This window comes from Mchenga conophoros, linkage group LG9 (genome assembly GCF_057382185.1).
Source record: "Mchenga conophoros isolate Kocher_MC1m ecotype Shallow Benthic linkage group LG9, M_conophoros_male_GT1.1, whole genome shotgun sequence".
In the NCBI taxonomy this organism is placed as follows: Eukaryota; Metazoa; Chordata; class Actinopteri; order Cichliformes; family Cichlidae; genus Mchenga; species Mchenga conophoros.
The window spans coordinates 36574122-36718300 of NC_140534.1; the positions used below are offsets into that span (position 1 = coordinate 36574122).

Genomic DNA, 144179 nt, shown 5'->3' on the forward strand with positions numbered 1-144179 from the left:
CTGTGCTGGGCCCTAAATTATTTATATTATATATAAATGACATATGTAATGTTTCCAAACTGTTAAAATGTGTATTGTTTGCTGATGATACCACTCTGTACTGCTCAGGTAAAAACCTAGAACAGCTTCTGTCAGGGCTCTGTGTGCGGGCAGGCAGAGATGAGGATCCAAATGCAGGACTCGAACACAGAATTGAAACTCAAAAAACCTCAGCTTTATTGCTGGCAGAAAAACAAACATGGAGTGAGGATGGAACACTGAGACCAAGGACACACAGGCATAATTCTGAGGGTACGACGCGACACTGAGCATGGGAAAACACAGGGCTTATATACACAGGGTAGTAACGGGGGAATCGGCAACAGGAGGGAGACACAGCTGGGAGAGATCAGGGCTAACGAGACGGGGGAGCTAAGCTGCACACACTAACATAAGACAAAGACTTTCACAATAAAACAGGAAACATGAATTACTAAACAAGCATGCAGACTTTACACTGAGAGACAGACAGAATGACACATGGAATCTGAACTAAACTAAACGTGAGATATAACTGAGAACAAATCCTTAAGCACGGATAAACAGAAACAAGAAATAATAATCATCATCATCACTACGAGAAGAAAACAATCCATGAAGCAGAAATAAACCAAAACATAATAAACTCAAAATACTGGGTCCAACGGACCCAGAACCGTGACAGCTTCTGACTACAGCGGAAAAGGAGTTAAATATATTAAAAAACTGGTTTGATGTAAATAAGTTATCATTAAATATAAAGAAAACAAAATTGATTATTTTTGGCACTAGACAAATGAAAAATGTATCTAAAATCAGGGTTAATGGAATTGAAATTGAAAGAGTGTACGAAAATAAATTTCTTGGAGTGATAATTGATGATAAGCTGAGTTGGAAGTCTCATATAAACCATGTGAAAACAAAAATGTGAAAAACCATTGCTATTCTCTATAAAACAAAGCATGTACTGAACAAAAAATCATTATACAGACTTTATTGTTCTCTGTTGCTTCCATATATGACTTACTGTCTGGAGATATGGGGTAATGCATATAAAACGAACACTCTTCCTATTTTCAAGTTACAAAAAAAGAGCTATAAGAATTATAAACCAATCAAACTATATAGAACCAACTAACATTTTGTTTATTAATCTGAATACCCTGAAATTTTATGATTTAGTTGAATATAAAATGGCACAGATAATGTATAAAGCACAAAATAACTTGCTTTGCCCCAGTACTCAGAAGCTGTTCAAAGTCAGAGGGAGTCAATATGACTTAAGGGGAACAGATTTCTTTAAAAAAAACAAGATGAGGACAAATATAAAGCAGAGATGTGTTTCTGTTAGAGGAGTTAACCTGTGGAATAGTTATGACAGTGATTTAAAAAGGTGTAGTTCATTTTCCTTGTTTAAAAATATGTTTAAAAATAGAGTATTAGAAAAATATATAAATCAAGAATGAAAAGAGCAAAAAAAACCAAAACAAAAAAAACCCTCTTGATTCTTTTGCTTTGATGTAGTTACTTATCTAAGGTGGAAAGTTTTTTTTGTTTTTCTTGTTTGTTTGTTTGGTTTTTGCTTTGTTTTATTATTTGCTTCGAGCTGCATGCAAAAAGATATTTTGTGAAAAGGGTTGGCGTAATAAGCAAATGCTTCAGCCAATACCTTTTGATTAGCCTTGTCTCATGCTTTCTTGCTTTGTGGTAGATATTTGTTCTGTTTTTACTGAGATATTTGAATGCTAACCAATAAAAAAACAAAAAAAAACAAAACCAAAACAAAACAAAAAAACAAAACAAACCAAAGCCTCCTCAAGACGGAGCATCAGTTAAAAGCACTGGTTCAGTTTCCAGATATTCAAGTAGATCAAATGTCAGTGCAGCAGCAGCACACGCGAGAGCCAAGGAAGAAGCTGCTCGTGCACATGTTGCCTTCGCACAGAGAGAGATCAGCATTAAAGTCAACAAAGCAAGATTAGAAGCTAATCTCAAAGCCTTAAATCTGGAAAAGGGAGCTGCAGCCACAATTGCACAAGCAGAAGTTTTGGAAGCAGCAGCAGAGATAGAGGTTGAAGCACATCCTAGTTGGAAAAGTCTCCCAGTTATGGTGCAGAGTAGGCCTACACATGAACGTGTAAGCGACTATATGAGAGACCAAACTATGCAGCTTAACCAACGTAATGAACCAGTCAATCTCTCAATATCAGAGCATCCTATCGAGAAGAGCCCTCCACCATCGGCTAAGTACATCATTAAAGATGAGTATATCGTGAAAGACTCATGGCCCACATCTTTCCAGCCACAACCAAGTTCCAAGGTTGTTGTACAACTTGCATAGTTCCCATTTCTGTATAGCTGTGTATCTCATACAGTGGGGCAAAAAAGTATTTAGTCAGCCACCGATTGTGCAAGTTCCCCCACCTAAAATGATGACAGAGGTCAGTAATTTGCACCAGAGGTACACTTCAACTGTGAGAAACAGAATGTGAAAAAAAAATCCATGAATTCACATGGTAGGATTTGTAAAGAATTTATTCGTAAATCAGGGTGGAAAATAAGTATTTGGTCAATAACAAAAATACAACTCAATACTTTGTAACATAACCTTTGTTGGCAATAACAGAGGTCAAACGTTTACTATAGGTCTTTACCAGGTTTGCACACACAGTAGCTGGTATTTTGGCCCATTCCTCCATGCAGATCTTCTCGAGAGCAGTGATGTTTTGGGGCTGTCGCCGAGCAACACGGACTTTCAACTCCCGCCACAGATTTTCTATGGGGTTGAGGTCTGGAGACTGGCTAGGCCACTCCAGGACTTTCAAATGCTTCTTACAGAGCCACTCCTTTGTTGCCCGGGCGGTGTGTTTTGGATCATTGTCATGTTGGAAGACCCAGCCTCGTTTCATCTTCAAAGTTCTCACTGATGGAAGGAGGTTTTGGCTCAAAATCTCACGATACATGGCCCCATTCATTCTGTCCTTAACACGGATCAGTCGTCCGGTCCCCTTGGCAGAAAAACAGCCCCATAGCATGATGTTTCCACCCCCATGCTTCACAGTAGGTATGGTGTTCTTGGGATGCAACTCAGTATTCTTCTTCCTCCAAACACGACGAGTTGAGTTTATACCAGAATGTTCTACTTTGGTTTCATCTGACCACATGACATTCTCCCAATCCTCTGCTGTATCATCCATGTGCTCTCTGGCAAACTTCAGACGGGCCTGGACATGCACTGGCTTCAGCAGCGGAACACGTCTGGCACTGCGGGATTTGATTCCCTGCCGTTGTAGTGTGTTACTGATGGTGACCTTTGTTACTTTGGTCCCAGCTCTCTGCAGGTCATTCACCAGGTCCCCCCGTGTGGTTCTGGGATCTTTGCTCACCGTTCTCATGATCATTTTGACCCCACGGGATGAGATCTTGCGTGGAGCCCCAGATCGAGGGAGATTATCAGTGGTCTTGTATGTCTTCCATTTTCTGATGATTGCTCCCACAGTTGATTTTTTCACACCAAGCTGCTTGCCTATTGTAGATTCACTCTTCCCAGTCTGGTGCAGGTCTACAATACTTTTCCTGGTGTCCTTCGAAAGCTCTTTGGTCTTGGCCATGGCGGCGTTTGGAGTCTGACTGTTTGAGGCTGTGGACAGGTGTCTTTTATACAGATGATGAGTTCAAACAGGTGCCATTCATACAGTTAACGAGTGGGGGACAGAAAAGCGTCTTGCAGAAGACGTTACAGGTCTGTGAGAGCCAGAGATTTTCCATGTTTGAGGTGACCAAATACTTATTTTCCACCCAGATTTACGAATAAATTCTTTACAAATCCTACCATGTGAATTCATGGATTTTTTTTTCACATTCTGTCTCTCACAGTTGAAGTGTACCTCTGGTGCAAATTACTGACCTCTGTCATCATTTTAAGTGGGGGAACTTGCACAATTGGTGGCTGACTAAATACTTTTTTGCCCCACTGTATTTCTGTATAGTTCTTTATTTCATATTCTGTATAGTTTTTTTTCATATTTATATCCTGTTCATAGTCTGTACATAGCTTGTACTCACTACAGCCTGTACATACTTATAGTTATAGCATATTCATAACATACTTCATACCGTGTACATATTACATACCATAATAAACCCATTTCTGTAATATACTTACATATCTATATTATTGCTAATATATATTGTAATATATCTATATCATGGCTAAAGCAATTCTGGAAGGATACAAACTGCAGTTCGTTGCCCTGTACCTGTGACATGTGCAATGACAATAAAGTTGAATTCTATTCTATTCTATTCTATTCTAACGCATGCATACCAAACTGCTCACACCTCTACCCAATCAGCTCAGCCAGACATAAATGGTCACCTCCAAGTTAACAGTGTGGAACTCCTGCAAGAAAAAAAGAGCAATAGGCCCTACCCTAAACCAGAGCTAACTTTTCCTTAGTATCCCAACACTTCTCATACACACCCTCCAGACTCTTCAGTGATGATGGACATGGCGAAGTAACTGGCACGAAAAGAGCTCGTGTGCACTGGCTTAACCCACTTTGACGATCATCCAGAGTCATACAGAGCATGGATATCTGCCTTCTCCAATACCATTAAGATATGAGATGAGATAGCCTTTATTTGTCAGTTGCAGGTCTTTTGCCCAAAACCGAGATGACAGACCTTGCCGACCGTAAATACAATACAAACATCACATTGGGGAGACAGGTCAGGCCAGGTAGCGAGGAAAAAAAAACACTGAAATGTGCAACACAAAAGGATAATACAGGAATGCACAGGTATCAACACACCATAACACAATAAACACAGACAAGCAACATGGGAAAGGGTTCCAGTGTGTACATCTGATCTGGGACTGCTGTAATCTTCGACTGCGCCTCCAGCTGACCCGATGTCCACATCATGGGGGAGGTAAGCGTTGGAGGTGGCGTTGGATAGGGAGGGTGATGTGTCGGTGAGTGCTTATCAGTATCAGTATATGTATACTGCGTGTCCATAGTTCAGCTGAAACAGTCTTCCAGCCAACCCAGGTGGCCTTGTAGGGAATGGGAAGGAACAGACTCAACACAGTCATTTCTGGATTCAGTTTCCACAGAAATTATACCCATCAAAATGTTTCGTTGTTTAAACATGATTTTTATGTATTTTAATCCAACCAGATTTTTTAGAACACTTTTTCTTTTTCTGACATTGTAATTTCAAGATGATTAAAGAGCCCAGAAAGATGAAAACAGCTTAAGGGTTTGGACCTTACTGCAAGTGAACAGCTGGATTTACTTTCAAAGTGGCTTGGGAAGGAATCTTCTGCATATGTCAAGCGCCTAACAGCAGTTCATATTGACAACTCAAAATGGTCTGGGACAGGCTCGATGAATGCTACGGTGCTCCAGAAGTCATCGAAAGTGCTCTCTTTAGGAAGTTGGACAGCTTTCCTAAAATAACAAACAAGGACAATTACAGGTTAAGGGATCCTGGAGATCTATTGATGGAATTACTTTCAGCAAAAGAGGATGGCTACTTGCCCGGCTTAGCTTACCTGGATACCGCCCGTGGCATCAAACCCATCGTGCAACAGTGACAAGCACATCACAGCTCTTCATCCTGGTCCACCACAACTGTCCACCAAGGCCTCAAGTCCCCCAACAGGTGACGGCGGGGAGCCGGAAAAAGAGGACACCATCCCAGAACCAGTTGCAAGCCCTCTGTGGCGATTTCGCCAGGTCAAAATGTTGTTCCAAGATATGTCTTGTTAAGGTTTACCCTGAAGAGTTCCCACAACAAGCCATCAAAATGTATGCTCGATGACCAGAGCAACAAGTCTCTAGCCAGGTCAGAGTTCTTCAACTTATTCGGAATCGAAGTTGGCTCATACCCCTACATCCTGAAAACTTGTGCTGGCTTAGCCGCAACCTCCGGCAGGAGAGCAAATGGCTATCAAATCGAAGCAGTAAAATGGTAAATGGCCTGTATTTATATAGCGCTTTACTAGTTCCTAAGGACCCCAAAGCGCTTTACATATCCAGTCATCCACCCATTCACACACTGGTGATGGCAAGCTACATTGTAGCCACAGCCACCCTGGGGTGCACTGACAGAGGTGAGGCTGCCGGACACTGGCGCCACCAGGCCCTCTGACCACCACCAGTAGGCAATGGGTGAAGTGTCTTGCCCAAGGACACAACGACTGAGACTGTCCAAGCCGGGGCTCGAACCGGCAACCTTCCAATTACAAGGCGAACTCCCAACTCTTGAGCCACAATCGCCCTTGATCGAAGGAGTAAATGGTGAAGTTAGCCTTGCGCTACCAACACTGATCGAATGTGACGACTTACCAGTAAATCGTGATGCAATACCGACACCTGAAGCTGCCCTCCATCACCTGCACCTCAAGAACCTTGCTAGCAAAATCCTGCCTCTTGATAATGATGCCAAGATCCTGCTTTTGCTTGGGAGAGAAATTCTCCAGGTTCACAAGGTGAGGCAGCAGATCAACGGTCCTGGTGATGCACCCTTCGCTCAAAGGCTTGACCTTGGATGGGTCTTAGTAGGTGATCTGTGTTTGGGAAAGGTTCATAAGCCCATTGTCCACTGTTATAAAATGAACATACTGGAAGACGGAAGACCATCATTGTTCAGACCTTGTACGAGCCACATCCATCTCAAGCAAATGGTCAACTCCAGTCAAGTCAAGGGACTCTCACACAGTTGCCGTAGCACTGCAATGGACGATGACTCACTCGGCAACACAGTCTTTGCAAGAACAGCGGATGATGACAAGCGGGCCTTCTCCATAGAGGACGAACAGTTTCTGCAGATAATGGGTGATGAGGTTTTTCAGGACGAGTCAAATAGTTGGGTGGCTCCTCTTCCCTTCAGGCCCCCCAGACCACCTTTGCCCAACAATCGTGAGCAAGCACGACTCAAGCGCACAATGCAATGGCATCTCGCTGAACAACGTGCTACTCAACGGACCAGACTTGAATAACAGTCTAATGGAAGTCCTTATTCGTTTCAGGAGAGAGTGAGTAGCAATCATGGCTGACATCGAACAGATGTTTCATTGTTTTGTCGTGAGAGAAGACCACCAAGACTACTTACGCTTTCTGTGGTATAGAGATAATGATCCCAGCAAAGACATTGTTGAATACAGGATGAGGGTTCATGTATTCGGCAACATACCTTCTCCAGCTGTGGCAATATACTGTCTCAGAAGAGCTGCAAAGGAAGGAGAACAGCAGTACGGGTCAGACACCAGACATTTTGTGGAATGCGAGTTCTATGTAGACGATGGTCTTGTTCCCGCATCCACAGAGGAGGAGGCAATTTCTCTGCTACAGAGAACCCAAGCATCTCTCTCTGAGTCAAACCTGAGACTGCACAAGATCACGTCCAACAGCGTTGACGTCTTGAAAGCCTTCCCTGCAGGAGATCATGCTAAGGGCATTAAAGATCTTTACTTGGATGGAAGCGCAGTACCCACACAGCGAAGCCTTGGATTGAGTTGAGATGTTAAAAGGGACACATTCACCTTCCAAGTGTCAGTCAGTGACAAGCCATTCACATGACGTGGGATTCTCTCCACCATAAACAGTCTTTTTGACCCTCTCGGCTTCGTCACTCCTGTGGCTGTTCAAGGCAAGTCGTTGCTGAGAGAGTTGAGCTTAGATGGAACCAATGCCAGTCGTAGAGAGATATGCATCTTTTCAGACGCTTCAACCAAAGTGATTGGTGCGGTGGCGTACCTCAAGACAACAGATGCAAATGACCAGGTTCATGTGGGTTTGAACCTGGGCGACCGTGGCTCAGGGGGTTGGGAAGTGCATCTGTAACCGGAAGGTTGCCGGTTCGATCCCCAGGCTCTCTGTCCTGGTCGTTGTGTTCTTGGACAAGCCTACTGGTGTTGGCCAGAGGGGCTGATGGTGCAATATGGCAGCCTCGTGTCTGTCAATCTGCCCCAGGTGTGGCTACAACCGTAGCTTTCCTCCACCAGTGTGTGAATGCGAGAGTGAATGAACAGTGCCATTGTAAAGCACTTTGGATGACTTGAAAAGCGCTATATATATCCAATCCATTATTATTATTATTACCATACCAAGACTGGAGCTGTGTGCGACAGTGCTAGCCATAGAAATTGCTGAGTTTATCGTTCAAGAGATCGATATCCAAATTGATGCGATCACCTTCTGCTGTGACAGTAAAGTGGTGCTGGGCTACATTCATAATCAGTCCAAATGTTTCTATGTGTACGTCCACAACAGGGTTCAGAGAATCCACCAGTCCACACAACCGAATCAGTGTAGGTATTGTTGAAATCTCCCAATTCTTTGAATCTTTGGGCTGGAGGAAGGACAATACTCGGTGTATTTATGCTCAATCAACAATCATTTATTTCCATACAATTCAACACTTAAGAGCATGCCCGTCTATCTCTATGTGGCTCCAAATTCCCTCTTTATTTAATTTCACACTCGTCAGGGGACAGGCACACAAAAATTTCAAACCACTGAAACGAGGAATTCAACCTTTTTTTATATTTCTTTACTAATCTAGACTCAACCTTTGTTCGCAAAATGTGTCTTGTTCTAGTCCGGAATAAATGTGAACCCGTGGTTACACGGTCGTTCCAGTGTTTTTCCATAGCTAAGCGGGAGTCCTCGGTTCCCAAGTCGCCACCTCGGCACTTAACCTGCCTGCACGTCTACAGACAGGGGGGTTGCCAAACCATGAACAAAATTAGTTTCCACAGGTACACTAGGCATCAACCTTTGATCCTAAAATGTGTCTTTGCTCTAATGTCCTCCTATTCAAACACATCAACCGTCACTGTCACTGTGTTCACGCTTCACACTCACAAAAAACACACTCAGAGCGTGCCTCACTCACACTCAAAACAACACCTAGAGCAGGCTTTACACACAAGACAGCACCCAGAGCGCGCTTCGCAGCTTCGCACACACTCACTCAGAGCGCGCCTTCACACACACACACACACAACACTTTTCCTCAGCGGGAATTTTACACAGAAACCTCTGAGCTCAACTGTTAGATCTTCTTAAAGCACACTGCACCATAGACCAAAATACCCCTTTCTCTGCACTTATGACCACCACAACGGGGCAAAGTCGCATCATAAAAGTGATGCTTGCATCCCCGAAGTTATACCTGACATCATAAACCAGGTTTTGCTCTATGTACTTCTTGGCAAGTAAAATTTTACTTTGTTTTATGACCGCAGCCCTTAAAACTCGACTGACGCCACAAACCACCGTCAAACCTCTATCCAATGTACTAAAACTAGCACCAACCACTACTGCACTTCACGGCCGCACCACCGGAACACGGCCGTATCATAAACCAAACCTACGGACGTGTTTCGCTCTCGCGTTGCCAGCGTTCAACTGCACCGTGAGCCAGCATCTGCTTTTCCTTAAATCAACTTCTATTTCATAGCCGGCAAGAGCCAGGACGTAACCGACACCATAAACAAACTTCAAACCTCGACTTCAATGTACTGAACTAATGGCCGCGTCTTCAGAAGAAATTCTAATGTATTATTGCTACAGAAGCCAGTATTAGACAAAATTAAATGTGGAAGGTAAAGTGGCTGCAACTAGTCCAACGTAGTATGTTATTAGTATCTCGGTAGAAGCAGTTTACTGCAACTAGTCCAACGTAGTATGCTATTAGTATCTCGGTAGAAGCAGTTTACTGCAACTAGTCCAACGTAGTATGTTATTAGTATCTCGGTAGAAGAAGTTTATTTAACACACTGGAATTCAGCCTCAACTTATGTTGTTAGTATCTTGCGCCAAAAACCAGACACCGATAAATTTACTGTGAAAATACGTGTAACTCAGTGAACAGATTAATTTGGAAAGCCCAATATGCACATTTGGTATTTATAATACAACAGGCTGTGCTTACCTTTCTGTTTTAGGCCGGCCTTCTGTTCACCTTGCCCCACGATCTCACCAAAGGCCAAATCTACACCTCCTCAGCACACCAAGTATCCGGGTCACACTGCACCAAGTTGTTGAAATCTCCCAATTCTTTGAATCTTTGGGCTGGAGGAAGGACAATACTCGGTGTATCAATGCTCAATCAACAATCATTTATTTCCATACAATTCAACACTTAAGAGCATAAGGACCATCATGATGGGGAGACATGCCTGAAGAGGGTCACAGCAAGTCTCAAAATGGTGACGGGTTACACAGCCTTTTATAGCTCCTAGCGGCCCCCATCTAGTCGTAAAAGCCAAAACATCACATTCTTTCTCTGTTACAGCGCCTAAGTTATGACCTCGGCAGTTGTTTCTCTGCTTTCTGTAAGGTGGGGGTATGGAATGTGGTCTGTCTATCTCCCCTGTCTTAGACACAGAGTCTCCTTCTCTTCATGATTCAACAATAGAACATGTCAAGAAAACAGTGTAACACATTCCCAGCAGATCAAGGATACAGAGTGATGCACCTTTATCTAATGAACTAATATGTGAATATGTTCTGTTAACTCAAAAGTATAATGAGAACTAAACTACATACAGATCACACACTCTATGTTAAAGGGTATAATATGATCTACAGCAGTATCATACTTCAACTACTTTGATTACATATATAAGGTAACATATGATAACAGAATAATATCACAGTATGTACCTACGGAGCATAACCCAGCTGACCATGCTTCTAGGTCCATTCAAGCCTCACAGCTCACCACAACCAACTGGTTCACGGGTCCAACATTTCTATACAAATCACAGCCAAGCAGCGAGCAACATGAGACCTTTGAGCTTATCAACCCAGACGCAGATGTTGAGATACGACCACAAGTTACCACCTGTGTTACAAGTCAAAAGGACAAGTCCCTGGGTTGTGAGAGATTCACGAAATTCTCTTTCTGGAAGTCTATACGGAGAGGAGTTGCAACACTCATCCATGTGGTTTGTTCTTTTAAGGCAAGCAGCCAAGGAACCAACGGGTGTAATGGTTGGCATTGGTGCCGTAAACCTCTCACAGCTGACGAGTTGTCCAAGGCAACTACAGTGATTCTTGTTGCTGTGCAACAACTTAACAACTTACTGTGAAATACTTACTAATTAAAAGGAGTTGGACGCTACATCCTGACTTCGCGCGTTATTTCAAGTGGAGTTAGGCTACTGCTGAATTGTGTAGCGTACACACACAAGGAGAGCAGGACAGTGGAGCACCCATATTCAATTAGGTTCTTTTGGATTCTTTAGGGCCAAGAAAGACACGGCTCAAAAGTGGTCCTTTTACTTTAAAAAATGATCTTTATTTTACATATCCAGATATGTAGACCTTAAGACAAAACACACAACCCCAGCACTGAAGCACAAACGAAAGCCTAGTTATTTATATACTTGCTCTCTACGTCATACCACACTTTAAGTTTCGATCAAGGCCTAGTTGGTTTCACTTTCTAGCTGCAAAAGCACGCTTCTGCAAAAGCATGCAGTTTCCTGTCAGCACTTTTTGGCACAGAGTGTACTCAGAGTTAGGCCTTTCATTATATATAGCAATATAATCAGCATATAAACATTTAGGATGATAAATTTAAACCTCAACATTTTGTTGTACACGTACAATGACAAGAAAGGGCTATTCTATTCTATCTCTTAGATAATGTTTATATTTAATAAAGGGGATGCTAAAATGACTTTTACACTCTAGAAATGAACTAAATGCATTTTAAGTTACTTTTTAAATGTGGTTGCAGACAGATCACAGATTCAGAGTAGACCGTAAAAAAAGAAATCCTAAAAAAACAGTAATATTCCGGCAGCTGGGGCGCCAAAATAATACCATAAAATAACTTTCTCATAGAAATACGGTTTGTTGCCCTAATTTTACATGGGATTTTGCCTTTTTCAAGTGCTTTTAAACATTAAATTAGGAACATTTTAATGTGATTAAACAATGAAATTACCTATAAACAAGGTCAATGAATGCGGCAATATGAATAATAATACTTGTACAGAAATATGCAGTTAACAGTTGGTTTAAATAATAATGGTGTCAGGGTTGGCTGAGGAGAACCCAAATGCTAGACTTTTAGAATGGAGAAAGTGAGTTTATTTAACAGAACAGTGCCAACAGTCCACAGTGTGTGCTTTCCCAATTCCCCCTGTACCGTGATTCCTTTCCGTGATGCGTGGTTGTGCTTCGTCCTCCTTGGTGCCAGTGTTCAACTGTTTACTGCTCCCTCCACACGTTTCCGTAATCACCCTGGAAACAAGAGATGCCACAATGAGTACTGCCCCATCCACTGGCCGACTAAACACGTTAACTAGTGATGGCCCGCTTGAAGCTGACGCTCCGGAGCGTGTGTCGAAAAGAACAACACACTGGTTCAGAAGCACTGTGTCGAGGCTTGCTTTGTTTGGCAAAAGTCACGTGACCAGTGACGTCCGAAGCTTCATTACGCACGTAACTGCTTCGGTACCTGATTCAAACGGATATAAGGAAGTGAATTATCCAAGGGATTCGTGGAGTGTGTTGATGGTGACAGATAGCGACGAGGTGATCATTCCACTGACAGATATGGAGCCAGCGAGGAAGAGAGGACGTTCTGGCGTGTGGGAATATTTTGAGTTGATTTTGCTCAATTCATTTTATCTGCCGAAGTGAAAAACTTGAAATGTCCAAAATCATGTTTTCATAATGTAAATATCATTACAGCATATGACTTTAGGAACACTTCCATGTGAATTAAAGCTAATGAAGACTACAAAAATGTATTTGACACTATACGTACATTACATTGCTACAGTTTAGAAAATCATTTTGTTTATTGTTTTTAGGTGATAGTCTGCAGGACCCAGGAATACCTGCATATCTACCAGCTTGCAGTGTGGTTCCTGCACTCCACAGCCTCTTCTGTTCCATGCAAGTGGATTTTCTCCAGGGCAGGAGAAACTATTTCTAAGAAAAGAAACAGACTCAGCCAGCGCACAGTAACACTAATCCTCTTTTTAACTGTAAATAACAAAAGGGCTACCTGACATAGATCATGTTTTTACTTTGCAAGTTCTTGATTAGGGGTGGGTTTTGATTATCGCCTTTCTGATTACAATCCATGCTAAATTGAATAAAGTGATATTGATTCATTAAAATCCCGTGTCGATTTGTAAATTAACGTTATTATGCCTGAAATGCCAGCATCTCAGGTTAAACCTCACAACATGTCGTCAAACACCATGCAGCTAAAACAGTAACTGGGAGCAGGTTTACGAATTCTGCATACAAACGTAAACACAGAGCGCGGACCCGACGCGTCAGAATCAGATTTTGGTGTGTCGTCGGGTCCGCGCTGTGTTTGCCTCTTTTTTTTTCGCTGGCTTCTGCAGCTGCAGGTTTCATAACTCTCTGTTTACATCTCTAATTAAGTCTCACGTGTGTCAGCTTTCTTTTAATAGATACGAAATTATGGATATATACTGTTAAATGATCAGAATTGTAATATTTCTGACTGAGGCAAAACTTTCCAGATTCCAATCAAATTGAATCGGATCCTGTATCGAATCAAAAATGATTCTACAAATCAGTGACGATGCAGCCGTACTCAGCTTCCTAAGCATTTTCCCTTTCCAGTTCACAATCAATCCCACCCCTAGGTCAAAAATATGTATAGGACAATTGGCCTCATCTAATATTTTGTATGAACCTGTCCAGCTGTCCAGTGATTAAATGACAAGTAGATGGAGGCAGGACTTCACAGCAGGGGCATACTCCATAATGTGCTGTGCATTCTCATATGTATATTATATATATTGCTCACTTATTGTATTTACCAACATCAAGGAGTTATGAGCAAAGAAAGGCCACACCATAGTGCATGTTTAAATAGGGAAAGTTTATTGATCAAAATGTATTACGCAAATACGCATTACATTTTTTTCAGCCCCCCAATCGAGAAAACAAAACCAATTACATGTTCAAAGCAACGGAACGGTGGCCCAATATCAGAGAGAACTCCACTCTTGAGTGAGCAGTGATGATTGAGCAGTCCGTTTTATTTTGCAGATTCAAGCTGCTCTTCAAAATTTTCACCACCAGATGTCACCGGAGAGGACTGTGTTGAAAAGCTTCGAGTAATGAACCGTTTTTCAATACAAGCTTCAGTGCTTCGGAAAGCTTCATTTGGCCATCACTAACGTTAACCATTCCAACAAGAAAGTATTGAAAACACGAGCTCCGCACTAACTGTATTTCTAGTTTAACAATCCCACGCCGACTGCTGCTCCACTGCTCTCTTAAGTAGAGCCCCTTGATTAGGCAGATCAGCAACAGGTGAGTTATTATCACAGGTGTGGCTGGCTCCAAGGCAGGGACTCTCCAGACCTGGTGGGGCAGCAAAACTGACACAACAACACACAGGGAAACGAGGAACGAGGAGCAGATCACACCACAACCATAAACGATTAAGAAAGACAAATAAAACTCATAATATTCTCAAAAAAATACTCAAAAAAGAACACATGATCCCTGGGTCACAGAGCCAGGCCCATGACAAATGGATTGCATTCATATAGCGCTTTATGAGACCCTCAAAGCGCTTTAAAATTCCACTTTATAATTCTCCTCTGGCCATCACCAGTAGGTGTTAGGTGAAGTGTCTTGCCCAAGGACACAACGACCGAGAGTGTCCCAGCCGGGGATCGAACCGGCCACCTTCTGATTACAAGGCGAACTGCGAACTCTTGAGCCACGATCACCCTAAATAGCAATAATAATAATTATTATTTGATTTAAAAAAAATTTATAAGCATCATTTTATATATTTTTCCATAGCATTACATTTGAATTTAACAGTTCAATCTTTCAAATAACAGACAAATATTTGTGAAATTATGATGCATTTGTGAATGTATTTTAACATACAAATAATATGCATATGTACAGACAAATACATTTAGAAAAAAAGAAAGTTATGTTTTATTACATTTACAGTGATTTTACGTTAATTTACATTTGAAATTTAAAATCACAGTCTATTTATGTGAATTTGATGATATTCTGGAAGAACAGTACAAAACTGTAAAATACACAGTTAAATACTTTTATATTACAATTTTCTTTTACAGTGTAGTTAAGGCCTGGATCCAACTATTGATATGTGCTAGTTAGAATTATTACGCTCTTGATTTTCTCTGGCTGTCTCTTTTCTGCTCTGTCCTCCTAACACATCATCCTTCGTGGAACATTAAGATTCATATGTGGGTCACAGCCAGGAGGACAGAGGTGATGTAGAGACAAGGTAGAGGACTCTCTTACTTTTGTTAACAATAAATTAACATTTAACTCATTTGTAGGAATGCAATCACATTCAGCTGTTACATGTAGGTGGAACTAGACTCTTTGCATTTAGTTTCACATGGTTGTTTTGGAAATGACCTGATTATGGAGTTTGGTGTCAGAGAGTGTGCAGCAGACTGACAGGAGCAGCTGTGTGTGTGTGTGTGCGCATTCTTCCTTAAATAGACTTCCTTCCTTTTCTCAAGCTTGATGTCCGTCTCTCTGTCAGTGCCAGATAAACAGCCGCTTGTTTATGCCATGATTTTGCCAATAGGCATTGATCCTTCTGCTCTGCGTTGCTGAAACATGTCCAGATGTGAGGTAGGATATCAAAGTGTCTGTAATGGGTTTTTTCTTCAAGTATTGTGTCATTTCTCATTATTACACATAATCTATGGACATCTGTGGTTTGATTTCTTTGCATGTGAGGATTGGATGGGTTGTTACCAACATCAGGTGATAATTTCATGTCAGCAGCACCTTCAGAAATATATTTACTTAGAAAATTGGTGACACGTGCAATGCGATCTTGCCCACTGTGTGTGGATTTTAAATCTGTTTCTAACCTACAGGAGGCAAGAAATGCAACTGACTGGTCCCAGAGACGAGAGTGGACATTTAAGAAACTTCTGAACAGCAGAAAAACATCTGGACAGACACTGGAAAAACAGCTGTCTTCAACCTTGATCACATCTGTTGATCTGAGGCCTGTTAGGAAAAAAAGATACCTGAACATCACATCACAACATCTGTATTGTAGAAATTAATTTGAAACATTAGAACAACACCTAGACAAGAGGTTCTGGCCTCTGAACACAATCACATGTAATATCTGTCCCACAGCAGAGAAACATGTGCTTTCATCACCACACAGCTGGTTGAGTTTTTGAAAACTAATCAGCTGTGTTCTCTGAACTCTGTGAACAAGGAACGTGGGAGATGGGAGGAATAGTGTGTACAGAAGAGATGAAGGAGGAGAAGAGGAGGAGCGAAGGGAGGGAAGACAGTTTGACATCAGCAGACAGAATACGAAGATTCACCGTCAAACAGTTTGGATACAATGTTCTGAGCCTGGCTCGCCGAGGTCTGAAGGTATGACAGCAACACCTGCTTTTAGGTACAAATGGCCACTGCTGCCATCTCTGTGGTTTCAATTAATAATGTACAAGCACACATCCTGGTGTCTACACTTGTACATTCAGAGTTTAGCCCTATGAGATCCAAGATCCAAGTGTTATCTCAGATGCAGGTTGAAGCTCCATCATCAGCCTGCACTGTGATCAACACCTCTTTCATCCTTCTGGGAACGCAGTCAATTATTCAGATATGATCTGATCAGATATGACAGCATCTGGTTCCTCATGCCAGCCTTAATCAATCTTCACTTATTTAAACTCCTTTGTTTGCTTTCCAACTCTTGCTGCCTATGAGCAAGTGCAAATCCACTTAGGATTGTTTTCTTTGAATCACTGCAGAGATTTTAGTTTCAAATATGAAGCGCCTTGAGGTAACTTTTGCTGTGATTTGGCACTATATAAATAAAACTGAATTGAATTGAACTGAATACCACTGGTAACACAGAACCAATTGAAACCTCACCCACTAACTATAGTTTTGAATACTGCGCAACACATGATGAGATCCCTGTTATATACACTCAGGTCAAAAGGTTTAGAAGTTTTTTTTTATTAGAAATTATACATTTTAATATCTCTTTGCACTCTGAACTGAAAGCATAGTACAAACAAGCAGTTGCAGTTAAAAAAGAAATCATGAACTTGTTACACCCCCACCTGGGGGGAACCCAGAGGCAACCAAAAAAAACCCTCAAAACGAATAACAGCCCCACTCCCTGCTCCCAAGGAAAGATCAACGCTGCCAAGGGTTTGTGGTTTTACAACAATCAAATATTTTATTAAAGGTAGCAAGCGTCAGGGTGGTCCCAATATATAGCCATCCCCATTCAGTCTTCAACCAACGGTCGCCTCCACCTTGAGCTTCCATTAGCACAAACAGCAGAGAGATGAGGGTATGGTACCACAGTGTGGTCCAACACTGCTTTTATGCAGACAGAGGGGGCTGTAAGTAATCCAGAACCACCTGTAGGAGTTAGTAGCACCAGCTTTCATCGCCTGATCAACCTCCATTACTGCAGAACAGCTTTAAACTGTTAACCCATGTTGTGTTCCCTGAAAAAGGCCTTTTTTTGGATAATTCTGAAATGCACGTTATTTTTCAGTTTTGGGTAATCTTACCTTTGTTTAACCTCTGAGAGTTCACCACTTACCTTTGTACAATTTCAGCTTTTCATTGGATTGAATGACTTGAACTGGACAAAAGTTCGGCTGTTCTAAAACTTTTGACTGGCAGTGTGTAAACATATTTTAACTGTAGATTTGTTTCATAAGACACTGACCCAAGTTTAAATATTTAACTTCTTTTTAACTTCTTCATCTGTCAAAATGAACACTGGCACATTTGTGAACAAGCATTAGATCAGTGCCAGCGTGACATTTATCAGTGACTTTTCACACAGTAATCACACCATGTGATGAAACGATGGGCATTTTCTCCTCACACAGTACAGCACAGTATGTTTTGGGCTCGTGTTAATAAATACTGATGACTTTAAAACAATGAAAATATGAGCTGGCTTCAACAGGAGAGGACATTTTGTTACGGTATGGAGGAGGACTCAAGCGCAGGACTCCGGTTCTGATGCTCACAAGAAGGGTTTATTTACAAGTCACCAGGTGTATATGCAAGAATGTGCGGGGGGTGTTATATTGTTATATACAGCGGAGTGGGGGGAGAAGGGGTCTCCAGGGAAAGGACGCGTTCTTCAGAATATCCACTCACACGATCACAGGCTCACACTCCGACACTGCCACACGGGAATCACACGGGGGAAAAATCCAGGAAGCTCTGTGGACAGGGAGACAGGGTTAAGAACGACGCACAGAGGGAAACACTCTTAACTAAACTTGCTGTAGCTTGACTTCACTAACGCGTGGTAGAGATCGATCCAGCGACGAACAGCAGTCACCTCCTGGCTTAAATGCTGCTCCCCTTAATGAGACCCAGGTGTCTCATCTCCCGAGGGCGTGAAACCACAGTGAGTTCCGCCCCGGCGAGAGAGAAGAGGAAGAGAGGGAGAGAAACAGAGAGGGCTGATCAGCGTGCAGCTGATTCGCCTGGCCGTGACAGTACCCCCCCCCCGGACGGGAGCCTCCCGGCGACCCCCAGGCTTGTCAGGGTGAGCCGCATGGAACGCCCGCACCATACCCCGATCCAAGAGGGCCGCCCGCGGGATCCAAGAACGCTCCTCCATCCCGTAGCCCTCCCAATCCACGAGATACTGCAGACCGCGCCCCCGGCGCCGGACATCCATGATCCTCGAAACGGTGAAAGCCGGGTGGCCATCAATGACCCGGGCGGGTGGAGGGGATCCGGAAGGAGGGCACAGAGGACTAGAGAGACACGGCTTCACCTGCGACACGTGGAAGGCGTTATGGATCTTCATATTCCGGGGCAGTTTAAGGCGGACAGAGACAGGGTCAATCACAGAGTCGACTTCAAAGGGACCGATGAAAGTGGGAGACAGTTTCTTGGATTCAGACCTGAGTGGGATGAATCTGGTAGACAGCCAAACCTTTTGTCCAGGTGTGTAGGTGGGACCAGGGGTCCGGTGGCGATCCGCCAGGCGCTTATTGCGTTCCACCGTGCGGAGAAGGGAGGCCCGAGTCGCTCTCCAGGCGCGCCGACACCTCCGAAGATGCTGTTGGACAGAGGGAACAAAGTGCTCACCCTCGACGGCTGGGAAGAGTGGCGGTTGATAGCCCAAGGACGCCTCGAAAGGGGACACACTGGTGGCAGAGGAGGTAAGGCTGTTATGAGCATACTCAATCCATGACAGTTGCTCGCTCCAAGTTGACTGGTTAGTGGAGACCAGGCACCGGAGAGCTGCTTCGAGCGCCTGGTTAGCACGCTCCGTTTGGCCATTTGTCTGTGGGTGGAAACCAGAGGAGAGACTGACCTGAGCTCCGAGGGCACTGCAGAACTCCTTCCAGACACGTGACGTGAACTGCGGTCCTCTGTCTGACACAATGTCCGTGGGGATTCCATGGAGGCGAAACACGTGGTCAGCTAGCAGCCGGGCGGTCTCTAGAGCAGTGGGGAGCTTAGGGAGGGCGACAAAATGAGCAGCTTTGGAGAAGCGGTCCACAATGGTGAGAATAACAGAGTTACCTGACGAGACGGGCAGACCAGTGATAAAGTCAACAGCGATGTGCGACCAAGGGCGACTCGGAGTCAGCAGAGGGTGAAGGAGGCCAGAGGGTGGTTGATGGACGCTCTTGTTTTGAGCGCAGGTCGAGCATGCGGAAATGTACTCGCGGACGTCTTTGGCAAGGGAAGGCCACCAGGCGAAATGTTGGAGGAAGGTAATAGTGCGGTGGACCCCCGGGTGGCAGGTGAATCTGGCAGTATGAGCCCAATGTAACACTCGTGACCTTACTGAGGAGGGGACAAAGAGCAACCCTGGAGGTCCCGTTCCAGGGTCTGGTTCTGTCCGCTGAGCCTCTCGAATAGCCGACTCGATCTCCCAGGTCAGGGCCCCGATTACACAGGTGGGCGGTAGAATGGGAGAGTCCCGAGTTGCGTCTTCGGAGGCGGCGAATTGGCGTGAGAGGGCGTCTGGCTTGACATTACGGGAACCGGGTCTGTAAGTGATTGTAAACTGGAATCTAGTAAAAAACAGGGCCCACCTGGCTTGCGTGGCGTTGAGGCGTTTTGCCGATTGAATGTACTCCAGGTTCTTGTGATCGGTCCAGACCACAAATAGCTGGGCAGCGCCCTCTAGCCAATGGCGCCACTCCTCCAGGGCTAGCTTGATGGCTAGTAGCTCTCGATCTCCCACATCATAGTTGCTCTCTGCAGAGGTGAGACGGCGTGAAAAGTAGGCACAGGGATGCAGCTTACCTCCTTGCTGCTGGGAAAGCACCGCCCCCACTCCAGCGTCCGAGGCGTCCACCTCCACAATGAACTGCCGGTCGAGATCGGGTTGGACGAGAATGGGCGCCGAGGCAAAGTGGTCCTTCAGATGGGCAAATGCTCGTTGAGCCAGCTCATCCCAGCAGAAGGGAACCTTGGGAGAAGTAAGACGGGTCAGAGGCAGGGCCAGTTTACTGTAGTTGCGAACGAAGCGCCGATACATGTTCGCGAACCCCAGAAAGCTTTGAAGCTGTCTACGGTTGGAAGGGGTTGGCCAGGCGACAACGGCTTGAACCTTTGCGGGATCAGTCTTGAGGTTACCCCGATCGATGACATGGCCCAAGAAGGAAACAGTTGAGACATGAAACTCACACTTCTCCCCTTTAACAAAGAGACGATTTTCGAGGAGACGCTGAAGGACTTGCTGACATGGCGTTTGTGGTCGGCGACAGATCGGCAGTGTTGGGAAGGTTACTTTTAAAATGTATTCCATTACAGAATACAGAATACATGCCCCAAAATGTATTCTGTAACGTATTCCATTACATTACTCAATGACAGTAACGTATTCTGAATACTTTGGATTACTTAATATATTATCATGCTTTTTACAACAACGTGAATGTACTATTGCTGTGTGATTTATTACTATTACTGAAGGTCCGCGGCTCCGAACTGTAGTAAAGGGACCTCTGACTAATACGGCGGGGTCCCTGTCGGCTCGTAGCCGAAAAATAGCTTTACTTTGTTGTCTGGGTCAACTTTTCTCGCGAGAGACAGAGAGAGGCGTTGAAAGGCTGCTCCAACGGAACTTATTGTTTTCGGAGGAAAACACGAACACGGTGTACAGTCGAGTCTTAATAGCTTACTTACAACTGGGCTCGTCAGGCACTCTTCTTGGCTGCAGTGGTTATTATTATATTTACATGCTTCCAGCTCCCGTTTTTGCTCGGTGACAGCTCGTACTTTTCCACTCCCCTTTTTCTCCCTCCTCGCGCTCACAGACCCATAACGTGTATGGCAGTCCATTCTCCCTGCAACACGGACTACACTGCCCATGAAATTCATAAAATTCCATAAAATCCATAAAATCCATAAAATTCTTTAGAGCTATGCTTGTAGCATTCTGCCTGTTAGCTTAGCACAGCAACAACAACAACAACGAAAAGGCGCTCTCTCACCCAGGAAACACACAGTCGCAGAGAGAGAGAGAGAGCGTCGCCCTGTAACCATGGCAACCGTAACGCTGCCGCCTGGAACAACAGAACGTAGCTGTCAAACAAAACCCAAACAGTCCTGACCCGCGACAATATGAAACAGGAAAGTACCGCAGTGTAATCCATTTAATTCAACAAAGTAACTGTATTCTGAATACCACCTTTTTAAACGGTAACTGTAACGGAATACAGTTACTCATAGTTTGTATTTTAAATACGTAACGGCGGTACATGTATTCCGTTACTCCCCAACACTGCAGATCGGGAGAAGATGAGGATGTCATCCAAGTAAATGAAAACGAAATGGTCGATGAAATCTCGGAGCACATCATTCACGAGAGCCTGAAACACAGCTGGAGCATTGGTGAGACCGAAAGGCATCACAAGATATTCGAAATGGCCCAGGTGAGTATTGAAAGCAGTCTTCCACTCGTCTCCCTCCCTAATCCTCACCAGATGGTAGGCGTTGCGCAGGTCCAACTTTGTGAAGATGGTGGCACCCTGGAGAAGCTTGAACGCGGAACTCAGCAGAGGGAGGGGATACTTGTTTTTAACTGTGATGGCATTGAGGCCGCGATAGTCAATAGAGGGCCGTAAACTTTTATCTTTCTTGGTGACAAAAAAGAAACCAGCGGCAACAGGTGAGGACGAGGGGCGAATGAGACCAGGGGCAAATGACTCATTGATGTAGTTTTCCATGCTTTCCCGCTCCGGTCGAGACAGGCTATACAACCTACTGGTCGGGAGCGGCGCGCCTGGGAGGAAGTCAATCCCACAATCGTACGGCCGGTGAGGGGGAAGGGAGCGTGCCTTATCTTTACCAAACACTTGCGCCAGGTCGTGATAAACAGACGGTATGGAGGACAGATCAGGCGGTTTTGAAATAGTTTTATTGGGTGGTAGGCTCATGGCGGGGGTGGCGGCTTTTAAACAGGACATGTGACACTCCTCCCCCCACCCCGAAATACTTTCTTTCCTCCAATCAATCACAGGGTTATGTTGACATAGCCAGGGATAGCCCAAGACTAGTGGTGTGAATGGGGCTTTAAAGACGTACAACTGTATGGTTTCAACATGATTGCCAGAAAGAGACAGGGAAATCGGTTCTGTGACATGAGTAATGTCTGGAAGACGCTGGCCACTAAGGGCTGTGACTTTGAGTGAATGAGACAGAGGCTCCGTGCTAAAACCTAATTTTAGCGCCAGCGAGGAATCAATAAAATTCTGTTCTGCCCAGGAATCGATCAGAGCGTCGAGAGAATGAGTCTTGAGACGAACCGTTTGCTTAGCCGCAATCATGAGACGAGGAGGAGACTGAGAACAGGTGACCTCGCCCACCCGTACACTCCTCGCTACTGGCGGGCGCTGTCTTTTGGCCGCGCCTGGCAATCCATGGCAATATGGCCCTTGCGGCCACAATAAAAGCACTCACCAGCTCTCCAGCGACGATACCGCTCCTCGGACGACAGTCTGGAGCGGCCCAGTTGCATGGGCTGTTCACTTTCTTCCATGCTGTCCAATGAGTGACTGCCGCTAGGCGTGCCCCCACCTGACGTCTCCATGCGCCCCGGGGGCCTCTGGGAAATGTAGTTTCCGGTTCCCCGACGCGCCCGTAGGTGCTCATCCAGCTTCACACATAGTGTAATCACATCAGACAGGGTCTTAGGAACATCTCTCATCAACAACTCTCTCTTTAACTCATTACAAATATTATTCAAGAGAGTACTTACAGTGGGGCAAAAAAGTATTTAGTCAGCCACCGATTGTGCAAGTTCCCCCACCTAAAATGATGACAGAGGTTAGTAATTTGCACCAGAGGTACACTTCAACTGTGAGAAACAGAATGTGAAAAAAAAAATCCATGAATCCACATGGTAGGATTTGTAAAGAATTTATTCGTAAATCAGGGTGGAAAATAAGTATTTGGTCAATAACAAAAATACAACTCAATACTTTGTAACATAACCTTTGTTGGCAATAACAGAGGTCAAACGTTTACTATAGGTCTTTACCAGGTTTGCACACACAGTAGCTGGTATTTTGGCCCATTCCTCCATGCAGATCTTCTCGAGAGCAGTGATGTTTTGGGGCTGTTGCCGAGCAACACGGACTTTCAACTCCTGCCACAGATTTTCTATGGGGTTGAGGTCTGGAGACTGGCTAGGCCACTCCAGGACTTTCAAATGCTTCTTACGGAGCCACTCCTTTGTTGCCCGGGCGGTGTGTTTTGGATCATTGTCATGTTGGAAGACCCAGCCTCGTTTCATCTTCAAAGTTCTCACTGATGGAAGGAGGTTTTGGCTCAAAATCTCACGATACATGGCCCCATTCATTCTGTCCTTAACACGGATCAGTCGTCCGGTCCCCTTGGCAGAAAAACAGCCCCATAGCATGATGTTTCCACCCCCATGCTTCACAGTAGGTATGGTGTTCTTGGGATGCAACTCAGTATTCTTCTTCCTCCAAACACGACGAGTTGAGTTTATACCAGAATGTTCTTCTTTGGTTTCATCTGACCACATGACATTCTCCCAATCCTCTGCTGTATCATCCATGTGCTCTCTGGCAAACTTCAGACGGGCCTGGACATGCACTGGCTTCAGCAGCGGAACACGTCTGGCACTGCGGGATTTGATTCCCTGCCGTTGTAGTGTGTTACTGATGGTGACCTTTGTTACTTTGGTCCCAGCTCTCTGCAGGTCATTCACCAGGTCCCCCCGTGTGGTTCTGGGATCTTTGCTCACCGTTCTCATGATCATTTTGACCCCACGGGATGAGATCTTGCGTGGAGCCCCAGATCGAGGGAGATTATCAGTGGTCTTGTATGTCTTCCATTTTCTGATGATTGCTCCCACAGTTGATTTTTTCACACCAAGCTGCTTGCCTATTGTAGATTCACTCTTCCCAGTCTGGTGCAGGTCTACAATACTTTTCCTGGTGTCCTTCGAAAGCTCTTTGGTCTTGGCCATGGCGGAGTTTGGAGTCTGACTGTTTGAGGCTGTGGACAGGTGTCTTTTATACAGATGATGAGTTCAAACAGGTGCCATTCATACAGTTAACGAGTGGGGGACAGAAAAGCGTCTTGCAGAAGACGTTACAGGTCTGTGAGAGCCAGAGATTTTCCATGTTTGAGGTGACCAAATACTTATTTTCCACCCAGATTTACGAATAAATTCTTTACAAATCCTACCATGTGAATTCATGGATTTTTTTTTCACATTCTGTCTCTCACAGTTGAAGTGTACCTCTGGTGCAAATTACTGACCTCTGTCATCATTTTAAGTGGGGGAACTTGCACAATTGGTGGCTGACTAAATACTTTTTTGCCCCACTGTATCAATGCCGACTGCCCCCAGCCAGTTTCTTCGGCCAAGGTCCAGAATTCGACCGAAAAATCCGCCATACACCGCCTCTCCTGCTTCAAATTTAACAGTCTGTGGGCAGCCGCCTCCGCTCCGGTGCCTCTTTCAAAAACACTTTTAAATTTGGTGAGGAAGTCCTCGTAAGAAATGTCTGGGGCTGTTCTTACAACAGCTTGCGCCCAGTTTAATGCCGGCCCATGTAACAATTGAACCATAAAGGCGATTTTGGCCCCATCTGTCTCATATGTTCTTCGTAACTGACGGAATTGTAGGGTGATCTGAGTCAAAAATCCACCACATTTATTGAACTCACCCGAGAAAGGCTCCAGCGCTGGTAACGATCTCTCTGGAGGTTCTGTGGAAGCCGGCGTGGGGGAAACAGGCGGAGCGGCTGCAGATGGATTTGGAGCCGATAGCTCAGGAGAAACAGACGGAGGGGGTGAGGGTGGGCTTACCGACGGTAGACGTTGAGCGAGGGCTTGAGTGAGTGCGGCCAGTTGTTGATTTATGTGCCGAAGCATGTGCTCGTGGCGTTCCAGAATTGCCTCCGGGGTGAGGACGGGTTGCTGGGTGGGATTTGAGTCCGCTGAGTCCATGATGGCTGGATCATTATTGTTACGGTTTGGAGGAGGACTCAAGCGCAGGACTCCGGTTCTGATGCTCACAAGAAGGGTTTATTTACAAGTCACCAGGTGTATATACAAGAATGTGCAGGGGGGGGGGTGTTATATACAGCGGAGTGGGGGGAGAAGGGGTCTCCAGGGAAGTCCAAGGGAAAGGACGCGTTCTTCAGAATATCCACTCACACGATCACAGGCTCACACTCCGACACTGCCACACGGGAATCACACGGGGGAAAAATCCAGGAAGCTCTGTGGACAGGGAGACAGGGTTAAGAACGACGCACAGAGGGAAACACTCTTAACTAAACTTGCTGTAGCTTGACTTCACTAACGCGTGGTAGAGATCGATCCAGCGACGAACAGCAGTCACCTCCTGGCTTAAATGCTGCTCCCCTTAATGAGACCCAGGTGTCTCATCTCCCGAGGGCGTGAACCCACAGTGAGTTCCGCCCCGGCGAGAGAGAAGAGGAAGAGAGGGAGAGAAACAGAGAGGGCTGATCAGCGTGCAGCTGATTCGCCTGGCCGTGACACATTTAGGCCATATTATTGGTAACTGGTTGAAATATTAATTATTATTTTAAATGATTAAGCTGTTTTATCGAGCAACATTTAGGAGCATTCAAACATCAGGCTTTCCACATGTCAGCTGCATTTTCTGTCTTTTGTGATGTAAAAAAATTAAATATGTACACTAAAGAACAGTGCTGTGAGAACTTTTCCAGCTGTGTGGTGAATTCTGAGTGGAAAGCAGCAGCTTCCTTTTCTGTTTCACTCTACAGGAGGTTCCAGATGAACTGTGGGAGTTGTTGGAGTTGGACAAGCTGAATTTGTCTCTCAACAGCCTGACTGTTCTTCCTTCTCAGCTGGCTCTGCTGTCTAACCTGGTGGTCCTCAATCTGTGGGGTAACCAGGTAAACACACCTGATACCTGACATTCCTCCTCCACTGAACCATTTTAGTTTTAACATATGACATCGCAGGAGTTTGTCAGGATTCATTCAAAGACTGACTCCCACATGGTTACAGAATAATTCAAACGTTTGATGCTAAAATTTTTATAAACCAGATGTTTATTTTATGGTAGAACATATGAGGATGGAAATGAAAGCAAATACAAAGTTACACAAGAAAACACTCATGTAACACGACACACACATAGATATTTATCCCTCATGTTGATCAACAGTAACCCTTTATTGTACAAAAAAACTAAGGAAACACTCATGAACCCTGTTAAACCGTTTAATGCGGTGATTTTAAAAACAGCTCTTCCATGAAATTATATCATCTTATTAGAGAACAGGTGTTGCAGGGGAGAGGACAGACATACTATTCCACAAACACTAGATCCTACATTTCCCATGATGGACCATGAGAGTCTCTTGCTGAAGCCTGATAAACATCCAAGTCTTTTATTCAGTAATAGGAGGTGTTATCCAGGTGTTTTCACGAGCTCACCAGTGAGAGCATATTGATGTTCATGTGTTTAATTTAAAGTAAAAGTCATGTAATGTACCTATGAGTGAGGTACTGACCTCCTTCAATCCCTCCTTCTGCCTCCTCCTCCTGTGCAGCTGCTCAGTGTCCTGGATAAATAAAAGTTCTAATCCCCACTGAAATCTACCAGGATCCAGTTTCTGCCTCCACCCTCCTTCAACCTTCAGCAGCATAATGAGCCCTGAGTAGTGCCAGCATGCATGGCAGGCTGTTTCTGTCATATGCTGTTAGCCTTGCTTAACCTGTGAGCTAAACCTGTTTGTGAAATGTTTTGTAAACAGGAAATTTTCAGCCCTCAACACTTGATAAAGTCTCTTATTCAGAGTTTTATTTTCCCTGTGTCACGGTCTGCGAGGGCAGACCGTGAGGAGGGTGTTTGGAGGACCCAGGTGCGGACACAGACGAAGGAGGCAAAACGTTTACTGAACTTAAAGTGAGCCTTTATTAGGGCCGGTAAACAGTAAAGCAAAAAGAACCAAACATAAACTATGGCAATGACCTAAACAAAGGGCCTAAACTGGGAAACAACTAAAGACTAAGAAAAACTAAGACTGACTTGGACTGTAACTAAGAGGTACGCACATGACATGAAAAAGCAAAAGACAGTCTTCTGGACTGGTACATGAAAGGCTATGAGAACATGACCAGAAGAGAGACTGAAAAACTATGACTCATGACGTGTAGCTAGAATGACAGGAATGTTAACAGACAACACGACACTGACACGAAGACACACTGGGCTTAAAAACACTGAGGAAGTCATCAAGGAATTAGAGACAGAAGGGGAACACAGCTGGGAGGAATAAGACCTAATGAGACAGGGGGAACAACGCTAGAAACACTGACATAAGACAGGAACATGAACCTTCAGAGTAAAACAGGAAACAAGACACCACTAAACAAAGACGCAGACACGACACTGAGAGACAGACTAGACACTGAACTAAACCTGCAATAAGCATGAGAACACAAAACCTACGGACTAATCCCTAAACAAGAATAACTGAAACATAGAGTCATAATCATCATTATCATCATAATAAGAAAAGAATCCAAAATGCAAAAACACACTAAAACATAACAACTCAAAATACTGGGTCAAACTGACCCAGAACCGTGACACCCTGTGTCTATAATTATTCTATATTTCAATCTGGATTTCAGGGCACTTTGTGAAGAGTTTAATTCTAACATCTTTCACTTTATTTCCTGGAATGGCTTCTCTTATATCTGTTTCCTTATATTTATGGTAAGATGCTTGTTCCTGGTGTTATTTGTGTGTTGTGTGTGTGCAGCTGAGCAATTTGCCACCAGAGATCGGTCAGCTGAGGAAACTCCGAGTTTTATTTGCCTACAGAAACAGACTTAAAGAGGTTCCTGAAGAGCTGGGCGCCTGCACACAGCTGGAGGTACTGCTGAAAATTCTTCAGCTTCTCACTTTAGCGCTACTGACATTGCTACTGTGATCACTGCTCCTGAAAACAGCTCTTTAAAATGTTGTGCAGGTTTTATTTTAGCAGGTAAATATGCTTGACGTTTTCATGCATGCTCATTCATCCAGGTAAATAAATCTCCAAAAGTTGATTCTGTTCATCTGGACGAAGCGTTTTCAGTGGGAGAAACGTTTCGTCACTTGATGCACTTTATGCACTAAGATGCACTAAATAGTTTGGGTTCAGGTGGTGTTTGTGGGGTGTGGTTTCTGTTCAGCAACTGGAGGAAAGGTTGGCCACATTTATAGTGTGGCTGATACAAAAAGCTCCTCATGTTTTGCTCTGGTTGCTACAGTTGTCTGTAGTTTTCTTTGTTGCCTGCAAATACTCAGTAGTGCATAATTTTCAACCAGAAATGGGGAACGTTTGCCTTCAAAATAAAAGTTGTTTGTCAGAACTGCAGCCACTATATTTAAAAAAGGGGTAACTTTTACTTAGAAGGGGACCCTATTTTCCATTTTGTGTCTGTTCCACGATTGGTTGAAGAATACCTGGACAGTATTTGCGGACAAGTCTCTCATTTCCATTTAAATTGTGGGTATTATGCAGATATTTTTGCCAAACATGTGGGGAATACTCATTTTCCCTCACAACAGATGATTGCCATAGAATAGTTTCTAGGTCTGTGTGACTTGGGTCTCATTCACTTGATCCTGGATTGTCACACATCCAAAATGACGGAGAAGCGGTTTGTAGATGCATACACAGGGGACACATCATCAGTGATGTTTCCTGAGGTCATGAAGTGAGGACCCATCCTTTTGATCCAAATCTACCTGCAGGCTCTTTCTGCGGCTTCAGTGGCAGAAGTGATGGCCTACCACTTTGTTTGTTCTCAAGCTGCTCCACTGGCACTGATTTACATGTTCTTGGTACTTTAGAGAGGTCTATAGTGTCTTGCTAGGGTCTTGCTAATGACCTACCAATTTTATTGAGGTGCGTTGCAGCAGGGACACGTGGAAAAGTTTCAGGATACTGGCTCTCGAGGACTGGAGTTCATCCCCTATGGTCAAGAGTTTAACTGAGGCTTCTCTCCAGCCCTAACAAAGGAGATTTTCCTTTGGCTGCAGATCTGCACTGAAAATGCATTTACCACACACTTCAGCAACTGGTCCTGGCATTGGCCGGAGGCAGTGGCCCTCCTAAAAGGCTTTTTAGGATATTCTCCTTTGGGCATAGAAGACATGTTGGTGCTCACTCTTGTCACAGATGTGCAGATTTGCTGGACTGGGTAGCACATCATATGCAGCTTGGCACATGAAATGAATGTGCTGAAGTGCCAGCTATCATCTCAGCTTCTTGCTCTTTCTCATTTTGTCCATGCCACTCTGCTCCTGCATGCTTACCATCCTGCTGGTCCTGAACTCCTCCTGACCTAGATGGTTTCGTCCTTAATAAGGAAGAAAGGAAATTAAAAACAAAACAAACCCAATATGTCCGAAACCATGGCATAAACAGAAACAATGCCACTGAATACAAAAGAATAAAGAGACCTTTAGGAAACAACAGAACAGATGATTGTCAGTTAAAGGTCCTTAACTATCATACACTATACACTATATTTTCCAGCAAGTCTTTTCCCTTAAAATAGCACAAAGTTTGCTTTGCTTTTGGTTTGGAGCTAAACAGTGCAACACAAGATTTTGGATACACCTAAAAATAAGACAACGGTATTTTTGATCCACTTATTCTGAGGTTTACTGGATTTGCAGTGGAAAACAGGAGTAATATATGTGGTTATCTAAACCACCTGTTCTAGGTGCTGAGTTTAGCCAACAACCAGCTGTCATCGCTGCCGGCTTCTCTCTCTAATCTGACCCAATTGAGGAAGCTCAACCTCAGTCACAACCTCATCACTCACATCCCGGGCTGTGTCTACAACATGAAGGCTCTGGTATGTTCATGTGGGGCTAATATCACAAATTCGAAATACTGTGTATGTTTACGTGTGCTAAACTCTGGAATAAGTAGTCTGGTTATTCAGTACAACTACCTGTAGAAGATTCAGAGAGGATTAGCTAATATGTTTAAAATCCCCAGGTGTTCCTTCACTTGGCCTTTAACCGTCTAGAGAACCTGGCAGAGAACATTCAGGCTCTGGTGGAGCTCAGAATTCTCATTGTGGAGGGAAACAGCATCCACTCATTGCCCAAGGCCCTCTGCTGCCTCACCAGGTAACCACATCACCAGGTAACCAAATCCACGTAACTCCGCCCCACTGGAGTGGCGTGTGTGTATCACATTTGTATTTGATTTGATTTCAGGTTGGAGTTACTGAATCTCGACTTTAACGACATCAAGGATGTTCCACAGGTAAACAGCTCCACTGGTGAAGGATGATGATGATGATGACACTAATCATTTTGATAGTAATGGTCATCGATATCTTCAGAGATGATGGTGATTATGATATTGATGACAACTGGTGCCCTGGCATCTCCAGTACAGGGCTCCAATCCAGGCTTCACATTAAAGCTTTGTGATCAGCCTGCCTGTCTTTAAACCTGCTAACAGATGCTAACAGAAATTATCAATGAAAATTAGTTCAACACTTTCACCATTAATTTATTCTAACTCTAGTTTATTTCACCCTGCCCTGTGCGCATTACCCTAGAACTGTATGAAGCATGGCTACGTGAAAGGTGAGCTCACAGGCAGTCTTTCTCAGAAAAAGGAAAAAGACTCTCTGCATGTTGTGTCAACTTTTTGGTCCACTCTACTTCAACAGCAAAAGCTTTCAAGCGTGTCTCTATTAGAGATAGGCCGATCCGATATTACATCGGTATCCGTCCGATATTACGTATTGGTATCGGTCCGATACTGACCTAAATTACTGGATCGGATATTGGAGAGAAACAAAAAATGTAATCTGAACCATTAAATATCAAAAAAGCACCTCACAAAACTTGCGACATGCCGTAACTCAGCTCATAACCATAGCACGTCGGAGCAGTATGCGTAACGTGATAGAGCAGCTGTGGCGTGTGAGACCTGTCAGTGGTCTGGTTGAGTATTTGGAGTCTCGCTACCAAACATGTAAACAAACATGTAAAGCATTCCCACCTTAAGCTTATCAACCGATATATGGAGCGACTGCCTCTCATTCTCTCTCGCTCTCCTGCTGCTACTTCAATCATGAAACTGATCAATGATCAGCTGATCGGCTTTTCTGTCGAGTCCGTCTCTCTTCTTTGTTTTTGGCCCACTTTGCACCAGAAAGAGGAAACCAGCATTTGAACAACAGCAGCACGTTTAAGCTTGATAAGCTGTTGATAGAATTTATTTAATATTACTTTCTCCACCAGGATCTTTTTCTACGTAGATGACAGCTGGTAACTGTGCAGGGGCGGGTCTAGCAAGGTTTAGCCAGATGGATAGGTAGGGCATTAACAGGGAAAGGGGGGCACAAAGACATACTTTCCTTTCTTATTCTCATTTAAAATGTCTAGCTTTTATTAAATAATTATCTGACTCTTACACCCAAAGTTTTAATCTGATGTAAAATGAATAGAAGTCCATTACTGTATATAGTAACTGTTAAGTCTAATATACCCTATTAAGCTATAGTACTTTTTCCTTTGGGAAGGTACCATCTGTGCAGTCTGCAATTCTGTTGAAGAAAGATGTTGAATCTATTTAATTATTGTAGAAAAATAATTGATTTCTGTGCATTTTTTTTTTACACGTGCATTAAATTAAAGTTGATTACATCAATTAAGCATCACGAGGCTGAGGGTGGGGGGTAGTTCCCTATATTTTTTTGCTAGGAGTTTGCAACCCTATTAGTTAGGTTGTTTAATATTTCTGCTAAGTACTCTTTAAAATACCAGAATAGGGAGGATGGTGCAGGTTTAAGTTTATTGAGTTGATCAGTGTTGCTGGACTATGAAATATTTTGGGTGCAGTGTATTTTTTGCATACAGGTATAACAGAATGGCTTTAGTGTTTTGTTTTTTAAACTTGAGTATTGTCAGGGTTTCTGGGTTGTTGACCCAGTATTTTCAGTTCATGCCCACTGTTTATCCTCTGTACGTTCCACTTCCTGTTTTGTGTTACGTTACTCTGTGTGCATTATGTTCTAGTTCTTATTCCATGCATCGTTAGTTCAGTTGTGTTCAGCTGCTCACTCACCTGTCACCTATCAGTCATTGTTCAGCCAGTGTATTTAAGTCCTCAGTTCTCTCCGGGTCGGCGTTGTGTCATTAATGTTGTCACTGCTGTCTATGCACCTTGTTTGCCTTCCAAGTCCAGATCAGTCAGCCGTTCAGCCAGCCAGCCAGCCAGCCATCTCCTGTTTTCGTCATTCCTCCCTCACAATAAACACCCTGCATCTTCACCGTGACTCCTGCATTTGAGTCCTCCTCTCCACATCCACTCAGCAACCCCTAACAAGTATGAACTTATACAAAATGCAGCAAGATATTAAAAAAACAGTTTTATTGATTAAAAAAAACACTATATTGGATTCATATCAGTATCGGAAGATATCCAAATTTATGATATCGGTATCGGACATAAAAAAGTGGTATCATGCCATCTCTAGTCTGTATACATATCCACATTCACACAACAGCATTTCTCACGCTAACGCTTAATTCTCACATGTATTTCAAGTTCAATGCCATGAAAAACGTATTTGCTCCGTTCTTTATTTCCCCACCTTTTTAAGGACACACTGACGTGTTTATTTAAACAAATGTTAATATTAGACAAAGGTAACCTGAATAAATGCAAGATGCAGATTTTTAAATGGACGTATTCATGGCACTGCTAACACTGCGCAGCTATTTCTTTCCAATATTAAACCTGGACCCTAACACCATGTAAAGGGTTAGGTATAATGAAGCATAAGATGTATGTCTATCTGTCTCTCCATAACCTTCAGTCTCTTTCACAATTCTGTGATAATATTACTAATAATGGTGATAGTGGTGCTGGAAGCATGGTGATGACTTCGATGATACTGATGATGATAATGATAATAGTGATGACTTTATTGGTGATAAACACAATGGTTACTTTCAGGAGATGCACCAGCTGTCCCGGCTGGAGAAGCTTGCTTGCCATCCTCTGGATAAAGGACTTCACATTGTCCACAACCCGCTGCTAAAACCAGTGAAGGAGGTGCTGGAGGGCGGGCTCGGTGCACTTTTTAACTACCTGAGAGCAGGGTAGCTTGTAACAACATAAGAAATGGATTTAGAACTTTTTCAATACATTTTAACTACTTAAAGTGTTGAATAGGGAGCAGGAGTTTTTAAACTACATTAGAGCTGCAGAATGGACTTATAGCCACCCCAGTGATTTGTGCGAGGCGGGGCTTTTGTTGTTCTTAAACAACCTGTGGGCTTGGAACAGGGGCAGGTGACTGAGATGACTGAGCATGTGTCCAAATGGATGTATGTAGACTAGTAAAATTTTTCTTAAAGAGAAGTAACTTTGAATCCCTGAAGAGGTTCACACATGACTGCCAGCACTGATAAGTGGACTGGACAGTATGGTCCAGCACCTATTAACCCTCCGACCAGTTTCCCCAGGAAACAGGCTCAGCCCAGTCAGTCCTCATGTTCTGATCTTACATCATCAAACAAGATCCAGATGAATACGATCAGCTAGTGGTTCTTATCCCTGTGCTTAGGACTCATTCACTGACACTTCCTGTCATATTTCTGCTCATCTGAATTTATTGAACTGGATATTTCTTTTAACTGTATTGATTATGCAGAACTTGGCACTGCATTTACCCCTTTTATAGCTCTTCCAAAGACCTTTAGATAATACTGACATCATATGTTAACCCTCTGCTCAGGTTCTAACTAGTCTCCTTACTCAGTGAGATAGAGTTCAACTGTCACAGTTGACCAATATATGGACTGGTTATATTTAAGTAAATCTATACCTGCATAACCACATATGCATGTGACATTTCTACAAGTTCAGAAAAACAAAGTAGAAGATTGTTTTAGTTTCTTGTTATCTCACATTTCTACTATGGAGGACCACAAGAGCCGCGCGCATCGAAATAAAGAATTCTGTGCTTAAATAATGAATTGTAGAACAAAATCTGCATTTGTAAATTCATTTTTGAATTCCAATTTAATAAACTGATTTTTAAAATGCTTTTTAAGTCTTCATTTCAAAAACATTTTCAAATTCCACTTTGATAAACTTCATTTCAAAAATCTTTTTCGAATTGCACTTTAATAAACTGCATTTCAAAATCCATTTCCCTGTTCGCTCAGGGATTAACATGTGGATTAGCAGTTGGATTAACAACTTCATTTTAAAAATCCTGCTGCTATTCAAATTAGCCACACTGTGGGATGTAAGGAACTCTCTGATTGGTTGGACAGATGTTGGCTGCCTGCCAGCCTGGATTTTTCTAGCTCATAGCTTTGCCCTGCTGAGAATCCTGTGTGCTTGTACAAAGGCCGTTCAGCCTCGGGATTTACATTCGGCTCGACACGGATATGTGAAGGATGAAGGGACCCTGCAGCGAAACAGAGAGCCCAACCTCTGACTGAGTGCCTGTTTAGGCAGTCTGACCACCTGTGAAGGTAACGTGCTAACATGGCTAACGCTAGCATCACCGCATGTAGCCCCGTTATTTTAAGGTCATCTTAGCTTATGAAAATTTTACGTCGCAGCTGTACGAGCTAGCTACGTGTTTTGTAAGCTGCTGTGCTCTTCACAAATAAAGCTGGAAGCAGGTCAGGCTATTAGAACCAGCACTGAGCCCTGTTACATTCATACAGTGTTAGAGCAACGGCTGCAGCCTACAGCCTTTAAACTAGGATTAAAATGCTGACAGTAAACTCGTCAGTCCAGATGTTACCACATTATTTTGTGATACTTAAGAGTTAAAACAACTGAGACAGGCTGATTAAAATAACAGCTGTCAGTTCTCTTATTCAATATATCAAGACTGGAGATCACACTACTGATTTCAGTTCATTTAATATGTGAGTGCACAGATTAATTCTCAACTGGACATAAATGATGATCAAAGGTTGAATATATGATGAGTTCATCCAATCCCAGCCTCTAAACACAGTGCGCTGAATCTTAGCTTTGAATGTCCAGTATATTCTAATCAGTGAAATGTAAGCATTCACTGAACCTACAGTATCTCAAATCACTTTTATTGTCACATCACATGTGCAGGTACATTGGTACAGCACATGCGAGTGAAATTCTTGTGTGCGAGCTTCACAAGCAACAGAGTTGTGCAAAATACAATAACATTAACAGGCAACAACACAAACGAGCAAAATACAAGAATGGCCAACCTGAAACTAATAAATATATGTACAATATATAATAGTGTATGCATTTCTGGATGTGTATACTAAATATTTTCCTACGTGTGTGTGTGTGTGTATACACATTTTTACAAATTAAATAGTAAAAAGAAATTAAAATAAATAATAATAATAATAATAATAAAATATATAAAATATACAGAGTTGAATATGTGCAAAACAAGTGGCATTTATATACAGTGTGGAGTGCATAATGTTGAAGTTCCAGTAGTGAAGCTGAGGTGTCTATGACGTGTTCAGCAGTCTGATGGCCTGATGGAAAAAGCTGTCTCTCAGTCTGCTGGTACGGGACCGGATGCTGCAGAACCTCCTTCCTGATGGAAGCAGTCTGAACAGTTTATGGCTGGGGTGACTGGAGTCCTTGATGATCCTCCCCGCTTTCCTCAGGCACCGCTTCCTGTAGATGTCTTGGAGGGAGGGAAGCTCACCTCCAATTATCCGTTCAGAGCACCGCACTACTCGCTGGAGAGCTTTGCGGTTGTAGGCGGTGCTGTTGCCGTACCAGGTGGTGATGCATCCAGTGAGGATGCTCTCAATGGCACAGTGATAGAAGGTCCTGAGGATGCGGGGGTTCATGCCGAATCTTTTCAGTCTCCTGAGAAAGAAGAGGCGCTGCTGCGCCTTCTTCACTGTTTTGTTTGTGTGTACTGACCACGTAAGATCCTCAGCCAGATGTACACCAAGGAACCGGAAGCTGCTCACTCTCTCCACAGCAGCGCCGTTGATGGTGATGGGGGTGTGTACTTCTCTGCACCTCCGGAAGTCCACTATCAACTTCTTTGTCTTTGCGACGTTGAGGGTGAGATGGTTGTCTTGACACCAGTGGGTCAGGGCGCTGACCTCCTCCCTGTAAGCTGTCTCATCACCGTTGGTGATAAGACCCACCACTGTAGTGTCGTCCGCAAACTTCACAATGATGTTGGAGTTGTTAGTGGCTAGTCGTAGGTGTAGAGTGAGTACAGGAGAGGGCTCAGTACACACCCCTGTGGAGCACCAGTGTTCAGTGTGATGGGGGATGAGGTGATGCTGCCCAGTCTGACCACCTGGCGTCTGTCAGACAGGAAGCTAAGGATCCAGCTGCAGAGGGAGCTGCTCAGTCCTAGATCCTGCAGTTTCCTGTCCAGCTTCGAGGGAACGATGGTATTGAATGCTGAGCTGTAATCTACAAACAGCATTCTCACATACGTGTCTCTCTTCTCCAGGTGTGACAGGGCAGTATGTAGTGTCAGGGCTATGGCATCATCAGTGGACCTGTTGTGGCGGTATGCGAACTGTAGAGGGCCCAGTGAGTCGGGTAGTGCAGAGCAGATGAAGTCCCTGACCAGCTTCTCGAAGCATTTGCTTACGATGGGGGTCAGGGCTACAGGTCGCCAGTCGTTCAATGAGGAGATGGTGGAGGATTTGGGTACAGGGACGACGGTGGCCATTTTGAAGCAGGCTGGGACTACAGACAGAGAGAGGGAAAGGTTGAAGATGTGTGTGAACACTCCAGCCAGCTGAGCCTGAGGACTTGAGGATGTGGCCGGGAATCCCGTCCGGACCAGTAGCTTTGCGTGCGTTCGCCTTCCTGAAGCACTTCCGCACATCCTCCTCAGACACAGTGTGCGCACTGACGTCATCCGCGGTGCGCACACTGTCCGGTCTCATGGTGTTCGCTGTGTCGAATCTAGCGTAGAATACGTTTAGATCCTCACACAGAGAGGCCGTGGTCTGCGGTGTGCTGGTTTTCCCTCTAAAGTCTGCGATCGTGTTTAGTCCCTGCCACATACTCCGAGGGTTGTCAAACTGTTGCTCCACCCTGTCCCTGTACTCACGTTTGGCTGCTTTGATCGTCTTCCGGAGTTGGTAATGTGCGTGTTTGTAGTCCGATGTGTGGCACATGTGTGGTAAAGATACAGATAATGAAATTTAATTATTGATGCAATATACATCATGAGAAACAAAAGCTGAAATTGATTCAGTTTAGTACTTTTCTCTGTATGCTCTGTGATTATAAAGGCCTTAAATTCTGTGATATATACTGTAAATGATTTTCACACAGGTCTTAAAGTACTTAAATCACTGCTGATAGTCTGGTTGTTTATATTTTCACGTTTTTGTGTCTGTAGAGCTGTTTGATGACGGTTTGGACTCCTCCACTCTCTTTTTTTTTTTTTTTTTTAATAAATAGGACAGGGGGAATGAATGAGAGAGAGAGGGGGAGAGAAAGAAAGAAAACCCAAGGGGAGAAGAGACGGTGAGAAGGGGGGGGAAGAGAGACAAAAAAAAAAAAAAACTCCTGGGTCACCTGTATGGAGAAAAAACAAACAAACAAACAAACAAACAAACAGAGGAGACAGCAAACAACAAAGAGCAACATAATAATAGAGAAAACAAAGCACCATCACAATAAACTAGCTAGTCATAGATATCAGTATTTACTAAGTAATAAACGATATTGTGCAGCACGCAAGATAGACAGCGCACAGTGTGCTTTGAGGCAGCAGCCAAGAAAGCTTTAGTCCGCGTCTGTGAATACCCATGTGTGCATACCTGTGTGGATCAGCATGCTTGCATTCCAAAGGTTTCTCCATGTAATGATCTGCTAGGGAGTGTGGGGGGGCCACAGCCCCGTCCTCCAGGGTGTGAGGCGGGTATGGAGGAGATCAAAACTCCAGACATCCAGAGGCCCCCAGAACACAAGAGACCATGGAAGACCAACAGAGGGGCAGCCGCGCCACTGTTCCAGTAAGAGCTGAGGAGAGTCCCAGATGAGGGCTCACTCAGCAGCCGCGGAGCAGAAGCCAGGGGGAGTTGCAGTGACGCGCCCGTGAGCTCCGCCGGCCCCCAGCTGCGCCTGAGTGACCGAGCCCTAGGCCGAGAGGCCGGGGGCACCCCACCTCCAAAGGGGCCCGAGCGAGCCCCAGGCCCCAGGCCCCGACAAGCGGCCGCCAAGGAGTGAGCCGGTGTGTACCCGGACGCCCACCCCCAGACACAAAGAACCACCAACACACCGACACCTGAGGGAGTCCGCCACCGGCAGGGGAAGTGGTGGTGGGTGGAGATAGGCCTCCAAACCTTGGAGGGCCTGAGGTGTCCCCAGAGAGGTGGCGTCTGATACCCAACCTGACATATAGACACAGACATACAGGCACACACAGACACAAACATCCATTCCCACCCTCATGCTCTCATATGCACTCACTCCACACTCAACCAACGTGGAGACAGACATAAAGAGACGCTGTACACACGATCACACTCCCCAAGCGTACTCTACAAACCGGGTCTAGGTACCCTTGCCCCTGGAGGGGGGAATTGCACCCAGACCCAGGTGGTGTTACCCTTTTCCCTGCGGTGGGGAGAGGCAGACCACCCCGACTCCGCAGCAGCAGGGAGGCCCCACACCCCAGACCGCAGTCGGACGGCCAACTCCTCCTACTAGCCCCCCCGCTCCAGCAGGCCGCAGAGAATGGGGGTGGGAGAAGACTCCAAACCTCCCTCCACCCGCTCATTGTAGTGTTGATGCATATGTGTTCTAAGGTGCAATTAAAACCCAGGAGGGCATGGAGCTACCTGCCAAGGAGCAGCAGGTAAGCGCATGGTCCCTCCTGCTAGCCCTCAATGACTAAGTGTATTTAAAATTGAGAGGTGGGCAACGACGTCAGGGGTGAGGTATACACCCTGATACACCTCCTCCACTCTCTTGAAGGCTTTCCTTACTTCATGCTCGGAGATGACGAGCACGTTTCCGGTGTTGGCAGTATCTTCCTGTCTGCAGCCGTTAGCGCCGCTAGCACTAGCATCGTTGGAGTCCTTAGCTTCAGCCTCGAAGCGAGCATAGAAAGTGTTCAGCTCGTCTGCCAGAGTCACGGCCGCGTTCGTCATACCGGTTGTTGGTGCTTTATAGTCCGTTATTGTCCTTAGTCCCCGCCACAGGCTCCTAGAGTCACTCTGTTGGAGTTGTGACTCTAGTTTCCTCCCGTAGCGCTGCTTCGCCTCTTTCACCGCCTTCCGCACATCATATGACGCTGTTTTTTTTTTTTTGTTTTTTTTTTTGCCTGTCCCGTTTGGCTCTTTTGCCATCAGAATTGTTGTCTAAAGGCAAAGAAAGATGCCCAACAGATTTACTTTACCAAACTGACCATCCCAGCCTTGCCGTAATGGTCCATTTGATTCACCTTTTATTGTTTATTTTATTTTCACTTACTGAATACGGGACAGACTTGACTGGGGGAAAGAAGGGGAGAAAGAAAGAGGGAAAGAGGGACAGGGGAGAAGGGCAAAAGACAAAAACCATCAGAACGGGCAGAAAAAAAAATGCATATATCAATCACCTGGACCGCCTGCTGAGAAAGAAAAAAGAAAACAAGCAGAAGAGAACAAGAGTAATAGAATAAACAACATCACAATGATATATGGGAATATGACAGTAAATACTAAATGTTAAACATTATTGTGCAGCACATAAGATCAACAGAACACAGTGTGCTTTGAGGTAGGAGCCAAAAAGGGTGTAGTTTGTGGGTGTGATCACCCGTGTGTACACCTGTGAGCATGGACGCGCTTGTTTTTTTTTGTTTTTTTTAAAAGGTTCCTTCATGTAATGATCTGCTAGAGGGTGTGGGGGGGCCATGATGCGGTTTTGTACGGGTCCATGTCCCCCGTCGTGAGTCCCGTGTTGTAAGCAGCGGTGCGGGTTCTCAGAGCGTCGCGGATGGTTTTATCCACCCACGGCTTCTGGTTGGGAAACGTTGTGATAGTCTTTGTCTCCACGGTATCATCCGCTAGTTTCCCGATGAATCCCACAACCGCTTCCGTAAACACGTTGACGTCATCATCGGAGCTGTTCCTGAACATGCCCCAGTCTGCGTCGTCGAGTGCGTCCTGTAACGCGGCAAGCAGGATGCTAGGCAGAGGTGTGCGGTGTGCACGAGTTCTCAGCCTGTTCCTGACGCCGGCTCGTTTCCCTCGCGGCCGCCACTTCGCGTCTTGTCCTTTGTTCTCCCTCAAGATCTCACTCGGCCAGCTCGGATCCAGAGTTAAAAACTTCGAATTGTAAGTACATTGTATACCAATAGAAACAAGAGTGTCACTGTCATACCTAATGTACCCAATGGTGATGATTTTGCCGATTTAAAAACTCTGAAAACTAACTTGAAAAACAAAAACAAAGAAAAGGTGGTCGGAGCAGTCGTGACGGCAGCCGACCTCACCGGCGCCATCTTTTCACAATACAGTCACAAACAAATACAGAAAAACAATTCACATATTTCAGTCACATTTTTCCAAACTCTCAGTCGCACACATATTTAGGAATGGAAGGGAGTGAGATCCTGAGGTAAGTGACGGACAAGGTAAGCGACTCATGTTGTAACTGACGTCAGACGCCGGAGATTTTGGCGGAAAATTAAAGCGAATGGTAGTTTAGAATTGAACAAATTCCTTTAAGCCTCAGTATTACCAAATACACTTATCAATTGTCTTATAACTTACAATACTTGTCTAAATCATCTCCAACACCCTGGAGAACAGCGGGGAGAGTTTAGAGGCTCTCCAAGATGACATCAATCAGTGCTTCCAGGATCTCGTAATGAAGAAGGCTCAGAGTGCATCTTCCCTGGCCAAATCTGAGACGCCGTCGTCGAAAAAATGTCGCCCGGCAGATTCCCCCGGCACAACATCGCCAGCAGACAAAGATATTGCCAACATACTGGAGTAAATCGACAAGCGATTGTCCAGTTTTGATGCAAGCCTGTCCTTGGTGGAAATTCTTCACCAGGAATTTAAATCCTTGTGAGAATCCCTGGAGTTCAGCCAGCAGCAGGTGGAAACCCTCGCTGCTGAAAATGCCACGCTAAGGGAGTCGGTGAAATGTCTCACAGACAATGTTACCCAGCTAAACAGAAAAAATAAATAAATAAAAGAGACAGCTATTGATCTACCAGCTTGTGGCATGCATGATAATCTTGTATTTTCTGGTATTCCAGAAGCCGCTGGAGAAGACACGGAGACCACGGTGAAAAGCTTCATCAAAACCCACCTAAAGCTGCCGGAGGACATGGTGAAGAACATCGCCTTCGATAGGGTACATCGCATCGGCCCCATGCGGGCTGCGACCGGGAGACCACGTCCTATTGTGGCCAAATTCAGCCACTTCAAACAAAAGGAACAGGTGAAAAGTCGTGGCAGGGAATTAAAAGGAACGGACTTCAGCGTAAACAACTAGTTCCCAAAAGAGATCCTGGAGCGACGCAGGGTCCTCTTCCCAATCCGACGCGGCTTCATCCAGAAGGGCTCCCGCGCTGTCATCGCTGTGGACCGGCTGTACGTGGACGGACAGCTCCACCGAGACCCCAACATCACTCCGTGGCTGTATTAACCTCACACCAGATAAGAATCCGCTACACCCTTTCCCTATCCACTCACACTAACTTGCATTAACATCTGTTTAACTTACCAGTATCAAATCGCATCTTAAGTGTGATATCATAGCAGAATTTACACCGTCACTCTAGTCAGACTCGTAGTCAGACTCAGGGAGCATCTCGCCACACATTTTTTTCTCTCTCTCCTTCTCTTTATTTATGAACAAGTGATGTATTCTTTCCACCTGTCTAAGCGACACACAAAGCGTACATCCCTAGTTATACACACACATCTATGGGTGCACTGAGGTTCATTACATGTAATATAAATGGAGCTGGCTCCAGAGAAAAGAGGTTAAAAATATTTAACCAACTCAAAAAACTACAGGCAGATGTTGTCCTTTTACAAGAGACCCACAGACCTCTTAGAGGTTCGAATGAACTTAAAACACCTGAGTTTCCCAATGTGTTCTCAGCTTGTTATAATTCTAGACAAAGGGGAGTAGCAATTTTAATACATAAAAATATTAATTTCATGGTACTCGATACAGTTATAGATCCAGAGGGCAGATTCTTAATCATTAAACTATCTATACTTGATAAAAAAGCTATGTATTGCAAGTGTATATGGTCCAGATGTTGATGGTCCCTCATTCTTTCACGTTTTTTTCAGTGCATTCTCTGAACACTTAGATGGCACACTTGTTCTTGGAGGCGACCTCAACCTTCGACTAATGAAGAAATGGATAGGCTCAATACAGCGGGAACTCAGCGTAATTGGCAGTCCACAAATATAATCAAACAGTATATGAGCGACTTTGGTCTTTGCGATGCATGGCGCTCCCTTCCCCCCCAACAGTAAGGAATATACTTTTTTCTCACATCTGTGCATCTAGCCACCTGGGGGACTCTTCAACTGGTGGGGGAGGCTGTTACATGTTGCAGGAGGTCTCCTCTCTTCGGGAGATATAGGAGAGGTGGAGGAAGATCTCAGCCCGGGCATCTATTGTCCTGTGTAGTCTGGAAGATGAGTGGATGATGGGGTGGGTGCAGTTTTTTCTGTGGTGGGGTCGGGTGGGCTGTCCCGGGCTCTGTGCCCCTCCCTTCCCTCCCCATCTCCAGCTGCCTCCCTCTTCCCGCTCCACCACAATCACCCACACATGCAGGGCCTTGGGGTAAAGGTGTGTCACCAGGGTGCAGGAGAGGCATCCCCCCCTCTGTCCCCTTTTGGCTTTCTCTGCCTCAATTTTATCTCACAACTTAGACATTCACATTACTCACACTCTCATAACACATACATATAGGATCTTGGGGGTGGGCACACTGCAGGGTATCCAAAAGACCATCAGGGTTTACAACCTGACCCCTGGCGTCATTGCCCACCTCTCAATTTTAAATACATGTAGACATCGAGGGCTATCAGGAGGGGCTATGCGCTTACCTGCTGCTCTCTGGCAGGTGGCTCCAAGCCCTCCTGGGTTTTAAATGCACCTTAGAACACACATGCATCAACACTACATTTGAGCGGGCTGAGGGAGGTTTGGAGTCTTCACACACCCCCGTTCTCTGCGGCCTGCTGGAGCGGGGGGCTAGGAGGAGGAGATGGCCGCCCGATCGGGGTCTGCTTCTCTCCACCCCAGGAAAAAGGGTAACACCACCTGGGTCTAGGTGCAGTTCCCCCCCCCGGGGGGCAAGGGTACGTAGACCTGGGGCTTAGAGTACGCTTGCGGAGTGTGATTGTGTGTACAGTGTCTCTTTATGTCTGTCTCCATGTTGGGTGAGTGTTGAGTAATTGCATATGAGAGCATGAGGGTGGGAATGGATGTTTGTATCTGTGTGTGCCTATATGTCTGTGTCTATATGTCAGGTTGGGTATCAGACGCCACCTCTCTGGGGACATCTCAGGCCCTCCAAGTGAGCCCTCATCTGGGACTCTCCTCAGCTCTTTCTGGGATAGTGGCGCGGCTGCCCCTCTGTTGGTCTTCCTTGGTGTCTTGTGTTCTGAGGGTCTGAGGTGTTCTGGATGTCTGGAGTCTTGATCTCCTCCATACCGGCTTCATGCCCTGGAGGACGGGGCTGTGGTGCCCCACACCCCCTAGCAGATCATTACATGAAGGAACCTTTTAAATACAAGCGCATCCATGCTCACAGGTGTACACACGGGGACTCTCACACACAAACTACACCCTTTTTGGCTCCTACCTCAAAGCACACTGTGCGCAATCGATCTTACGTGCTGCACAATAATCTTTAATATTTAATATTTACTGTTACATTCCCAGAGATCATCGTGATGTTGTTTATTATGTTGCTCTTTTTTTTTTCTTCTGCTTGCTTTCTCTTTTTTCTTTCTCAACAGGTGATCCAGGTGATTGATATATGTATTTTATGTCTGCTTATTTTGTTGTTTTTTGTTATTTGCACTTTATCCCCGTCCCTCTTACCTGCTGTTTTTCTTTCCCTTTCTTTCTTCCCTTTCTTTTCACCAGTCAAGTCTGCATTTAACAAGTGAAAATAAAATAAAATAAACAATAAAAGGTGAATCAAATAGACCATTACAGCAAGGCTGGGACGGTCCATTTGGTAAAGTAAATCCGTTGGGCAGCTTTCTTCACCTTTAGACAATAATTCTGATGCAAAAGAGCCAAACGGAACAGGCAAGAAAAAAAAAGACTATATAAATACTTTTTTTTAATACACTTTTGTGGTTTTTCCAACAGTTTCATGGCAGATTTTGAAATACTTACAAAGTATAATGTCTCGATAAGTGTTCTTACACACATGATATATACTTTTTCACATGTTAGGATTTTATAGCTTCAGTTTAATGTTATGTCCTCTAATCTTCATCCCAAACATCTTTCACCAACACTAAAGGACATGTTCTACAGTTGAACCATGAAAATGAACATCTATTCAGCTAGATTATGAAAACAAGTTCAATGTAAATGAACATTTGTCTTTTCAAATGTTAACTGTGACTGTTAGCATAAAACTCTCTGATGACAATGAAAAAAACTCTTCTTTACATACCTGATCTTGATGACTCCTCAACAAGCAACAGGCGCTCTGTTCGACTAACCTGAAGTACAGGAAACTGTAGGAGGCGGAGCTTCATTGATATCCAAGGTTTTTTCACAATCCCACTGTCACATCTGAAAAATTAATCTGAAATTTCATCAGAGCAGAGTTGGCAAAGGTACAGACACTCTGTACAAACTTTTTAATATCTGTAGAAAAGATGGAAAATACAAAGACATATATGTTCTTTCTATTGCCTACTTTGTAGAGGGTGACTGCCTCTAAACAGATGAACAGGTAAAGTATTTTGGATGAACAGTACTGCTGTGTTTGTTGCGTGAAGTGTATATATTTTATAAACGTTGAGGTACGTTTTGTTATGTGTCTCTATCATCTCTGCCCTGCTCGGTGCTGTTTGTTGGAGAGGTTGAGGGAAGATTGGGAATTATGGGAAAAATTACTGCTAAACAGATTTATGGATGAATGGTCACCATTGACAAAAACAATGGTAGTACAGGGCGTGTACATCTTTTTTGTGTACTTTCTATTATTTTTTTTCTTCTTTAATGCCTTTCCATTCTTCTTCTCCTGTGGTGATGGTACTCATGAAACAAATATGCATTCATTATGCAAATGATCACAAATTGTTTATACTAATTTATATAAAGATGAGGTTTAATGTGTTTATTCCCATGTTTTGTACTTTGTTGGTGTTTGGTTATACGAGTGGGTGAATAAAAGTAAGTAAAATAAGTCTGCATTTTATTGATAACCGTCAGCCTTTGAAGGAATGCTCGAGTCTGTCTGTGCCACTAATACAAACACTGCCTGGTTACCTCCGCCTCCTCCTGCTGTTGATGGCCCCTCCCCCATGCTCTAACTGTTTGAACACATGTTTGAATCACTTCCTGGAAATAAAGGGAGCTGCCACATGAGCTTAGAGGACGCAGGTTAGTGTTTTCTCAGCTTTCTTTTTATTTCACTCACTCACACACACCCCGTCGATATCACACCCCTCCTTCGCTCATGTTTAACAGCAGATTTTTATCAGTGATGTCGTCAGCTCCTGGCACCAACATCAAACTTGACTGTGAGTCTCTGTGGATCTGTTCTTCTCCTGTTTTCTGTTCATATCAAACATGTCCAGAGCTTCTAATAAGGAGCTCAGTGTTATACGTAATCAGTAAGAAAACCCAGGATTGCCTGTGAGCTCAAAGATCAGACTGCTTTACAGACTCACAGTCTTTCATATGTTTAGTGTCACGCAGAGGCGACAGACGTATATCGTCAGTGCACTTTGTGTTTAACCCCTCTGTGAGATCAGCCAATTAGAAGAAAGCTTTCTAAAAAAGGGGAGGGGCTAAAACTTGTTTAGTGAAACAGATGACAGTTTCTGTATTCACAAAGATCTCAGTGGGCTGAGGAATCCTGCATCAGTGATTGGACAGGAGACAGGCAGCTGTTGGGTGAAGATAAACAAACCCTGCTCTTTATTCATTGGTTCAGTCACTTCAAGTGGACCAATCACAGAGCCCCACCTGTTAGCATCAGAGACTTTCTGTTTGGCACTCACAGTCGGTTTCCCTCTCAGGCTGACTCAGGGAAGATGAAAAGAAATGATGTGAAGAAAGAGGAGGGACCAGCAGAGTTTCCAGGATGCAGCTATGTTGCAGTGAAGAGTGATTGTTCCAAAGAAGAATCTCCATACTTCAGTGCTGAACCAAAGTAAGTGTTTTTGATACACACACACACACACACACACACACACACACACACACACACACACACACTCTCACCCTCTCTCTCTCTCTCTCTGCGTACACAGTGTTCGGAAGGTTACTTTAAAAATGTATTCCACTACAGATTACAGATTACATGCCCCAAAATGTCTTTTGTAACGTATTCTGAATACTTTGGATTATTTCATATATTATCATGCTTTTTACAACTACATGAATGTCCTATTGCTGTGTGATTTATTACTATTACTGAAGGTTAGTCACCATACCAATACCAACTAGATGTTTAAATCTTAATATAAATGAGTAACAGTAGGGTGGACATTAGGTAAGGCTGCACTTCACAGAAAGTATAGAAAACTATTCCGTGCGTATATAAAACAGGTCCGCAGCTCCGAACCATAGTAAAGGGACCTCTGGCTAATATGTCGGGTTCTTGTCGGGCTCGTAGCTGAAAACTAGCTTTGCTTTGTTGTCTGGGTCAACTTTGCTAGCGAGAGACAGAGAGAGGCGTTGAAAGGCTGCTCCAACAGAGCTTATTGTTTCAGAGGAAAAACAAGATTTTTCTCCCCCTCGCTCACAGACACATAACGGGTATGGCAGTCCATTCTCCCTGCAGCACGGACTACACTGCCCATCAGGCTACATTCTTTAGGACGATGCTTGTAACACTCTGCTATTGCCTTCATATTAAATCATTTTTTGAATAATAATTTAAAAAAATATATTTCTTCACATCATTATGTGGCCGCAATTAGAGGTGACATGGGCTGTTAGATTGAGACACGGGCATTAGAGCCTCTTAATGTGTGTTTTGTTTGGGTTTCCACTGGTGTGGAATTACCAAAACTAGAGAGGGTATAGCCTAACATATGAAACAGGAAAAGACCGCTGTGTAATCCATTTATTTCAACAAAGGAACTGTATTCTGAATAGCACCTTTTAAAATGGTAACTGTAATGGAATACAGTTACTCATATTTTGCATTCTAAATACGTAACGCCGGTTGATGCATTCCGTTACTCCCAAACACTGTGCATACATCATCTTTTGTCGTTTTGTGAAAAAAAAAAAGAAAAAAAAAAGGTTCAATCACTGATTCTGTGGGGTCAAAGGTATTTTCTGGCTGCAGCTGCTATTAGCAGTGATGGAAATTTGAAACCCTTTTTGTCATGGCTGCAGAAGCACTTATGTATTCACACGAGCGTTAGGGTTGCAAACGCCTGTCCTAAGAAAGTAGAATTTAGTCAAACAGAAAAGCAAAGTGGCTTCCAAAAACAGAACATATGAATTTCATACTGTAAATTACAATATGAACATATTAATCAAAATTTAACTGCAGCGAAAAAAGTTCAACCTAAAGCATTTACTTTCTTCTGGCACTGCTTAGAGAAAAGGCATTGATCCTGCTGTTCAAGTCCAAATCAGAAAGTTCAGACTGAATTTGACAAGTGAATTTCATCATAAGCCTCTCTGTATTATCCTGTATTAATTGTCAACATCCTGAACATTTGTAAAAACCCGAGTCTGTCAGGGCTCTGTGTGCGGGCAGGTGGAGATGTGGATCCAAGTGCAGGACTCTCAGACGGAAATATAACTGAAAACCACAGCTTTATTGCTGGCACCAACAAATCAGAAACCAAACATGAAAACACTAACTGGAACACACAGGCAGGATCTGAGGGTACGACGCGACACTGAGCACAGGAAAACACAGGGCTAATATACACAGGGTGGTAATCAGCGAATGGGCAACAGGAGGGAGACACAGTTGGGAGAGATCAGGGTTAACGAGACGGGGGGAACCAAGCTGCACACACTAACATAAGACAAAGACTTTCACAATAAACCAGGAAACATGAATTACTAAACAAGCATGCAGACTTTACACTGAGAGACAGACAGACAGAATGACACATGGAACCTGAACTAAACTAAACGTGAGATATAACTGAGAACAAATCCTTAAGCACGGATAAACAGAAACAAGAAACTAATAATAATCATCATCACTACGAGAATAAGAAAACAATCCATGAAGCAGAATTAAACCGAAATATAATAAACTCAAAATACTGGGTCCAACGGACCCAGAACCGTGACAGAGTCGGTAACTATGGAAAATGTTGAAAATAATATGCAATCAGCAACTAATTACACCCATGCGGTGTGCGTAAACCAGAAAGACTATCATGAGAAAACGTTGTCACTGCTCAGAGACAAAAATACTTAAGAGCCCCTGAAACGAGACCCAGGAAGTGGTTACAGGAAGAGGGTGATAGACTGTCTGAAGCAGTTAGAACAAGACAATCCTATTGATTGATCTCATACCACAGGTTATACGCAGGGGAAGCTACACCAAGTTTGTATGGTTTACCGACGATACATATATATCTACATAAATACATATACCTTTAAGCCCGATTGTCTGTATGATCAACTTAGTCACCTATAACATCTCTAAGAGGAAACAATGGCTTTCTGGCTTCGATCCTCAACCCGTGGGTGGGCAGCTCTGAGCACCACATCCAGAACACTTTGGATTTTGTTGAGAAGGTGAGAGATGTCATGGAGGCACATGAAACCATGGTCTCGTACGACGTTACATCTCTCTTCACTTCCGCGTTGGAGGGAGTTAGTAAGAGATTACTGGATGACCCCAATCTCAGCAACAGGACCACTCTCAGCATCGACCAAGTGTGTTTGCTTTTGGAACTGTGTCTTAATTCCACATATTCCATATACAAGGGCATAACGTTGGGGCCAACTTGTACATGGAAGAAGTGGAAAAGAGGGCTTTGCTATCCCACCCTGGAACACCACCAAGCCATTGGTTCAGATTTGTGGATGACACCTGGCTGAAAATCAAATCTCAGGACGTACCACATTTCAGGGTTGACCGACACATCAAATTCACCAGGGAGGATATGAAAAGTGTCAGGTTAGCCTTCTTAGACTGTGAGATTTCCATCAGTAATGGGGGACATCTAAAAGCTGATATGTACCGTAAACCTACACATACGGATCAGTATTTAAGTTTGTTTTTTTTAACTTTCTATTTATTTATTTACAGTATGAGAATACAGTCATTTATAATTATTCCGTACAAAGGGTATACACAATCCATTTTTCCCAGAGCTTCTTGAATTTCTCCAGCTCCAGTCTAAGGACAAACGTAAGCCTCTCCATTCCAAAAATTTCTTTCACTATCCCATGCCACTGGGCCAGAGTTGGAAGATTGGCCTTTAGCCATCTTCGGGTTATGGCCTTTCTGCTGCTAGCCAAAAGTATTTTCAATAAATAATTATCTTTATGTGGAAGTGTCTTAGGTATCTTGCCAAGATACAAGGTAACAAATGAATAGTCCATTTTTATCCTGATTATTTTGTTTATCTCAATGGCCACCTCCCCCCAATATGGCTGGATTCTTGGGCAGGCCCAGAAGACATGGAAATGGTTTGCCATGGGCGAGCCACAGCCTCTCCAACATAGGCATTTAATGAAGCCATCTCTTGCTAGTACCCTAAATAGATATTCCCAACCCACCAAGTCAAAAGCCTTTTCGGCATCTAAGCTAATCAACATTGCACTAATATTTCCTATGTTATGTGGTTCATCACTTGTAATGTTCTCCTTAAGTTATCTTGAGTCTGTCTATTTGAAACAAAGCCTGTCTGATCTAAGTCTATCAGCTCCGGAATAATTGATTCCAGTCTCTTAGATAATATTGAAGCAAATAATTTATAGTCCACATTAAGGACGGATATTGGCCTATATCATGGCTATTCAACTACGAAGTTAGTTGGGCCAGATTTTCAAACCGAGGAATTTATCTGGGCCAGATATTTTTTTTTGAAGCCAGTAAGCAGCAGATCATGATCAATTTCAAACCCACACAACTGTACTGAAAAACAAGTAATTTTTTTATTCTTTTTCCCCTGTAAATCACAAATGCACACCAAAAGGTCCATTTAAAAAAAAGGGAGCTATAACTGAACTATTTTTTGCACATTTGAAATAATAATAATAATAACAAAAAAACATTTTGATAATTCCCTTTCAAATTAAAATAAATATTTCGCTGACCACTCACTTTTCCTGCCATGGATGAAGCCTCCTCCGTCACAAGTATACAGACACGCTTCATATCCAGACCATTTTCCTCAAAAAGTGCTGAAATCTTCTCAAACATTATTTCGCCAGCTGTGTGTCCCTCTAACGGTAGTAAGCCGAGCAATTTCCCATCCAAAAAATGGAGATATACGCACAAATTCCTGTTGGATTTGTGTTAGTACTGATTTCTCATTCAAAATACTGGTGTTGAGTCTCCAAAGTGTATTTTTCCGTTGTTTAGTCCGAGTACGGTGCAGGGTTAGGTACACACGTGAATGATCAGATAAATCTCTGACCACTATTTTACAATCTTCAACCTTATGCCAGTATGATTTATACATAAAAAAGTAGTCAATTCTTTTTTTTTTTTTTCTTTTTTTTTTTGCCTGTCCCGTTTGGCTCTTTTGCCATCAGAATTGTTGTCTAAAGGTAAAGAAAGATGCCCAACGGATTTACTTTACCAAATTGACCATCCCAGCCTTGCCGTAATGGTCCATTTGATTCACCTTTTATTGTTTATTTTATTTTCACTTACTGAATACGGGACAGACTTGACTGGGGGAAAGAAGGGGAGAAAGAAAGAGGGAAAGAGAAACAGCTGAGAAGAGGGACGGGGGAGAAGGGCAAAAAACAAAAACCAACAGAACGGGCAGAAAAAAAAAAGAAAAAAAAAATGCATCTATCAATCACCTGGATCACCTGCTGAGAAAGAAAAAAGAAAACAAGCAGAAGAGAACAAGAGTAATAGAATAAACAACATCACAATGATATATGGGAATATGACAGTAAATACTAAATATTAAACATTATTGTGCAGCACATAAGATCAACAGAACACAGTGTGCTTTGAGGTAGGAGCCAAAAAGGGTGTAGTTTGTGGGTGTGATCACCCGTGTGTACACCTGTGAGCATGGACGCGCTTGTTTTTAAAAGGTTCCTTCATGTAATAATCTGCTAGAGGGTGTGGGGGGGCCACAGCCCCGTCCTCCAGGGCATGAAGCAGGTATGGAGGAGATCAAAACTCCAGACATCCAGAGGCCCCCAGAACACAAGAGACCAAGGAAGACCAACAGAGGGGCAGCCGCGCCACTGTCCCAGAAAGAGCTGAGGAGAGTCCCAGATGAGGGGTCACTCAGCAGCCGCGGAGCAGAAGCCAGGGGGGGTTGCAGTGACGGGCCCGTGAGCTCCGCCGGCAGCCAGCCGTGCCTGAGTGACCGAGCGCCAGGCCGAGAGGCCGGGGGCACCCCACCTCCGAAGTGGCCCGAGCGAGCCCCAGGCTCCAGGCCCCGATAAGCGGCCGCCAAGGAGTGAGCCGGTGTGTACCCGGACGCCCATCCCCGGACACAAAGAACCACCAACGCACCGATGTCTGAGGGAGTCCGCCACTGGCAGGGGAAGTGGTGGTAGGGGGAGATAGGCCTCCAAACCTTGGAGGGCCTGAGATGTCCCCAGAGAGGTAAAAGTAGTCAATTCGAGTATATACAGAACAGTGAGCAAAATAATAGGTACCGTATTTCCCGGACTACAAAGCGCACCTGAATATTAGCCGCACAAGCTAAAATCAGGGGAAAATCCTGTTTTGTACATACATTAGCCGCACCTGACTAAAAGCCGCAGGTGTTTCAATGTTGACTTATCATATGTAAGAGAATATGCACAAAGGGAATTGTCAGGAAAGAGATGGCTGTTTGGAGACACACCCCTTTTATTAATATTTTGAAAAACAAGTTATGGGTACATATTTGCACAACTTTTTAGGTATATGTAAAAGTAGCGGTAATTACAAGTACGAAACATGTACTGTGCTTCATAAATGAGTAACAAATGTACATAACAATAACCTACAGCACACCGGAAAAATAGATTCGGACTACCTTTTAGGCTCAAGAAAAGTCAGTCATTCACCACCATCTTCCTGCGCACTAAAACCACCAAAGTCCTCTTCTCCAGTGTCGGATACGAACAGGCTCAGGATGGCTTCGTCATCCACTCTCAGCTTCTTTCCTTCGTTGTCACTTTCAAAACCAAACAAATCCTCGTTGTCAGTGTCAGAGTCGAACACCCTCAGAAGGGCCGTGGCGGTGTCCTCTCCATCATGCAGCAGTCCAGCCCTTCGAAATCCGTTGGTGATCATGAATGTTTTCACACTTTTCCACGCTGTCAGATTCCACCGGTGGAGTTGAGCATAACTTGCTTTTCGCAAGTTTATTGCCGCTCGTCATCCACGCCTCCCGCTGAACGCGTGGCGCTACTTTGAAGTTTGTTTTTCGCGCTACTTGTACGGCACTATGTTGCCTGGCGGATGGACATGTGACCAACATACCACTCTTGAACCCCGATACTGTGTGTCTGATCACATGCCCTTCCGCCAGGCAACGTAGTGCCGTACAACAGCGGAACAAACAAAACAAATCGTCTTACGATATGACAAAAATCATGGATAATCCATAGAAAAGCCGCACCTGACTAAAAGCCGCAGGGTTCAAAGCTTGTGCAAAAAGTAGCGGCTTATAGCCCGACAATTACGGTAAATTGTTTTTCACCTGGATGAGAGGCTCTCCACAAATCAATCAAACCCAGTTCTGTAAGCATGTTGGACCCTAATGGCATTCGAACTTTTCTTTTGCCGGTGGTTGGATGCATCCAGTTTTGGTTGGAGTTGAACATTAAGGTCGCCACCAAAAATAAGAACTCCTCGTGTTTTCAAGACCACTAAATCGAATAACTTCTCATAAAAAGATTTGGAGCTTCCTGGCGGGGCATATACATTGAATAATGTTACTTCCTCCTCTTCTAATTTACCCTTTTCCAAAATGAACCTCCCTTCTTTGTCCTTTACCTCTAAATAGAATTCAAAGTTAACAGCATTGGGGATCAGTATGGCTACTCCTCTTTTGTGGCCTGATTTATGAGACAAGTAATAGGTAGTTTGGAAACCAAATTTTTTAATTTTTCATGTTCTAAAGAAGATAGATGTGTCTCCTGCCAAAAGATTACCTGCAGCTTCTCACGTTTCATTTTAGCTATTATTTTACTCCTTTTAATCGGATTATGTAGCCCTTTTACATTTAGCGTCATTATTTTATTTTCCTGATGATGCATATAACTTTTTCAGTCTGTGTACCTTTGTGCAACATCACCCAGTCGAGGGCCTCTCATCAGTGTCAGGGAAAATACCCAGCACCAGTATCCTTCTTTGAAGCCAGGGTTACCCAACCGGTATAAAGTTCCTTCTTTAACAAGCTCAGGGAGTAATTGCAAAAAGACTCTTCACAGAATACATGGAGAGCAGAGGAACACATGTCATTTGAGAAGTAAAAAGCCTAAGTGTATTCCTTCTCAGGTAAAAATAAAAGTAAAATAATCACTTTAGGCAGGCTCATAATTGGAGTGCTTGATGAACTGGTTGAAATAGTAACAATAAAATATTTAATTCTTAAATATAGAATTCAGCTTATACAATCCTGAGCAAAACAGTTTTCAAATTCTTGGTAGATTTACTAAGGAGTAATATGAAGTCCTCCTCTCTGCATGAGAGCAGGATGCCTCACTTTAAAGCTCCAGTGGAGACGTAATGACCCTCTTGATTTCAGTCACAAGAGTTGGATGCTCCCCGGTGGGGCCCGATGGAAGCTCCGTAGCTTCTCTCTTATCCGCCGCTGGTCCACTCCCTGTCTGCGGCGATCTGCGCCGGCCCTCTCCCACATTGCTAGTCTCTGCTGTTTTGGCGCCGTGGAGCCTGGTTCCTTGATATCATCCAGGCAGAATCCTCCGGCCCTGTCTGCTCCAGGAGAAACTAAACAGGATGCAGGTGGACCCCATCATCTGAGATGACCAGGAAGAGGAGTACAGGAGCCTGGTGAGGAACTTTGTCACATGGAGTCACACAAACCACCTGCAACTCAACACTTCAAAGACCAAGGAACTGGTTGTGGATTTCGGGAGGTCCAGACCAGGTCCACTTTGGGCTGCTCAATTAATCGAATTTTAATCACGATTACGATCTGGGCTTTCAACGATCATTAAAAATGACTGAGCCGATTATTAGCCCCTCCCTCATGCTTTACTCTCGCGCTGCTCCGTGTGGCAAATCAAGCGCACTGCTCTGCATTTCGAACACGCGTCACAACAATTAAGAGGACCCGAGGGAAGCTCGGAAAGCTAAGCAGAAGTTATTTGGAGAGGAGTGGACTGCCGTTGGTTGAAAAGAGAGGTAAAAAAAAAAAAAAAACTTCAGTGGTGTGGAAACATTATGGGTTCGTGGAGTCAGACGTGGATCAAGTAGACACAGTGTGTAAACTTTGCTATGGTGTCGTAGCTGCACCACAGAACAACACTGCAAAGTTTACATTTTTCATTTCAGAATCATCAGAATCAGAATCAGAATCAGAATACTTTATTGATCCCTGGGGGAAATTATTTTTTGTTACAGTGCTCCATTTTAAACCAACATTAAGACAAGACAGACAATACGCTAACTAAGAATAGTACAATATTTATTTATTTATTTATTTCTTTTATTGCAAACATTTGCACTGTTATCAGTATTTGCACACTATTTTATATTATTTTTTAAAGTAATTATTCAATACATTGTTATTGTTAACCCTTTAAAGCCGGTCAGAGCAGCATGCTCGTTTTGTATAACTATTTTTAAATCCCTGTAGAACCTGAACCGCTAAGCTAGCACAATAAATTTTTTTCCATATGAAACCAGAGGAGTTGTACTTACATCTTATGCCATCAGCTTATCCTAGGTCACGGTTTCCTTCCACATATAGCTTTGCAAAAATTGCATAAAAAGCGCTTGCAGGAACAAAAACATAATATTCCAGAAACACGCTTTGCCGATCCGATCAGCTGTTCTTAACACTTCCCACATTGAAAAAGACGTCAACGCGAACTATCGCAAGTGACGTCATTTTCGCGGAAAATGTAGTTTTTTACTTGTAGGCCTTAGAACTCGAATTGCACTGCTGGAAATAGTTTATTTTGATGCACATGCACATTCTTTGCAAATTTGCATCATAGGATTGTTTTTTTGTTTTTCCTGCAGTGTATATAAAAATTGCTGTATCTCCAAAAATAAAACTATGAAGACACTCAAAATAAATTTCCTGTTGTTGTAAACTATTTTTTGCAACTTTTTTGTATTTAAAGTTTTGAGGGATAAGCCTCTTAAATTTCTCCAAGTAGAAATATATGTAAAAAAAACAAAAACGATTTTCAATTTTTTTGTAGTTTATTGCACTTTTTTGCAATTAATGTAGTTACTATGGACTTAATACATACACATTTTTAAAATATGGGCTATAACAGTTGTATTGATGTATAGCAACTTGAAATGCTCCCACAAATGGCACTACAGCATGTAAAAAAAAATATTAAAAGCTGTGGCGGACTTGGTTCTATGGTAGATCTTAAAGGGTTAAATAAATATCGTCAAATAATCGTGATCTCAATTTCAGTGAAAATAATCGTGATTATCATTTTTGCCATAATCGAGCAGCCCTAGGTCCACTGCCAGTTCAGATAGAGGGAGAGGAGGTGGAGGTGGTCAACACATACAAGTACCTCGGGCTGTGGGTGGACAACAAACTGGACTGGTCATGCAACACGCAGCACCTGTATAAAAAAGGCCAAAGCCAACTGTACTTCCTCAGGAGGCCGAGGTCTTTCAACATCTGCAGGAAGCTCCTGAGGATGTTTTACCAGTCAGTGGTTGCTGGAGTACTTTTCTATGCTGTGGTGTGCTGGGGGAGCAGCACAGCAAAGAAGGACTCATGCAGGCTGGAGAGACTGATCAGGAAGGCTGGCTCTGTGGTCGGCATGAAGCTGGACACTCTGGTGACAGTGGCAGAGAAGAGGACCTTAAAGAAACTGATGGACATTAATCAAATCAAATCAAATCAAATCACTTTTATTGTCACATCACATGTGCAGGCACACTGGCACAGCACATGCGAGTGAAATTCTTGTGTGCGAGCCCCACAAGCAACAGAGATGTGCAAACACAACAACACAAACGAGCAAAATACAAGAATGGCCAACCTGAAACTAATAAATATATGTACAATATATAATAGTGTATGCATTTCTGGATGTGTATACTAAATATTTTCCTACGTGTGTGTGTGTGTGTATACACATTTTTACAAATTAAATAGTAAAAAGAAATTAAAATAAATAATAATAATAATAATAATAAAATATATAAAATATACAGAGTTGAATATGTGCAAAACAAGTGGCATTTATATACAGTGTGGAGTGCATAATGTTGAAGTTCCAGTAGTGAAGCTGAGGTGTCTATGACGTGTTCAGCAGTCTGATGGCCTGATGGAAAAAGCTGTCTCTCAGTCTGCTGGTACGGGACCGGATGCTGCAGAACCTCCTTCCTGATGGAAGCAGTCTGAACAGTTTATGGCTGGGGTGACTGGAGTCCTTGATAATCCTCCCCGCTTTCCTCAGGCACCGCTTCCTGTAGATTTCTTGGAGGGAGGGAAGCTCACCTCCAATTATCCGTTCAGAGCACCGCACTACTCGCTGGAGAGCTTTGCAGTTGTAGGCGGTGCTGTTGCCATACCAGGTGGTGATGCATCCAGTGAGGATGCTCTCAATGGCACAGTGATAGAAGGTCCTGAGGATGCGGGGGCTCATGCCGAATCTTTTCAGTCTCCTGAGAAAGAAGAGGCGCTGCTGCGCCTTCTTCACTGTTTTGTTTGTGTGTACTGACCACGTAAGATCCTCAGCCAGATGTACACCAAGGAACCGGAAGCTGCTCACTCTCTCCACAGCAGCGCCGTTGATGGTGATGGGGGTGTGTACTTCTCTGCACCTCCGGAAGTCCACTATCAACTCCTTTGTCTTTGCGACGTTGAGGGTGAGATGGTTGTCTTGACACCAGTGGGTCAGGGCGCTGACCTCCTCCCTGTAAGCCGTCTCATCACCGTTGGTGATAAGACCCACCACTGTAGTGTCGTCCGCAAACTTCACAATGATGTTGGAGCTGTTAGTGGCTGTGCAGTCGTAGGTGTAGAGTGAGTACAGGAGAGGGCTCAGTACACACCCCTGTGGAGCACCAGTGTTCAGTGTGATGGGGGATGAGGTGATGCTGCCCAGTCTGACCACCTGGCGTCTGTCAGACAGGAAGCTAAGGATCCAGCTGCAGAGGGAGCTGCTCAGTCCTAGATCCTGCAGTTTCCTGTCCAGCTTCGAGGGAACGATGGTATTGAATGCTGAGCTGTAATCTACAAACAGCATCATCACATACGTGTCTCTCTTCTCCAGGTGTGACAGGGCAGTGTGTAGTGTCAGGGCTATGGCATCATCAGTGGACCTGTTGTGGCGGTATGCAAACTGTAGAGGGTCCAGTGAGTCGGGTAGTGCAGAGCAGATGAAGTCCCTGACCAGCTTCTCGAAGCATTTGCTTACGATGGGGGTCAGGGCTACAGGTCGCCAGTCGTTCAATGAGGAGATGGTGGAGGATTTGGGTACAGGGACGATGGTGGCCATTTTGAAGCAGGCTGGGACTACAGACAGAGAGAGGGAAAGGTTGAAGATGTGCGTGAACACTCCAGCCAGCTGAGCCGCGCATGACCTGAAGACGCGGCCGGGAATCCCGTCCGGACCAGTAGCTTTGCGTGCGTTCGCCTTCCTGAAGCACTTCCGCACATCCTCCTCAGACACAGTGTGCGCACTGACGTCATCCGCGGTGCGCACACTGTCCGGTCTCATGGTGTTCGCTGTGTCGAATCTAGCGTAGAATACGTTTAGATCCTCACACAGAGAGGCCGTGGTCTGCGGTGTGCTGGTTTTCCCTCTAAAGTCTGTGATCGTGTTTAGTCCCTGCCACATACTCCGAGGGTTGTCAAACTGTTGCTCCACCCTGTCCCTGTACTCACGTTTGGCTGCTTTGATCGTCTTCCGGAGTTGGTAATGTGCGTGTTTGTAGTCCGATGTGTTCGCGGAGGCAAAGGCGGTGTTCCGTGCCGCGCGAACATCTCCGTTAATCCAGGGTTTTTGATTTGGGAAGGATTTGACATTATGAACAATGCCGGGCATCCTCTGCACACGGTCGTAAACAATCAGAGGAGCCTATTCAGCGACAGGCTGCTTCTCCCAAAGTCAAAAACCAACAGACTTAAAAACTCCTTTGTCCCACACGCCATCAGACTGTTTAACTCCTCACTGGAGGGGAGAGGGAGGGGAGACAGGGGGACAAGGGAGGGCGGGAACAACTGAGCTGTAGGTGCTTCTCTACACTGTGCAATATTTGCAATATTTGTTTTTTGTTTTTGTTTTGTCTTTTTTCTTATATTTGACTGTCCAATAATCACTGTGCAATATACTCACTCAAATGAGCAATCCTATTTATCCATATTGTATATTCTGTATCTATATATGTTTATATGTGTATATATGGTGTATTTATACTTATATCCTTACTCTCATTCCCCTTAATGTATCTGTAACATGCAACTTCTTTCGGTGCTTTGCTACTGGAAACTGAATTTCCCGGAGGAACCCACCCGAGGGACTAATAAAGTTTCATCTAATCTAATCTAATCTAATCTAATCTAATAATCCACATTTCACTGTTTTACTCTTTGGTTCAGATGTGGATACTGTATTGTTCTTTCTTTGTGATTTTGTTTTTTTCATGTTCAATCAAATGGTGGGTTTAATAAATTTGTCCATATTTCTAGAAATGAGAGCTGCTCCATCCAAAGTGGGATGGATGCCGTCTCTCCTAACAAGACCAGGTTTCATCCAGAAGGTTTGCCAATTATCTATGGAGCCCACATCCAGGTGTCATTACTGCCGCCGTGAATCATAATTTTACTGAATTTACGTTTACCCTTAGCCAGCAGTTTTAAATTTTCCTCAATGTTGCCTGCTCTGGCCCCTGGAAGACAATTGTCTATGGTTGCTGGTGTCTCTAGCTTCACATGTCTGAGAACAGAATCGGCAATTACAAGAGTTTGACCCCAGTGGGTGGAACAGGAAGTGACACTCTACTGCAGAGAGCGAACCCCAAGTGACAGTGCCACCAAGAGCTTCCAGTCAGCCCTGGACTGATTGAAGAATAGTAACTATTGTAAGAATCACTTAAATACATCAGAGCTTATGTGTGCTATCTTAGATTAAATAAAAGTGCATTATTACATTTGGCAATACTATATAAAACATACTGATGCATGCTCATCATCCAGGTAAGCCAATCCCTAAAATTTGATTCTGTTCATCTGGACATAGTTTTTATTTTTCCTGAATTTTCACAGAGACAATAACAGGAGTCCTGATGGTGGGGGTCAGCAGCTGCCTATGTGTGCTTTGTGTCAGGATGTCCTGAAACATCCCGTTTCTACTAGCTGTGGACACACAGAAGATGACTCCTGTCCCCATAATGGAGAAAGATCGAGCAATGGACTGCAGTCAACTGGACAGAGGAGCTGTATACATAGTAAGATTGAACATCTGTCTACTAATAGATTTTTCAAACATTGAAGTTTTCTTCCTTTTTGGTCTTAAATATTATCATGTCTTTCAGCAGATGTTGATCTGCAGGAGGCTTTAGATGAACATAAGATCAGTCTGAGGAGGAGATGTGAACGTGTGACTGAAGGAAGTGATGCAACAGGAAGTAGAACCCTCCTCAACAGGATCTACACTGAGCTTTACATCACAGAGGGACAGACTGAAGAGGTTCATACCCAACATGAGGTGAGGCAGCTGGAGACAGCTTCCAAGATGGACGCCCTCCATGACGCTCCAATCAGGTGCCAGGACATCTTTAAAGCCTTACCTGACCAACAGAGACCCATCAGAGTGGTTCTGACCAACGGCGTGGCTGGTGTTGGAAAAACCTTTGCAGTGCAGAAGTTCACTCTGGACTGGGCAAAGGGCTTGGAGAACCAACATGTCAGTGTGGTGGTTCTGCTTTCATTCATGGAGCTGAACCTGATCAGAGATGAGCAGTACAGTCTTCTGGAGCTGCTCCATGTTTTCCATCCAACATTACAGAAGGTCACAGCAGAGAAGCTGGCTGTCTCTCAGCTTCTGTTCATCTTTGACGGCCTGGATGAAAGCAGACTTTCATTGGATTTCACCAACAGGAAGCTGCTGTCTGATGTCACACAGAAGTCATCAGTCAGCCAGCTGCTGACAAACCTCATCCAGGGGAATCTGCTTCCCTCGGCTCTCGTCTGGATAACTTCCCGACCTGCAGCAGCCAATCAGATCCCTCCTACATGTGTTGACAGGCTAACAGAAGTACGAGGCTTCACTGACGCCCAGAAGGAGGAGTACTTCAGGAGGAGATTCAGTGATGAAGAGCTGTCCAGCAGAATCATCTCCCACATGAAGACATCCAGGAGCCTCCACATCATGTGTAGAATCCCAGTCTTCTGCTGGATCACTGCTACAGTTCTGGAGCACATGTTGACTACAGAGCAGAGAGGAGAGCTGCCCAAGACCCTGACTGACATGTACTCACACTTCCTGCTGGTTCAGACAAAGAGGAAGAAGAACAAGTACCCCGAGGGACATGAGACGAGTCCACAGGAGCTGACGGAGGCTGACAGGGAAGTTCTTCTGAAGCTGGGGAGGCTGGCGTTTGAACATCTGGAGAAAGGAAACATCATGTTCTACCAAGAAGACCTGGAGCAGTGTGGTCTGGATGTGACAGAGGCCTCGGTGTACTCAGGAGTTTGTACAGAGATCTTCAAAAGAGAGTGTGTGATCTTCCAGAAACCAGTCTACTGCTTTGTTCATCTGAGCATTCAGGAGTTTCTGGCTGCTGTCTACATGTTCCACTGTTTCACTAACAGGAAGACGGAGGTGCTGGAGGACTTCCTGGAAGATGAAATGAATGAAGAGGAGGAAGATGATGATGAGGATTATGATGAAGACTTGTATTACACATCTGTAGCTGACTTTTTGCACATGGGCCTAAACAAATCTCTTCAGAGTAAAAATGGCCACCTGGACCTGTTTGTCCGCTTCCTGTATGGCCTATGTCTGGAGTCCAACCAAATAATATTATGTGGTCTGCTGGGTCAGACAGAGAACAGTCCAGAAGTTATTGAGAGAATCATTAACAACTTGAAGGAGATGAAAGCTAAGTTTATTTCTCCTGACAGAATCATCAACATCTTCCACTGTCTGATGGAGATGAATGACCTCTCAGTACATCAGGAAATCTTGGATTTCCTAAAGTCAGAGAACAGATCAGAGAAGAAACTCTCTGAGATCCACTGCTCAGCTCTGGCCTACATGCTACAGATGACAGAGGAGGTTCTGGATGAGTTTAACCTGGATGAATACAACACATCATGGGAGGGTAGACTAAGGCTTATTCCGGCTGTGAGAAACTGCAGGAAGGCTCGGTGAGTCCAGATGTTAATATCATCCTAAAAACTGTAAAGATGCCATCAGCTGTCTGATATATACTCTAAGGTCTAGAAGTATGTGAATGGTGACACAACTTTATAGTTTGTTCTCTTCACACTAAATTTATTTAAAATGAAAATAGTGTGATAATTTCAGATTCTGAGCTTTAATTTGAAGTTTCATCAAAAACGTTGAAAAGGTTTTTTTTGGTCATTTTCATACAAAATCTTCTTTTCTTAATGGTAAATAAGGAATTTTGTTAAAGCTCTTTGGAATAATTGAAATCTGAACCTGTGGAGTATAGAATGGATTTCCTCCTGCCTTTGGTTTGCTCTTCAGCCGTGACATGCAGCTGCATAGGCTTCACATAAACGGGTTTTATATTCCTCCTGGGTCTGTTGAGTTTACACAATATTTTAGATCACTGTCTATGTGTCTTGTGAAGCTTTGGTACATGTTAGTGACTGGGAGAGTAATATCTTCCTGTACATCTGACAGTAGGGCTGGGCCATATTGTACCGTTCACGGTAATACCGATACAATGTTAGGCAACGATAAGAAAATGAAATATCGCGATAGAATATGGGTAAAACGCGCCTTTGTTTTCATACGCACATGGCCGATTGAGTGAAACGGATGAACCAGAATTGGTTTGTAAAAATGGTGAAACTTCAGTGATGTGGAAGTGATTTGGTGTTTGTCCATCAGATACCCACCAAAGCACATTTTTCTTTGTAGAACACGCAAGCGGGCCGTCGTTATTGCCGTATTTGTCGGACTAAGGTGCTCGTAAATCTGGGAGTGATCTGGGTCCTAAACTCCTTTCCCTTCAGGTTCCAAAGTCAAACGAACACTGCAGCATCACTGAGAGTTAAAATCAGAATCAGAATACTTTATTCATCCCGAGGGAAATTAGGGGTTACAGCAGGCAGCACGCTAATGGCGCATGCGCACTCACAAAGGAACCTTCTGACCAACTTTACACAAACATCACATTGGGGAGACATGTCAGAAAGGTAGGCTGATAGGAAAAAACAACGAAAATACACTACATGAGGTAAGAGGAGAAGAAAAAAAAACTCCACTCAGACTGAGCTCCTGGTGGGAGAACAGTTTGATAACAGAAAAAACACCTCAGCACAAAAGCACATGACTATCAATACACCATAGAAACACGAGACAAGCAACAGGGGCGGGTAAAGGGTAAGAGAGAGCCGGCGTAGACAGCGGATCCGGTCCTGCAGCATCTGCGCTGGTCCAGTTGACTGCTATCTTCCCCGGTAGGGCACAAGCATCGAAGGCGTTGGAAAGGGAGGGGGATGAGTGAGTGCTTGTCAGTGTAAGTGTGTGTGTGTGTGTGTCCAGAGTTCAGCGGAGACAGTGTCCTTCGCACTATCAGGCTAAGTAAACAGTCTGCCAGCCAACCCAGGTGGCCTTCATGGGACGGGAAGAATAGTCATCACACAGTCGTTATCAGGGAGTTGTTTTGGTGGGCTCCAGCCTTGGGCCTGCAGCTGGCGCCGTGGTGTCCGAATGTTGAATGTTGTTGATTTCTGTTTTGTGAGCAGCTCGAATTTTAGCACTCTGAGACTGGTCCCTCAACTTCGCGTTGGAGAGCCGCGAGCCTCCCCATGATGGTATCAAACTTCAGTTCCAAGGTGTTGTCAGTCTTTTGATTCTGAGACTTCACAACTGCAGTGATCCGTTCTGCGATGTTTTCCAACTGTCGCTCAAGGGTGTCATTTTGAGCAGGCCTCTCTCTGATGTTTCCCCTCATACGCTCAATGGTGTTGTTTTGAGCCTTCACAGCAGCAGTAAGCGTCTCCAAGGTGTTGACCATATTACGTTCGTTGTGAGAGGTCGCACCTCGTCCCGGTGCTTCGAATCCAGCGGGCAGCCATGTGGGGGTTTGAACAGCCGGTTCCGCTCTCTTATTTCTCTGATAAAGCAGGGCTAGGCCAACGCCGATCAGCATGAACCCTGTTATCATGGTTCCGAATAGGTACATATCTTCAGCGTCCTCGATCGACAGTCCCGCCAGGCACACAGTCCTCCAGTTCTGCCACCCGTCCATCGTGTAACCGGCAGGGAAAGTCCCTCCAGGGCACTCAGGCTCTCCCGAGCCCCGACTTCTCGTTGAGAAAAGGGTGTCAATAGCACTCAGAGACCAGTTGATCAAATCCATAATTGTCTTTTAGGTTTAGAGAACGACAGTGAGAGACTGTTCCAGGGAAAGTAATGCACGCAAGACAAGACGAGGACATAGAGGCAAGCAGGGAAGATAAGGGTGAGGAGGAGAGGAGAAGTGCGACCGCCTTCGCTGAGAGCTGAGAGAGCTAAAAACTGTCTAAATTCTTTCGTCTTTAATAAAACGATCAGCATTGCTGCTTTACCAGGTGTAACTATGAAGTTTGACATCCAGGTAGAGCTGGGCGATATGAGATTTTTTCATATCACGATATGTTTTTTTCATTTCAGTCGATAACGATATCTATCACGATATAAGCCAAATAACTATATTTGTAAGATTTAAATGTGCCGTTGCTCACAAGTAAAATGTGAAATAATCAGCAGCTTGTTTTGATTTAAATATTTATTTCTCATAATAAGTTCAACAGGGTAGATGTACTTAAGGAACATGAGACTTTTTCAGATAAATAAAGGCAAATATTGCAAACTACACAAAAGGCAGCTGCTAAAGCGTTTAAGTTTCAAAATAGAACAAACGAAACAGACTAAATTGTCAAATCCACTTAGAAACAAAATATTAATTCTAAAAATAAATCTTAGTTTGTTTTACAGAAGAACAGACAAAACTGACTAACTTTTGTCAATATCAAATAAACTGAGAACTAAAAGGAAATTCTCAATCTCTCCTTGTTGTATAGCTTATCTTTTCAAACAGTTTTAACAGTTACTTTAGTCTGACAAAAGCCGAATGACGAATCAGCGCTTCCAGTCAGAGACTGAGGCTACGTCCACACGTACACGGGTATTTTTGAAAACTGAGATTTTCCGTTTTCGTTTTAAAAAATAATCCCGTCCACACATAAAGGCAGAAATGAAGGAAAACGCTGCTATGAACATGCCAAAGCAGCAGGTGGCGCTAGATTCCTAACCGTGCAGAAATGTTGGCCAATCAGAAGTCTAGAAGCCTCGGTGGGAAAAAGTAAACAAAGCTGGGGCATAGAAGCAGAACCGAGTCGTATGTGTGGAGGGACAGTAACTGTGTATATATGTAAGCATTTAAAACACTGCAGAGTAGAATTAACAGTAACAGTATTGTAGAAATTCATTTCACCGAAACAATAACGTGGCGCACAGTGTGACGCATGCACCAGTTTATTGTATTTCCAGACTTGTTTTCGGCACAATTTACAGTGCACGCTACTCTATTTTTTGTCAGACTTGAAATAGCCAAAATACCTTCACACTACGGAGCTTCTATGGCTCTTCCGTTCGACAATCTCTCCGGCATTGGAACCATCATCTGTTTTCTCTTAAGGTCACGCTCGGTTGATTTTTCTAGTCGGCACACTCATTTCCTCCATTACGCGCTGGCTCCATTACCCGCTGGCTGCTTCCCAAACAAACACACGTGCGGCTTGGCACTTGTGCTGTACGTAACAAGTCACGCGACGTGACGCTGCGGCTGTGATTGGTTCGGCTCTGCGCTACTTAATTTGGATTGGCTGACCTTTTTTTTTTTTAAGAGGACAAGCGCGGCGAGGTCTATCGCGATAGCTTAATTTCTCTATCGAGTAAAAGTTATATCGCGATACATATTGTTATCGTTCTATCGCCCAGCTCTACATCCAGGCATCCATGAAAAAAGAATTTATTACATTTAACGAAGTTAGAAGTTAGCAGGAAGCTAGCGGAAGTTAGCTCGCTAGTTTCGCTAGTTACCTAAGCATGATAAAGCATGTTCTGACTGAGAGATTTCTGAAAAAATTCAAACGTACTGCTCTGCTATCACTTCCAACATACATGAAGACAGGAAACTAAACAGCAGTGACGTTTGTAGGGTTACTGAAGTTGGGCTAGCTGGTATATAATGATGTGCTACGTGATCGCTAGCGACACAGCTATGTTAGCAGCTATGTTAGCATAACATAAACAGTGAAGCTGGAGGAATCAACGCTAACACTTTTCCCCTCGATAAAAGTTAACGTGAGGGTTCCTGGTGGTTAGGGACAAATGCAATTGCACGGCAGGATGCTGTAAACGGACCAAACTTCAGTCAGGAGAACAACTGAGATAATCCATCCACATTACGAAGTTAGCCATTAATATACTGCAACATGGGAATAGAGCAGCTGTGATAGAATACAGCATTAATGAATCAATAGTACAGAAGTGGAGGAAGCAAGAAGAATGAGTTCAATAAAGTTTGATTTATCTGACTGCTTTGTTTCGCTTAATGTGTCTTATAATTCCGTGCACCCTATGGTCCGAAAAATACATATTTGACCTTTTTTATTTGGCACACTGCAGTTTAATGTAGCAAAGCACCTCTTTTTAACTTCAGTGGACATTATATATGGTTATGCTCAGGATATGTCAGCCCATTTCTACTGGAAATGCCTTTTGGTTAAACTTTCAGCAAGGAATATGCATTTTCACTGTTAAATTTTTATATAGCTTTAATGCACATAAAAAAAACAGCTGCTTGTTTAAGTGAAAATAAATGGATGGGGTTTTTTTTGCGCTAGTAAAGTTGTGGAGTTGTATTTTGTCTCGCATCAATTATATTGTCAGTTATATCATTATCGCAAATTGTCAAATATATATCGTGATAAATATTTTTGGCCATATCGCCCTGCTCTATCTGACAGTTCTGTTGTGGTGTCATTTTTGACATTTAGAGGTGTCCGCTCCATCTTTTGTTCTTCCATCCATTATCTTGGAGGTTGATCTGACTTTCATGTGTTCAAAGAATGTTGTTTTAGAATTGATCAGCCTTTCCATTAATTTGTTTTTGTAAATTACTTGTTATGTTTTTTGTTTTTGTCTTGAGGCTAACGAGTAGTTGAATGTTGTGCTTTGCTCTGTGAAGTTTTCTTTAGTAGTGTTGTTTACAGTCCGAATGGGCCAGGGGAAGAAGCTGTTTGTGAGTCTGGAAGCGCTGACCAAAGGCCAGTGGGTCAAACAGGTGATGGGCGGGATGTAAGGGGACATATGTGATGGCCCTGGTTTTCCTGAGACAGGACGATCTGGCGATGGGTTCCAGTCTAACTATATCCCTGAAGGAGTTTCTCAGTGTTGTTCTCTAAAATCTAAATAATTATGGATTTGATCAACTGGTCCCGTAACAGAATTGACACTCTCCTGGGCTTGGGAGAGTCCGATTGTCCTGCAGACACGTTTGCTGCCGGATACTCAATGGTCGGTTGCGTCGTGTGTCTGGTGACACTTTCGATGGAGGACATCTACCAATGCGGAACCACAATAACAGATTTCTGGCTGACTGGAGCTGGCTCGGACCTGGCTTATTGAAGAACAAGAAGCGGCTACAGCTGTTCAAAATCCCATAAGGCTGGCCAACATGATAGACGATTGGCAGGGCTGTGAGTACTCAGACTGTGTTTTGAATGCAATATGGATAAGATCTTGGAGAAGAACAATGGGAATTGAGAGAATTGGGGACCAGTGATGGACATTAGACCAACTGTAAAAAATTGGATGCAGTTGTTCGCACTAAACCCAAACATTCACCATCTTCGCTCATGCAACTATCCCAGTGGCGCCAGCTGAAGGCTTGCCATGGTCGAAGCTGACTAGAACAACAAAATTCTCCATGATAACAGGATTGTTGTCAGAACTCTTTGTACCTCCTTCAAGGCCACCTGGGTCCACTGGAGACTGTTGACCTTCGCTTAACCGGGCGTGGTGACACTTTCTCTCAGCTGAGCATGGGATACACGCACACGCACAAAACATGTACACTGATACTGATACACCCTCACTATCACCCCCACTCCCCCGAATCTAACGCCTCCTCCCATGCTTTGGTTCCCTCCCGGGGCAGATGGCGGGTCAACTGGACCAGTGCAGACATGCTGCAGGACCGGATGCACTGTCTACACTGGCTGTCTCTTACCCTTACCCACTCCTGTTGCCCGTCTTGTGTTTCTATGGTGTATTGACAGTTAGGTGCTTTTTGTGCTGGGGTGTTTTTTTTCTGTTCTCTTTTTTTTTTTTTTTTTTTTTTGTGTCCCGTTTGGATCTTTAGCCATCAGAATTGTTGTCTTAAGGCCAAGAAAGATGCCAAGCGGATTTATTTTACCAAGTGGATCATCATGGCCTTGCCATATTGGTCCATTTGATTGACCTTTATTATAATTATGAATTTATTTTATTTTCAGTTGCTACAAACGGGACAGACATGACTGTGGGATAGGACAGGGGGAAAGAATGAAAGAAAGAGAGGGAGAGAAAGAAAACCAAAGGGGAGAAGAGACGGTGAGAAGGGGGGGAAGAAAGAAAAAACAAAACAAAAAACAAACAAACAAAGAAAACAAAACACCTGGGTCACCTGTATGGAGAAAAAAAACAGAAGAGAAAGCAAACAACAAAGAGCAACATACTAAAAAAAAATGGCAGCATCACAATAAACTAGCTAGCAGTAGATATCAGTAGATACTAAATAATAAACGATATTGTGCAGCACGCAAGATAGACAGCGCACAATGTGCTTTGAGGCAGCAGCCAAGAAAGCTGTAGTCCGCGTCTGTGAATACCCGTTGGTACACCTGTGTGCATACCTGTGTGGATCAGCATGCTTGCATTCCAAAGGTTTCTCCATGTAACGATCTGCTAGGGAGTGTGGGGAGCCACAGCCCCGTCCTCCAGGGTATGAAGCAGGTATGGAGGAGATCAAAACTCCAGACATCCAGAGGCCCCCAGAACACAAGAGACCAAGGAAGACCAACAGAGGGGCAGCCGCGCCACTGTCCCAGTAAGAGCTGAGGAGGGTCCCAGATGAGGGCTCACTCAGCAGCCGCGGAGCAGAAGCCAGGGGGAGTTGCAGTGACGCGCCCGTGAGCTCCGCCGGCAGCCAGCTGTGCCTGAGTGACCGAGCCCCAGGCCGAGAGGCCGGGGGCACCCCACCTCCGAAGTGGCCCGAGCGAGCCCCAGGCTCCAGGCCCCGATAAGCGGCCGCCAAGGAGTGAGCCGGTGTGTACCCGGACGCCCACCCCCAGACACAAAGAACCACCAACGCACCGTTTCTGTTCTCAAACTGTTCTCCCATTAGGAGCTCAGTCTTAGTGGAGTTTTTTTTTTCTTCTCTTCTGACCTCATGTTATGTATTTTTGTTGTTTTTTCCTATTAGCCTACCTCTCTGACATGTCTTCCCAATGTGATGTTTGAGTAAAGCTTGGTCAGAAGGTTCCTTTGTAAGTGTGCATGCGCCATTAGCGAGCTGCCTGCTGTAACCTTTAAAATCCTTTGGGATAAATAAAGTATTCTTTTTCTGATTCTGATTAAGAAAAATAATTAAATAAAGCAGTGGGGACTAGAGCATATGTATCCAGTAAGGGTCCCCAGGCTAGGCCCCTCTAATTCCCATGCCTATCTCGGATATGTGTGAGATATATATAACTGAAGCCAGGCTTGGATATTGTCTGGGTTAACAAGTTACATGTCAGGTGTCCTGGTGTCCTGGCTACTGGAACAAGTAAGCATAAAGGGGTCAAGGAATGAGAATAGGAAGATATAACATGAAGAGTATGTGGGACCCATGGAATCTTTAACACCTGGCAAGGGGGAGCCAGGATGTCAAGTAAGCGGGGCGATGTCATTATCCCCACCCTCTGAGATTGGGTACCAAGTCCCAAGAACATCTGGGCATTGAAGGTGTTGAGTGTGAGAGCAGGATTATAACTAAGCTGGAAACCTGGGCCCTCCATGGCTGATTACCAAGACTGTAGGAAGTGTCCTTTGAAGGTCTACTAAAAAATCCTACAGCGACCATCACCAAAACCAACCAGTTAATCTACACCACGGCAGCAGTGATCACTGAGATGCTTGGCTACAAGATCAACAGCCACAACGAGCGGTACCCTCCATGGAGTAAGAGACTAGAGGCCAAGATAAAGGCAACACAAAGGGAAGTTAGCCAACTACTAGTGCTGCAGAAAGGTGTGATGAAGACAGGGATGCCTAAGAAGTATAGCAAGCTTCCCATACCTGAGGCCTTAGTCTTTACTTGGTCTTTGAAGTCTTTGCTTGGCAAGTTCTGAGTTCAAAATGGGATACATCCCCAAAGGTGGTTGAGAATGACGACCAGAGATCCTGTGGCTAACCAGCTGGACATGGTGTCTGTCTGTGTGAATAGTTAGATTGCTTTATTTTCACTGAAAGGGACAGCATATAATACTTATTGTATTTTTAGCATATGACAGTAAAAAGATTCTCTCAGCCTCATGTGTCCCAAGACAAATCCTTCACAATGTCTGCTTTCCTTTGACTGATTTTTAACAAACTTCGTTATTTCATAACTTATTTACTCTTCTTTGTTTTTCATCACGATTTCATAGTTGCTGTGCATGCTATTAATTGCACATAAATGCACTGAAATTTCGTTCTAACCTGCAGTAACCGGTGTATGCACTAAATGATAATAAGTTGGCTATTCTATTCTATTCTATTCTATTGTAGTATAAGGCCCTTACCAGCCACTTGTGGCACTGTACCTTTAATTGCTGTTCATTGTGGGATAACGTATTTATTCTTCTATAGCTCAATTACCTTTATGATGTTCCATCCATTCATTCTCTTCCACTTATCCTTTATAATGTGTATTTTTTATTATTAATGTACTAACAAACATGACCGTGAGAGGCCACAGTGGGTAGGTAGGTGTCCGTTGACATCCACTCACTTTGGTCTTCCATGAGATAAATATGACTCAACAGCTATGAGTGCTCCACAGTGCACTTTTTTAACTTTCCATTTACAGTGATTGCCATTTTTGTTTTCTGTCCTTAGTATTTAGGATAAATCCCTGACTTCCATTGTTTCTTCAATCTCAGACTTTCTGAATGTTGGCTGTCAGAGACTCACTACAAAGTTGTGGCCTCTGCCCTGAAGTCTGACCCCTCCCACCTGACGGAGCTTGACCTGACAGGAAGTAAACTGCAGGATTCAAGACTGAAGCAGCTGTCTACTGGACTGGAGAGTCCAAACTGTCGACTTAAAACACTGGTGTTAGTTTAATTTTTGCCTTTTGAACCTCATAAATCACAACTTTTAGTCACAAATAACTTTTTAGTGGTGATTTGGGGCTGTGTGGAAACCTGTGTTTACGACTTTCAAGTTTAAAACATAGTGTATCCAGAAAGTATTCACAGTGCTTCACTTGCACATTTTGTCATCTTACATTCCAAAAGTGATTAAATTCATTTTTTCACCTCAAAATTCTATATACTTTGTTGAAGCACCTTTGGCAGCAATTACAGCCTCAGGCCCTCTTGGGTATAATGTTACAAGCTTGGGGTAGCAGATTTCAAATGGTTGACTGCGTTGTGACGACAGACACAGACTGGCTGGAAACTGGATTTATTTCTAAAAGACAAAGTGCAGCAGCAAAATCAGTGTCACTCAGCAACAGCAGGCCTCTCCTCATCCCAGTGTGGAGTCCATGCAGCTCTGCTTACAATATATAAAAGAAAATACAATCTATCAAAACAACGGTGTGGATTCTCCCAACAGCCACTTTAAAATCAAATGTTATAGTGGGGTAAAACAGAGACAAATATGAAGCCACTAATAATAACTTGTAATATTTAAATCCCCACTAAGATGGATCAATTACACAATACATATTCAAACAACTTTAACTTTTCTCAACATGGCTGAAAATACTATTCAGTGTGCAGCCTCAGGTCATGAACTCATTATACACATAAAACAAAACCTATACATTTACTATACAAGACAAAGTGCAGCAGCAAAATCAGTGTCACACAGCAACAGCAGGCCTCTCCTCATCCCTGTTTAGCACAAGTAAGGACCACATAAACGGATGGTGTAACAGATAAAATGAAGTTCCAATTACTATTTGTCTCGTTCAAAGCAATCAAAAACACTTTGGGAGCTTTTAGCCATAAGAAGTAATACTTAGCAAAGAAAAATACAACAAATTTAAATGTACAATTTAGTACAGGGAGAGGAGCTACAGAAAGTGTGCCTCACCAGTGTGGAGTCCATGCAGCTCTGGCTGGGAAACCCCACACATGCAACATGTTTACAAGTGGCATCACACTGATTAATGCCCCACTTCAACAGTGACACATGGAACCTTAGTTTTACAAAAATTTAATTTACACAATAAAAAATAAATAAACTGTATACAGTTTATTTATTTTTTATTGTGTAAATTAAATAAAATAAAATAAATAAACTGTATACAGGGCAGCACGGTGGCACGGTGGTTAGCACTGTTGCCGCACAGCAAGAAGGTCCTGAGTTCAATTCCACCATCAGGCCGGGGTCTTTCTGTGTGGAGTTTGCATGTTCTCCCCGTGTTTGCGTGGGTTCTCTCCGGGTACTCCGGCTTCCTCCCACCGTCCAAAGACATGCAGCTTGTGGGGATAGGTTAATTGATTATAATCCAGCAGCAATGTAGCCATTGCTGCAGAAAAACCACAGAAATTTCGAAAACATGATGTTTCCACAACCGGCACGTTGTTGTTGCTGTCATTGCTGCTGCTGCTCGTCTCCTCCCACACTCTACTTCTGAGTCTTGGCGTGCTGCTTAAACAGGGAAGGCATGATTGAACAATGGTTACTAGCTCTTGACCTCCCTTGATCATCCTTGCTCAGTACACTTACTCAAAGGATATCCTCGGTGTCACAGGGAAGCTGAGAGCTGCTACCTGGGCCCACTCCCACCGGCAAGGGCAACGGCTGCAGCAACCACTGTGTGGGTGGCTGCCAGGTGATGTTGCCACCACCAGCACATTGTTGCTGTCATTGCTGCTGCTGGTTCTCTCCTCCAACTCTCCACTCATTTGAGTCCCGACGTACTGCTTAAATAGGGCAGGCATGATTAAACCAAGGTTACCAGCTGTCTACCATCCTCTCCTGGCAATTCCCCCAAAACCGACTGCACTGCTGGAAAAAGTAAAGCCCTGTGAATATTTTCTGGATGCACTTCAAATTACTTTTAATAGTTTCTAGTTTTGGTTTGAAAGTACATTACTTTTTGTGCTGTGAGTAGTATTCTTCTTGAAATTGTGCAGGCAAATATACAAAAAAAGTCCTCAATTTATTTGTTGTACATTTGTTACAATATATAGATCAACTTCTATTACTGATCAGTGAAGCATATTTGAGTAATTTTACATGATAATAATGTTAACCTTTTCTGCTTGGTATTATTCTGTAACAACAGACTTGCTAACTGTGGACTAACAGAGATCAGTTGTGATTCTCTGGTCTCAGCGCTGAAGTCTAACCCCTCCCACCTGAGAGAACTGGACCTGAGCAGAAACAACCTGCATGATGTAGGAGTGGCAGGACTTTCTGCTGGATTACAGAGTCCTGACTGGAGACTAGAGACTTTGAGGTCTGAAACAATATTTAGATATTTTTTTAATGATATGCATGAAATAATTTTATTTGATTTCTAAAATGGTAACTAAGAGGTACTGTATACCCAAAACCAAAAGCCTGGAATTTGATGCACATGCTGGCAAAAGTTTGTGTCTTTTTGGAAGACTCTATCATATGAATGTATTAGTTGACAATAGCTGGCTGGCTTTAAAATGTAAAGTATTATTCACAGTTTCTTCAAATTGCCCAAAAGCATCAAACAAGAAGAAAGGCGGAAAAAAGCAAGATTTAACCTTAACATAAATAAATAAACAAACAAATAATAATAAACACATGCAATTCAATTCAATGCACTTTTATTTACACAGCACCAAATCAAAACAAGAGTTTTATATTGTAAGCTAGAAGCTACAATAATACATGCAGAGGGGAAAAAACCCCAACGATCATATAACCCCCTAAACAAACACGTTGGTGACAGTATAAACGAAAAAGTCCCTTTCAACAGCAAAAGAATCATCTTCTGCAACTGGTTGGGGAAAGGGAAGAAAGACTTTACAGACATGCTGTGGAAGAGAGACAGAAATTTATAAAAACTAATTATTCAATGCCGATAGGTCTATTAACACATATTGGGAGAGAGAAGGGTGAGTCCAGAAGAAACACCCAGTGCAGCATGGAAATCCTCCAACAGCCTACACCTATTGCAGCATAACTAATGGAGGATTCAGGGTCACCTGATCCAGCTCTAACTATATGCTTTAGCAAAAGGAAAACAAAGGAAATTTTGAAGCCTAATCTTAAAAGTAGAGATAGTGTCTGTCTCCTGAATCCAAACTGGAAGCTGGTTCCACAGAAGAGGGGCCTGAAAACTGAAGGCTCTGCCTCCCATTCTACTTTTAAATACTCTATGAACAACAAGTAAGCCTGCAGTGTGAGAGCGGAGTGCTCTAATAGGTTGATATGGTAATATAAGGTCATTAAGATAAAATAAGGGGCCTGTTAAGAAAGCAGTCCTAAATATTTGTTTAGTATGTGCGTTGAAGGACATATCCTGGTCAAAAATGAATCCAAGGTTCCTCATAGCATTACTGGAGGCACAGGTAATGCCATCCAGAGTAAGACTCTAGTTAGATACCATATTTCTAAGATTTTCAGTTTTGGTATCTTTTCATGTGTGAATTGGATGCGTTGTTATCGATATCTGGTGAGATTTAATGTCAAAAGAACCTTTTTGAAAAATATTTACTTAGAAAAATTTGTTGTTGTGTTTTTGATATTTTTTCCTTTTTTTTCTTTTATAAACTCAGACTAAGGTCCTGCAGTTTGTCAGAGATCAGCTGTGTTCATTTAGGTTCAGCTCTGAAGTACAATTTGTGCTATCTGAAAGAGTTGGACCTGAGTCAAAACGAGCTACAGGAATCAGGAGTGGAGCAGCTTTCAGCTGGACTAAAAAGTCCAAAATGTAGACTGGAAACCTTGAGGTCTGTGTTTGACAGTGTCACATATCTATAATCTCATCCAAAGTAATCTAGGTTTACTATAAAGGTCTCCTTTATAGTAACCTTTATTCAATAATTCTAAATGTAAAGAATTAATAATAATTCTTCAAATTGTTCTGTAGTGACTTGTCTATTCTCAGACTCACCAGACAATTAAAAAAGTCAGGACTACTGCCAGTAACATTACATGACGAGCAAAATTTTGTGACTGAATTGTAAATAAATGTACTGTAATTTCAGACTTACTCACTGTGAACTACCAGGAAGCTGCTGTACATTTCTGGGCTCAGTTCTGAAGTCAGTCTCTTCCTGTCTGACAGAGCTAGACTTGAGCCACAACAAATTGCATGACTCCGGAGTAAAACTTCTGTCTGCTGGGCTGGAGAATCGAAATTGTAGCCTGACGACTTTAAGGTAAAAAATCAAATTTCTCCTTTTGCAGAGTCTGAATCCCAGGAATAATTATTTTGCATATATATATACATATATATGCATACATACACACACACATATACACACACACACACACTCACACACACACACACACACACACACACACACACATACATATATATATATATATATATAAAACTTTAGACTTAAGACTCTAAGGTATAATATCTATTTTCCCTATGTGGAGACTATAAAAAACAGCAGTCACTGTTAAATAAAAATCTTTCCTTCTACAGGATAAAGGACTGTCAGATTACAGATAAAGGCTGCGATTATCTGTCCTTAGCTCTTAACTCGACCCAATGTCCCCTAAGAGTGCTTGACCTGAGTTTTAACAAGTTAAAGAAAACTGATGAAGAACTGAAGCTGATGTTTTGGTCTCTGAAGGCACTTCATTAAAGACTCTGGTCAGGTCAGTAAAGTAATAGACTTGCCTATTTTGGACAGATTTCAAAACTAGCCACCAACAGAAAGTCGTTTGTCAAATGTTTATTTTGAATAATTTCTGAGTTGACCCAAAAGTAATTTGTTGTTTTGATCCATGCAGGTTTACATGAACCTGGAGTATGGAGGAGGAGACATCCTTCATTAAGCTGCCTATCACCACCCTGAGTTCATATTCAAACATCCTAGAATTACTTATTATTTTATTTTGTCTTCCTTCCCTTAGATAGATAGATAAAGGCTTTCATTTGATTCAGTGAACTACAGTCGTAAGGTCTATAAGAAGATGTGAATGCACCATTATGGGAAATCCCTACCGTGACCAACTACACCCTACACCTTGTTGGCAGGGATCACTACTATGCTTGGCTACAAGATAAAAAGCAGTACTTTTAATGGAGAATGAAACTAGAGGCCAAGATCAATGTAGCATGGAGGGCAGTTAGCCAACTATCAGAGCTGCACAAAGATGTGATGTAAAAAGGAATGCTAGGTACAGCAAGCTGCCAATACCTGAGGCCTTAGAAACTGCCAAGCAAAGACTCATTCACTTGAAATGGTAAACCAGAGAGATAGAAGCCATTATAACAAACAAGATGTTCTCCACTGAACCATCCAAGGTGTACTCTCAGTGTCAGATGAACAATATGAGAAAAGCCCCACCAAGGCTGGAGACAGAACAATACTGGAAGACCTAATGGGAGAAGGATGCAACCTGTGGCTAGCAGAGCTGGGAGAAGATTACAGCAAGGTCCCTGAACAGGATCCAGTAACATCACAGTTGTAGACATCCAACACAGAGTAGCTGCTAATGGTTAAACGCAACCATAAAAGCTAATCGAACAGTGGGCAGTCCTGATCCCCAAGGGTCCTCAGAAGGGATCTGTCCAATCCAACTACCAGCCAATAACCTGCCTCAGATTTTCAGTACCACGTGGAAGCTCCTGTCGGGCATCATAGTGGCTAAGATGAACAGGCATATGGCTCAATAAAGGCAGAGATAGAAATTAGCAGAAACACCAGAGTGGAAAACTCAACACCATGCAGATCGATAGTGGAATGCGTAGAACTATACAACATCAACAGGACCCTAAGAGCTTTCATCAGGAATTCAGTGGTAATGTTGTTAACAACAATGCAGAACAACTTCAAGCCGATTACACAGGTCACCATCAAGTGCATGATTTACCAAGGCAATTTAAATGTTATCTGGAAATTACTAGACAAGAGAGGGTTTTCAAGAAAAATTCTTAAATGTTCATTTTCTATGCCATATGTTAAAACAAGATCTGGAATGTGTCATTTTTAGCATCTACATGGATGTTAAAAGTATTCGGCCACCTTGAACTTTTCCACATTTTGTCACATTACAGCCACAAAGATGAATCAATTTTATTGGAATTCAATGTGAAAGACCAATACAAAGTGGTGTACAGGTGAGAAGTGGAATGAAAATCATACATGATTCCAAACATGTTTTATAAATAAATAACTACAAAGTGGGGTGTGCGTAATTATTCAGCCCCCTGAGTCAATACTTTGTAGAACCACCTTTAGGTCCAACATTTAGAAAAAAGGAATTGAATTCGTTTACTACTTCAGTCTTGTCTTCGACAACTTGATTATTCTTAATAAAATAATTAGGCCGATCTAAGGGTGTGTTCTTGTTACCCAATACCTCCTTAAAAATATTCCAAATGCCCTTAATATTATTCTTGTTTTCCTGAAAAAGTTTATTATAGTAGTCTTTCTTGGCTTTCCTCAATATTAATACCAACTTATTTTTATAAACTTTATATTTCATTTCCGCATTCTTAGTTCTCTGTGTTATATAATTCCTATATAAATTATTTTTCTTTTTACATGCATTTGCAAGACCCTTAGTTATCCAAGGTTTCATATTCTTATTCTTTTTCTTATACTTAAATGATACCAATGGACAATGTTTATCATACAAGGCCAAATATGTATTTAAAAATGCACCCAGGTGTCATCCACATGCCTGAACCAATGGCTTGGTGTTGTTTCAGGGTAGGATAACAAAGCCCTCTTTCCCACTTCTTCCATGTACAAATTGGCCACAATGGGTGAAACTAGGGAGCCCATGGCACACCCATGTTTCTGCCTGTAGTACTGACCCTTGTATGTGAAGTAGGTGGAATGAAGACACAGTTCCAAAAGCAAACACACCTGGTCGATGCTGAGAGTGGTCCTGTTGCTCTCATGAGAATTTGCATAATTCTGATGAAGGAACTGACCTCCCAGCCCATTGTTCCTTCACTGGGCTGGTTTCAGTCATTATGCAAATGTACTGTTTATAAGATTGGTTAAGCTTGCAGTCAGCTGAGACTGAAGAGGTCACTTGGATGAGTGACAAAATGTTTCTCCCACTGAAAACGCTACATCCAGATAAGCAGAATCAACCTTTGGAGATTTACTTACCTGGATGCTTGAGGATGAATTGTCAGTGGGTACTGTGTGGGTGAGGAAAGGAGGACCCAAACGCTGGACTCACAGGTAGGTGAAGGCTGGTGTTTATTATCATGAGCAGCTGAACCGAACATAGGATGACTGGCTGAACTGAAATGACTGGCTGAACCGAACACAAGTACAGAGTAGACCACATTAACATTAACATCAACTTCAATTCAATTCAATTTTATTTATATAGCGCCAAATCACAACATAAGTTGCCTCAAGGCGCTTCATAGATACAGAGAAAAACCCAACAATCATATGACCCCCTATGAGCAGTGTTGGGAAGGTTACTTTTAAAATGTATTCCATTACAGAATACAGAATACATGCCCCAAAATGTATTCTGTAACCTATTCCGTTACGTTACTCAATGACAGTAACGTATTCTGAATACTTTGGATTACTTAATATATTGTGGCGAGTTCAGACAAGGAGGAGACGGAGGTATCGTTTGGTCTTGCTTCCCGTGAGCTAGCCAGGGAGCACAGCCGTTTATTACATTTGCAGAAGAACACACTGCCACTAGCTAACTGCTCAGCGCGGCAACCACAACACACATAGGGCGCCCTCTGACCCCGGAAGGACACACCGTCGCAGCGAGAGGGCGTCACCCGTCACCATGGCAACATACACAAAACATAACTGTACAGCCCTGACCCGCTACAATATTATCATGCTTTTTACAACAACGTGAATGTACTGTTGCTGTGTGATTTATTACTATTACTGAAGGTCCGCGACTCCGAACTGTAGTAAAGGGACCTCTGACTAATGCTGGGCTCACACTGTGCGATTTTTGGCCCATTTTGAGCCGATTTTTGAGTCGTGCGATCGTTTTGGCGATCGGCCCGATTTTGGCCTTCATCGTGCATCGTGTAGTATACGTGGGGTAACGAGAAGCGATTGACACCTCACGACCAGCTCCCGATCATCAATCGCTTGGTCGTGAGGGTGTCACCGCAGTTTGCCACACTGCGCACGCGCAAACACAAATGTCAGCGAAAAAGACGGCGTAGCACGGCAGTGCAGCGTGTGATCTGGACACAAGCGATGGAGGCACAACCTGTAGAACCATCCGAGCCCTTTCAATGTGGCCTCACAAAATTATCACGACCACAACAACCGTGAAAATAGTTGGATCGACACTGCTGCTCAATCACAGCTGCCTGACCAATGTTTTTCATTAGCAATTTAGCAAAGTTGATGGTGGTGGTGTGTCTGTGTGAGTGAAAGACGGAGAGGGAGAGCGAGCGACAGAATTTCTGTTATAACCTTCATTTTTATGGACGCACAGTGTGAGCACTCAGGTCGCATCAGAGCATCAGGCCGTATAGTGTGAGACCCTGCATCGTGACCTATGAACTTCTAACCCCTGCGAGTCAATCGTACAGTTTGAGCAGGAGCTGAATCGCGTGACTGAAAAAATCGCACAGTGTAAGCCCAGCATAATACGGCGGGGTCCCTGTCGGCTGGTAGCCGAAAAATAGCTCTACTTTGTTGTGTGGGTCAACTTTTCTTGTGACAGACAGAGAGAGAAGTTGAAAGGCTGCTCCAACGGAACTTGTTGTTTTCGGAGGAAAACACGAACACAGTGTACAGTCGAGTCTTAATAGCTTACTTACAACTGGGCTCGTCAGGCACTCTTCTTGGCTGCAGTGGTTATTATTATATTTACATGCTCGATGACTGCTCGTTCCTTTCCACTCCCCTTTTTCTCCCTCCTAGCGCTCACAGACACATAACGTGTATGGCAGTCCATTCTCCCAGCAGCACGGACTACACTGAACATGATGCTACATTCTTTAGAGCTATGCTTGTAGCATTCTGCCTGTTAGCTTAGCACAACAACAACAACAACGAAAAGGCGCTCTCTCACCCAGGAAACACAGTCGCAGAGAGAGAGAGCGTCGCCCTGTAACCATGGCAACCGTAACGCTGCCGCCTGGAACAAAAGAACGTAGCTGTCAAACAAAACCCAAACAGTCCTGACCCGCGACAAAATGAAACAGGAAAGTACCCCAGTGTATTCCATTTATTTCAACAAAGTAACTGTATTCTGAATACCACCTTTTTAAACGGTAACTGTAACGGAATACAGTTACTCATATTTTGTATTCTAAATACGTAACGGCGGTACATGTATTCCGTTACTCCCCAACACTGCCTATGAGCAAGCACTTTGGCAACAGTGGGAAGGAAAAACTCCCTTTTAACAGGAAGAAACCTCCGGCAGAACCAGGCTTAGGGAGGGGCGGCCATCTGCTGCGACCGGTTGGGGTGAGAGAAGGAAGACAGGATAAAAGACATGCTGTGGAAGAGAGACAGAGGTTAATAACAGATATGATTCAATGCAGAGAGGTCTGTTAATACATAGTGAGTGAGAAAGGTGACTGGAAAGGAAAAACTCAATGCATCATGGGAATCCCCCGGCAGCCTATGTCTATTGCAGCATAACTAAGGGAGGATTCAGGGTCACCTGGTCCAGCCCTAACTATATGCTTTAGCAAAAAGGAAAGTTTTAAGCCTAATCTTAAAAGTAGAGATAGTGTCTGTCTCCTGAATCCAAACTGGAAGCTGGTTCCACAGAAGAGGGGCCTGAAAACTGAAGGCTCTCCCTCCCATTCTACTTTTAAATACTCTAGGAACAACAAGTAGGCCTGCAGAGCGAGAGCGAAGTGCTCTAATAGGGTGATATGGTACTACAAGGTCATTAAGATAAGATGGGGCCTGATTATTTAAGACCTTGTATGTGAGGAGCAGGATTTTGAATTCAATTCTGGATTTAACAGGAAGCCAATGATGGGAAGCCAAAACAGGAGAAATATGCTCTCTCTTTCTAGTCCCTGTCAGTACTCTTGCTGCAGCATTTTGGATTAGCTGAAGGCTTTTCAGTGAGTTTTTTGGACATCCTGATAATAATGAATTACAGTAGTCCAGCCTGGAAGTAATAAATGCATGAACTAGTTTTTCAGCGTCACTCTGAGACAGGATATTTCTAACTTTAGAGATGTTGCGCAAATGGAAGAACGCAGTCTTACATATTTGTTTAATATGTGCATTGAAGGACATGTCCTGGTCAAAAATGACTCCAAGGTTCCTCACAGCGTTACTGGAGGCCAAGGTAATGCCATCCAGAGTAAGAATCTGGTTAGATACCATATTTCTAGGCTTTTCAGGGCCGAGTACAATAACCTCAGTTTTATCTGAATTAAGAAGCAGAAAGTTAGCGGCCATCCAGGTCTTTATGTCTTTAAGACATTCCTGCAGTTTAACTCATTGGTGTGTGTTATCTGGCTTCATGGACAGATAGAGCTGGGTGTCATCTGCATAGCAGTGAAAATGTATGCTATGTCTTCTAATGATGCTGCCTAAGGGAAGCATGTATAATGTAAACAGAATTGGTCCTAGCACTGAACCTTGTGGAACTCCATAATTAACCTCAGTGTGTGAAGAGGACTCTCCATTTACATGAACAAATTGGAGTCTATTAGATAGATATGATACAAACCACTGCAGTGCAGTACCTGTAATACCTACAGCATGTTCGAATCGCTCTAATAGGATATTATGGTCGACAGTATCGAATGCTGCACTAAGGTCTAGCAGGACAAGCACAGAGATGAGTCCACTGTCAGAGGCCATAAGAAGATCATTTGTAACCTTCACTAAAGCTGTTTCTGTGCTGTGATGAGCTCTGAAACCTGACTGAAACTCTTCAAATAAACCATTCCTCTGCAGATGATCTGTTAGCTGTTTGACAACTACTCTTTCAAGGATTTTTGATATGAAAGGAAGGTTGGAGATTGGCCTATAATTAGCTAAGACTGCTGGGTCTAGACATGGCTTTTTGAGTAAAGGTTTAACTACAGCTAGCTTGAAGGCCTGTGGTACATAGCCGATCATTAGAGATAGGTTGATCATATTTAAGATCGAAGAATTAATTAATGGCAGGACTTCTTTGAGCAGTTTTGTAGGAATGGGGTCTAAAAGACACGTTGATGGTTTGGAGGAAGTAATTATTGAAGCTAACTCAGAAAGATCAATTGGAGAAAAAGAGTCTAACTTAACATCGATGGTACTAAGAGTAGCTGTAGATAATATTACATCTGTGGGATGATTATTGGTAATTTTTTCTCTAATGATAAAAATTTTATTTGTGAAGAAGTTCATGAAGTCATTACTAGTTAACGTTAAAGGGATTGTTGGCTCAAAAGAGCTCTGACTTTTTGTCAGCCTGGCTACAGTGCTCAAGAGAAACCTGGGGTTGTTCTTATTTTTTTTATTTTTTTTATTTATTTTTTTTGCCTGTCCCGTTTGGCTCTTTTGCCCTCAGAATTGTTGTCTAAAGGCAAAGAAAGATGCCCAACGGATTTACTTTACCAAACTGACCATCCCAGCCTTGCCGTAATGGTCCATTTGATTCACCTTTTATTGTTTATTTTATTTTCACTTACTGAATACGGGACAGACTTGACTGGGGGAAAGAAGGGGAGAAAGAAAGAGGGAAAGAGAAACAGCTGAGAAGAGGGACGGGGGAGAAGGGCAAAAGACAAAAACCAACAGAACGGGCAGAGAAAAAAAATGCATATATCAATCACCTGGGTCACCTGCTGAGAAAGAAAAAAGAAAGCAAGCAGAAGAGAACAAGAGTAATAGAATAAACAACATCACAATGATATATGGGAATATGACAGTAAATACTAAATGTTAAACATTATTGTGCAGCACATAAGATCAACAGAACATAGTGTGCTTTGAGGTAGGAGCCAAAAAGGGTGTAGTTTGTGGGTGTGATCACCCATGTGTACACCTGTGAGCATGGACGCGCTTGTTTTTTGTTTTTTAAAAGGTTCCTTCATGTAATAATCTGCTAGAGGGTGTGGGGGGGCCACAGCCCCATCCTCCAGGGCATGAAGCAGGTGTGGAGGAGATCAAAACTCCAGACATCCAGAGGCCCCCAGAACACAAGAGACCAAGGAAGACCAACAGAGGGGCAGCTGCGCCACTGTCCCGGAAAGAGCTGAGGAGAGTCCCAGATGAGGGCTCACTCAGCAGCCGCGGAGCAGAAGCCAGGGGGAGTTGCAGTGACGCGCCCGTGAGCTCCGCCGGCAGCCAGCTGCGCCTGAGTGACCGAGCCCCAGGCCGAGAGGCCGGGGGCACCCCACCTCCGAAGTGGCCCGAGTGAGCCCCAGGCTCCAGGCCCCGATAAGCGGCCGCCAAGGAGTGAGCCGGTGTGTACCTGGACGCCCACCCCCGGACACAAAGAACCACCAACGCACCGATGTCTGAGGGGGTCCGCCACTGGCAGGGGAAGTGGTGGTAGGGGGAGATAGGCCTCCAAACCTTGGAGGTCCTGAGATGTCCCCAGAGAGGTGGCGCCTGACACCCAACCTGACATATAGACACAGACATACAGGCACACACAGATACAAACATCCATTCCCACCCTCATGCTCTCATATGCACTTACTCCACACTCAACCAACGTGGAGACAGACATAAAGAGACGTTGTACACACGATCACACTCCCCAAGCGTACTCTACAAACCGGGTCTAGGTGCCCCCGCCCCTGGAGGGGTGAACTGCACCCAGACCCAGGTGGTGTTTCCCTTTTCCCTGCGGTGGGGGGAGGCAGACCGCCCCGACTCCGCAGCAGCAGGAAGGCTCCACACTCCAGACCGCAGTCGGACGGCCAACTCCTCCTCCTAACCCCCCTGCTCCAGCAGGTCGCAGAGAATGGGGGTGAGAGAAGACTCCAAACCTCCCTCCAGCCGCTCATTGTAGTGTTGATGCATGTGTGTTTTAAGGTGCATTTAAAACCCAGGAGGGCTTGGAGCTACCTGCCAGAGAGCAGCAGGTAAGCGCATGGTCCCTCCTGCTAGCCCTCAATGTCTATGTGTATTTGCATAGCGGCTGATCCCATGCACCCAATGCAAAGCTTCTTCAAGCTGCTGCCGTCAGGGAGGAGACTGCGGAGTCTCCAGGCCAGGACCAGCAGACTGAAGGACAGCTTCATCCATCAGGCTGTCAGGAAGCTAAACTCCCTCCCGATTCTGCCCCCCTCTCCCCTCTTCTCCACCACGGTCTCACTGAACTCTGTCACACACACACACACACTCACTCTCTGACGCACTCACTGGCCTGCTCCAGTCACTTTGTGGAGCATTGGACTGCCATTACCTCATAAGACTTTGCTGTTACACTATCTCTTACCGTACACTACTAAATCTCCATTTGCACTATTTGCCTATTTTGCACCACTATGCCTTCTTACTTGAATATTGTATATTGTATATTGCATAGCTTTTTTTTGTTATACGTAAAATTGTATTGTATTTATTTAAATTTTTACTTTTTAATTATTTTATTTGCATTTTTCTAATCACTAGGGTTTGAGAGTAACGCAATTTCTATTCTGTGTATGTCCTGTACATGTGGCAGAATTGACAAATAAAGTTGACTTGACTTGACTTGACTTGTATTTAAAATTGAGAGGTGGGCAACGATGCCAGGGGTGGGTGTACACCCTGATGGTACTTTGGACTCCGTGTATCGTGCCCACCCCCAAGATTCTATATGTATGTGTAATGAGAGTGTGAGTAATGTGAATGTCTAAGTTGTGGGATAAAATTGAGGCGGCACCCTGCTCCAGGGCTGGGCCCCCATGCACCCACCCGCCCACAACCCCGGCAACACACCAACCAGGATCCAAGCCCCCGAGGCCCGGTCCGGGTCCCAGCCCAGAGACGGAGCGCCCCCAGAACCTCACGCCCATCCCGGACCCACCCAGGGGCAGCCAGGCTACCAGGTCAGTAACCCACGTCCGTCAGCACAGACCCTCCCCTAGCCCCACTGCACGCAGCCGTGAGGAAACAGTCACCTGAGAGCCAACAGAGCTCCTAACCGGACATGAACGCTACCCCGGGTTGAGCCCCCCAAGGAAGATGCCTCCGGGGAACCCCCCGACGCCCTAAGCCTGTCCCTACCCCCACACCAATCACAACAGTGAAGGCGGGACCAAACTATGACCCCCCACCCCCACTAGGTGATGGAGCTGATCAAAGGAGCCCAGAGCAATTGATCTGATGTGGTGGCAGAGGCTGTATCAAGACTAATGTAATCTAATAGATAATTTCTATATTGGTTAGAATTAAGATTATTTTTATTTTTCCAGTTCATGAGGACTGTTTTCTTGGCTATGCATAGGGCAGTGAAAACCATATGGGCTATATTCTTTTCTGAAGTGACATTATCTAAGCTGCCCAACAAACACACTAAGGGGGAAGTTGGAATGTTACATTTCAGACACTTCGATAAGTCTTCACATATCTCGCGCCAAAACTTCTGAACTGGTGGACAGAACCAAAGAGCGTGGATATAATTGTCCGGTGAATTGGTTTGGCAGTGTGAGCAGTTGTTGGTAGACGTAAAGCCCATCTTGAACATCCGATGACCTGTATAGTGCACTCTATGTAATATTTTGTATTGAATTAATTGAAGACTGGGATTTCTAATTAGATGAAAGGTTTTTAAGCAAATCTGAGACCAGAAGTTTAGGTCTAAGTTAACTGATAAATCCGCTTCCCATTTTGCAATAGGAAGTGATATTGATTCATCTGTTTTAGAAAGTATTCTGTATATTTTGGATAGTAATTTGGGTGGTTTAAGAGTAAGAAATTGAACCACACTTGGTGGTGTTTGTAGTTCAACTTGACCCGGTTTAAATTTCTTTTTTACTATGGATTTAATTTGTTGATATTCTAAAAATCTTTTCTTGTTGATCCCATATTGTGAAACTAGTCCGTCAAATGAAATAAATTCTGTTCCTTCTAGTATATGTTCTAAATATTTGATTCCTTTATCACTCCAATCTGAAAAGTTTATCATATTATTGTTTTGTAATATGTCAGGGTTGTTCCAGATAGGTGTACGTTTGCATGGGATTAATGAAGACGCCGTCAATTTTAGAAACTCCCACCATGCTGTCAGAGAAGAGCTGATGTTGATGCTTTTAAAGCATTCATGTCGTTGGATGTTTGAGCTGATAAATGGTAGGTCTGAGATCTCTAGATTATTGCAGAGTGCTTGTTCTACATCTAGCCAAGGTTCATCTAAGAGGGTGTGTTTTAGCCATCCTGAGATAAACTGAAGCCTGTTGGCTAAGAAGTAGTGCTGAAAGTTAGGCAGTTCTAGTCCTCCTTTATCCTTGGTCTTTTGTAGTGTTTTTAAGCTTATACGTGGGGGTTTATTTTTCCAAAGGAATTTGGACATACATGAATCTAGAGATCTGAACCAATCTTGTGGCGGTTTAGTTGGGATCATTGAGAATAAATAATTTATTTTTGGTAAGACCATCATTTTTATAGCGGCAACCCTTCCCATGAGTGATATGGGTAGAGATTTCCATCTAGCCAGATCATCTTCTACCTTCTTTAAAAGTGGGATATGGTTTAATTTAGTTAGATCTGCAAGCTTGGGAGAAACATTAATACCTAAATATTTTATATTTCCCGATTGCAGTGGTGTAGAAGAGGAATTATGGAAGGAGCAATTAATCGGTAGGACTGTAGATTTTGACCAGTTAATTGAGTAATCTGATATTCTTGCAAAAGAGTTTATCAATTCAATCACCCCAGAGATATTGGTTTGTGAATTTTGGAGAAAGAGTAACACATCATCCGCACAAAGGCTGATTTTATGTTCCACGTTCTTGCATTTTATGCCCTTAATTACTGAATTCTGTCTAATTGCTGCTGCTAGTGGTTCAATAAAAATTGCAAATAGTGAAGGGGAGAGTGGGCATCCCTGCCTGGTGCCCCTCAAGAGACAGAAGCTGGAGGATGTCTGGTCATTTGTTCTAACACAAGCTGTTGGGGAATTATATAATATTTTTAACCAGTTTATGAAAGAGGATCCAAAACCAAATTTGTGTAAAGTTGCAAATAGAAATTTCCAGTTAACTCTGTCAAATGCTTTTTCTGCATCTAAAGAGAATATTGTAGTTTCTAGGTTTTTACTGTATGAGTAGTCTATCAAATTAAGTAATCTACGTGTATTTGTTGATGAGTGCCTACCTTTTATGAAACCAGTTTGGTCAGGATGAATTAAGAGGGGGGTTATTTTCTCCAGTCTCTTTGAGAGAGCTTTGCAGATTATTTTAAGGTCTACATTTATAAGGGATATTGGACGATAGCTTGAGGGATATACAGGGTCTTTGCCTGGTTTTAGCAGGAGATTAATGTTTGCAGAATTCATATTTGATGGAAGTCTGCCCTTTTCTTTGATTTCCAACAACGTTCTGTAGAAAACTGGTGCTAGAATCGACCAGAATTCTTTGTAGAATTCTGCAGGAAAGCCATCTGGACTTGGAGCCTTATTATTGTGCATACTTATCAGGGCTTCCTGGAGTTCACCTGGTGTCAGTGGTGAATCCAGTGCCATTGCTTGAGTGTCCAATAATTTTGGAAGAGTTATGTTGTCCAAAAACTGATCAATTTCTTTTTTAGATGGGTTTATTTGTGGTGAATACAGCGTTTTATAGAAATCCCTGAAAATGTTGTTTATTTGTATCGGTTCATATAATGTGTTCCCAGATGAATCTTGAACAGCACATATAGTTGTTTTTTCTTTATTTATTTTTTAGCTGGTTTGCTAGAAATTGACCGGATTTATTACCATGTTTGTAATTTTGTAGGCGTAGTCTTTGTACTAAGAATTTAGTTTTTTTATCAATTATCTCATTTAATTCTAGTTTTGTTTTGCGTATTCTCCATTTACATGAACAAATTGGAGTCTATTAGATAGATATGATACAAACCACTGCAGTGCAGTACCTGTAATACCTACAGCATGTTCTAATCGCTCTAATAGGATATTATGGTCGACAGTATCGAATGCTGCACTAAGGTCTAGCAGGACAAGCACAGAGATGAGTCCACTGTCAGAGGCCATAAGAAGATCATTTGTAACCTTCACTAAAGCTGTTTCTGTGCTGTGATGAGCTCTGAAACCTGACTGAAACTCTTCAAATAAACCTCTGCAGATGATCTGTTAGCTGTTTGACAACTACTCTTTCAAGGATTTTTGATATGAAAGGAAGGTTGGAGATTGGCCTATAATTAGCTAAGACTGCTGGGTCTAGACATGGCTTTTTGAGTAAAGGTTTAACTACAGCTAGCTTGAAGGCCTGTGGTACATAGCCGATCATTAGAGATAGGTTGATCATATTTAAGATCGAAGAATTAATTAATGGCAGGACTTCTTTGAGCAGTTTTGTAGGAATGGGGTCTAAAAGACACGTTGATGGTTTGGAGGAAGTAATTATTGAAGCTAACTCAGAAAGATCAATTGGAGAAAAAGAGTCTAACTTAACATCGATGGTACTAAGAGTAGCTGTAGATAATATTACATCTGTGGGATGATTACTGGTAATTTTTTTCTCTAATGATAAAAATTTTATTTGTGAAGAAGTTCATGAAGTCATTACTAGTTAACGTTAAAGGGATGGTTGGCTCAAAAGAGCTCTGACTTTTTGTCAGCCTGGCTACAGTGCTCAAGAGAAACCTGGGGTTGTTCTTATTTTCTTCAATCAGTGATGAATAGTAAGATGTTCTGGCTTTGCGGAGGGCTTTCTTATAAAGCAGCAAACTATTTCTCCAGGCTAAATGATGATCCTCTAGATTTGTAACATGCCATTTCCTCTCCAGATTACGAGTCATCTGCTTTAGGGTACGTGTTTGAGAATTATACCACGGAGTCAGGTACTTTTGATTAGAGACCTTAGTTTTCACAGGAGCTACAGTATCCAGAGTCGTACGTAGTGAGGAGGTGAAATTATTAACAAGATAATCGACCTCTGTTGGAGTAGCGTTCAGATAGCTGCTCTGCTCTATGTTGGTACAGGGCATTGAAGATGATAACAGTGGGTGGATTATATTCTTAAACTTAGTTACAGCGCTTTCAGAAAGACATCTACTTTGATAAAGTCTACTCTCCACCGCTGTGTAATCAATTATTGTAAGTGTAAATGTTATCAGGAAATGATCAGACAGGAGAGGGTTTTCAGGAAACACTGTTAAATGTTCAGTTTCTATGTCATATGTTAAAACAAGATCTAGAGTGTGATTAAAGTGGTGGGTGGGTTCTTTTACATTTTGAGAGAAACCAATTGAGTCTAATAACAGATTAAATGCCATGTTGAGGCTGTCATTTTTAGCATCTACATGGATGTTAAAATCACCCACAATAATTATTTTATCTGAGCTCAGAACTAAATTAGATATAAAGTCTGAGAAATCAGACAGAAACTCTGTGTAAGGCCCAGGTGGACGATAGATGATAACAAGTAAGACTGGTTTCTGAGTTTTACAGCTGGGGTGGACGAGGCTAAGCATCAGGCTTTCAAATGAATTAAAAGTCTGTCTGGGTCTTTCATTAATTAATAGGCTGGTGTGAAAAATTGCTGCCACACCGCCCCCTCGGCCTGTTCTTCGAGATTTCTGGTAGTTAGAATGACTCGGGGGTGTTGATTCATTTAAACTAACATAATCATCCTGCTGCAACCAGGTTTCTGTAAGGCAGAGTAAATCAATTTGTTGATCAATTATTAAGTCATGTACTAACAGAGACTTGGAGGAGAGAGACCTAATATTTAATAATCCATATTTCACTGTTTTACTCTTTGGTTCAGATGTGGATACTTTATTGTTCTTTCTTTGTAATTGTTTATGTTTAAGTTGTTTGTTGCTGGTTTTTAGTTTGTTTTTTGTCTGTTTGGGAGCTGACACAGTCTCTATGGAGATGGGTTTTTGGGGGGGTAGCAGGAGGAGAGAAGCTGCAGAGAGGCGTGTAACATCAATGACATGACGCTGAACAGAGAGAAACCGACGGTTTAAATACACTGGCTAATGATGATGATTAGGGAACAGTGAGAACAAAGCTGAACATAACTGAACTAATAACACACAGGAAGCAAACATGAAAACAGGAAATGTGAATAGGTGAATAAACTGAACATGAAACTGAAAACCCTGGGTGAACACCCAGGACTGGGACAGAGACTGGACTGACTGGAGGACAGGAGACTGGACAGGAGAAGACTGGGTGACAGACTGGATTACAGGAGACTGGACAGGAGGAGACTGAACCACAGGCGAGAACGGGAAACTGAGCTACAGGGGACTGGACTGACTGGACTGGAAGCTGAACAGCAGGTGACTGAATTGACTGGACTGTGGCTGAGGCTAATGGCTGAGCAGAGGTTGGTGAGGCTAATGGCTGAGCTGAAGACTGGGTTAATGAAGGGGACAAAGCTACAGCCTGGGCTAGAAAACCTGGTGCTTGAGCTGGAACTAGGTCGGCTAGCCTAACTAAAGATTATGCTAGGGCGTGGAAAGGTGGATGAGGGAGTGGATAAGATGGTGAACTGGAGGGTGGACAGGCTAGCTCTTCCGAGCCTTCAGAGCGTGAGGCCAGCGGCTGGAGAGCCTCAGCTGAGCCTCTAGGGAGGTCAGGCTGAATTCTGGCTGCCCTCATCCTGGGTGCTGGGACAGGCAAGGGAGGTGGCTGGACACCAGTCATCCCCACCCGAGAAACAAGAACGGGTGTGGGGTTAGACTGGGTCCCAGCTGCCCTCATCCTGGAAGCTGGAAAAGGCACCGACAATGGCTGGGGAGCTTCCGTCCCCACCCGAGGAGCTGGTACGGGTGCATGTACTGACAGTGCCTCAGCCAGCCTGGGAGCCCGAATAGGGACCAGCTGAACCTCAGCTTTCCCCACCCGAGGAACTGAAACGAGTGCGGAGAAAAGCCGGGCCTGAGCTGCCCTTGGAGCAGGAACACCGGGCAATGAAAGAGCAGGCTCAGATAAAACAGTCTTGGAATGAGCAGACCTAGGGTTTACATACACAGGAACCGTAATAACAGATTTAAAGGAAATTGTTTTGGCCCTTCTGCCGCAGTCTTTAACTTAACAGTCTTTGGAGGTGTTGAAGTACAGTGATTGTTCTTCATAAATCCCAGCTCAGAAGGAGCTGAACAGAAACAGTTTTCCCAGTCTATGTCATCGTCCAGTAGAGAAGAACCGAAGGGATCGGCGGTGAGTGTATTGTTTTTAATGTTCAGCGAAGCGGGAGAAAAACAGTCTTCACTCACCATGGGGATTTGGTCAGCAGAGTCCAGTTTATGGCGGTGTCAGCGCCGCTTTCTCTGGGAAGAAGAAGCGGGCGGGGTAAACAGCTGAGCCTCTGGCACGGGAGCCTCCGTTGAGCCGAGGGGGGAGGCAGAGTTGCTGTGCAATGGCGGAGAGGCTGGGGAGTGAAGCGGATGGCGGGCAAGCGAGGAGCGAAGAGGCGAGAGAGTGAGCGGCCGAAGATTGGCCAGTGACGCCCACTCTCCGCGGCGAATGCTCCGATGCAGGAGAGGCAGCGGGCGGAAGAATGCGGCGTCCCCGAGGCCCGCCCAGAGCCAGACGAGTCCCTGCGAAGACGGGCTCACAAAGAGCTGCTGTTTTGCCCTAAGCTCCTTTGTCCAGCAAAGGAGCGCTGCCTCCTGCCGCTCAAAATGTTCCGAGTCCGCTGGGTCCACAACACGGGGTCAGTGGTTGCTATGTGGGTGAGAAAAGGAGGACGCAAATGCTGGACTCACAGGTAGGTGAAGGCTGGTGTTTATTATCATGAGCAGGTGAACCGAACATAGGATGACTGGCTGAATCGAACACAAGTAGACCACATTAATATCAACATCAATGACACGACGCTGAACAGAGAGAAACCGACGGTTTAAATACACTGGCAAATTATGATGATTAGGGACCGGTGAGAAGAAAGCTGAAAATAACTGAACTAATAACACACAGGAAGCAAACATGAAAACAGGAAATGTGAACAGGTGAATATGAAACTGAAAACCCTGGGTGAACACCCAGGAACCCTGACATGCATCAAGATGTGCTGTGTGTAGCTGCTGCATCGTGGTCCAATTCCTCAATGAATATAATACAATGCCTTTTATTTTCACGTTTTATTGATGCCAAGGAACCAGAAAGTGGACCCTCTCCACACTCCCCGTTGATGTAAAGGGGGGCTATGTCAGTGCTGTGCCTCCTGAAGTCAACAATGACCGCTTTTGTTTTCCGCTTTGCGGGCCCACATTACACCGGTTTTAGAATCGCTGCATTGGCTCCCCGTGTGTTTCAGGATCAATTTTAAAGTTCTTTTATTGGTTTTTAAATGTCTTAATGGTCTTGGGCCTTCTTATCTCTCAGATCTGCTTTTACCATATGAACCCTCGCGGACCTAGAGGTCCTCTGGTACTGGCCTTTTGATTGTCCCTAAAGTCAGGACACATACTCACGGAGAGGCAGCGTTTCAGTGGTATGGTCCTCGTCTGTGGAACAGCCTGCCGGAGGACCTCAGGGCCGCAGAGAACGTACATGTTTTTAAGAACAGGCTCAAGACCCACCTTTTTAATTTAGCTTTTACTTAGTGTTTATTTATTTTATGCTTATTTATTCTATCCTGTTATTCTATTATTAATTTAGGCTTTACCTAATATTTATTGATTTTATTCTTATTCATTTTTTAATCTTCTTACTCTATTTATATTTATATTTATATTGTATCCCGTTCTTATTTATTTTATCATTTTACCCTGTATATATCCTATTGTGGCATATCTCCAGTGTTTCCTCGTAGGGCGCTCTCTGCACCGGGGCTGTGATCGACCGTGGCTGCTGGGTCTCTGGGGGTCCTCTCAGCTTGGCTGGGGGGCTCCTTTGCCTCCCTCCTGCTGTGTGCCCAGCCTGGAGGCTGCGGTCTGTGACCGGCTCCTGGTGCAGATGGCTCCCTGTTATAGTGTTTCCTCACTTGGCTCATGCGAACCCAGCCCAATTTTTACTCTTTAAGTGTGCGCGTGTGTGTGTGTGTGTGTGTGGGGGGGGGGGGGGGGGGATATGTGTGTATTCACATCATTTATGTTAATGAGAGTGTGGAGAGTGAGTTGGAGGGTGGGGTGGGCTGCTTTTAACTATGTAAAGCACTTTGTGCTACATTTTTTGTATGAAAAGTGCTTTATTAATAAAGACTGATTGATTGATTGATTGATTGATTGATTGATTGATTGATTAAACAACGTTATCACTCAATTAACAAGTATGTGGTGCAATATTACTTCCTTCTAAATAACAATGGAGCGTGGTGTCCACTAACTGCAGGAGGACCTAAATTAATTGAGAAGGTTTACGCTGTACGCCAGCTTACAGAAGCTTAGAAGTACTAAATCAAGACTTGGAATATGACTTCGATTGAGACTCAAAATATAGTTTACTCAAAAGTATTTTTGCACAAAATACAAAATGCATGTTAGCTTGAAAAGTTAACAAATTGACAACAGCTTAAAGAAAATAATTATCAACTGTAATAAAGAAGTAAAACTTTTAATAAAAACCTTTTTTCGCACGCACGAGATTGGCACGTGCGTGCTTTTTTACTTTTTCACTTTTTTAACATTCATCATGACGTAGGTCCTCTAATGATACTGAGCAAAGGTTTTCTCTAAGGTGCAATAAAATCTTTTCTTTACCAAACACCACTATGTTAAAATTCTAATAATGATTCAATTTAGTATTCAGTGCTTGAAACTTACATCAGTTCCTGACCAGATTAGAGCACTATTTGTTTTTAAGAATGATTTCTTAGTTTGCTACACAAAGAAATCTGTCTAGAAACTTTTTCAGTACAAGTTTATTATTAACAGTCAGAGCTGAAGCCGCTCCTCTTACTGGAAGGCAATAAATTCTGTTTACTCCCCTTGCTGTTAACTTATTGGTGCTGTTTTTTCTCAGAGATCCTACATCTGTTTGCTGTGATGAGGAGCTGAACAGTCCTGTTCACTGCATATATGCATAACATATGGCATAGAAACTGAACATTTAACAGTGTTTCCTGAAAACCCTCTCCTGTCTGATCATTTCCTGATAACATTTACATTTACAATAATTGATTACACAGCGGTGAAGAGTAGACTTTATCAAAGTAGATGTCTTTCTGAAAGCGCTGTAATCCACCCACTGTTATCATCTTCAATGCCCTGTACCAACATAGAGCAGAGCAGCTATCTGAACGCTGCTCCAACAGCGGTCGATTATCTTGTTAATAATTTCACCTCCTCACTACGTACGACTCTGGATACTGTAGCTCCTGTGAAAACTAAGGTCTCTAATCAGAAGTACCTGACTCCGTGGTATAATTCTCAAACACGTACCCTAAAGCAGATGACTCGTAATCTGGAGAGGAAATGGCGTGTCACAAATTTAGAGGATCATCATTTAGCCTGGAGAAATAGTTTGCTGCTTTATAAGAAAGCCCTCCGCAACTTAACGTTAACTAGTAATGACTTCATGAACTTCTTCACAAATAAAATTTTTATCATTAGAGAAAAAATTACCAGTAATCATCCCACAGATGTAATATTATCTACAGGTACTCTTAGTACCATTGATGTTAAGTTAGACTCTTTTTCTCCAATTGATCTTTCTGAGTTAACTTCAATAATTACTTCCTCCAAACCATCAACGTGTCTTTTAGACCCCATTCCTACAAAACTGCTCAAAGAAGTCCTGCCATTAATTAATTCTTCGATCTTAAATATGATCAACCTATCTCTAATGATCGGCTATGTACCACAGGCCTTCAAGCTAGCTGTAGTTAAACTTTTACTCAAAAAGCCATCTCTAGACCCAGCAGTCTTAGCTAATTATAGGCCAATCTCCAACCTTCCTTTCATATCAAAAATCCTTGAAAGAGTAGTTGTCAAACAGCTAACAGATCATCTGCAGAGGTTTATTTGAAGAGTTTCAGTCAGGTTTCAGAGCTCATCACAGCACAGAAACAGCTTTAGTGAAGGTTACAAATGATCTTCTTATGGCCTCTGACAGTGGACTCATCTCTGTGCTTGTCCTGCTAGACCTTAGCGCAGCATTCGATACTGTTGACCATAATATCCTATTAGAGCGATTAGAACATGCTGTAGGTATTACAGGTACTGCACTGCAGTGGTTTGTATCATATCTATCTAATAGACTCCACTTTGTTCATGTAAATGGACAGTCCTCTTCACACACTGAGGTTAATTATGGAGTTCCACAGGGTTCAGTGCTAGGACCAATTCTGTTTACATTATACATGCTTCCCTTAGGCAATATCATTAGAAGACATAGCATACATTTTCACTGCTATGCTGATGACACCCAGCTCTATCTGTCCATGAAGCCAGATAACACTCACCAATTAGTTAAACTGCAGGAATGTCTTAAAGACATAAAGACCTGGATGGCCGCTAACTTTCTGCTTCTTAATTCAGATAAAACTGAGGTTATTGTACTCGGCCCTGAAAAGCCTAGAAATATGGTATCTAACCAGATTCTTACTCTGGATGGCATTACCTTGGCCTCCAGTAACGCTGTGAGGAACCTTGGAGTCATTTTTGACCAGGACATGTCTTCAATGCACATATTAAACAAATATGTAAGACTGCGTTCTTCCATTTGCGCAACATCTCTAAAATTAGAAATATCCTGTCTCAGAGTGACGCTGGAAAAATAGTTCATGCATTTATTATTTCCAGGCTGGACTACTGTAATTCATTATTATCAGGATGTCCAAAAAACTCACTGAAAAGCCTTCAGCTAATCCAAAATGCTGCAGCAAGAGTACTGACAGGGACTAGAAAGAGAGAGCATATTTCTCCTGTTTTGGCTTCCCTTCATTGGCTTCCTGTTAAATCCAGAATTGAATTCAAAATCCTGCTCCTCACATATAAGGTCTTAAATAATCAGGCCCCATCTTATCTTAATAACCTTGTAGTACCATATCACCCTATTAGAGCACTTCGCTCTCGCTCTGCAGGCCTACTTGTTGTTCCTAGAGTATTTAAAAGTAGAATGGGAGGGAGAGCCTTCAGTTTTCAGGCCCCTCTTCTGTGGAACCAGCTTCCAGTTTGGATTCAGGAGACAGACACTATCTCTACTTTCAAGATTAGGCTTGAAACTTTCCTTTTTGCTAAAGCATATAGTTAGGGCTGGACCAGTTGACCCTGAATCCTCCCTTAGTTATGCTGCAATAGATGTAGGCTGCCGGGGGATTCCCATGATGCATTGAGTTTTTCCTTTCTAGTCACCTTTCTCGCTCACTATGTATTAACAGACCTCTCTGCATTGAATCATATCTGTTATTAACCTCTGTCTCTCTTCCACAGCATGTCTTTTATCCGGTCTTCCTTCTCTCACCCCAACCGGTCGCAGCAGATGGCCGCCCCTCCCTGAGCCTGGTTCTGCCGGAGGTTTCTTCCTGTTAAAAGGGAGTTTTTCCTTCCCACTGTTGCCAAAGTGCTTGCTCATAGGGGGTCATATGATTGTTGGTTTTTTCTCTGTATCTATGAAGCGCCTTGAGGCAACTTATGTTGTGATTTGGTGCTATATAAATAAAATTGCATTGAATTGAATTGAATATCTAAACCAGAGCACAGGGAACAGACTCACATTTTGTCTGCTGTAAAAAGGAGAAAATAACTGAGCGAGGACTTCAGCTTGACAAGGAGAGGTTTTCCTGTTCAATCTGTTTGGATCTACTGAACAAACCAGTGACTACACAGTTTCTGTAAGAGCTGTATTTGGAGCCACTGGGATGCAGAGGATCAGAAGGAATCCTACACTTGTCCTCAGTGCAGACAAGCCTTCATGTTGAGGCCAGTCTTGGGGAAGAACACCATGTTAGCAGAGTTAGTGGAGGAGCTGAAGAAAGATGTACTCCAAGCTGCTCCTCATCCTCAGCATTATGCTGAACCTGTAGATGTGGCCTGTGACGTGTGCACAGAAAGAAAGCTTAAAGCCTCCAAATCCTTTCTGCAGTGCATGGCCTCTTACTGTGAGTTTCACCTTCAGCCTCACTATGAATCATCAAATTTTCAGAGACACAGGCTGGTGGAAGCCTTCGCAAAGCTCCAGGAGAACGTGTGCTCTGTTCACAGTAAAGTGAACGAGATCTTCTGTTGCAGCGATCGGCAGTGCATCTGCTCCGCCTGTGATGTGGAGGAACATAGTGGCCACGACACAGTATCAGCAATAGCAGAGAGGGCAAAGAGGCAGAAAGAGCTCGGGCCGAGATGGCAAAAAAATCCAGCAAAGAATCCAGGGCAGAGAAAAACACATGAAGCTCCTTCAGCAGCAGATGGAGGCCATCGATAGCTCTGCTGATAAGGCCATGAGGGACACCCAGATCATGTTCAACCAATTGCACCGATTAGTGGAGAAAAGAAGCTCTGACGTGCAGCAGCAGATCAGATTCCAGCAACAAACTGAACTGAGCTGGGCCAAAGAGCTTCAGAAAAAGCTCCAGCAGGAGGTAACTGACCTCCGAAGGAGAGATGCTGAACTGGAGCAGCTCTCACGAACAGAGGATCATGGCCAGTTTCTCCTCAGCTACGCCTTACTTTCAGGACTCAGTGAATCCACACATTCAGCCAGCATCAACATCCATCCTCAGAGCTACTTCCAAGAGGTGACAGCAGCTGTGTCAGATCTTGTAAATAAACTGCAGCGCATCCTGAGTCAGGACTGGTCTGAGGTCTTACTGACTGAAGGGGAGACTTTGCTGAGACCAGAACAGCACAAGACTTTAGTCAAGCAACAAATGCACTTGGTGCCACCACCACCACCATCCCTCCAGCCTCCAACAAAGTCCAGAACCTTAGTGAAACAGCAACCATGTTTGCCACCACCACAATCTTTTCTGTCACCAGTAGAGCCCACAACCAGAGCTGAGTTCCTCCAGTATTCAAAGAGAATCACCATGGACCCAAACACAGCACACAGAGAGCTGTTATTATCTGAGGGGCACAGGAGAGTAACATTTGGGTATATCATACTGTCATATTCAGATAATCCAGAGAGATTTAGAGAGTGCGCTCAGATTCTGAGCAGAGAGATTCTGACTGGTTGTTGTTACTGGGAGGTGAAATGGAAAAGATTTGTTTCAATAGCTGTCGCATACAAGTGTATTAGCAGAACAGGAAGTGATAGTGAATTTGGATACAATGACAAATCCTGGTCATTAGAGTGTGACTGCAATAGTTATAAGTTCCGGCACAACAACATTGTTACTTTCCTCTCAGTTCCTCAGTGCTCCAGAGTTGGGGTGTACCTCGATCACAGTGATGGTATTCTGTGCTTCTACAGTGTCTCTGAAACCATGACTCTCATTCACAGAGTCCAGACCACCTTCACTCAGCCCCTACATGCTGGACTCTGGGTAGATATTTCTGGATCTGCTGAGTTTGTTGAGCTTCAGTATACATGTGGTGTCACTATTTATGTCAAGATAAATTTCAGAGTTCCTCTGTCACTAACTGCTGAGCTGTTTCTGCACTTCCTGAGCTTTGAATCGCACCATAAAAATCTTTATCTACAATAACCCATAAACACTGAAGCTGAAGCAGCTAAGTCACAGTAAAAGCTTTTTATTTGATCTTTTCATTTGATGATCTGATTGTGTAAAATAAATCAGAGTTTATTGTGGAACCTTGAACCCTGGTCTTAGATGACAGAATGATCCGTGGCACAGCATATACAGTAAATGGGAAACTGAACGACATGTTTGAAATGTGTTCCTGTTAGCTAGTTTAAAGCTGTTTCTGCTGCAGTCCTGGACACAGAAAGAGGTGTTTGTGTTTAAACTCTGTCTCCCTCTGCTGTTGTAAACCCACCAAATACCGTCTGCATTATTCAAATGCAACAAACCAACATACAGAATATATTTTACACAAATGTCATTTCTATTTTTGATCTACATTTAAAAATAGAAAATAAAATAAACATGAAGCAGATGCAGGTGTGTATTAAACATTTAGCGATTTTAATGATCGATTAAAATCTTTATTAAAACATAATTAGAAAAATACTTGAAAACTTCTCAGACTATTTTCTTTCTTTTTGGTTGAACTCTGATAATGCAAACTTAACAAGCTAAATCCAATCGATCCAAATATTTTACTCAACAGTGTAGCATTGTCTAAGGTTTCCATTCACATGCACAAACCCAAACACCAATCCAGGTCTAGGAATCTGCTGCTGTGATTCTGATCGAGCCATGTCCTGGGAACAGATCAAGCAGGCTCAGAGACCTGATAGGAGTAATTTACTCACGCTGAGTAACTACTGTACCCAGTTCTAAAGTTCAGTACTGGGATTGCTGACTGTCTAAAATAGACTGAGCTCACATAAAGATTCAGACCAGCACATGGAGATCTACTGATTCAGAAGATTCAAACTACCTAAAAAATGCTAAAAATGAGTTTTTGTATTACTTTTTTTTTTTTAGTAATCATCAGTATAAAAGACATAAGATATAAAAATTAGAATATAAAGATATACAACAAAAACACGGAAGAAACAAGAGCATTCAATAGCAGAACTCCCCTGAATGGCGGGGGCAATACTAAAACTTTTATCCAGGTCATCATAGTCTAAAGAGCTTGGAAAGAAAAGTGTCTGGACTTCTTTAAGTTGCTTGAAGACAGGTGTTTAGAACTGAAGAAGCTTCTCGGATGAGAGGTGAAACATCTTCAAGCAACTTAAAGAAGTCCAGATGCTTTTCTTTCCAAGCTCCTTAGACTAGCTAATATAAAGTTTTTATTGATTTTGACAGATATATGTGGACAGTAGGTGTTATTCTGAGAAGGAAAACCCTTCAAAAAACAGACTGATGTAAATATCAACACTTCACCGAGTTCTCTTGATTCCTCAGAGGCATCTGATGGAAGACAACACACTGCCCAGTAGACCATTTAACATTTTATTACTTCTAGAATCGAGATGACACGCTGCCACAGATCTCCAAATGGTGGTGTGCCCTAACAGTTTTATTACAGAAGCTCTCTCATTCTAGTCTAAACAACAGTGTCTCAGTAACTTTCCAGTAGAGATGGTCCCCTCTCATTTGCATTTTCCCAGGCAAGTGTAAAAGAGAGTCTGCAACTTTCTACTCCCCAAGGGCACATGGTCTCATGCCTTTATCTTTCAGGGCTGTGTCCACTTAATACTACACTATATAACTTTATAACACATATTAATAAAAAAGCATAGCATTATTGAAGCACTGAAAATTTATTTATTCCCAACACTGAGCAGTGCGGGAGCCAAGGCAATAGGAAAATATAACAGTTAAGGTTATTATATATATGTATCACAGTTACTCATATTTTGTACATAACAACGGTACAACTTCCAGTTGCGCCGTAAGTTAGCCGCACCGACGAGAGCTCCAAGTCATCACAGCAAAAATTTCCTTATTTTGTTTTATTTTTTTAAATTATTTTTAATTATTATTATTTATTTTGTACTGCTTGCTATTTCTGTGTGCACAGCTCTGTCATATACTCGGTATGACAGACAAACCCTTTTGGAGCTACATTCGTCAGCCAGTTCGGACTTTACAGCAGGTTTTGACACCGGGGACGCTCTGCTGCCTGGGATCCTTTGTTTACTTGTGCGACGCAGAGGGAAAGCAAAGAGGGGCAAACATGCTGGACTTTTGAGCCGAACCCGACAGACAAACAACAAGCCACCTCTGCCCAACATCCTGCTGGCGAATCTTAAGTCTCTGGAGAACAAACTTGATGAGCTGTGTGCACGGATTAAACATTAAAAAGACATCAGAAACTGCTGTGTTCTGGCCTTCACAGAAGGCTGCGCCATCACGCCAGATGGATTTTCTGTTTATCAGGGAGACCGAACGAAGGACTCAGGCAAGAAAGGGGGAGGAGGGGTGTGCTTTATGGTTAACTTTTTGTGGGCTAGAGATGTGTGTATCTTAAAAACGTACTGTTCTCAGAGCCTCAAGCTGCTGACCATTAAAGTCAGGCCTTTTTACCTCCCGAGGGAGTTCAGTTCAGTTCAGTTCTCAGGTCTTCAGGTCCTGCAGGACTGCTTTGACACAACTGACTGGCAGATATTTGTGGATGCAGCTGATGGCAACATCAATGAACTCACAGACTCTGTCATTGGATATATTGGAAAGTACATGGATGATACCATCACTAAAACCACCGTCCACATATATTCAAATCAGAAACCCTGGGTAAATAAAGACATTCGTGCCAAGCTAAAAGTGCGGACCTCTGCCTTTAACTCCGGGGATGCTGATGCATATAAAGCAGCATCTCTCGCAGATAAGCTCAACAACTTCTATGCTCGTTTTGATGCAGACAACAGAGAGCAAATCCTCTACCCTCAGGAGGACAGTGAGGCTGTAACTCTAACTCTGAAAACAGAAGCTGTGAGATGGACCTTTAAAAAGGTCAATCCTCACAAAGCTCTGGGATCAGACGGCATCCCAGGCCGGCTTCTCAGAGCGTGTGCCGACCAGCTGGCAGAGGTGTTCACCAACATCTTCAACCTCTCCCTAAGGCAGTCAGTGGTCCCCACGTCCCTCAAAGCATCCACCATCATTCCTGTTCCCAAAATCAATGGTCTCTTGTCTGAATGACTACCACCCTGTTGCACTGAAGTGCCTGGAGCGGCTGGTCAAAGGTCACATCTGCTCCTCCCTCCCTGACACACTGGACCCTCTTCAGTTTGCCTATCGGACAAACAGAGCCACAGAGGATGCCATCGCCCTGGCAACGCACACCACCCTCACTCACCTGGAAAAAGGGAATACATATGCAAGGATGCTCTTCATCGACTACAGCTCCGCATTTAACACCATCATCCCCTCGAAACTTGCCACGAAGCTCGTCGACCTTGGGCTGGAAACACCGATCTGCAGATGGATTCTAAACTTCCTCACAAACAGGCCCCAGGTGGTGAGAGTTGGTAAGCACACCTCCTCATCACTCATCCTAAACACAGATACGCCACACGGTTGTGTGCTTAGCCCCCTCCTTTATTCCCTGTTCACACACGACTGTGTTGTTAAACACGAGTCCAACATCATCATCAAGTTTGCAGATAACACAACCATCATAGGCCTCATCACAGACAACGATGAGACAGCCTATAGAGAGGAGGTGATGGCGCCGTACGAGTGGTGTCTGGAAAATAACCTGACTCTCAACATCAGCAAAACTAGAGAGATGATAGTGGACTACCGGAAACGACCAGTCAGGGAGCACCAGCCCATCCACATCAACGGTGTCAAGGTCGAAAGGGTCAGCAGCTTCAAATTCCTTGGCGTCAATATCACCGAGGATCTCTCCTGGACCCTTCACACAGACACTGCTATCAGGAAAGCTCGCCAGCGACTCTACTTCCTGAGGAGGCTGAGGAAGTTTGGCATGAACGCAAACATCACCTCAAATTTCTACAGGTGTGCAATCGAGAGCTTGCTGATGAGCTGCATTACATTTTGGTAGGGAAGTTGCTCTGCCAGCAGCCGTAAATCACTACAGAGGGTGGTGAAGGCAGCAGAGCACATCTCTGGCACGAGGCTTCCTGCCATTCAGGACATTTATCTCCAGCGATGCCTCTGTAAAGCACACAGCATCATCAAGGACCACAGCCACCCAGCACATCAGCTCTTCTCCTTGTTTCCATCTGGCAGACGTTACAGGAGTCTGTCTGCTCGGACTACAAGACTTAAAAACAGTTTCTACCATCAAGCCATACGACACCTCAACCACTACAATTAAACACACACAACCCACTCCACAGGATGCACTCAGAAGCTACCCTGCAGCTTCACAGGTACACTGTACACTGCGCTGGACACTTCACTCTTATTAATATTTAAACAAATAAAAACCTTACTCCGTGCAATACTGTACTAACTGCCACTCAAAATTTTGTATTGTTCGGTTTGTACTGCTGCTCACTCCTGCCATTTTATCTCATGTGCAATATCCCATTTAAATAACAGGCTATACATGTATAATAATAATGGATTGCATTTATATAGCGCTTTTCGAGACCCTCAAAGCGCTTTACAATTCCACTATTTATTCACTCTCAAATTCACACACTGGCAGCTACATACATACATATATATATATATATATATATATATATATATATATATATACCAGCTGTTCTCCACGGAACCAGCCAAGGTGTACTGTCAGTGGCAGGGGAACAATATGACCAAGGCACCACCAAGGCTGGAGACGGAGCAATACTGGAAGAGCATATGGGTGAAGGACGCAACCCATAACAGCAATGCTCAGTGGCTAGTGGATCTGAGGGCAGACCACAGCGACCTCCCCGAACAGGGTCCAGTAACCATCACAGTGGCAGATATCCAAGAAAGGGTCTCCAGTATTAAGAGTTGGACAGCACCAGACCCTGACATGGTTCACGCCTACTGGCTGAAGAAGCTGACTGCACTCCACAAGCGCTTGGCAGCACAAATGAACCAGCTGCTAGTTGACGAGAGACACCCGGAATGGCTAACCGAAGACCGGACGATCCTGATCCTCAAGGACCCCCAGAAGGGACCGGTCCCCTCCAACTACCGACCAATAACCTGCCTCAGTACTACATGGAAGCTCCTGTCAGGCATCATAGCGGCTAACATGAACAGGCACATGGGTCAATACATGAGCACCACAGTCCAGGATGAGACAGCGAACATCCAAGAATACATTGGGAAGATGGCCCCAACTGACCGAGTGCTCAGTGAATGCCTCAGGCAGCAGAAACCCAAGAAAGAGGAGGGAGACAAGAAACCATCATGGAAGGACAGGCCCCTGCATGGTATGTACCACCGGCAGATTGAGGAGGTGGCTGATATCCAGAAATCCTACGAGTGGCTGGACAAAGCTGGACTGAAAGACAGCACAGAGGCACTAATCATGGCAGCACAAGAACAAGCTCTGAGTACAAGATCCATAGAGGCTGGGGTCTATCACACCAGGCAAGACCCCAGGTGCAGGCTGTGTAAAGATGCCCCAGAGACAATCCAGCACATAACAGCAGGGTGCAAGATGCTAGCAGGCAAGGCATACATGGAACGCCATAACCAAGTGGCCGGCATAGTGTACAGGAACATCTGTGCCGAGTATAACCTGGAAGTCTCGAGGTCAAAATGGGAGATGCCCCCAAGTGTGGTGGAGAATGACCGAGCTAAGATCCTGTGGGACTTCCAGATACAGACGGACAAAATGGTGGTGGCTAACCAACCGGACATAGTGGTGGTAGACAAACAGAAGAAGACGGCCGTAGTGATAGATGTAGCGGTTCCGAATGACAGCAATATCAGGAAGAAGGAACACGAGAAGCTGGAGAAATACCAAGGGCTCAGAGAAGAGCTCGAGAGGATGTGGAAGGTGAAGGTAACGGTGGTCCTCGTGGTAATCGGAGCACTAGGTGCGGTGACTCCCAAGCTAGGCGAGTGGCTCCAGCAGATCCCGGGAATAACATCGGAGATCTCTGTCCAGAAGAGCGCAGTCCTGGGAACAGCTAAGATACTGCGCAGGACCCTCAAGCTCCCAGGCCTCTGGTAGAGGACCCGAGCTTGAAGGATAAACCGCCCGCAGGGGCGTGCTGGATGTTGTTTATATATTAGGGGTGCAACGATATTCGTATCGATATTGAACCGTTCGATACAGTGCTTTCGGTTCGGTACGCATATCTATCAAACAATACAAAATTTTAAATTTATTTTATCAACTTTCCTTCTGACGATGCTGTCTGTGTTGAGCGCTCAGTGAATCTGCGTTCGACTACTCCGCCTAGGCTGCAAATTGAACCTCCCCCACCCTCATTCAGATCTGGCGTTTGGAATTATTTTGGTTTTCATGTGACGTATGACCCTGAAGGTAAGCGAGTCATGGACTAAAGTAAAACAGTATGTTGGATGTGCCACACAATGCTTAATTACATGGGTGGGAACTAGTGTGTTAGCGCAGTTACTTCGTTAACGTGTTGGCCGTCTAGCCCCATGCACGGGGCGATCAGGGGTAGCTCGTTAACGGAGATTTGTCGTGTTGTGGCGTTAAGGTCATTTCAGCGAGATTAACCTGAAAGCACTAGTGGGAACACAACGAATATGACTGCACATTTATATCATCCTAGTGCAAAGATAAGTGGAAGCAGACAAAAACGACAAGCATGCATGCTACAAACTTTACCCGAGTCATTTAGACGGCCGTTAGCACATGATTCTCCTCATGGGGACCTGATATGTTTAATATGCTGCTGAGAATATAGCCCAGAAGAAGCGGATAGTATAGCTTTTATTTTGGAAACAGACATTTCTCTGTAATAAACTCTCTTTTCCAAAGATGAGTGATTCCTCAATCAGATACAGGGCTCGCAATATCGCTAGCCCGATGTCCTGGGAAGTGTTGGTCAAGTTACTTGAAAAAAGTAATCAGTAACTAGGTTTACCCTGGTGCAGGTGTGCCGCGGTCAGTTGAAGAATCCGCGAGTTTCTCTGTGAATTTCCCATTACATCGTTGCGCACTCGGTGCTTGCTTGGAAGTTTTGGGGGGTTTTTTTCGCTTTAAAAAGAAGTTTTTTTCCCACGCACGATGGACGCTAATGTTTTTGTCACTTTTTATGGAATCAAACTCAAAGGAAGGTCAGTACTTCCACGCTTTTAACGCTGCACGCTCATACTCTCTCCCACAATTGATATGTGATCCATTGTTCATCTGCACACAGCTGTTGTCACTAATGGCACACTCGCTTACGTCACTGTCGTGAGACATTCTTGCAAAAAAATCACGGTTTTAGTAACTCGGTAACGCAGCGTTCCTACGGGAAAGTAACGGTAATCTAATTACCGTTTTTGCAATAGTGATCCCTTACTTTACTCGTTACTTGAAAAAAGTAATCAGATTACAGTAACGCATTACAAGTGTGGAGCAGGGAAATTATTTTACTGCTATTGTTAAATAATTGTCATCATTACCATTGCATTAATAATATAATCTGGAGTTTATATTGCATTCAGGGGTTAAACAGTGTGTCTTTCAGAAAGGCTAAAAGTAACAGGACAGGAAACAGGCTTGCAGAGAGTTTTGCAGAAGTGAAAGCAAAGTCTAAGTTATTCTGAGGAGCAGGCCAGACGAGGCCATTTGAATCACTAGGTTATTTAAAATGATCATTGCTTTAACAAAGTAACAGATAGCTTTAAGAAGGCCTTAAGATGCTTATGCACACAGTTATTATGTTTAGTAGAGGTTCTTGATTAAAACATTTATTTAGTAGAAGACATACACATAGTCTCAGTGAGCCTCCGTTCTGGTGAAAGGTCAGAAGTGCAACAGGTGACACAGAGCGCATGTGAGGTCAACACACACACACACACATTAGTTAGATTTATTTAGAGAAGAGGTTACTCATGTCTGGCTGTAACTGCAAAAGTGTCTCGGTAAAAGAGGAACCGTTCCTTGTTGTCTCGGCAAGAAAGAGGAACAAGACAAGAACTGAAAGGTAGACAGGAAGGGCCAGCCATGAAAATAGAAGATGATCTTCTGGGGTAAAAGCCAGAAGATCATCTTGTATAAATCTTTGTATAAAATGTTATCTGTGACGCATGAAGGGGCGTCAGTAAATCAAACCCTGATGCTATAAAATATCTGTTCATGCTTTGATTAAGTCGAGGACTACTGGCTGTCTGCGTACAGAGTGTCTTCCCACACGTGTGTTCATTAAAATCATTGTTTGACCAAGAGCTTCTGGACCAAGAGTGGTTTGTACTCTCCCTCCTCAATTGTGAACCTTAACATTTGGGGGCTTCGTCCGGTGGTTGAGGAGGGAGGATTGGAGGTGTAGACGGTGATGTATGGTCCGTTGTGGTCAGACAGGCAGGCGTGACCCGGCAACCAAACTGAGGGGACAGGCGCCTTTAAAAAGAGGTAGGCACAGGCCTGTTGATTTTATCCGAAGTGTGCTGAATTGGATGATAAAATTAAATGTCTATTCAGTAAAAGTTGCCGGTAAATGTCTGCTTTGATTTTGATGATAATCTCATGACAGTACTGAGGATTTAAAAGCAGTTGGACTGCTGGTAATGATTGAATGCGGTTGGACCGCTAAAAGGATTTAATACGGTTAGGACCGTGGTAAGCAGTTGGACTGCTCAATGATTTTAGTATCTTAGGGAATTTGGTTATTTTTTGGTTATAAGGTTGGACCTGCTTCAGTCTTACACTTTGTTGGGTGTTTTACTGTTGTTCCAAAGTATTATAAATTATCTTAGAACGGAACCGTGGGGGTTCTAGGAAGCGCAGAGCCCGGAGGTTACGCTCCCTCCTTGTCGTGGACGCGCGACATTGACCTGTCGGCGAACAGGGTTAGTTCAGTTTGGCTTAACTGTGGGGTACAGGGCATCCTGGAATTAAGCTAGGAGTTGGAGTCTCCTTACCGTTTGGAACGGTACCTGCGCTTTTTTGGTCAGCAGAAGTTGGACTTCGGGCGTGTAACTTTAACTTAAAACTTCAGGGTAAGCCTTGGCTGTGTAATGCCAAAAATAGAGCTTCAGGCAAAGTTTGGGTTGGTTGACGCTTTTAAATTGTGTTAGGGACTTTAGAGATGAGGCCAGAAACTGTTGGACAGATACTGGTGAATTGGTCGCAAAAAACTCGGAGTTTATCCGCTGGGCGGTTATTTTAAATTTGTCGAAATTGTGTAGGCGCTAAAGCTGACAGATCTGACAGTGGTTGTAAATATAGGACGTCGTTGTGATATAGAATAAGAACATTTGGTGTGAGAGATCTCTGTGTGTCGAGTCAGTAATGCACTGACTGCCTGCTGTTATTTTTAGACGGTGTGTGTGTGAGAAAATGCAAATGAGTAAGCAGTGAACTGTTTAAGCCACAGTTGGTTTTACAAATACTGCTGCAAACATTGTTGAGTGTGTGTTTAAAATGCCATTTATGTTTATTTCTCCAGCATTAGTTGCTGGTGTGTTTTATTTTTAATTTCTTGTGTGTGCGGTGAGAATTAATGGAGGTTTCAATTTTTTGTTTGTTTGTTTTTTACTTGCTCTTTTTGATTATGACAAGCATGTCTAAAATACTCTTAGGAAAGTGTGTTTTGAGTTATATTCCTCAACTCTGGTCACACTTTAGGTGTGTGAATGCGGTGACTAGAAGGTTTTGAATGATGAATAAAGGTGTGAGAGGTATTTCTTTGGTGATGTAAAGTAGGATGTTTTAAAGTTTGAAAGTGTTTTTAATTTAAGAGATGCATGAGTGATGTTATAAGAGTTTAGTTTATTTAAAAGGTGTGTGTGAGAGGATTATGAAATCATTGTGTGAATGATGCTACATTTTAGATCAAAAGTTAGTAGAATTACAGAGGGTTTGTAGATTGTAAATACAAAATAAGTTTGATTAGCCTGGAGAAACAGCAGAGCAGCTGCGTGCTGTGTGTGTGTAACAGGAAATGGTGTGGGTGACAGGAAGTTTGCATGCCCATATAAGGTGACGAGTGAGCACCCAGAGAGAGAAACAGATGAGTTAAACTCTAGGCAGATAAAGTGAATGGAGGTTTTGAGAAAAGAAATGTAAAGGATATTAATTGTATGTTTTAGTGTGTCAACACAGATTACAGATAAATAAAGGTGGACTTCTCTCAACCTGGAATTTTGAGTACGGCGCCAAAACCACTAGAGTAGCATAATTGGGAGAAAACAGGCCAGATTTTGGCTTAAAATTTTACAGCTTGACCTCGCACTTGTCCCCATCCTGAGAAGAAGCTCAAAGGACAGTTAATCTCCTGATGAAGACCGACAGAACATCGTGGACTTGAGAAGAATTAATAGCAGGCAAAAGACAGTGCAACGGAAACCACACTGACGACACCAGCAGCAGCATGTAAGGAACCACGAGGTGGAAACATGTACTGTAAATTACAGGCTGGGCAGTTGAACAGTGGGATAATGAACGGTGGTAAAGCACTGGACACTGATTGTTAGATTTGCCATGCTTGGAGTAATCTTGAAAGAGATGACTGAGAGGATCAACAGAAAAGAAGAAACCACGTGATGAAACATGCACGGTGGACAGCAGGCTGGTAAGAACAGTGTGACATGACTGTTTAAAGGCACTGAATGTGGTATTTTGCCAGGCTGGGACTTGATCCAAAAGGAAAATACTGAAGAGAAACAGAGAAGAAACAGACTGTGTTTGCTGGAATTCAAGACAATAAAAGGACACTGAGAGAAGAGGACAGTGACCAGTGAGAGGCGAAGCCGGACGAGTTCGACTGTGAGAATACAGGGTGTAATTGGACTGAAAGTGAAGCTTGAACTCATGATGGTTTAGAGATGTCCACCGTCACAAACAAAGAGGTAAACAAGAATAGAAAACATACATAGACAAAGTGTTACATGTGAAATTATTTTTGGAAAGAATCAGAAGTGAGATAATTTTGAATTAAGAAATCAGGGAAAAGATGCATGAATTAAACTTGACTATAACATATAGAGGCAATGAAGAAAGCAGCTTACACTCACTGAACATTAACAAAATACATAGGAAAAGCAATGAAGACCTGCTTACACGTATATACATGACATAAGTTGGGATTTCTGACCAGAGAAAGGGAAACGGGTAGTTTAAGTACTTATGATAATAATGAAAATGTCTCAGTTGTGTTTCTTTAGGGGCTAAACAGACCTGGATAATTCTCCACATGCAGCGATCGGAAGAAACCTGTAGGTTAACTTGACTGGACATGCCAAGGCAAGTTTCTGGTTGAATTGTTCACAGCGCCATGTCTCCATAAACCTGACAAGTGGGCCCTAACTTCTGGCTGAGGAGCAGGGACGCTGTTAATAAGGTGGGAACTTAAAATTTGGGTTAGCAAATTTGGGAAAGACAACTGACGGCTTAAGTGGAGAATTGTGCAGGAGTCTGACACACTGGAAAAGCAACATATGCAAATTCACATACACAAACAGAAAATGCATTAACCTTATAAAGACAAGACAAGCTCATGGAGTTTAATGCATAGACACTGATTAAACCTGGCTAAGAACACAAACATATGCAATGAAGAACAGCTTGCTATTTTGTATGAATGATACAATGGTGTGAATGTTTAATAAAATACATTTGAGTTTGTAATTGAGGAATAGAAGAAGCCATATGACAAAGGGAGTGAGTTATGTAAACAAAAAGTGATTAAAGTAGTTTTAAAAAGAGTGACTTAGGAGTGCTCTCTCGTACTGAGTGATCAAAACCAGTGATCACTGTAGAAAGAAATAAAATGATTTAATGAGTTGGGAATGTTTAAACATATGTTTCTGTTGTTACAGCTTTTTGAGAGATGACTCAGTATGCACATTAGCTGGAGTGAGTGGTGACGTAGGAGCTTCCTGTATGTGTGTGACTGAGGAAGTGACTTTCAGAAGAGGAAGCATGGCAGACGAGAAGTGCAGATTGGGGTAGGGAATTTATAGTTTAGTGATTATATGATGTCGTAAGGGGTCTTATGCTGAATTTAAGAGCATAAGGGGGTGATTTTTGTGTGCAAATTGTGTGGTTTTAATGAGACTTTCAGTGTATTGAGGAGGCGAAATCATGTGGTGGCAAAACTTTTGTGCGTTTAAGGTTGTTGAGGTTGTTGTGGTGATGGGTTGATTCTGTCAGTTAGGTTTGGGTTGTTGTTTTTGTTTTTAATAGAGGGAGTTTTAGGAAACATGGACATGTCTAAAAATTGGGCCCATTATTTTGTAACAGTGCACTTAAAGAAAACCTGTCAGGTGATTTCGTTTTGTGTTCTCATGAGCTAATAATCAGCTCTATTTTTTCATTTCTGTTTTAAGCAGGCCTGCAACAGTGAATAACGGCGCTGAAAATTCTCGGGAGGAGCAAATATAAGGGGGATTTCCAGATTTCATTTGGCTGAGGAGAAAGCTACCTGGGGACTATTCAGGTCGTAAGTCCCTGTAAAAAGGATTTTATGCGAGTCAATCCAGTCCAAAAGCATAAAGAAATATTTTCCTATGGAAAATAAAAAATGACTGAGCTCATTTTGCTGAGGGTGGAGAATCTGACGCGGGACACTCCACTATTAGCAAATATATGGTGTGACTGTATGTGAATGTGTGACTGGATGAAGGTGTGGATGAATACATGTGGACAGACAATTTGCTTTTACCAGAGAAAATTTCTGTTTTGTTTTGTTGACTGGGGTTAGATTATGGGATTATAGTATATTGTTGGGAGAATGCCAAATGCTAAAGGGGAAATATTTTTTGATGTAACTCAGTTACCATTAATTGAAGAAACACATGACTGATAACTGTTCTGTTTTAAGTTTATTTTTATGACATAGATTGGATCATGAGTGGGGAAACTGAGCATTTTTAAGTTTTGTATAGTATCTTGACACATGAAATGTATCAAGATAAAGGGGGTTTAGGGTTTAATAATAATTTAATTGTTTAATAATTTAGGATCATTTTAGGACTTTTGGGGTTTTTGATCATTTGGATATGGTAAAACTGAAACTGTTATTTTTAAGTTAAGGTTAAAGGATCAAAAGTGAACTTGTCACGGTTTGCGAGGCAAGCCGTGTGGAGTTGTAGAAAAGGACCCAAAAGGCGGCAGCTCTGGTGCAGGTGAATATTTATTTACAACGGTGGGCACAAAACAGCACTGGTGGAAAAACAAGAAACCGGAAACCTAAACTGGGTAAGCTAATAACACAAACCAGAAACGAGGATGCAGGGAGGTCCGGGGAAATACACAAGAGACGCAGGGAGACCGAGGGGAAACAACACAGACGAACCAGCAACTACCATAACAGAAGACACAACTTAAATACACCCAGAGAACACAGGGAGATTACACACAGGTGGGGAACACAGGTGACACTGATAAACATAACGAGACAGGGCAGGAGTGAACACAACATTACGCATACTGACGAGAGACTGTCAAAGTAAAACAGGAAGTACACAGAGGTTCAGACAGGAGGAGAGAGAGCACGGGGAGAACACAGACATAACAGGCTGGGGGAAACATGGAACAAACACAAAGAGAGATGAGAGCTCATAAATTATGAAGCGCCTTGAGGCGACTTTTGTTGTGATTTGGCGCTATATAAATAAAATTGAATTGAATTGAATAAATACACAGAGGGGCACAAGGGGGTAAGAGTCACAAAGGGAAAAACACTTAGGGAACACCACAACAGGACACCTCAGAAAACCTGGCCTAAATAAGGAGCGAAAATACAAGGAACCAAGAATACTGGGCCAACATGGCCCAGGACTATGACAGAACTGAATCCTGTTTAGAAGATACAATGCCGGTTTTTCAAAGCTGTGAATAAATCTTAGAGGGAAAATTAGTGAGGGTTGAAGGAGTAGAACAGGTTTGATTTCTTTTTTGATTTTTAGAAGAAGTGGTTATAATGTAGGCGTACACATACAGATATTACATAGGTTTATCTTTAGGATAAAGGGGGAGCTTCTACGTAGAAATGATTTTTATACATATTGCATTTTGTGCTTTTAAAGGAGTTGTGGCTCAAATTTGTCTCTGGAGGGTCACGAGCCTTTGGCTAGCGCTATGATTAGCCAATCTACTGTGAGGATAATATGAGTTCATGAAGGATTGCACACGCTTACAGACACAGAGTCCAGAAACACACATGACAGTATTGATTCCAGGCAAAAGGCCTCAAATTCATTTAGCTTTTAACTGAACTTAAAAGAAGGACCAAAGAGGAAGGAAAGCATATATTTTGGTTAAGTCTGATAAATTACAATTAGAAGGTATTGTTACATTAAGGGAGCAAAATGAAATAAAAAGGCTATACCAAAATGGGTTATAACATAGGAAATGTGAGGTTAAAATGAAGTTAACACATAGGAGTTGTTTCAAGGCAGCATTTAGCTATGATGAAATGTATATAGGAGTAATTGCTTATATGCTTAAACTTAATTGATTAAAGTGGTTGTTTTCTTTTGGATCTTTTAGAGTAGAGGAACTTGCAGCAGCGACAATTTGTGCACAGGATGTTGATGATCAGATAAGGGAAAAATAGAGCGAGCAACCGGACGTGAAAGCAGGGCTTAAAGAGTTTTAAGGTGATGAGTAACGTTGAAGAATATATATAAATACAAGTCAATAAGTTAAGAAGATAATTAGGATCAGGCTTTTGATTAAAGAGTCCCAGATACGATAAGTTAGGGAGGTGCAGGAAAAGGTGTTTTGTTTCCTTTGCAGAAGATCTCGGCGACCACAGGAGGGGCGAGGATCCTGGAGATCTCGAGGCCTGCTGAACCACCAGAGAGGGTCTGAGCGAGGACACAATGTATTGCGACCTCTGGTGTTCCAGAGGTCGAGAGAGGGAGTGTGGAGCAGGGAAATTATTTTACTGCTATTGTTAAATAATTGTCATCATTACCATTGCATTAATAATATAATCTGGAGTTTATATTGCATTCAGGGGTTAAACAGTGTGTCTTTCAGAAAGGCTAAAAGAAACAGGACAGGAAACAGGCTTGCAGAGAGTTTTGCAGAAGTGAAAGCAAAGTCTAAGTTATTCTGAGGAGCAGGCCAGACGAGGCCATTTGAATCACTAGGTTATTTAAAATGATCATTGCTTTAACAAAGTAACAGATAGCTTTAAGAAGGCCTTAAGATGCTTATGCACACAGTTATTATGTTTAGTAGAGGTTCTTGATTAAAACATTTATTTAGTAGAAGACATACACATAGTCTCAGTGAGCCTCCGTTCTGGTGAAAGGTCAGAAGTGCAACAGGTGACACAGAGAGCATGTGAGGTCAACACACACACACACACACATTAGTTAGATTTATTTAGAGAAGAGGTTACTCATGTCTGGCTGTAACTGCAAAAGTGTCTCGGTAAAAGAGGAACCGTTCCTTGTTGTCTCGGCAAGAAAGAGGAACAAGACAAGAACTGAAAGGTAGACAGGAAGGGCCAGCCATGAAAATAGAAGATGATCTTCTGGGGTAAAAGCCAGAAGATCATCTTGTATAAATCTTTGTATAAAATGTATCTGTGACGCATGAAGGGGCGTCAGTAAATCAAACCCTGATGCTATAAAATATCTGTTCATGCTTTGATTAAGTCGAGGACTACTGGCTGTCTGCGTACAGAGTGTCTTCCCACACGTGTGTTCATTAAAATCATTGTTTGACCAAGAGCTTCTGGACCAAGAGTGGTTTGTACTCTCCCTCCTCAATTGTGAACCTTAACACAAGTAACGCAGTAACGCGTTACAAAAAGCTACTGGGGTCAGCGGGGAGCTGGCCCCAGGGAGGGGTCACTTGCCCCTCCCTTCCTTCCCTCCCCATCTCCAGCTGCCTCCCTCTTCCCGCTCCACCACAACCACCCACACATGCAGGACCTTGGAGTAGGGGTATGTCACCAGGGTGCAGAGGAGGCTACCCCCCCCCCCCCCCTGTCCCCTTCTGGCTGCCTCTGCCTCAATTTTATCCCACAACTTAGACATTCACATTACTCACACTCTCATTACACATACATATAGGATCTTGGGGGTGGGCACGATACACGGAATCCAAAGTACCATCAGGGTGTACACCTCACCCCTGGCGTCGTCGCCCACCTCTCAATTTTAAATACACGTAGACATTGAGGGCTAGCAGGAGGGACCATGCGTTTACCTGCTGCTCTCTGGCAGGTAGCTCCATGCCCTCCTGGGTTTTAAATGCACCTTAGAACACATATGCATCAACACTACAATGAGCGGGTGGAGGGAGGTTTGGAGTCTTCTCTCACCCCCATTCTCTGCGGCCTGCTGGAGCGGGGGGGCTAGGAGGAGGAGTTGGCCATCCGACTGCGGTCTGGAGTGTGGGGCCTCCCTGCTGCTGCGGAGTCGGGGTGGTCTGCCTCCCCCCACCGCAGGGAAAAGGGTAACACCACCTGGGTCTGGGTGCAGTTCCCCCCTCCAGGGGCAAGGGTACCTAGACCCGGTTTGTAGAGTACGCTTGGGGAGTGTGATCGTGTGTACAGTGTCTCTTTATGTCTGTCTCCACGTTGGTTGAGTGTGGAGTAAGTGCATATGAGAGCATGAGGGTGGGAATGGATGTTTGTATCTGTGTGTGCCTGTATGTCTGTGTCTATATGTCAGGTTGGGTGTCAGGCGCCACCTCTCTGGGGACATCTCAGGCCCTCCAAGGTTTGGAGGCCTATCTCCCCCTACCACCACTTCCCCTGCCAGTGGTGGACTCCCTCAGACATCGGTGCGTTGGTGGTTCTTTGTGTCCGGGGATGGGCGTCCAGGTACACACCGGCTCACTCCTTGGCGGCCGCTTATCGGGGCCTGGAGCCTGGGGCTCGCTCGGGCCACTTCGGAGGTGGGGTGCCCCCGGCCTCTCGGCCTGGGGCTCGGTCACTCAGGCACGGCTGGCTGCCGGCGGAGCTCACGGGCGCGTCACTGCAACTCCCCCTGGCTTCTGCTCCGCGGCTGCTGAGTGAGCCCTCATCTGGGACTCTCCTCAGCTCTTTCTGGGACAGTGGCGCGGCTGCCCCTCTGTTGGTCTTCCTTGGTCTCTTGTGTTCTGGGGGCCTCTGGATGTCTGGAGTTTTGATCTCCTCCATACCTGCTTCATGCCCTAGAGGACGGGGCTGTGGCCCCCCCACACCCTACAGATCATTACATGAAGGAACCTTTTAAAAAACAAAAAACAAGCGCGTCCATGCTCACAGGTGTACACACGGGTGATCACACCCACAAACTACACCCTTTTTGGCTCCTACCTCAAAGCACACTGTGTTCTGTTGATCTTATGTGCTGCACAATAATTTTTAATATTTAGTATTTACTGTCATATTCCCATATATCATTGTGATGTTGTTTATTCTATTACTCTTGTTCTCTTCTGCTTGTTTTCTTTTTTCTTTCTCAGCAGGTGACCCAGGTGATTGATAGATGCATTTTTTATTTTCTGCCCGTTCTGTTGGTTTTTGTTTTTTGCCCTTCTCCCCGTCCCTCTTCTCAGCTGTTTCTCTTTCCCTCTTTCTTTCTCCCCTTCTTTCCCCCAGTCAAGTCTGTCCCGTATTCAGTAAGTGAAAATAAAATAAACAATAAAAGGTGAATCAAATGGACCATTACGGCAAGGCTGGGATGGTCAATTTGGTAAAGTAAATCCGTTGGGCATCTTTCTTTGCCTTTAGACAACAATTCTGATGGCAAAAGAGCTAAACGGGACAGGCAAAAAAAAAAAAAAAAAGAAAAGAAAAGCTTACCACAAAACGGAAAAGTTATGACAAATCACACTATAAGGCAAAAAGAAAGTGCAGCTTTATGGTTTCATGGACAAAAGAATTTCTGTGGCTGCAATATGATGAGCTATATAACCAAGGTGCACATAAGTGGTCCGCAGGTGCGCATTCGCTGTTAAAATAAAAAACATGCACAAGGGTTAGGGTTAGGGTTAAATTTAAAAACTGTACTTTTGAGTTAAAATATATATTTACAATTTTAATAAATGACAAATTAAAAAGGCATGAACATTTTTTTTTGTATCGAAAAAATATCGGACCGTGACACCAAAGTATCGAACTGAACCGTGAATTTTGTGTATCGTTGCACCCCTAATATATATATATATAACACACGGGAAAAGACACAGGGAAGCTGAGGTAATGATAAAAACACTAAGTATTAACAATAAAAATTAGTAAAAACCCTGAAAACATAAACCGGTCCATGGCCCAGGGTTTGGGGACCACTGCCTTAGATGATTTGAATGCGCCTGCAGACAGCGACCATCAGGGGGAGACAAACACTGAGGGACAAACACTTCATCTATTTGCTATGTGTCAGTGTGAATCCTGTCGGGAACACAGTTCCTCCTCATCAAATCATAACTCTGTTCCATCCACCTCTGGCCCTCTGGCAGCTAGAAGCACAGGCTCCAGAGAATGGGTGCATGGATGTTTCCATTAGTCTGTATGTTAACTCCTTTCTACACGTTTAAATACTCGCTTGGTTTCCCAGGAAAGAGGACGTGGTGTGAACAGCTCAGTTATGTACCCACAGGTTTCCAGTTACTGATTCAGTGTTACAATGATGCAGCCAGTAAACTGTAAAGTCAGCCACATCGTCACCCGTTTGACCATCTGCACTGTCCTCTGCACCATCTCCACGTCTCCACCTGTATGTGTAGACCTCCTCTTGTTGACCTGTAGGATGGCTTCTTGGGCATTCTCTGCTGTCGTGGAACATGGGGTTAATATCGTGATCACAGATAATCATATTTACTGCAGATCTTCAAATAAATCTTTTTTTCCATTTAACAATGAAGGCCTAACAAAAGACTTTTAGTTTGAAAATAACACAGGAAGTATCGGGTTGATATAAATAGTTCAATACAGTAACACTAACACTAATCAGACAAAGATCAAAGGTCAGGGATAGTGACATCACATTTTACAAATGTAGCTGTTCCAGCTATATCTGATCTAATACCATGAACTAAACATGAATATAATGGCTTTGAACGCTGAGTATGGCACGCTGGTGACTGAATGTAACACAGCTCAAGTTAAACATGGTCATTTTGTTTCCTCACTGAGCAAGAACTTACACAATGTGTCACTGAGCTATGTGCATTCACAGTAAAAACAGAGTGGCCCCTCAGGACCTTCCATAACCAGTCTGCTGGGGAACGGGCTTAATGGATAGCAGAGGAGGATGAAGATGTGTGTTTCAGCTCCTGAGGGATTTTAGGGATTTTAACTCAGGAGAACCAGCTGATGTCCGTGGCCCTTTAGCTCCATCACTCTGCTCCTTTCATCTCCAACCAAAGTAGGAGGGTAGGGGGTGGGGGTTTCTTTCAACAGGAAAATTCATCTGAAGAACCTTTATTTATTTATTTGGCTGTTGTTAATTTTTTTAAATTTTATTTTATTTACAAACATTTTAATGCTCAGGTTTGTGTTCAGTGACAGAAGAAAAGAATGTCTAAAAAATATGTTTAAAGCTTGACAATAATAATAATGGATTGCATTTATATAGCGCTTTTCGAGACCCTCAAAGCGCTTTACAATTCCACTATTCATTCACACACTGGTGGAGGCAAGCTACAGCTGCCCTGGGGCAGACTGACAGAAGCGAGGCTGCCATATCACGCCATCACCAGTCGGGTGAAGCGTCTTGCCCAAGGACACAACGACCAGACAGAGCTGGGGATCAAACCAGCAACCTTTCGGTTGAGCTTCCCAACCCCCTGAACCACAGTCGCCCCCAGTAAGCATAAACACTAAAGAATCAAAAATAAGAAAAGAATTAAAAACCTGATGTAAAACATCCACAGGACAGAGAACAACAAGAGCAAAGATCCTCCTGGGATTAATCCAAACAACACTCCAGTTAGAGAACACAGAATTAAAATCGGCTGGGCCACAACTATGCAGATGATATCAAATAATAACGATATCAAAATAAGCATTTGGGTCAGAAATCTGTGGACAGTAATGTCACATTTAACAAGGTCGCCAAATGTCTCCATACATGGTCAAGCTACTGAAGGACGAACAACTAAATGTTTCTCCCACTGAAAATTTACAGAATCAACTTTGTAGAATTTCGTTAAATTTTTGAGGTTAAAACTGTAAAGAAACTGTTTTATTATTATGTTATTATATCTGGATATGAAAGAGAGTACAGTATGAACAAAACTGTCTGTATGAAAGACCAAGAACAAGCACAGCAAGGTGTCTGGACAAATGTTGTTTCTGCATTGTTGCTCAGGTTTCTGGCCTTTTTGATCACATTAATGCTCAGCTTTTTGGCCTTGTTGCTCACATTGCAGCTCAGGTTTTGAGCTGCAAATTATCGTCAGAGTTTCTGGTCCTTGTGAACCAAAAGATCTGCAGTTCATCACTCCTCCTGGTTTTCCCTCCTCTGTACTTGAGATCCTGTTGTTTTCTCTCAGCTCAGCTTTCATCTTCACTCTCAGCTCCTTCACTACTCTCCCTCTCCTCCTAATGCCCTCTTGTTTTGTCTCAGTGCTTACAGGCCACCTGCTTACCTCCACTTCACCTTTTCATCTCCTCCTCCTTCTTCTTCTCCTGGTTCTCCTTTTCTTTCATATTTGAGAGCAGACACATTTTCAGAGGTCTTAACACAATCTGAAGATTTGAGACTGAAACCTGATTTTAATAACTCACTTTTAATTTTTTTTACGTTTCTTCTGCCTTTTCGGTGAAAATAAACACAAATGCATACGCCTTTAAAGTCCACATTTATTATAAATGTAAAATGTGTAAGATGTGCAATCACTTCCTCATACAGCTTGGTATTTATGGTTATGTATTGTGATATTTTTTAAATATGTTTTAGTTGTAATGAAAATGAGACATAAATAATAGTATTATTCTCATATGTCTCTAGGCAGATATACACTGTAACCTATAGTATATCCTTTTCTTTCTGTACTTTGACAAAGTGTTGTGTTGAACATGCATGTAAGTACAGCTGTTAAGCACATAATTAAGATTCAAGAAGTTTATTGTCATGTACACTGCAAAACACAAATGGTTATGCAGAGAAATGAAATTATTACTTTGCAGGTTCCCTTCACACAACTAAAAGAAAGTAATAGTAAGTAAAACAGTGCTTTGTAGATCTTGTAGCTTATATGTGGGTGTAAAGAATTTAAAGTGCAAGTTTTTGAAACACTGTCACAGTGATTATATACAGAGTGCAGTATTAAGGTGTATATGTAAAGATATGTCTAAAAATTGCAACAACAAAAAATACCCAGTGGAAATCTAAATTTTTGTGTTACACCACACTTACAAAACGCTGACCACCATTGTAGCTGATTTGTTCATAAGCAGGACAAAAGGACTTTAAAGCCTAAATTAACTATATATTATAAAATAATATGCAGGAATAAAGTTATACATAAAATCTAATTATTGCATTAATACAATAAAGCAGTAAAACCCAGACAATTTAACAACATTTCATAATAATCAATGAAATCAATAAATGTGAAAGAGAAACAGAAGAGCAAGTCCAATAAACCACAGTGTTAAACAGTGATTCTTGAAATAAGGGACAAAACGTGTCCGCCAGACAAAACCCAATTTTGGGGTTAAAAATATGCATACAAGTATTAACCCAACTGACTAAAAGACAAACCAAGGTAATTTTTATACAACAAAAGTATGATTTTGCATTTTTATACATATATATTTATTTTAAATGGTACAATAGATCACCAGTACCTTAAAACTCCATTGTCCAGAAGCAGGTGTGATAATATTAAAATACAGAAATTGTTTTTAAAGTAATGTAAAATTAAACATCATGGCTCTCGTCACTAAGTATTTAAGTCAATACCTTATATAGTATCAAAATATGCAATTGAAAATTTATTTTTACATATTTTTTAAGTGATTAAAATCGTGTCCAGAGTTTTTGTGAACACCATCAGATTTTTTTAAAAGTACAAAAAAATCAGGAATTATTGTGGGTAGCTTACACTCTGAGGACCCCTTTACCACTTTACCACAGATGTGTCGAATATTATCGAATTTGTCTTATCTTGAATCTCATTGTTTATGTATACTTTATTAATCCTGTAGGAAACTGCTTAGTCCTCTGCATTTAACCCATTCACTCAGTGATGCAGTGGGCAGCTACCAATCCAGGATAGCCTCTGTTCGTTGGATCTGAACGCCCAACCTTCCGATCATGTGGCATCTACTGCTATCTCTGCCCCGAGAGCTGGTCTTTAAGTGCTGATGTATGAATCCTGCTTCCAGGCCCAAACTACTCTGTGTTTATTAAGCCTGTTGTGTTGTTAAAATGTTTTAATGCTTTTTATTGTGTTCTATTTAATCTGAACAAGCCCCTAAAAACAGTCAGTGATCACTGTCGGCACAATAATCAGAAACCCTTGCATTACCTTTTATCGAGTGGAAAAAAAGTTAGCGTTCATCCTTCAGCTTCACTGTGTTTATGTTATGCTAACATAGCTGTGTCGCTACTGATCACGTAGCACATCATTATATACCAGCTAGCCCAACTTCAGTAACCTGACAAAAGTCACTGCTGTTTAGTTTTCTGTCTCCATTTATGTTGGAATGTAGGAGGAAACCAGCGAGCTAACTTCTAACTCAGCCACACTGATCCTTTTATTAAAGATGAAAGAATTTAGACAGTTTGTAACTCTCAGTGATGCCGCAGAGTTCCTTTGACTTTGGGATCTGCAGCGGAGTTTGGACCTGGAAACAGTTAATGACGTCAGACTTAAAGACTGGATAGCATCTCTGTTGCTTAATACAATTGTGTTGTGAATATTCATCCTTAATCTGTATAAATGGTTCAGAAAAATTATAGTAATTACATAATGGTACATTTCAGGCTAGAATGCCAAAGGGGAAGCTGTCAGTAGAGGAATGAAAGAAAAGGAACAGGGAGTATCAAAAAAGGAGAAAAAAATTAACAGCCAGCCTGAGTTGAAGAAAGAGTTCCTCATAAAGGAAAGGGAAAGATGGAGAACTAGAATGAAAGAGGGAAAAATAAAGAACATCAGTGATCTGAAAGAAAGAGAAAAAAGGCAGAAGCGAAGGTTTTGGAAACAAGCACAGAGAGACTCGAGACATCGCAGGAAAAAAGGAGAGAAAGTACAGCGGGGTATAAACACACAACCACAGAGTAATTTAGACATTAATTCTGAGGAATCGAGGAGTAGTAGCTACTTGCTGGTGAACTATTAAGATGTAGAACTTGACATGTGCAAAAACAGAGTTGTTATGAAGCGTCTTGTGATATTACATAGTTGTTAAACTTTAATGGTCATTTTGACAGTAATAATATCTTGGGTCCCCACCGTCAGCACCTTCTCAACTCCATAATATGGATTTTCTTGTTTATTTTTCTCTTTTGAAGAACCACATATTTTCCCCCTCTCATGATCTTCCAATAAAAATCTGTAATTTTCTCAATAAATGTGTCATTTGCATGCTTCTAAATATGATTGTTTCTTTTAGAGATTAAATACGAGCTTCTGAAAATATGTATGACTGTAACGCTAATAATAAAAAGCCAAAACAATCTTACTTTTAAACATAGTATAATTAGTTTGAAAACATATGTGCATAAACAATAGAACAGTGCTCACAGTCAAAATAGCTGAAACAACTTAATTTAAAATATATATTTTTGCATTTGTTTGTCTCTGATGGTGTGGACAAAAACCTTGCACTTCTCCAGCAAAAACATACATTTTTAAAAATGTTACACCTGGGAGATTGTACCAAAACATGGTGAAACACCCAAAACTTTGTGTAACAATCATATGTAAATATGTTTTTGAAAAATCAAAAAATATATTTTAGAAAATTAAAACCTGTTTGGTCTCTAATCTCAGGAATCACTGTAAAATAAAATAGAGTGCTAAAACAAAGTTATTCATATGCAGATGAAGACATGAGGAAATGAAAAACGTATCAAAGGCTAGAAAATAAAAAAAGGTAACCTATAAAAACTCTAAAGTCTGAAGTCTGCAGAGAAATGAACCTCCAGTTGGTTCCAGATCAACAACGTCAGCGTGAAGGTTCCTGCTGGGCTGACTTTGGTCAGGATGAGATGGTCCATCGTGAAGGTGAACGCAGACTTTATTCATGGCTGCATTTTCTACATCAACAGCTAATCACTTCCTGTTATTGGCAGTCAGTGTTTGCATTGATCCACGGAACAGACCCCCATCAGAAAGAGCAGATAGTTCAGCATCTTCCGACCGCTGTGCACCATGGGAGTTTAACGACGTCCTCCTCAGTCACACTGCAGGAGAAAGTGACACCTTTGCACCTCCTGTGTTTACACCCAACAGCGTGAGGACAGGTGAGCATCCAGGTGCGTCTCAGGTTACCTTGGGGAACGTTCGTCCTGTTTGGATCAAACACTCTCTGCTTGTTGTCTGTTTCCATCGCCTCATTAACTCCAACTACACACCAGGTAGAAAGGACATAAGGATGGAGGACAGGTTGTGGTCGAGTGGTCCTTTTTTCTCGGGAAGGTTCCTACCTGAGTGAAGTGACCCTGAAGTATCTGCAGACATAATAAGATCCGGCCTTCACCTCTGCCTTTTTAATTCCTCTAGCAGAGGAATTAAAAAAGAAGCGTGCTTTCTGAAAGGAAACGAGATTGGAAACGAGACTGTTCATAGAAACAAACCTTCAAAAAGGGGCCTAAATTCCTGCTTTGGGGGACTCTGATATTTTTGTTAAAAGCACAGCTGAAACACTGTTAACATGACTTCATTAACATGTATGAAACCAAATAAACCAACTGCTCTCATATTGTGGGGGATAGCTCTGTGTGGGTGAGTGAGCTCTTCTGAATGAGTGACAGAAATGGACTGTTTCTGAGATTTAAGATCTGGTAATAAAGTCTTATGTTGACTGCGCTGTAGTCTCTTCACACCTGACTGATGTCAGCAACATCCAGCCGCACATAATGAAACAGAGTGTGTGAAAGCAGCTGGACCTTCTCAGCACCACGCTTCTCTTTTCCTGTGATATCTTTACGTCATCGCGTTCAACATCAGGAAACTGAATTACAGACAGGAAGGATTTCTTTCACTATCCCTTCCTGGTATGTCTTTCATGTCTTTTCTGTGTTTTTAACTGCGTTCTCTGTCTTCGTCTGTAGGTCTTGCAGGTTTGGTTGTACCCATGTTGCCGTCTCGCCTCCATCTATCCTCTGTGTTGTTTACTAACAGCCAGCTGATCACACAGTTGATTATCTGATCAGGACGACTTCAAACGCTCCAACAACTTCACCTGGTCAGGTGACTGTGCTCAAACCACATTGACGCGGGAAACCTGTTAGAATAATATTTTCTAAGTATGAAAAATACCTATTTATGTTAGAAACAGAGCAGGTAATGTCTCCAACACGTGTCACATGAAACGCCCTTCCTGTTGGAATTCATTCAATTCTACATTCGGACTGTAAATGTGGGACAGTTTCATACCACACAAACGGATCATATTTTCATGAGTGTTTCAGGGGAGACAAGGGAGAATAAAAATGAACAAACATTAATGAACCTAAACACGAAAATCAAACAGGTAATAACAATAAAAATACTGACTGATTGATTGATGGTTTATTTCGAGGATTTGTGTACATATATACAAAACAGAGCACGGTGGTCAAAAAGGAGTGGGACATGTAGTCCCACCCCATTCATATGTTTAAAGCTCAGTCATGTGGTTGTGCTGCTCCTTCCTGACTATTTAAAACACTGTTTAAGAACAATAATGTAGCTTAATACTGCTCTCATCCCTGTACTGCATGAAAACACAAGCTTATACACTGATTTAAATTTGTGGATATTTGGACGATGCTTGTGCTGAGCCCCTAACCCACTCAACAATATAACCCCACACGTAGACACACACAAACCTTTCCTAGTAGTCCTTACCACGTGCACTTTAAAATTTTCAGTCCCCTTCATACTGTAGCCCCCATCTCTGTGGATGAAAAGATTTAGACTGGCAATAGATTACTTTGAGCTCTAAACAGTATCTGTGCTTTACTGTAATTAACCAGGTCATGAAGTTTTAATTTAACTGTAAAAATGAGAACTGCACCTTTTGTAGTATGAAAAGTGAATTTAGTGTATTTTTATAATTATTTCAGTGCAAGATATGGAAGATTTAGAGAACAATAAAGAGCATAGAGTGAATTTTGTTCATGACTGAGATACTTTTGGACACTTTGTATTGCACATGTCTGATTTTATTGTCAAGTATCAGTCTTTTTAGTAAAGGAGAGTTTAATCTCCTTTACTATTTCAGTTTTGTTATTTGACCTCCCAGTGTTAATTCTGCGCTCCCTCGGTTCTGTGTCATCCCTGCCTGTGTATCCCCTCTAGTGTAGTCATGTCTCTGTGTAAAGCCCACGTCTCTGGGTCTGTGTCTTCGCATGTGTTTTGAGTTTCCTGTTTTATTGTGAAAGCCTGTCTTATGTGTTCAGTTTGCGTTTCCCCTGTCTCATCTTGTCGATCACAATCAGCCTTGCCTCCCTCCTGTGTGTAGTTTCCTCGTTCCCTTCTGTGTATTTATAGTGTGTGTTCACTCATGTTCGTCGCTATAGTCCATCTGTGTTTCTTCCCTGCGTTTTCTCCTAGAGTCACCTGTTCAGGTTCGTTTTGTTAGTCATTCCCAGTTTAGGTCACCTGTAAGTTTTGTTTTTGCTCGCTGTGTTTCTGTTTGTGCCGCCGGTGTGCAAATAAAGCTCCCGTCCAAGCCAGTGTCAATTCAATTCAATTCAATTTTATTTATATAGTGCCAAATCACAACAAAAGTCGCCTCAAGGCGCTTCATAGATACAGAGAAAAATCCAACAATCATATGACCCCCTATGAGCAAGCACTTTGGCGACAGTGGGAAGGAAAAGCTCCCTTTTAACAGTGAAGAAACCTCCGGCAGAACCAGGCTCAGGGAGGGGCGGGGCCATCTGCTGCGACCGGTTGGGGTGCCAGCATCTGGGTCCTCTCTCACACCCTCCATACGTCTGCAGCCGTGACAGTTCAACTGTTTTAGTAGAATTTTAGTTTTTTAATTTGATAACATTTCCATAAAGATTGCTTTTCTTTTCTCACACAGCTTGTAGCCCTTTGATTAAATATGGACCATTTTTATATTTATTATTTGTATTAATCATTTGAACTAGGTCATTTTTATTGTGTAATAATTTAAATAGCTCTATAAATTTATTGTAGGCTCTATCCACGTCTGTCTCTCTATAGACCTCGTCCTAGTCTGAAAGTATTAAATTGTCTCATGATGCTGTAATTGTTCCTTCTGCTTGTTTATAAACAGCTTGTATACATTTTGGCCTCATTAGTTTCATGCCTACGCCTCCACTGAAACAATTAATATAATTTATTAGTATAGCACTACTGAACTGTGTCTAATGACATTTGTAAAGATGTTGTCTATTAAAGTTGCACAGTATGAAATTATTCTCATGGGTTTTTTGGAAATAAGATTAAACTAAAGATCGTGTTTAAAAACCTTGGGTTGGTTTGTGTTCCCCTGGTACCAGACCCACCTGGCCTTTTTGACGGCCACGTCTGGCCCATGTACCTGAAACATAAGAACTCAGACTTTATATCTGATTTAGTTCTCAGCTCAGATAAAATAATTATTGTGGGTGATTTTAACATCCATGTAGATGCTAAAAATGACAGCCTCAACATGGCATTTAATCTGTTATTAGACTCAATTGGTTTCTCTCAAAATGTAAAAGAACCCACCCACCACTTTAATCACACTCTAGATCTTATTTTAACATATGGCATAGAAATTGAACATTTAACAGTGTTTCCTGAAAACCCTCTCCTGTCTGATCATTTCCTGATAACATTTACTTTTACAATAATTGATTACACAGCGGTGAAGAGTAGACTTTATCAAAGTAGATGTCTTTCTGAAAGTGCTGTAACTAAGTTTAAGAATATAATCCACCCACTGTTATCATCTTCAATGCCCTGTACCAACATAGAGCAGAGCAGCTATCTGAACGCTACTCCAACAGAGGTCGATTATCTTGTTAATAATTTCACCTCCTCACTACGTACGACTCTGGATACTGTAGCTCCTGTGAAAACTAAGGCCTCAAATCAGAAGTACCTGACTCCGTGGTATAATTCTCAAACACGTAGCCTAAAGCAGATGACTCGTAATCTGGAGAGGAAATGGCGTGTCACAAATCTAGAGGATCATCATTTAGCCTGGAGAAATAGTTTGCTGCTTTATAAGAAAGCCCTCCACAAAGCCAGAACATCTTACTATTCGTCACTGATTGAAGTAAATAAGAACAACCCCAGGTTTCTCTTCAGCTCTGTAGCCAGGCTGACAAAAAGTCAGAGCTCTTTTGAGCCAACCATCCCTTTAACGTTAACTAGATTAGATTAGATTAAATTAGATAGAACTTTATTAATCCCTCGGGTGGGTTCCTCTGGGAAATTCGATTTCCAAAAAAGCACAGCACCGACAGAAGTTACAGAGTTACAGAATATTATATATATATATATATATATATATATATATATATATATATATATATATATATATATATATATTCACACACACACACATATATATAAATACAGAGACAATATAAATAAAATATACCAAGGGGATAAATAGAATAAATAGGAATAAAAAATAAAAATACAAGTGAATTGCACATTTCAAGTATTGAGGTCTATTGCACTGTTGACTATTTACAAAAGTATTGCACAAAAGGTATTGCACAGTGAGGTGAAGAGGCACTACAGCTTAGTTGTTCCCCCCTCCTTTGTCCCCCTGTTTCCCCTCCCTCTCCCCTCCAGAGAGGAGTTAAACAGTCTGATGGCGTGTGGGACAAAGGAGTTTTTAAGTCTGTTAGTTCTTGTCTTTGGGAGAAGCAACCTGTCACTGAACAGACTCTTCTGGTTGTTAATGGCTGTGTGCAGAGGATGCCTGGCATTGTCCATAATGTCCATCAGTTTCTTTAATGTCCTTTTCTCTGCCACTGTCACCAGAGTGTCCAGCTTCATGCCGACCACAGAGCCAGCCTTCCTGATCAGTTTCTCCAGCCTGGATGAGTCCTTCTTATCTGTGCTGCTCCCCCAGCACACCACAGCATAGAAAAGTACTCCAGCAACCACCGACTGGTAAAACATCCTCAGGAGCTTCCTGCAGATGTTAAAAGACCTCAGCCTCCTGAGGAAGTAGAGTCGGCTTTGGGCTTTTTTATACAGGTGCTCTGTGTTGCATGACCAGTCCAGTTTATTGTCCACCCACAGCCCGAGGTACTTGTACTTGTTAACCACCTCCACCTCCTCCCCCTCTATCTGAACCGGCAGTGGACCTGCTCTAGACCTCCCGAAGTCCACAACCAGTTCCTTAGTCTTTGAGGTGTTGAGTTGCAGTAACTAGTAATGACTTCATGAACTTCTTCACAAATAAAATTTTTATCATTAGAGAAAAAATTACCAATAATCATCCCACAGATGTAATATTATCTACAGCTACTCTTAGTACCATTGATGTTAAGTTAGACTCTTTTTCTCTAATTGATCTTTCTGAGTTAACGTCAATACTTACTTCCTCCAAACCATCAACGTGTCTTTTAGACCCCATTCCTATAAAACTGTTCAAAGAAGTCCTGCCATTAATTAATTCTTCGATCTTAAATATGATCAACCTATCTCTAATGATCGGCTATGTACCACAGGCCTTCAAGCTGGCTGTAGTTAAACCTTTAATCAAAAAGCCATCTCTAGACCCAGCAGTCTTAGCTAATTATAGGCCAATCTCCAACCTTCCTTTCATATCAAAAATCCTTGAAAGAGTAGTTGTCAAACAGCTAACAGATCATCTGCAGAGGAATGGTTTATTTGAAGAGTTTCAGTCAGATTTCAGAGCTCATCACAGCACAGAAACAGCTTTAGTGAAGGTTACAAATGATCTTCTTATGGCCTCTGACAGTGGACTCATCTCTGTGCTTGTCCTGCTAGACCTTAGCGCAGCATTCGATACTGTTGACCATAATATCCTATTAGAGCGATTAGAACATGCTGTAGGTATTACAGGTACTGCACTGCAGTGGTTTGTATCATATCTATCTAATAGACTCCAATTTGTGCATGTAAATGGAGAGTCCTCTTCACACACTGAGGTTAATTATGGAGTTCCACAGGGTTCAGTGCTAGGACCAATTCTGTTTACATTATACATGCTTCCCTTAGGCAGTATCATTAGAAGACATAGCATACATTTTCACTGCTATGCTGATGACACCCAGCTCTATCTGTCCATGAAGCCAGATGACACACACCAATTAGTTAAATTGCAGGAATGTCTTAAAGACATAAAGACCTGGATGGCCGCTAACTTTCTGCTTCTTAATTCAGATCAAACTGAGGTTATTGTACTCGGCCCTCAAAATCTTAGAAATATGGTATCTAACCAGATTCATACTCTGGATGGCATTACCTTGGCCTCCAGTAACGCTGTGAGGAACCTTGGAGTCATTTTTGACCAGGACATGTCCTTCAATGCACATATTAAACAAATATGTAAGACTGCTTTCTTCCATTTGTGCAACATCTCTAAAGTTAGAAATATCCTGTCTCAGAGTGACGCTGAAAAACTAGTTCATGCATTTATTACTTCCAGGCTGGACGACTGTAATTCATTATTATCAGGAAGTCCAAAAAACTCACTGAAAAGCCTTCAGTTAATCCAAAATGCTGCAGCAAGAGTACTGACAGGGACTAGAAAGAGAGAGCATATTTCTCCTGTTTTGTCTTCCCATCATTGGCTTCCTGTTAAGTCCAGAATTGAATTCAAAATCCTGCTCCTCACATATAAGGTCTTAAATAATCAGGCCCCATCTTATCTTAATGACCTTGTAGTACCATATCACCCTATTAGAGCACTTCGCTCTCGCTCTGCAGGCCTACTTGTTGTTCCTAGAGTATTTAAAAGTAGAATGGGAGGCAGAGCCTTCAGTTTTCAGGCCCCTCTTCTGTGGAACCAGCTTCCAGTTTGGATTCAGGAGACAGACACTATCTCTACTTTCAAGATTAGGCTTAAAACTTTCCTTTTTGCTAAAGCATATAGTTAGGGCTGGACCAGGTGACCCTGAATCCTCCCTTAGTTATGCTGCAATAGATGTAGGCTGCCGGGGGATTCCCATGATGCATTGAGTTTTTCCTTTCCAGTCACCTTTCTCACTCACTATGTATTAACAGACCTCTCTGCATTGAATCATATCTGTTATTAACCTCTGTCTCTCTTTCACAGCATGTCTTTATCCTGTCTTCCTTCTCTCACCCCAACCAATCACAGCAGATGGTCGCCCCTCCCTGAGCCTGGTTCTGCCGGAGGTTTCTTCCATTTAAAAGGGAGTTTTTCCTTCCCACTGTTGCCAAAGTGCTTGCTCATAGGGGGTCATGTGATTGTTGGGTTTTTCTCTGTATCTATGAAGCGCCTTGAGGCAACTTATGTTGTGATTTGGCGCTATATAAATAAAATTGAATTGAATTGAATCTTTGAAAATGTTCATATCCAGGTGCTCCATAAATGCAACTCAGAATCATATTCTGTCTTTTGTCCATTACAATTTTAGTTGTTAAACATAGAGTGCCCCCCCCCCCAACCACCACCACAATGTTTTGTTTTCATTACTGTTCTGGATTTACATCTCATGTGTCTCATGTCATTAATCCAGGTTTCTGAGATGGCTATAATCCTAAACAGGGTCTTAAAAATCTTTAATATGATCAAAGTTGGCATAAAGACTTTTACTTTTTGACAGCATCTGATCTGTATTTGTAATTTCATTTAGCTGCTTTTCCTAGTAATAAATACAACTGTTGTTGATATGATTGAAAAAGTCTCGATAGATATCACCCAGAACATCTTGTGGTCACTGACAATGGGTCCAAAAAATTTCCAGTTCTCATAATGCATTTGTTTTCATGTCTTCACTATTAATGAGAGAGGATAATTAGAGCTGAATCCTGAAGTATGTCAGTGAACGCACATGAAATTATTCATATTGAGTTGTACTTTTACTGGGACCTGTCCAGTTCATGTTCATCTTCTTCTGGTATCCATTTATTTGATGTATATCTTACAGTTTTATGTTCATGCTGCTTGGATCCTGTTCTTGTTTGTTTTTCTTGTGATGTCAGCTTTTTTTTTTTGTAAGATGGGCGTTGATGAGTATGTTAGTCTCGTTCAGTTTTCTCCCTTGCTTTAGTACAGCATTTTCTGCTTTCTGTTCAAAAACCCTCAGGCTTTGTTTTTCTTCATGGGTTAGAGGGTGGCCTATTTAGCTCTATAATCCCTTCAGTGGAGTCTGACTCCGACTCTGTGGGCTCCCCCACTGAAGCCACTGCTCTGTCATATGTGTTGATGTCCAAACCAGTAATTATTACATCATTTATCCTGGAGTATTGTCCCATGTTGGCTACCCGAGTGGCCACCTGTCCTCAGACATCCTGGTGAACTTCTATCGTTGCACCATCGAGAGCATCCTGACCAACTGTATAACCGTCTGGTACGGGAACTGCTCTGCCTCGGACCGGAAGGCGTTGCAGAGGGTCATGAAAACTGCCCAGCGCATCGCCGGAGCACCACTTCCTGCCATAAAGGACATCTACAGGAAGCGGTGTCTGAAAAGGGCTGGGAAAATCATCAAAGACCCCAGTCACCCATCACATGGACTCTTCACCCTGCTGCCCTCTGGGAGGCGCTACAGGAGCCTCCGGACTCAGACCACCAGGTACCGGAACAGCTTCTTCCCCACAGCTGTCAGACTCCTGAACTCTGCCTCCTGACATCTGACCCACGTTAACACATGGACTGAACATACACACACTCACAATGGACAACTGTACCCTCAAACACACAATAATAACATTGTACTATTCTTAGTTAGCATATTGTCTGTCTTGTCTTAATGTTGGTTTAAAATGGAGCACTGTAACAAAGAATAATTTCCCCCAGGGATCAATAAAGTATTCTGATTCTGATTCTGATTCTGATAACATGGACTGAACCACCACTCACAACCACTAGCACTTTATATAGCCTCTGTAGGAATTATATCTCACTTATCTTAACTGAACTACTGTATAGCTCTGTGTAAATAATCATTCTGTACATTTGATAATTTTTAATCCTACAACTGTTTACAACTTGCATAGTTCCCATTTCTGTATAACTGTATATCTCAGATTCTGTAAAGTTATTTATTTCATATTCTGTATAGTTTTTCATATTTATATCCTGTTCATAGCCTGTACATAGCTTGTACTCACTACAGCCTGTACATACTTATAGTTATAGAATATTCACAACATACTTCATACCGTGTACATTATAACATAATAGACCCATTTCTGTAATATACTCACATATCTATATTATTGCTAATATATATTGTAATATATCTATATCACTAAAGCACTTCTGGATGGATGCAAACTGCATTTCGTTGCCCTGTACCTGTGCATGTGCAATGACAATAAAGTTGAATTCTGTTCTATTCTACAGGGAGTGCAGAATTATTAGGCAAGTTGTATTTTTGAGGAATAATTTTATTATTGAACAACAACCATGTTCTCAATGAACCCAAAAAACTCATTAATATCAAAGCTGAATGTTTTTGGAAGTAGTTTTTAGTTTGTTTTTAGTTTTAGCTACTTTAGGGGGATATCTGTGTGTGCAGGTGACTATTACTGTGCATAATTATTAGGCAACTTAACAAAAAACAAATATATACCCATTTCAATTATTTCTTTTTACCAGTGAAACCAATATAACATCTCCACATTCACAAATATACATTTCTGACATTCAAAAACAAAACAAAAACAAATCAGCGACCAATATAGCCACCTTTCTTTGCAAGGACACTCAAAAGCCTGCCATCCATGGATTCTGTCAGTGTTTTGATCTGTTCACCATCAACATTGCGTGCAGCAGCAACCACAGCCTCCCAGACACTGTTCAGAGAGGTGTACTGTTTTCCCTCCTCATAAATCTCACATTTGATGATCGACCACAGGTTCTCAATGGGGTTCAGATCAGGTGAACAAGGTGGCCATGTCATTAGTTTTTCTTCTTTTATACCCTTTCTTGTCAGCCACGCTGTGGAATACTTGGACGCGTGTGATGGAGCATTGTCCTGCATGAAAATCATGTTTTTCTTGAAGGATGCAGACTTCTTCCTGTACCACTGCTTGAAGGTGTCTTCCAGAAACTGGCATTAGGACTGGGAGTTGAGCTTGACTCCATCCTCAACCCGAAAAGGCCCCACAAGCTCATCTTTGATGATACCAGCCCAAACCAGTACTCCACCTCCACCTTGCTGGCGTCTGAGTCGGACTGGAGCTCTCTGCCCTTTACCAATCCAGCCACGGGCCCATCCATCTGGCCCATCAAGACTCACTCTCATTTCATCAGTCCATAAAACCTTAGAAAAACCAGTCTTGAGATATTTCTTGGCCCAGTCTTGACGTTTCAGCTTGTGTGTCTTGTTCAGTGGTGGTCGTCTTTCAGCCTTTCTTACCTTGGCCATGTCTCTGAGTATTGCACACCTTGTGCTTTTGGGCACTCCAGTGATGTTGCAGCTCTGAAATATGGCCAAACTGGTGGCAAGTGGCATCTTGGCAGCTGCACGCTTGACTTTTCTCAGTTCATGGGCAGTTATTTTGCGCCTTGGTTTTTCCACACGCTTCTTGCGACCCTGTTGACTATTTTGAATGAAACGCTTGATTGTTCGATGATCACGCTTCAGAAGCTTTGCAATTTTGAGACTGCTGCATCCCTCTGCAAGATATCTCACTATTTTTGACTTTTCTGAGCCTGTCAAGTCCTTCTTTTGACCCATTTTGCCAAAGGAAAGGACGTTGCCTAATAATTATGCACACCTGATATAGGGTGTTGATGTCATTAGACCACACCCCTTCTCATTACAGAGATGCACATCACCTAATATGCTTAATTGGTAGTAGGCTTTCGAGCCTATACAGCTTGGAGTAAGACAACATGCATGAAGAGGATGATGTGGACAAAATACTCATTTGCCTAATAATTCTGCACTCCCTGTATTATTTTCCGTTGGTCCTTGGAGGCTGTCGAGATTTCCTGTAAAATCAAGTTAAGTTATCTCTTTATGTCTTCCAGTTTGTCTTCCATGAAAGTGTTTCCATTCTTTGGTCCCATTATGTCCCCAATGCCTAGCCTAGCTAGTTAGAGGTGGAGGTCTGGGCTTGGCCTAGTGGCTGAGCCTCTGATGGCTCAGCTTGGAGGCTAGGCTGCTGGTGGTTGGTACATAAATACATAAATAAACTTACAGATGACATGTTACACACTGGATAAGAAATACAAGAAGAACATGAAAGGTCTGGGGATGTTTAGCTCTAACAGAAAGCTCCAACAATGGTTTGGTGGACACTACAGAGTAGGGGTAGGTTTTGATTATCGATTTATCAATTAAAATCAATTCTAGCTTGGATAACGTAAAATCGATTCATTAAAATCCTAAAACAGTAAATGAGAGCAGGAACACGGATTCTGCACAAAGACGCAAACACAAAGCGAGGACCCGCCGACGCATCAGAATCAGTGAGATGTCGCTTTTCTCACCCGACGGCACGGACACGGTCGGGGCTGAAAGCCGACAGCTCGCTGATTCTGATGTTTCGGCGGGTCCTCGCTTTGTGTTTGCATCCTTTTTGCGCTGATTCAGAAGCTGCAGGTTTTTATCTCTCTCCAAACAATATTGACTGAACCAGCAGCAAAAGAAGATCCAAACTACGCTTCACATCTCGCTTCACATAGACATTGTCATGAATTCACTCTGACTTTTGCTGTTTTGCTTCCACCACGATAAAATCACACTTCTTGCACAGCTCTCTCTCTCTCTGTACTTCAAGAACAGTTTCCCGTCTAAAAATCTGTTTTCTGCATTATTCACTTACTTGTTATGCTTGTCGGCTGCTATTTTTTTTCCTTTTACTTACTTCCGAAAAGAGAACCTCATTTCTGCTGTTCAATACTGAACAAATTTAAACTTTTTAAAATTATGCAAAATTGCGAAACGCGGTGTCTCTAATAAAACCTCTGTAACTTTGCTCTGCTTCACTTCAGCAGCATCAGGTAATGTTCATGTGTTGATTCATGGTTTTCTTTCGTTTTTGATCTACTGCAGAATATTTTTAAGGTCATCTGTTAAAATTCAGGCCAGGAAAGTCACCTTCATGTTTTTCTGTGTTTTATCTTCAGTTACTTTGACACAAAGGCCTCTGCTGTGATGCTCACACCTTTGATAAAGTCTCGGAAAGGCGGGCAGGTAGGGCATTAACAGGGAAAGGGGGGCACAAAGACATACTTTTCTTTCTTATTCTCATTTAAAATGTCTAGCTTTTAATAAATAATTATCTGACTCTTACATCCAAAGTTTCTGATGTAAAATGTATAGAAGTCCATTACTGTATATATTAACTATTAACTCTAATATATACCTTAGTAAGCTATAGTACTTTACTTTGGGAAGGTACCATCTGTGCAGTCTGCAGTTCTATTGAAGAAAGAAGTTGAATCTATTTAATTATTGTAGAAAAATTGTTAATTTCTGTGCATTTTTTTTTTTGCACCTGCATTAAATTAAAGTTGATTACGTTAATTAGGCATCACGAGGCGAAGGGTGGGGGGTGGTTCTCTAATATTTTTGCTGGGAGTTGGCAACCCTATTAGTTAGGTTGTTTAATATTTCTGCTAAGTGACCTTTAAAATACCAGAATAGGAAGGATGGTGCAGGTTTAAGTTTATTAGCTCAGTATTGTCTTTTATCTAAGGTGAGATCATTTTTATCTTTTAAAAACGTTGAACAGGGGATTCATGCTTTTATTATATCCCAGCTGGACTATTGTAACTCCTTATATGCTGGAGTTAGCCAGACCTGCCCGGCAAGGCTGCAGCTCGTCTTCTGACACGTACTAAAAGATGTGAACACATTTCCTCGGTGATTGCCTCTCTTCATTGGCTCCCTGTCCGCTTCAGAATTAATTTTAAAATTTTATTGTTGACTTACAAACCCCTGAATGGACAGGCTCCCGGGTATTTGTCTGACCTCTTGCAGACTTATACCCCTCTTAGATCAAGTGATCTTTTGCTTTTAGCTACCAAGGTTGAGGCTGGTTCATAGAGGCGATCGAGCATTTGCAGTCGTAGCGCCTAGGCTGTGTAATAATTTACCCCTACACATCAGACAGGCTCCTGCTGTCAATCTTTTTAAATCTAATCTTAAAACGCATTTTTATTTACTGGCTTTTAATACAGCATGAGAGTTATTTGTTAATTAATATTTGGTGTTTGCTATCAATACCTAATAAAATAACTTAGAGTATGTTGTATTCTCGCACAGTTATTTTATTATGTATGTTGTATTCTTGTACAGCACTTTGGTCAACACCCCTGTTGTAATTAAATGTGCTATATAAATAATTAAACTATTAAACTATTAAACTATTGCTGAACTATGAAATATTTTGGCTGCAGTGTAGTTTTTTGCATACAGGTATAACAGAATAGCTTTAGTGTTTTTTGCTTTGTTTTTTTTTTTGTCTTTTTAAACTTGAGTATGAACTTATACAAAATGCAGCAAGATATTGAAAAAAACAGTTTTATTGATTAAAATACACTATATCGGATTCATATCGGTATTGGCAGATATCCAAATTTATGATATCGGTATCGGACATAAAAAAAGTGGTATCGTGCCATCTCTAGCACTGATACGTGATCAGAATTATAATATTTCTGAGTAAGGTAAAATTACCCCAATTCAAATGGAATCGGAATCGAATCGATTCTAGAAATCAGTGACGATACCCAGCCCTACTACAGAGGTATGAAAGCCTACAAAGCAAAGACTTCAAAATAAAAGCCCGAACTCGTAAAACAGAACAGTCAGAGAGAGCACGTTCAGATGAGAATCAGGTGTCTCAGGACAGTCATGTGACCACAGGTGTGTGTGTGTGTGTGTGTGTGTGTGTGTGTGTGTGTGTGTGTGTGTGTGTGTGTGTGTGTAAGCTAGCAGCATACCACAGAGGAGCCAGGGTGTTAGCATAGCTGACATTCCTGCTGTGGATCAGTGACGAGGACAAAGCAACAACATCCATCATGTGACGGCAGGTAACACACCTGAGTGTGCTCACAGCTACTTAACACACCTGGATCCATCTGAATTAAGCATTAGAGAGATGCACTGATACGGGGGTCAGATCAGGAGCCTTCCCATTAACAGGTGACTGAGGCTGTGTCCCAATTCAGGGTCTGCACGCTTGAAGTACGCACACTACGCGTACTATGTACGGTGCGTACTATAAGTACGAGAAGTGCGGAAGTGAGAGGCTTGTGAAATGGGACGGTATATATATATATATATATATATATATATATATATATATATATATATATATATATATATATGTGTGTGTGTGTGTGTGTGTGTATATATATATATGTGTGTGTGTGTGTGTATATATATATATATGTATGTGTGTGTGTGTGTGTATATATATATATATATATATATATATATATATATATATATATATATATATATATATATGTGTGTGTGTAAATATATATATATATATATATACAAAGTCTACAAACACATAGCATCCTTACAGAATATGATGTAACACTATACAGGGAGTGCAGAATTATTAGGCAAATGAGTATTTTGTCCACATCATCCTCTTCATGCATGTTGTCTTACTCCAAGCTGTATAGGCTCGAAAGCCTACTACCAATTAAGCATATTAGGTGATGTGCATCTCTGTAATGAGAAGGGGTGTGGTCTAATGACATCAACACCCTATATCAGGTGTGCATAATTATTAGGCAACGTCCTTTCCTTTGGCAAAATGGGTCAAAAGAAGGACTTGACGGGCTCAGAAAAGTCAAAAATAGTGAGATATCTTGCAGAGGGATGCAGCAGTCTCAAAATTGCAAAGCTTCTGAAGCGTGATCATCGAACAATCAAGCGTTTCATTCAAAATAGTCAACAGGGTCGCAAGAAGCGTGTGGAAAAACCAAGGCGCAAAATAACTGCCCACGAACTGAGAAAAGTCAAGCGTGCAGCTGCCAAGATGCCACTTGCCACCAGTTTGGCCACATTTCAGAGCTGCAACATCACTGGAGTGCCCAAAAGCACAAGGTGTGCAATACTCAGAGACATGGCCAAGGTAAGAAAGGCTGAAAGACGACCACCACTGAACAAGACACACAAGCTGAAACGTCAAGACTGGGCCAAGAAATATCTCAAGACTGGTTTTTCTAAGGTTTTATGGACTGATGAAATGAGAGTGAGTCTTGATGGGCCAGATGGATGGGCCCGTGGCTGGATTGGTAAAGGGCAGAGAGCTCCAGCCCGACTCAGACGCCAGCAAGGTGGAGGTGGAGTACTGGTTTGGGCTGGTATCATCAAAGATGAGCTTGTGGGGCCTTTTCAGGTTGAGAATGGAGTCAAGCTCAACTCCCAGTCCTACTGCCAGTTTCTGGAAGACACCTTCAAGCAGTGGTACAGGAAAAAGTCTGCATTGGAGTCTTCTCTCACCCCCATTCTCTGCGGCCTGCTGGAGCGGGGGGGCTAGGAGGAGTTGGCCGTCCGACTGCGGTCTGGAGTGTGGGGCCTCCCTGCTGCTGCGGAGTCGGGGCGGTCTGCCTCTCCCCACCGCAGGGAAAAGGGTAACACCAACTGGGTCTGGGTGCAGTTCCCCCCTCCAGGGGCAAGGGTACCTAGACCCGGTTTGTAGAGTACGCTTGGGGAGTGTGATCGTGTGTACAGTGTCTCTTTATGTCTGTCTCCACGTTGGTTGAGTGTGGAGTAAGTGCATATGAGAGCATGAGGGTGGGAATGGATGTTTGTGTCTGTGTGTGCCTGTATGTCTGTGTCTATATGTCAGGTTGGGTATCAGACGCCACCTCTCTGTGGACATCTCAGGCCCTCCAAGGTTTGGAGGCCTATCTCCCCCACCACCACTTCCCCTGCCAGTGGCGGACTCCCTCAGGTGTCGGTGCGTTGGTGGTTCTTTGTGTCTGGGGATGGGCGTCCGGGTACACACCGGCTCACTCCTTGGCGGCCGCTTATCAGGGCCTGGAGCCTGGGGCTCGCTCGGGCCACTTCGGAGGTGGGGTGCCCCCGGCCTCTCGGCCTGGGGCTCGGTCACTCAGGCACAGCTGGCTGCCGGCGGAGCTCACGGGCGCGTCACTGCAACTCCCCCTGGCTTCTGCTCCGCGGCTGCTGAGTGAGCCCTCATCTGGGACTCTCCTCAGCTCTTTCTGGGACAGTGGCGCGGCTGCCCCTCTGTTGGTCTTCCTTGGTCTATTGTGTTCTGGGGGCCTCTGGATGTCTGGAGTTTTGATCTCCTCCATACCTGCTTCATACCCTGGAGGACGGGGCTGTGGCTCCCCACACTCCCTAGCAGATCGTTACATGGAGAAACCTTTGGAATGCAAGCATGCTGATCCACACAGGTGTACACACGGGTATTCACAGACGCGGACTACAGCTTTCTTGGCTGCTGCCTCATAGCACATTGTGCGCTGTCTATCTTGCGTGCTGCACAATATCGTTTATTACTTAGTATCTACTGATATTTACTGCTAGCTAGTTTATTGTGATGGTGCCGTTTTTTTTTTTTTATTATGTTGCTCTTTGTTGTTTGCTTTCTCTTCTGTTTTTTTTCTCCATACAGGTGACCCAGGTGTTTTTTTTTGTTTTTTTTGTTTTTTTTTCTTTCTTCCCCCCTTCTCACCGTCTCTTCTCCCCTTTGGTTTTCTTTCTCTCCCTCTCTTTCTTTCATTCTTTCTCCCTGTCCTATCCCCCAGTCATGTCTGTCCCGTTTGTAGGAACTGAAAATAAAATAAATTCATAATTATAATAAAGGTCAATCAAATGGACCAATATGGCAAGGCCATGATGATCAACTTGGTAAAATAAATCCGCTTGGCATCTTTCTTGGCCTTAAGACAACAATTCTGATGGCTAAAGATCCAAACGGGACACAAAAAAAAAAAAAAAAAAAAGAAAGGAAGAAGTCTGCATCCTTCAAGAAAAACATGATTTTCATGCAGGACAATGCTCCATCACACGCGTCCAAGTACTCCACAGCGTGGCTGGCAAGAAAGGGTATAAAAGAAGGAAAACTAATGACATGGCCACCTTGTTCACATGATCTGAACCCCATTGAGAACCTGTGGTCCATCATCAAATGTGAGATTTATGAGGAGGGAAAACAGTACACCTCTCTGAACAGTGTCTGGGAGGCTGTGGTTGCTGCTGCACGCAATGTTGATGGTGAACAGATCAAAACACTGACAGAATCCATGGATGGCAGGCTTTTGAGTGTCCTTGCAAAGAAAGGTGGCTATATTGGTCGCTGATTTGTTTTTGTTTTGTTTTTGAATGTCAGAAATGTATATTTGTGAATGTGGAGATGTTACATTGGTTTCACAGGTGAAAATAAATAATTGAAATGGGTATATATTTGTTTTTTGTTAAGTTGCCTAATAATTATCCACAGTAATAGTCACGTGCACACACAGATATCCCCCTAAAATAGCTAAAACTAAAAACAAACTAAAAACTACTTCCAAAAACATTCAGCTTTGATATTAATGAGTTTTTTGGGTTCATTGAGAACATGGTTGTTGTTCAATAATAAAATTATTCCTCAAAAATACAACTTGCCTAATAATTCTGCACTCCCTGTAGATCAACTTACCTCAGAATATATAAAGCATATAAACAATCACAGCAATATGATGCAACAAACACAGCAGTGCTACTAATCCAAAATACTCAAAGCTTCATAGAACTGAAACAAACATTTATTTTTAGCTCCATTCTGCTCCTGATACATACTTTAGGTTTCTGAACATTAAACTTGTTGCTGCCTTTCATAGTGTGTAACTTGAAGGCCCTGAGTACTTTCTCCCACACTGAAAACACTGGGATGATAAAATTATTTGAACATTACCTAATAAGAATGATTCAGGACAGACAATTAGTTATGTTAAACTTTCCTCCCTTCTGCCGTATTTTGCGGCAAAATTATCCACACCCACCGCTGCGCTATGAATTGTGGGATATATGGCATGCACTGGACCACGCTTGATATTTGGGGAAATCGCCGGCGCATTTGGAGTATGCATTTGAAGTACACTTCGAATTGGGACGGTGGCGGTGACGTAATCGCACTCAAAATGCGTACTTCAAGCGTGCAGACCCTGAATTGGGACACAGCCTCAGAGATCTCAGGTGAGATTCTGAGTCATGTGACCATTTCCTTCCTGTCACTTCCTCTGGCTCTGTTTCAAACTTTATTCAGGTGTTTATAACAAAACAAGGTCAGTGGGTGACATAAACTGTGGACAGTAGAGGTGAAACACTCTGCCTTCAGGACAGAGTCAGGGGACAAAGTTCGCTTCTTCATGTTTCGTCAGCACATTTCTGTTTACATAAATACTCTTCACAGTAAAAGTACCTGTGACTGAACCGCAAGTACACATACAGTGGGGCAAAAAAGTATTTAGTCAGCCACCGATTGTGCAAGTTCCCCCACCTAAAATGATGACAGAGGTCAGTAATTTGCACCAGAGGTACACTTCAACTGTGAGAGACAGAATGTGAAAAAAAAAATCCATGAATCCACATGGTAGGATTTGTAAAGAATTTATTGGTAAATCAGGGTGGAAAATAAGTATTTGGTCAATAACAAAAATACAACTCAATACTTTGTAACATAACCTTTGTTGGCAATAACAGAGGTCAAACGTTTACTATAGGTCTTTACCAGGTTTGCACACACAGTAGCTGGTATTTTGGCCCATTCCTCCATGCAGATCTTCTCGAGAGCAGTGATGTTTTGGGGCTGTCGCCGAGCAACACGGACTTTCAACTCCCGCCACAGATTTTCTATGGGGTTGAGGTCTGGATTTAAAGATGGCGCCGGTGAGGTTGGCTGCCGTCACGACTGCTCCGACCACTTTTTCTTTGTCTTTGTTTTTTAAGTTAGTTTTCAGCGTTTCTAAATCGGCAAAATCACCACCATTGGGTACATTAGGTATGACAGTGACACTCTTGTTTCTATTGGTTTACAATGTACTCACAATTCGAAGTTTTTAACTCCGGATCCGAGCTGGCCGAGTGAGATCTTGAGGGAGAACAAAGGGAAGCGGCGGCGGCCTAGAGGGAAGCGAGCCGGCGTCAGGAACAGGCTGAGAGCTCGTGCACACCTCTGCCTAGCATCCTGCTCGCCAACGTCCAGTCACTGGAGAACAAGCTTGACGACCTCAGGGCCAGGATAAAGTTCCAGAGAGACATTCGGGACTGCAATCTCCTCTGCTTCACCGAGACATGGCTGAACCCAGCGGTGCCGGACCACGCCATCCAGCCGGCCGAGTTCTTCTCGGTTCACCACATGGACAGGACACGGGACTCGGGGAAGTCAAGGGGAGGCGGCGTGTGTTTAATGGTGAACAACAACTGGTGCAACAGTGCGAACGTTGTTCCTCTCACACGCTCCTGCACACCAAATCTGGAACTACTGTCCATCATGTGTCGTCCTTTTTATCTACCTCGGGAATTTACATCGGTCATTATAAGTGCCGTTTATATTCCACCACAAGCGGACACGGTCACCGCCTTATGCGAGCTGCATGAGGCACTCACACAGCACCAGACACAACACCGGGACGCTGCGCTTATTGTGACGGGGGACTTTAATAGCGCCAACCTCAAACGCGCAGTGCCGAACTTTTATCAACACATCTCCTGCCCCACCAGGGGTGAAAGGACACTGGACCACTGCTACACTACGGTCAAGGACGGCTACAAGGCACAATCCCGCCCTCCTTTTGGCAAATCTGATCACGCCGCCATCTTCCTCATCCCAAAATACAAACAAAGGCTGAAACAGGAAGTTCCGGTTCAGAGGAAGGTCGCGCGCTGGACGGATCAATCAGTGGCCGCGTTACAGGACGCACTCGATGACGCAGACTGGGGCATGTTCAGAAACAGCTCCGATGATGATGTCAACGTGTTTACGGAAGCGGTTGTGGGATTCATTGGGAAACTAGCGGATGATACCATGGAGACAAAGACTATCACAACGTTTCCCAACCAGAAGCCGTGGGTGGATAAAACCATCCACGACGCTCTGAGATCCCGCACCGCTGCCTACAACAGGGGACTCACGACGGGGGACATGGACCCGTACAAAGCCGCGTCATATAACGTGCGGAGGGCGGTGAAAGAGGCGAAGCAGCGCTACGGGAGGAAACTAGAGTCACAACTCCAACAGAGTGACTCTAGGAGCCTGTGGCGGGGACTAAGGACAATAACGGACTATAAAGCACCAACAACCGGTATGACAAACGCGGCCGTGACTCTGGCAGACGAGCTGAACACTTTCTATGCTCGCTTCGAGGCTGCAGCTAAGGACTCCAACAATGCTAGTGTTAGCGGCGCTAACGGCTGCAGACAGGAAGATACTGCCAGCACCGGAAACGTGCTCGTCATCTCCGAGCATGAAGTAAGGAAAGCCTTCAAGAGAGTGAACACCAGGAAAGCAGCAGGTCATATCCTAAGAGACTGCGCATACCAGCTAGCTCCTGCGTTCACTGAGATATTCAACATCTCTCTATCTCAGTCGGTGATCCCCACATGCTTCAAAGAGTCCATCATTGTTCCTGTCCC

At 43.1% G+C, this 144179-nt stretch overlaps 2 protein-coding genes and 1 pseudogene across 9 annotated transcripts; all 3 read left to right on the forward strand.

Moving 5' to 3' along the window:
• The first annotated feature begins 15481 nt into the window (after positions 1-15481).
• Positions 15482-43228, forward strand: LOC146567830 (uncharacterized). 3 transcript variants are annotated; one of them, XM_085285779.1, is made up of 9 exons: positions 15482-15680; positions 15932-16069; positions 16288-16451; positions 26333-26464; positions 28346-28459; positions 30303-30437; positions 30584-30717; positions 30808-30856; positions 33569-34663. In XM_085285779.1, the coding sequence occupies exons 3-9, from the start codon at positions 16299-16301 to the stop codon at positions 33716-33718; spliced, it is 867 nt and encodes a 288-aa protein (XP_085141905.1). In that variant the 5' UTR covers positions 15482-15680; positions 15932-16069; positions 16288-16298; the 3' UTR covers positions 33719-34663. The 3 variants fall into 3 exon arrangements, with proteins under 3 accessions (XP_085141905.1, XP_085141907.1, XP_085141906.1); XM_085285781.1 differs by lacking the exon at positions 33569-34663 and adding an exon at positions 41835-43228 and having other exon boundaries at positions 15932-16451; XM_085285780.1 differs by having other exon boundaries at positions 15932-16451; positions 26336-26464.
• Positions 43229-45447: 2219 nt separating this feature from the next.
• LOC146567831 (protein NLRC3-like) lies at positions 45448-78021 on the forward strand. Of its 6 annotated transcripts, none has more exons than XM_085285693.1 (10): positions 45453-46183; positions 46825-46958; positions 60370-60551; positions 60639-62475; positions 71518-71691; positions 73881-74054; positions 75352-75525; positions 75784-75957; positions 76233-76408; positions 76544-78021. In XM_085285693.1, the coding sequence occupies exons 2-9, from the start codon at positions 46840-46842 to the stop codon at positions 76393-76395; spliced, it is 2997 nt and encodes a 998-aa protein (XP_085141819.1). In that variant the 5' UTR covers positions 45453-46183; positions 46825-46839; the 3' UTR covers positions 76396-76408; positions 76544-78021. The 6 variants fall into 6 exon arrangements, 4 of the variants coding, with proteins under 4 accessions (XP_085141819.1, XP_085141820.1, XP_085141822.1 ...); XM_085285694.1 differs by having other exon boundaries at positions 60642-62475; XM_085285696.1 differs by lacking the exons at positions 45453-46183; positions 46825-46958 and adding exons at positions 59295-59896; positions 60031-60185.
• A 14307-nt stretch (positions 78022-92328) lies between these two features.
• Positions 92329-102455, forward strand: LOC146567832 (E3 ubiquitin/ISG15 ligase TRIM25-like; annotated as a pseudogene).
• Positions 102456-144179: the final 41724 nt, after the last annotated feature.

What these genes read in the sequence shown, in the direction of transcription:
- LOC146567831 (XM_085285693.1), top strand. Translation starts at nt 46,840, where the DNA reads ATGAAAAGAAATGATGTGAAGAAAGAGGAGGGACCAGCAGAGTTTCCA. An exon ending in TACTTCAGTGCTGAACCAAA is followed by an intron (nt 46,959 to 60,369) that starts GTAAGTGTTTTT and finishes GAATTTTCACAG; the next exon opens with AGACAATAACAGGAGTCCTG. An exon ending in TGTAGACTGGAAACCTTGAG is followed by an intron (nt 75,526 to 75,783) that starts GTCTGTGTTTGA and finishes CTGTAATTTCAG; the next exon opens with ACTTACTCACTGTGAACTAC.
- LOC146567830 (XM_085285779.1), top strand. Translation starts at nt 16,299, where the DNA reads ATGGGAGGAATAGTGTGTACAGAAGAGATGAAGGAGGAGAAGAGGAGG. An exon ending in TCAATCTGTGGGGTAACCAG is followed by an intron (nt 26,465 to 28,345) that starts GTAAACACACCT and finishes GTGTGTGTGCAG; the next exon opens with CTGAGCAATTTGCCACCAGA. An exon ending in TCTACAACATGAAGGCTCTG is followed by an intron (nt 30,438 to 30,583) that starts GTATGTTCATGT and finishes TAAAATCCCCAG; the next exon opens with GTGTTCCTTCACTTGGCCTT.